Here is a 142559-nt window from a genome sequence, read left to right on the forward strand (position 1 = left end):
TCTTTGAGCTCTGCGAAACATCTTGTGCTCGAGCCAGATAACTCATAGCAAAACCCGAATTTTCAACTCAAAGGATAAATCTATACACACCTGCGAAACATGTTTTATTGTGGTGGAGACAAAAACTGCTAATATTCATTAATCGCTGCCTCCGATATATCATTCGTGCCTGGGCGCCTGACAACTGAGTATCCAACGAGGAACTCCATTGTCGTTGTCATTAACGGCCGGTAACAACAGAAGTTTAGGAACGTAGGTGGAAGTGGATCGGATACACTTTGGGGAGAGGAACGAACGAGATCTGCAGAGAAACACTTGACTGGAATCCGCGAGGAAAACGAAGAAGAGGCAGGCCCAGAGACGAGAACCTGTCCTAATAGGTGAAAGCCATGGCGGGTAATCGTTGCCACTTTGTCAGCAGAGATTTCTGATTACATCCCTTTGTTGTGGCGGACCGGCCCACAGTAGTCCAAATGGGTGATAAGTGGAACTTTTTTCCTACCATCTTTTGCTTTCATTTTATCATTTATGGTCTTCAACACTTTTGTTCGCATGAATATCCATCTTAATCTAAACGAGTCAAAAGTTAGTCATCGCTTACTATGATAAAAATAAAAAAACAACTTTTTTGTGTTAGGAAATATAGATATAGTTTCTTCGGCAAAGTTGTAAATAATATAAAAACAAGTAATTTTGCTGAAGAAAGAAAATTTCTATCTTTATCGAGTGGTGAACTATAGAGCATATTCTTTGCAACTTCTTTAAAAATTAGTTTTTCGTACTTAGCTGTTGTTAGTTGCATTTTACAAGAATACATTGTTATAGGCAATTATCGGAGCACTCAAAACACACGTTTTGGCAGAAGACCTCAAATCTCTTGGGCCTTTACTTGCTAAGTTATCGCATATTCAAGCTTTAAATTTTCATAGCTTCACGAGCCTATGGGGTAAAATGGGGCAAGTGGAGAGTGAAGAGTGCTTCACTTCAAAGCTTACATCGAATACTACAAACTGGTATAGCCCAATCACCCTAATAAGAGTATGGAAAGCATACGCTTCATGCGTTTTGCGTTCGCTATAGGCTCGATACACGTCCACTTTTTTGTGTTAGTAGATAGACATAGACACATGGTTTCTTCGGCAAAGTTAAAGAACATATAAAGGAAAACAACTTCGCTAAAGAAATGGTATTTATATCTTTATCGAGTGCAAAGCTATGGAGCATTTTCATTGGAAATTCATTAAAAATAAAGTTTTTCATACTTAGCTTATGTTAGTTGCACTTTACAACAATATATGGTTCAGGGTGATTATTGACGGATTTAAAACACATGTTTTTGCAGAAGGTTGCAAATCTCTAGCACCTTTCCTTATAAAGTCATCGCTTTTGGCTCGTGAAGTTAAGAAAAAATAAACCTTAAAATAAGCGATAACTTTGTAAGGAAAGGTGCTAGAGATTTGAAACCTTCTAAAAAACATGTGTTTTAAGTTCTACAATAATCACCTAGATTCAATGTATAAATGCAACCAACATAAGTGAAGTATGAAAAACTTATTTTTAATGAATTTTCAACGAAAATGCTCCATAGCTTTGCACAAGATAAAGATTGAAATGCCATTTCTTTAGCAAAGTTGTTTGCCTTTATATTTTCTATAACTTTACCGAAGAAACCATGTGTTTATATACTTACTAATTTTTAAAGAAGTTTCAAAGAATATGCAGTACAGTTCGCCACTCAAGAAAAATAGAAATTTTATTTCTTCAGCAAAGTTACTTACTTTTACATTATTTACAACTTTGCCGAAGAAACTATGTCTATATTTCCTAACACAAAAAAGTTATTTTTTATTTTTATTAAAGTAAGCGATAACTAACTTTTGACACTTTTATATAAAGTGGGATATTCATACGAACAAAGGTGCTGAAGACCATAAATGATTAAATGAAAGCAAAAAACACTAGGAAAAAAGTTCCACTTTTCGCGCTTATGGACTATTGTGCGGCCGGCGGACATGGACGGTTGCCACAGTTACCTTTTGCATCACGTAAACCAACTAGTGCCGAAGAATAATGATTCATATCGATATGTAGTTGCAATCTTACTTGTTACATATTGCATGGGCAAAACTATCAATTTATCAAGATATTTTTAAAGTTGTTGTTTATGAAGCTAATAATTGAACATTGTAATTTGCAACATGTTTCTACATAACCTTTAATTTAAACATCCAATCGAAAAACAAATCAATAGTGTTAGTGCATGGGACTACTTTGGCCTATGCGCAAATTCTTGGCCTATTAAACATAAATTTTGGTATTTTGCCATATACATGCACTTTACATGTTGGAATGATGTCACTTTTCAAATCACTTTTCGAAGGAAAATTTTTGAAGCTGCCGAATGAGCATTTTCCGGTTACTTTGAACCTTCATTAAGATAAAATATTTATAAAAGTAACTGCTCTGATATGCAACGCGATTTTCGCAAATGTTTTTAATAATTTACACTTTACATTTCAACTGTTGGTAAACGGCTAGATAATGCGGAATATAGACCCCATAGTGGTCGTTAGCCTCTTATCCAGCAACTCCGATCCCGACCTCCTCGTGGTACCAGCCGGAATACGAGCAACCTTAGCGGAGATCGGGTAACCAACCCCGGTGGAAACTAAGGTCGTATACTAACCGGGAAGGAGGTAGTGAGTCTCGGCACTATAAGATGGCAGCCCCATCACGAGACTCGGTTGTGTTGCCCCAGTACGGCTACACACCTAAACAACACAAACTAACAACATTCAAGCATATTCGGAGCGGAATATTCGGCATCGACCTAGGCGACGAAATAAGGACGACGAATGGAGACTCGGGACTTGGAACTGCAGATCGCTAAATTTCGCAGGTTGCGAGCGGGTGCTGATTGAACAGCTGGAACCCCGCAAACTCGGCATCGTAGCTCTGCAGGAAATCTGTCGCAAAGGAGAGAAGGTATGGAAGATACGTGGCGGAAAGGCCCAGTTTTACCAGAGCGGTGGCGCTACCAACGAACTGGGAACGGGCTTTGTAGTGCTGGGCGGAATGCAGGATCGCGTGATAGATTGGAAGGCGATCAACGAGAGAATGTGTGTATTGAGGATAAAGGGCCGTTTCTTCAATTATAGCATCATTAACGTGCACTGCCCGCACGAAGGTAGACCCGACGATGAGAAAGAAGCGTTCTACGCGAGGCTGGAGGCTACGTACGACAGCTGCTCGTCACGGGACATCAAGATCGTCATCGGGGATATGAACGCCCAGGTCGGTAGGGAAGAAATGTATAGACCGGTGGTAGGACCCCATAGCCTGCACACCGACACAAACGATAACGGCCAACGATGTATAAACTTCGCAGCTTCCCGAGGCCTGGTGATCCGAAGTACCTTTTTCCCGCGCAAGGATATCCACAAAGCCACCTGGAGATCACCTGACCAACGTACAATGAACCAAATTGACCACGTTCTCATAGAGGGCCGGTTCTTCTCTAACATCACGAACGTACGCTCCCGTCGGGGTGCGGATATTGATTCTGACCATTACCTAGTAGCAGTACATGTGCGCTTAAAGCTGTCCACCGTATACCGGACACGTCAAAGCCGCCCTCCTCGGCTGAACATCAGGCAGCTAGATAACCCACAAGCTGCCGAGAACTACGCGCGAGTACTGAATGAGGCACTGCCTTCTTCCGAAGAGTTAGGTGCTTCAAACCTCGAAGACGGTTGGGGCAGAATACGCTCGGCCATCGGAGAGGCCGCTACCGCGGCACTAGGTATTGAGCCTCGGAGTACACAAAATGATTGGTTTGATGGGGAATGCCAACAAGCGGTGGAGGAGAAAAAAAACGCTTGAAAAAATTATCTAAGTATTGCCACTAGAGAGAACCTGGCCAAGTACCGACGAGCTAGGAACCAGTTGACCACGATCCTGAGGAGAAAAAAGCGCCAAAAGGAGGACAGAGATCGTGAAGAATTAGAACAACTATTCCGAGCTAATGACACGCGCAAGTTTTATGAGAAGGTGAACCAAACTCGGAAGGGCTACACACCGAAACCTGACATGTGTAGGGACGAGGGAGGGAATCTAATTACAAACGAGCGCGAGGTGGTCGACAGGTGGAAGCAGTTCTTCGATGAACACCTCAATGGCGAAGTCGCAGAAGGAGGCGGAACAGAAATTAACCTAGGAGCGCCCATGGAAGATAGGGATGTCCTAGCACCTGATCTCCAAGAAGTCAAACGAGAAATCAGGTTGCTGAAGACCAATAAAGCCGCTGGGAAGGACCGCCTACCGGCAGAGCTTTATAAACATGGCGGGGAAACGCTAGCAAAGGCTCTACACTGGGTTATTTCGAGGATTTGGGAGGAGGAAAAGCTACCGGAGGAATGGATGGAAGGAGTGGTTTGTCCCATCTACAAAAAGGGTGATCGGCTAGACTGCTGCAACTATCGTGGTATTACGTTGGTAAACGCCGCCTACAAGGTACTCTCCCAGATCCTGTTACGCCGGCTGTCACCGATAGCACAAGGTTTCGTAGGGAATTATCAGGCGGGTTTCATGGGGGCTCGCGCAACTACGGACCAAATATTTACTATCCGACAGATCTTGCAGAAATGTCGGGAGTACAACGTGCCCACGCATCACATCTTTATCGATTTCAAAGCAGCATACGATACAGTCGATCGAGACAAGCTATGGCAGATAATGCACGAATACGGTTTTCCGGACAAACTGACGCGACTGATCAGAGCTACATTGGATCGAGTGATGTGTTTCGTACGCATCCCTGGGACACTCTCGAGTCCCTTCGAGACGCGACGAGGGTTGAGACAAGGTGACGGTCTATCCTGCATGCTGTTCAACATCGCTCTTGAGGGGGTGATCCGACGAGCGGGCATTGAAACGAGAGGCACGATTTTTACCAAGAGTAGCCAACTTCTAGGCTTTGCAGATGACTTCGATATCATAGCCAGGAACTTTGCGACGGCGGAGGCAATCTACGCCAGACTGAAAGCGGAGTCTAGGAGAATTGGGCTAAAAATAAATGCGTCGAAGACCAAATACATGAAAGGAAGAGGCTCAAAGGAAACAAATGCGCGCCTCCCACGGACGGTAACCGTTGACGGCGACGAACTAGAAGTGGTAGAAGAGTTCGTGTATTTGGGATCGCTGGTGACCGCGGACAACAACACTAGTAAGGAGATCCAGCGGCGCATCCAAGCGGGAAATCGGGCCTACTTTGCCCTTCGTAAAACGCTACGATCAGGAAGCATACGCCGCCGCACGAAGCTAACAATGTACAAAACCATTATTAGACCGGTAGTTCTTTATGGACTTGAAGCCGTGACGCTGCTTACGGAGGACATACGCGCCCTTGCCGTGTTTGAGCGGAAAGTGCTGCGGACGATATTTGGCGGAGTACAAACTGAAAGCGGAGAGTGGCGGAGGCGTATGAATCACGAGCTACAGGCACTGCTTGGGGAGACTCCCATCGTACATCTAGCGAAAGTTAGCAGGCTACGGTGGGCCGGACACGTCGTAAGGATGCCGGACGACAGTGCGACGAAAACGGTCCTCTTCAACAACCCCACCGGCACCAGGAACAGGGGGGCCCAACGTGCACGATGGCTCGACCAGGTCGAAAGCGATTTGCGACTTCTGAGACGACTAGGAAATTGGCGACGAGTGGCCCAAGACCGAGTTGAATGGAGACGAGTGCTTGAAACAGCACGAGCCACCCCGGCTCTATGCTGCTGAAGAAGAAGAAGACATTTCAACTAGTAAATATTAAACTAAAGTTACTCCTTACAATATTGAAAACAAAAAATTCTTTGGCCAACACTGATGAATTGATAAGACACCGGCATTTCAGTTTTGACGCAAAATATCTTGCAAGCAAGCTATCACCGACTTAAACAAGCGAGCGATCGATTGTGTCAAATGCAGGTTAATGCAAAATCCAGTTTGTTTCAATGGAAATATGTAAGAATATTGAAAATAGCCCGATATTTCTTGGTGTATTCCGCAAACAGATAAAAAAGTAATTTTAACAAATTTGTGTGCTTTATTTATTTTCATGTTGGTCACGTATAATTAGTGTATAACATTCTGCCAAACCTCTTCTCTACTTTTGCAAAATAAATAGCGATTCATTGTGCAGACAGTGTTACTGTCCAACCTACTTGGATTCAATTTTTTTGGGCACATGTTTTCTAAGGAAAACGTATGAAATGTCATGAGTCGGTTCGTCGATGTTTCAACTTTCAAACGTTCATGTCATGCTTAACCCACAGTGCCGTACGTTTTCTTGTAGCTGTAACACAAACCCTACCGTACTATGCTTCATTCGACCGAGCTAACCCATATGTAGCATGCAAGTAGCGGAAAAAGCGTAGTATATACATGACGAAAAAGGAACACCCTATAGCATAGCAGCAACATGTTTATGCGACCGGCCCGACCAACCACGATCACGAATCGCTTTGCTTTGGTTGCCATTCGCGCTTAGTTCATTTCATCTTTCAGTTTATGAGTGCTAGCCGTGGTGGAATGACGTGTAACGTTGTTTCGTTCGTCGTTTTAATTTTATAGCTTGAGTTTGTGAGCGTGTAGAAACTATATTTCTCTGTGTGCCCGCGTACCGCTGTGTGTGTCTTCATTACTGTTGCCTTTGCCTTATTTGCTTCCAAACGGGAAATAGATCCACAAATAGGCGCATCAATTATTGAAAATTTTTATGTTCATAAGTCATATTCGGTTGGAAAGTGCGTGAATTAGCTTGGTGCCGAATTGTTCGATTCTAAGTCAGATAGTGCTGAGGAGGTGTTTCGTGAGTTAGTGCTTTTATGGTGCGGTGACCTTAAAACAGCGTATGATGTAAGCGAAACTCGCATACATACTTCTGAGAATTATTATTGAAAGCTGAAAAAACGAATTCGAGGAAGCTTTGCAGTGTAGTGTCTCATTCGGATAAAGAGGTTCTTTATTGGCATACTCCTGTTGCAGGAATAAAGTGGAAGTGCCGCGCAGTTTAAAACATCAAAGGATATACATACTGCTGACTGCTTTAAACTTGGGAAGCGATGATACACGTAGGGGATAATACATGGAACCTGCGGGTGTACATTACGGACCTGCAGGTCGAGAAAACTCTACGTGTGCGAGGTGACCTGCACATTGGTGGCGTAATGCTGAGGCTAGTCGATCCAGGTAGGCTTTGCTTTTAACAGTGACAGATAAAAATACCTTTGCATTGCAATACGAGCAACAAACAGCTGCCGTGATTGATTACCAACACATTCTAGTAGGCAAACCATCGGCAATTGATAAACGTTGTCGTCGTTAATGGCTAAGCACTGTTTGCGCAAAACGTTTCTGCTGGAATCTGGAATATTACCGCGACATATACCTTATCTTATCGTAAACTGAGACAGCTTAGTTTTACCGTTGAAGCTCCTCGGTAGGGCTTCTCGAACAACGCAACAGTTGTGGTATGTAGCAAGCTGAATGTGGGACGATTTGGAATAAATGTATTTATCTTGTTGAAAAACATGCCCGGATTACGCATTATCATTGTGCTGAAGAGGCCCAAACACAATGCGTACGGATTTCAATACGTTTTCTAGCCCGCCCCGTGACGGCAGGTTAACACCACATGCGTAGATTATTTAATGTCCTGAAATTAAACAATTCTGTTAAATGGTAAGACCAATTGTTTTGTTTTGAACATTGCATCTATACTAAATAGATGTCTTGAACGTAAAACGTTTTCGTAACGAAACAATCATCCTTTTATTTCAATCGATTTTATCGATATGCTGTAAGAATTTATTTGAAAGTTGTATGAAATTTAAAGTTGATAGTAAAAACAGCGCTCTTTTAAGGTAGCAGTCTCTAAGCCCCATGGTGCTATAAAAACAAAAGATAAAACTACACTTTCTTCAACAATATTGTAGGTAATATATAACTCTACAATTCCCCTATACAAATAATTAGGATAAGCCTAAGTTATGCAAGTCGTGTCGAATATGGTACCGTGTAATTTTATAATTCTCCTAGTCCGAATTTATTACGTTTTCAGAAATGGGTTTACACCACTTTTATGAGTTCAGTTAGCTCACATTTCTGGCACAGTTTTGTCGTTTTTCGAAAAATTAAACCGTTATTTATTTTGGTCACTGTTGAAAATGATGACAGTAAGTAGTTGTTGAAACAGCAATTCAATGTAAGTATTTCATCGCAACTCAAAGTGGGATTAGTGTAAAATTTTGTAGATATTTTTATATCTTTTGTGGTGCTCGTAGGGGATGGTACAAAGCCCTAAAGTGCTTTAATTCATCTCCCACAAAATCCGAGCTCGAGGTTCGTTCGCTCCGAAGCGGCGATATTGTCCTGATACTCGAACTTGCCTCGTATTGGTCGTATAATACATCGCATATCGGCACATGAGATGAGAACGAGAAAATCAAACACAACCACAAACTTGTGCCCTGAACGCTGAATCCGATACACACGCACAGCAGGGGCGTTCTAAAAATATAATTTTCGTAATACATGCGATTAAAATTCTCGCTTGATCGAATCCATGCAGAGACGGCATCAGAAAGTAATTATCGATGAAGCAACCCAAAAACGAAACAACTGCGTATAGAATACAGAAAAATACAACACAGGGCTGTCATGATGGCGAAACCTCCGTCGGTCATCCCGTCCCGACTGCTAAAGAGACTAGACACTAGAGGTAGAGCTAGAGCATGTACCTACATAGGTATAGGGCACATCGTACGTGGGACAGCAGCAGCAACAGCACCGACGCGTGAGTGTGGTGTCCGTGAAATTTGTCCCACACGTAAATGGTTTTGAAAATAACAACTGTTGCCACTAGGTGTAGACCGACGGATGGCACCGAAGAAGGGAAGTGACGGCAGTGGGTAAATCGCAGGGCGGCGTCTGCTTGGCGAGAGGAAGGTCAGTTAACGTCAGGAAAAAGTGAGATATTGCGATATCTATCTAGAGGTAGCTCGATTCGCTTTCCTGTCGGAATCGAGCTCAGGTTAATAAAAGAAATCTATTTAAGCAAACGCAATACACTCGGATTCTAGCAAGAGAGTAAATTGTATGATTACGTAACTTTCACCGGAATTCTATACTAAACTTTCCACATTCAGTATACTATTCTATTGTGTGAACACGTGGCATAGCCTGCTACAGTCATGTAACAAGCATTTTTAATCTACACTTGATTGAAGGAGAGCTGCATAGTCATACGCCTAAAGTGCAATAAAAAAACGATATCCAAGCGAGTTCAAATGTGTTGATACACTAATTGATTCTTGACCACGTCGCATTTATCGCGAATGACGCGACGCATGGTTCACATTCCGACGGAGGGCTCTGGACGCGCTCGCTACTGCATTGCATTGCATTGCAGCTGAAGCATTAGTTGAATGAAGCACACATGTGTGACAGTTTCCATTCAATTGTGACCGGCTGTAGTGTATCTAGGCTATTTTCCTGACCCCACCACCGATCGATTGAGCGATTCAGAGCGACTCCAATTATTGCTTCGCTGCCCATGGAAGCCTATCGGAACAATCTTGATCTTAGTTTTTCGATTAAATTATTCCTGTGCTGCAGTTTGTTGCAAGCAAAGAGAGAATGTATTATTCAAGTGTAAATTGAACGTGACGAATGGCTACAAATATCCATTTCATTTTATTCGTATTGGCCAAATACATCAGGAACATGATAATAAGGGCCCTAGAATGTGTATTAATTATTAAGTTACTAGTTGAGCCAGCACCGAGTGACGAAATTCTGACTTCGAGAAAAACGCATTCAAAGTTTGCTGCATTCGAAATCATCTTATAATTCTGGCTGTTTGCAACATTTATGTAGTCTGATTAGAGTAAAATATTGCTTAGAAAATTCTTGATCGTTTGCTGTCTTTAACTCATTTTTTTTAAATTTTGCGACTTGGTCCGGTCTGATTTAACACCGACCATATGGATATGATATCGCGACAAGCAATCGAGTTGAGCAGGCGAGTCGAGCAGTCACATTAAGCAATCGAGTCAAGCAGTTGAGTCGAGCAGTCGAGTCGAGCAGTTGAATCGAGCAGTCCAGCAGGGCAGTTGAGTCGAGTAGTCCAGTCGAGCAGTTAGGCCGAACAGTTGAGTCGAACACTCGAATCGAACAATTTAGTCAAGCAGAGTCGGGTCAAGCGGTTCAATCGAGCAGTTGAGTCGAGTAGTCCAGTCGAGCAGTTGAGTCGAGTAGTCCAGTCGAGCAGTTGAGTGGTGTAGTCCAGTCGTGCAGTTGAGTCGAGCAGTTCAGTCGAGCGTTGAGTTGAGTAGTCCTGTCAAGCAGTTGAATCTAGCAATTAAGTCGAGCTGTTGATGCAAATAGAAATCAAGCAGTTGAATCAACCTGTTCAGTCAAGCAGTCCAGTCGAGCAGTTGAATGGAGTAGTCTAGTCGAGCAGTTGAGTCGAGTAGTCCAGTCGAGCAGTGGAATCAAGCAGTTGAATCGAGCAGTTCAGTCGAGCGTCGAATCGAACAGTTAAGTCGAGCAGTTCAATCGTACAATTAAGTCGAGCAGTTGGGTCGAGTAGTAAGTCGAGCAGTCGGGTCGAGTAGTTAAGTCGAGCAGTCCAGTGGACCAGTCAAATCGAGCAGTCTGATCGACCAGTCCAGTCGAGTCAACCAGTTGAGCAATCGAGCAGTCCAGTAGTCAACCAGTGACTGAGGTGACTGAGAATACAACCCATTGCTACGAAAGCACGACGTCCTGTCAGGGGCCTGTTTTTAGTTACCGATAAGCTCCTGTCAGAGTCCTGGTTTTCGTTACAGACAAAGGCCTCTTATATAAATAGATTATATACGATAATATCCGACTAAGCCCAACCCGCTCCGAACTGCTATACAATTCTGTGCTGAATATCATGTTTGTCAGCTATTATCATTATATGCGACTGAAAATCAACTTGGGCCGACTTTATTAAGTTTATTAGTTGCAATTCCGAGTTTGTTATGAGTTATTTACGATAATTTGCAGTTATTGATGTACGATTTGGTGCTAGCTGGGGCGTTTTCTTGCCCCAAGAAGACATCTCTTGCCAAATCATGGCATTTTTTGCGAACTCGTCCGCGAAAATAATCTTGAAACCGCAACGAAGCTTGCTGCTAACAGGAACCAATCGGATTTGACCGCTGGAATTTGGTTGAAATCGGCTTACTCTGAAACCTATTCATTGTCGCGTTTAACCTGGTCGTACAGCTTACGAGACCGGATTCTAGTCATTGTTTGATGTTTAAAGTTTCGGTTGGGTTCTCTACGTGCTCGGTAACATTTGTAGCTTTTCCGAAGATGGATTCCCCGCATAGTACAGTGGTCAGTATTCAGTTTTTTCGCCAAAGCATAATCCATAATCCTGTTGGCGTTAGCCCGAATGATCTTCAACCGCAGTTGACGATCAAGACCATTCGAGAGTTCCATTCGTATAATTGGTTTGCGGTTTGTGGGCTGCCTTGTGTTTCCTTGTACTTTTTAATCACTTGCACCATCGTACTTTTAGGATAATCTGTCAATTTTGCCAGTTCACGAGTTGACGATGAGGGATTTATAAGCCATTCAATATGACCTGCCTTCGGCCAAAAACAATCTGGTCACTTTTAGGACTTAATATTTTTTGAAAAGTTCTTTTACAATACACGAACGGAACGGTGGAAGAAAGTAAAGAAATTTTAGAGTGAAGTGGGGGAGAGGGGGAGCTACGCTTAACAAGTAGTCATTGTGACTCCTACCTTTTGCCCAATACTGGAAGGTGCATGGGTCGAACCGTCCGAGATTATAACCGGATTCGAACCCACAACACCCGCCAGGGCATGTGTCTTGCTGGTACTAATGTACCTTTGAACCATAGAGGTGCTTGACAAAAGGAGACTGCACAACCCTCTTATTAAGCGTGTGACGTATCTTTAAACTACACCATCTGGTGGATTGGGTTATTTATAGACACAAATTAAGCCTCTTCCTCGATCTATTGTAATCGAATCACCAAATTGAGGAGTTTTAATCTGACTCGTTTTACTCACGGGACGCCGATTTCCGACGACAATTTCATTACTTTCTTCTACCTTCGTCTATTGTAAAAGAACTACCGTTTCAATAAATATTACTTTATATGCCTGACCTCATTTCAAGGTCAAGACTAAAACACGTGGTTGGTCACTTTTAGGACGTTTCTGAAAACGATTGCAGCATCAAAATGTATTCTCCGGAAGAACTTGCGGCTTGCAGGGACATTCACCTTTGCTATGGTGTCGCTAATTGTTAAGCAACGACAGCCTAACCGGAGTATGGTTATAGCTTTTCCGATCATCGACTAACTAAGACTAATTCAACACTCAGCACGATTCGTGTTTAAAATTAAATTGCAACGAAATTAAAAGAGATCGCCGTTTCACGCCAAATAACGAATTGGAGAATGATACCTATACAAGAGCTTCAAATTGGTAGACAAAATCAAACAACTTTATCACACTTTTTTAGGAAAAAAAGATATAAACGTCTCGAGACACATTTATTTCAAAGCGTTTTGCTTGTGGGAAGCTGCTAACTTTCATGAAGTAGAAGGTTTAAGTTACAGTACAAAATTTCCTCAGCTTTCGAATAAAAGTAACAAGCAATCCACCCCGTTGTCTCGATACCACTGTAGTACTTCTTGGCTGTAGGGTTGGCTAGCCAAATCAGACCAATACTTTACAGATCCACTGTGAGCTTTATAGTACGGAAGAATACGTTTTTTCAGGCACTCCTGCTTGAACATTTTGGAATCCATAGTCTTGTTTGTCACAAAATCTGTTTTTTGCCCGCAACCTCAAATACATTGCCAGATTATAAGCTCTCTTGCTAATTTATCGGTAAAACGAATTTGAACTTGCTAGGAACATCACATCGCGCAGTGACTTCATAGATCTTTTGTCCGTCTTCTTTGTAGGTCTTCTATTTTCCCAGCAAACCAAACGAAATTTTCCGATATTCAAGGACACCGCTTTTTACTGACATTTATAACTCTTGAATCAAGTTATAAGCAGAATAAAAATTTTTGGAAAAAGTTCTTCAAAAAATGCCTAAAAAGCCGAAAAACTATATTCTAAATCATGGAAAAGTATAAAAAAAAAATTCTTATTTGCCGACTTCTAATTTAATTTTTATAATTTTAAGTTCATTTGCGATGCGACTGCTAGAAGATCAGTTGCATGAACGGACAGATCAAACGATCGGATTCAATGCCGAAACCGTGTGATGATTTTGCCGGGTTTCAAATGGACCAGATGGGTCCACCTAATGGCCGCCAAACGGACGTGTAATCGAGCGCCAAATGCGCTAGCTCAACTTGAGTTGAAGGGTACCTTTTGAGTTATTCTTGCTGTTGTGAAATCTAATAAAAATCGTTCATTTTCGAGTGTTTGACTAGTGAGCGAGTCTCGCTCGATTATAAACAGGAGCGTGAACGATATGCGCTCATGCTTGACTATCTGGGAAGCGGTGGCAAGATGAATAGTGTAAGCTGATGGTTGAAAAATTTATAGACTTGTCTTTGTAGATGCTAGATTAGAACCAGACTTGTCGACTAATAATCCAGCGCTCATTTGCAAGTAAAAAAGGGGGGAGATTTTCGTAATCAATACTAGGGCACTTCCATTAGGCTGGTATAGAGCCCATTATTTTATTCGAAAACTATTCCAACCGATAGACAGCACATTCCGACCGAGCGTAGAACCATTCAAAACAATTATCAAACGTGATTAAGCGCTTACTTCTGTTGATAAATCCCAGACGGCGCTGACATCTATATCTAAATAGGACAAAATTGTCATTCTTCGACAAACAACCTTTGCGCTCGATTGCGCATTGCCCCCGGAGGCATGTATATTTACAACAGAAAAGCGCACTCGAAACGCGGCTCTCGAACGTTGTCGCCCTGTTTCCGCACGGGCCGATCGGGCCAGGAATTTATGGCTTTGCAAACTTTCCGTCCGGCACAGGCCCGCGGAGAAGTGTGTGCATTGAAATGGAATTCCTATTTAAATTAATAACTTCACGCCACTTAAGCCCGCACATGGCATGTTGTAAGTGTTCCGTGGGGAGGGCAAATAAATGTGGCGTCGCGGATCGCGGACGAAATGCTAGTATAAGTCGCATACGCGACATAGCGGTGAAAGGGTCAGCTCCTAGGAAAGACTGCATTCGCAATTTTTTTAGTAAGGCAGGTTCATACATACCACTTGCGCGGCAGATGTGAATGTAACTATGCAAAAAAGTGCAATTTTTCGCTAATAATCTAGTTCAGGATGAGGTTCTCCAACATCTGCTTAAAATTAACAACTTGGAGACAGATCTGTCACGCCAATAGAATTGCCCCCGAAACCTCCGCAAGAAACATTCACTTCTTCTGTCACGTACAACACGGTCAATATTTTGAGTTGCCGTTGTTCGTGAGTTTAACTAATTGATCACTCCCTGTTCTGTCGAGAAAATAGTTTTGAATTCTTATTGTGAAGCTGCGGACTGACGCTAGCTGGACGCAGTTCGTGACGTTGATTTAGCGTAAAATCAGCGTTCATCGTTCAAACATAACCTACTCGCATCTGTTCGGTAAGCTAAGCACCCTCCGCCCTACCCAGCCGAGATGATGTCGCCGGCCCTGAGAAAAAGGCGTGCGAGTTCCTCATAATCTATCATCGGATCGGTATTCCAGCGCGCTCACAGCACATATGGAATCTATTAATAAGAACAATCGTCTAGGTTTCTTGAGTAAACAAGTGCAAATATGTATTTCGAGCTACCGAACGCGTTATTGTCGGCTGTGTGCGTGTCGAATCCTCCGGTGATTTATGATTGTTTGAATAAAACTGGAATGCGCCGAACACTGTTTGGTATGAGGCGAGGCGAGAGAGCAAATACGATCGAAATCAAACGGTTCGGTCGGCGATTGTATTCTAGGGAACGACTCTCCGCCTAGCGTTGTGTGTCGTTTCGTTTGTGATACGTGTCACTGGATCTGGAGTGCCTCATCGTTTATTGGGCGAAGAAATAAACATACAACGTAAACAATGAATGTTTATCATACTTTTGTTTTTGCAATTTCTAGTGATAGTAAAGCAAAACACACAGATGAAAAACATGCTTTTATTGTCGTAAACTAAAAGCAACAGCTCAACTAAAATCATCTGGGGTAATAGTATTATGCACTCGAAATAATTTTTACGTCGAAATTATAGGAAAAGTTATGTTAATATTTTCCATCCAGCTTTTCCTGTACTATTTACCTGAATTTAAGGTAATTCGCACGCATCCTAATGCGTTAACGTGAAAATCAGATATATGTAGAAAAATGTACGTGATTTTTCACGTGGAAAGAACGTGTGGATTATTTTGAGTGTAACAAACAAAGTCTTTACTTTTCTAATCAGGTGCACGACGTTAGGCATACGGACATTAGGCACAATGGATGATAGGCATAATGGATAATAGGCATAATGGCCCGCAGAAATCACCTCTATTTAGGTGCATGCATTTTGCTAGGTTTACTGACTAGTAGAGGATATCGCTTAGTTGGGTGCGAGTAAGGATAGTATATACCTACAATTTGGGCAGGTCAAAGACCGTGAATATTTTCTACGACCTTCGGCCATTCGTGATTCGGACATGTATTTTTCAGCCAATCGCGTTTCGGTAATTTGTGTTTTGGCCATTTGTAGGTAATTCCGATTCCGATTTAACAAGCTAACGGCAGATCATCTAGCTTCCACATTGCGTACCATACATTATGCCTTCCGCACATTATACCTATCGTCCATTATGCCTACCATCTATTATGCTTACCGTCCATTATGCCAATCGTTCATTATGCCTAATGTATTTATGTGTAACATCCATTATGCCTAACGTCCGTATACCTAATGGGGTACACTCTGCTAAAACGTACCTTTGCCTGCGCTTTGGAATTTTTCATTTCGGATAAACCCCCAGGCGCATTTTATGTTTTTTGACGTTAAAAATATTTTAAAACATTTTATTTTAATGAACTGGGCATATACTTTCTTCAGTAGTTTACTTGAAATCGTATCGATGCGACGCTATGCTTAGCGCTATGCCCCCCTAGAAATATTGACTCAGTTTTTGAATTTTTGAAAAATCAATAGTTAGATAACTACAGGTAAGAAAAAGTAATGAGTAATGGTTATTTGCATCACTGTTATAAGATCCCAGGCAATAATGTGCATTTAATTACAATATGCCGACGAAATAAAATGGTCGAAAAAATTCCGGGGGCTATGCTATGCCTAAAAATGATCGCAAGTTCCGCCAATGTCTGCGACTGCGGAGCTCTTACAATATCATGACACAACTTCTTCGGAAGTTTCCTTTTTACTCCATATCAGGTATGAAGCCTAAATCCTAAAACGGTCATTGGCTTTATTCGCTATGTAAGCACAAATCGATCTCTTGTACTCTCATGGAACTGCCATATGGAAAGTTTGAGAAGATTTAGTGCAAAGTTTTGTCTATCCTTTTCACTCTTTAACAAACCTGTGCACCGACTCCACAAATAGAACAAACTTGGGAAGGTGGAAGCACCGTTTCGCGCACAAAGCGAATTAATCATGTAGTACCGAATTGGGGCACAGGATTACAACTATTTGGCTCAACTCCATCAATGGGTAGGAAACTCCATCAATCGGTATGAGTAGTCCGTAAAGTGTCGCAGTGGCCTTTTAACCCAATGCCCTTCTAGCATACAAAAACCGAGATTTTTTACAAACTTTTTTCAGGTAACCGACACCTGACCAGCGCAATAGCGTCATTAGATCCTTTTCAGTTTTGGAGTGTAATTTGGTTTATTAACCTTTTAATGGACTAGAAAAACCCACTTGTTGCTAATCGGGAGGCCAAATTCGTATTGCATATATTGCATGTATTTTTCCTGCTTAGTATACCTTTTTAACACAGTAAAGCCTGGTTAAAAGTAAATATAAACGCACAGAACAATCTATAACTCGGGACTGGTGTCCCGTGTCACAGAAAACCCCATAAATGACTGAGTTGTATTATTTTTTATTTAGTTTTAAGTTTCGCAGTATCACATTATTGCATTTCTCTGGTTCTGATAAAATCTCGAACTGTTTTTCTTGATAGAACTCATTATACCGTACCCAGTTGAAGATACAACTGAATCAGCATGTTTCTTCCACATTGAACGCATTTCGTTAGCACTGTTGACTGTCCCCCCGCTTCACCGAAGTCGTTGTTTGACAATTACCTAAAAAAATTTAATGGGTGGAAACTCCGAACAATTTAGTCAGTATAGCTGTATATCACTCTAGCACCGCTTTAAGGTAGTGACAGCTAACTAAATCAGGCCAGAATATAACGTTACTCATATTTTTACGAATGAATGGCAAAATCCGTTTCTTCAAACATTCTTCCATGTATATACCGGATGGAGATGCAAGGATTGAACTTGACGAACCTCAATATCTTCCCCCTCAGTTTTCGGTCCCTAATTCTGGTTTTCTTAAAAGTTCTTTGCCGCCTTTCCACACCGAGGTTCTCCTTATCACCTTTTAGAACATTACACACTGTTGATTTTGGCACTTTCGCCAACTTTGATTTGATGGATTTTCCAGGTGTTTGGGCAAAATTTTTTTTACGTCGTTCGAGTTCCATTCTGTACTGCTCCGCAACGCGATGGAATCTTTTGACGAAACTTGCACCAGTTGTTCTTCGTAAACATGTTATAGTCATAAACAAAGTTATGCCAAATGTTCCTACCACAAAAGTCCAAGTTTACTTTTGGCCAGGTTTTATTTTTTTTCTTCTAGAACTAATTGTGAATTGCTGTTTTGCATCTTTATACTCTCCTTGCTGCTTCAAAGACATGATAATTCCTCGTTTTTGCGTGTATCATTCACGGTGCACCAGTGTTGAATCTCAAATCCATTCAAACGGCATCCACCAGAGCATGGAGATCACGACGGGTGTCTTCCTGTAATCACCACCGACTGACCGGAACTTTCCCGGTTTGTTGCTGCTGACTAGCAAGCCGTCAGAGTCTGCAACAGCGTCATCATCGGAGCGGTTGGCAAACAAACTACATAGACTCTTTTGCGTACATCTGGCACGAGCTGTGCGACTCGAGCGAGCGAGTGGCCAGCGAAGAAGATATTCACGACAACCGGGGCCGGGGGTACGAACGATTCGTCATCCGGTGTAAAATTAGAGCACGATGATTCAATCGTTTCAAAATAAGTACGACTTTCTGGCGCTTCATATACAGTGATGGGTCGTGGCCTGCGTCCCGTGCAATCGTGATTTTTTTTACAAAGTAATCAAACGCAGTTTGCACGAAGGATTAAACCAATCTTGTGGCAACTGCGTATCATCTTTTATAGCTCTTCTCCTAGTGGCCTCGGAAACTGAATCGATGCATATTGAATAGCGAATTTTTTGACAACGCCCATACGTGAATGTGTGCGAGTGGCGGAGGAGGCGTTTTATCGATCCTATTCTTGTTGCTGTCTATGGTGGCACCTCGCTCGCCTGCTCCAAATACATGCTAATATTTACCGTAATATTGTCTTCTGGAGCCGCCCCGCATCGGCGGCGCTGATCACTAGAGTACGACGACGTTCGTTCGACGATCGCTGAACCAACCGAGAAAAGGCACTGATTACGTAATCGCCACTGTCAGAGTGACGATCACTGGTGTAAAATACGACTTATTAAATCGAATTAGCAATTCAATGGAATGCCAATCGGGGGCGTTTGCACGCTACACTGCTCATTGTGGACGGATGTTCGATTTTTCGTTACCTGAATTGGAAGAGGTGTATTTCCTGTGTGTTACGAACCCGCGCGGAAAGGTCATCATGTAGCTAGTGTAGGGGTATAGATTTTTTCTCTACTGTTTAACTAGAGCTAGCGTCATTTTTCATTAAGAGTTAGTTCTTTATCGAACTTTTTATGTGCTGAAATTTATTGTCTTTTGCACTTCTCTTGTATGAAATCAAGACTGACGCAAGAAACAGCTATCTAAACGGGGATTATTGCCATTCCTTACTGGATTATGATCACTTATGAGGTGGGCTTAGGTGAAATACACACGCGATTCGGTCTGGTCGGTAGTGTCATTACAGTGAGAATTGTCGAGCTGTAAGAATTGATTGTAATACATACAATACATTTTGGAGATTGTATTTCATAGCTTAATTATTACACTATTTAAGCCTGTAAACTATTCAAGACAGTTATTCACCTCAGTACCAGATTGTTTTGTATGTATCGAAAGTATACAAAGACGCAAAAATAAATGACAAATAATAACAAAACAACGCAAATTTGCGTGCAGTCCCGTAAACACAGGATATTCGTCATACCGATCGAGTTTTGCCGCTCGCGAAACTTAAGCGGCATAAACATACAAACGTAGGGTGCTGGATCGGTTCGTCTATGCTGGGTCTTCGTCTACTTTCTTGACAAACAGACGAAAAAACAGCATTAGGTTTCATGAAAAATTGATGAACTTTGGAGTTTACCCTTGCCATGAGGGTCAGTGCAGACTTGTTGGCAACCAATTTAGCTGCGTTTGTTCAAGTGTTTCGAAATTTATCTATAGTTGTCACCAAAGCCCAATCAGTGGCGACTCGTGGGGGTTTAGCTTACCTGTTCAACCAGCGAAAAATACAAATTAATACGCAGCTTTTTTTATTATCGCATTTCTATATTTTAATCATAAAACAAACATTAGGGGTTTTCACCGTAGCGTTTGCTATGTTGCGTAAACGGTGTATTTCGTGTATATACTGCCGCAATTCGCATTGCCGTTCCATATGGTTTCTATGGAGATGGAACTGTTATGCGAGTAGCGGCAGTATAAATACGCAATACTCCGTATTCGCAACATAGCAAGTGTTACGTGAATATCCCTATTTACTTTACCAGCAAACTAGTCTCTGAATTTTAATTACGAACCGAAAACTTTTCGTTCAATTTACCTATTGAACCAAATTCAAGAATTACCACCTTACTACGATGCGCGCACAAGCCCACATCACACACACCACAAGCAACAAGCAATATGCGTAAGTTGTTCAATGCTAAAGATGGACGGGTTAATGAGAAAATTTTGCGAATAACGCATGCCAAATTGCCAACCACGCTCTATTTTCAAATCCCCTTCGTACCAACACACTTCCTGGTGCTAATCTCTAAAGCAACGTTCAAACGTCGTGTTGAACGTTTTGCTCATTAGCTTCCTAACTAAATAAAATATGGAATCAAAGCGCAGGCCATAGGGATATGTGGTAGTAAGTTGTTCAATGCTGAAGATGAACGAGACAATAAAGCGCCCGCGCTTTCGAGTAAAAGCTGTGTCACATTCTCTTTTTATCTCCTTTGTACCAACACATTGTCTCTGGTACTAATTCAGTATCAAGAATTAATACCAGGAATAATGTGTTGGTATGGTATGCTTGTGCATTGAGATCTCCAAAGCAACGTTCAAATGTCGTGTTGAACGGTTTGCTCATCAGCTTCATAACTAAACTAAATCCGTATTGCATTGCATATGCGTCGGTGCAAACGAAATTTTGTCGGGCTGAATTTTGTTTGCCTGTCCTATGAACAGGTTGAACATGCGGACGAGTCGCCACTGAGCCCAATACCGCTCGATGGGGCGTAACTCAGGACAGATAGGTGGATTCGCCTCCTGCGGTACAATATGGACTCCATTAGCATCATATCATTCCAAAACATATTTGGCTTAGTTACAGGATGCTAAATCAGGCCAAAACATCGTGGATGTCTAGGAACGGTAACAATCGTTTCTGCAGGCATTCTTCACGATGTAGCGATGTAACTTTTGCTTGCTCGACCACAGCTGCATATGGTCTGCCATACTAAATATTTTCTGGGGAACTTGGCTTTCTTCTTTGTCCTAAAATGCTCTGCAACGCCATTTCGTTTCATGGCAGAGTAAAAAGACATACCAGGAAGCTGTTTAAAGTCTTCTAGGACATACGTTTCATCGTCCATTTCCATGCGTTATGGAAACTTCGTTAAATATTCGCGATAAAGCTTACGAGCGCGTCTTTTGGTCGTCGTATTTTGCTTATCATTACGGTTTGACACAGTCCTCACCTTGAAAGAATTCATGCCTTGTCGTTGCTTACAAGTGTGCACGAGTGTTGGCGACATTTTTATTTTACGAGCAATGGTACGTACAGAAAGATGTGGTCTCCTCCGTAATATTTGTTTTGCCTGGTGGTTCCTCAGATCCGTTTTTGTTCCACTTCCCACTTCCACTTCTTTAACGAGAGATCCGGATTTTCATTGCGACCGCACACAATTGCTTTTCGCACCTGCTCTTCTTTCGACGCCATTTTACACTGAGCGCTTGTAATATAAACAAGTGTTATATTTTCAGAAAGAACAGACATACGTCTACCACTCTGCAAAATATTTCACTCATTGTTAATGTATTTCCGAGGCTTTGTGTGTTTAGGGGTGTCTAAATTTTGTCGCGAACAAGCCTTAGTGGACGACCAGGTGGTTTTGACGTTCTTAGAATAAAAAATAGTAGATTACTTATAGTCTTGAGAAAATAGTTATAACCTATTAAAATTGTATTTCGGCAAAGTATTTTTATTGGCAAAGGAAAAGGCAAATAGGCTGAATTTAGAAACCTGCTTAAAATACCCTCCCGTACCCTAATTCTTGAAAAAAATATTGATCCTATTTACGTATGACGAAGCGGGTCCGTCACCCTACTTATTCACTTGCACACCGCACCACTACTAGGCTGGCTAATTGTACAGCCAAATGCTCATCCCATCACACCGGTTGGTTCGCTCACATACTGCACTGCACTTGACTGCTTTAGCTGCTACGCCAGGCTGACAACCACCAGGTTTCTCTCTTTGCACAGCCTTTTTTGGGCATCGACCTTAAAGCACGTTATTATTTGAGATATTACCAGTTCACTTACACTGTTCGGCAGCATTGGTTATAACTTTTTCATAGCGTTTCATTAGGTTTTTATCCAAACTGCGAAGAAAAAAAAGAGTGTCCATACAATATCAGTTCAGCGAATTCGGTTCGCCATTAACCAACCCTGACTGTGTGTCGTTGAATCAATAAACGCGTCGTATACTGACACCAATGCCAAACGTTATTTAAGATTTATGATCCTGGGTTTGAAAATCCACACCCAGTATAGGCGGCGCATAGCTGCGGGCTACCATACCAGTAGCATTCGTTGATCTCAAAAACGTCGAATATTTTGCTGGTAGAGTAGTAAAATACTTTGCACACCCTGCGACTAGCGCAAATGCACTACTTTTGAGCTCAACTACCCAACAAAAATCACAGTCACAGTACACTGCTGTTAAAAAAATAATTTTACGACTAAATTGTTATGCCTACTCGTCTGCCTCGATCCGTTAGAACCATTGCCCTACCTTCTACATATAGGTGGAAGCAACCAACGTATGCAGTCTATCAGCAAATTTTCACCATGCCAGATTTAGTGGAGTGGCAAACATCTGATCTTTATCAGTACCTGCTTATCGCGTGTTGATGGAGCGCGGAAAACGCACGCTAGGTTTTCGTGTTGTGTAAAGGTCGTAATCGGGAGGAACCGACACAAAAATAACACAACAGAGTTGAATAATCCTTGCGAGGCTTCTACTTTTTTGCGACTCATGTAAGGTCGGTTTATATTTTGTGACTAGAATCTTTGGTTTCCTTCCATTTGGTCACGTAATTCGACACCTAATCGACCAAAGCGGAAAGTTCCAAGGATCAACATACTATACTCGTGACGTGATGCATCGTCATCGCATCGGATTAGTCAATGCCCGTAGCCTGATGTCGAATCAGTCTAATCAGCACATCATGGCACGGTGCTGGAATTTGCCCTCTGAATACGTAGCGATGCGACCTAACGGTGCAATGTTTTTCAACAAAAAGCTGACATTGAAACGTTCACTGGGTTGTGCTAACAACAATTAACAGTGAGAATTGACAGTGGCTCACTGTAAAGGCATAAAAAGGTTTAGTTTAGAAATAATAATTATTTACATCATTTTGATGAGCTTAAATCCGCGTGATCGCTCAACCCGTAGCACTGCTGTTACAATGCAAATCGTAATACATAATTGCATAACGATTCAAGTGTACTACTAAATTTGCTTACAGCGTCTCCTTGAAACCTCTAGCTTCGTCACAAAGATAAAAATCAAAACATCAAGATCAACTTTCATCAACAATGTGAGAGCACGTCGGGCATACAATGACTGAACATAATGCACACCAGCGACAACGTGCGTGCAGACTCAGCAGAAAGTATTTACCCGCAAGCCGTGGTCCTCGGTTGAGTATCACCCTTTCGGATGATGGCACCAAGCCACCACCATATACCATCATCCTCACTATCGCCAACACCGCCGTCATCATCATCGTCGTCGTCGACGAAATCCGGCTTTCATTCCATATTTGCGTTTTTCCGCTAACTGCCTGCTTATGGCGGTTACTGCACGCTGGATGCTGTGGCGTAAAATGTACAAGATGATGTAAAAAGATTTTGTGAAAAAAGACAAAACGGTTATTTTGAAAAGCAATCCTCTAATCTGGTCGAAGTTAACCGTATGAAAAGCTCCAGGAGTTACCGAGATATCAACCGCGGTTTGAAGTTAAATCCAAGGTCATCGAGAAGGATACTTGAGCATCTAACGGTTTCGACGTAGAACTACGTGTTTGTTTACTATACTGCGTAGCACGTTGTGAAAACGAAAATAGATGTGTAACGTTTGAATGAAAGATTTCAAATGCTTATAACTACTATACTACTGAACGAAACATAACTGTTGATATGTCGTTGGATAGATAAAATGTCCAGCAATTTTATAGTAACATACTTATAATAATCTTTTATACGCTTAACCCTAGAGCTTAGTTACTTACTTATGTGTTCATGTCCGCCGGTCCAGCAGAACAAAAAAAGCAAAGCCATGGGTATAAACGTCCTTCAGAACTCGACCCATCTTTATCGAGACTTCGCAGCCGGTTATTCGAGTACAGGAAAATTACGGGGCTAGTGCAAAGATCCTATTAACTCTGTAGGATGAAGGGATGAAATCAGAGATCTCCACTGCTGACGGTTACCCACCATGGTTTTTACGTGTCGCCAGGATAGGTTCTCGTCTACAGCCCGGATGTCGTTGGCTAAGCTGCGTCACCATGAGCCTCTGGGTCTGCCTTTTCAACGTTGTCTCTGTGGATTCCAGTCGAGTGCTTCTCTGCAAACCTCGTTCGCCCCTTTCCTCAAGGTGAGTCCAACCCACTTCCACCTACGTTCACGAATTTCTGTGACTATCGGCCGTTGATGACACCGACGATGGAGTTCGTCATTGGATATCCAGTTATCAGGCCACCAGGTACGAATGATATATCGCAGGCACCGGTTAACTGCAGTTTTTGCGTTGTCTCCGCTGAGATGCACCACGTTTCGCAGGCATACAGCAGCAGGAATTTAACGTTTGAATTAAAGATTCGGGTTTTCGTACGTAGAGTGATCTGATTTGCGCGCCAAATGTTTCGCAGACCTGCAAAGGCACCCCGGCCTTCCTGACCCGTGTGGCTATATCAGTCTTGGTACCACCATCGGGCGTTTTTTTTTTTGTATGCCAGAAGGGCATTGGATTAAAAGGCCACTGCGACAGTCTTAAACCATCGGGCGTTGTTTGGCTACCAAGATATTAAAAGGCGTCTAGCTGCTCAACTTGTTGTCCCGCTACTGTGAAGTTGGTGAAATTGTCAGTGTTCACTACCATAGACTTCGGTTTTGCTACTTTGACTGTGAGACCTGCTGCCTGGGAGCTCTCGGAGAGGTCATCTAACTTGCTCTGCATATCGTTTCGGCATTGTGCGAGCAAGACAATGACGTCAGCTAGGTCGAGGTCATTCAGCTGCTCCATCGTCAGAGGATTCCAAGGCAAACCTCGATTTGGTCTACTGTCAATTTCCCCAACTAATATCTCATCCATAACGATGAGAAACAGAAGCGGAGATAAAATGCAGCCCTGTCTCACGCCAGCAGTAACCCTTATGGGGTCGGACAAGACGCCATGCAAAACCTTGCACGAAAACGCCTCGTACTGAGCCTCGACGAGATGGACTTGCTTATCTGGAACTCCGCTACGCCTAAGTGCGCCCCAGATGTTTTCGTGGTTGAGTCGGTCGAACGCCTTTTCGAAGTCAACGAACACCAGCGGAAGAGAGTCTTGGAATTCGTTGATCTGCTTCAATATAATGCGGAGCGTTGTGATATGATTTACACATGATCGGCCAGCACGGAATTCAGCTTGCTGCCGCCGAAGAGTAGCGTCGATCTTCTCCTGGAACCGGTTGAGAATTACCTTACAGAGTACTTCGAGAGTAATACAGAGCAACGTGATGCCACGCCAGTTACCGCATTCAGTTAGGTCTCCTTTCTTAGGGACTTTGACCAATATGCCCTGAATCCAGTCCACCGGAAAAGTTGCCGTTTCCCATATATTGCTGAAAAGCTGATGCATCATCTGGGCTGACAAAGGTGGGTCAGCTTTTAGCATTTCGGCTGAAATACAGTCTATCCCAGGCGCTCTATTGGATTTCATACTCTTGATGGCTGCTACAATTTCATCCAGCGATGGCGCCTCCGAGTTCACGCGATTTATTCGACGAACTGTAGGCGTCGTACGCTGCTGGTTTTGTTGGTCTCTGACATTTGAAACTCGGAAGAGTTAGATAGCGACTTGTTTCGCTGGATTATGTTGGTAACTCGGTGAAGTTCATGGATAGTGGACCTTCCTTTGCGGAATCCAAACTGTTCCTCCAGCAAGAAACCATTCTCATCAGCGAACGAAAGAATCCGGTTTTAGATTGACTTTTCAAACAGCTCGGATAGAGAAGAGAGCCAGCTGATGGCCCGGTAGCTCTTGGAAACAGCAGAATATTTACCCGGTTTCAGCGCTGGGATAACTTTAGCTAATTTCCACATTGAAGGGAAGTAGCCAACCTCCCAGCACCGATTGAACAGGTTTGCAACAAAAGTAAATAAGCCGTAGCTCAAGTGCTTGAGCTCGATGTTAAACGTGCTGTCAAAACCGGCGGCCTTCATGTTTTTAGATCCCTTGGCATGGCCCATCAGCTCGCCAGCGGTGATTTTTTTTCCTCAGGTACCAAGCTGAGCCACCTGACGAGACAAGAGGAGGGATAGTCTTTGCCTTCTTTTTGAGGACCTTAATCCGTTGTACTCAGAGGCCGATCGAAATCGTTGAAGTCGTCGACGATACGTTGAAAGTCGATCCAGTGGCCACGATGGTAGTTTCGTTGGGGTCGACTGTCCACCGTATCGGTAGTTGCAGTATGCTTCAGCAACACAGGGTAATGGTCTGAGCATAGTTCTTCGAAGACCTCCGGTACTGTGGAAATGGCCACCTTCGTTATAAAGATGACCAAAATGAAGTGGACCTCCGATATGGAGATTCTAGTTGCGCTGTGCGGCGCCAGGATGCTGCAGTAGCCGTCCTCAAACTCTTCCGCCAATATGGTCCCATTCTGATTTGTCCTTTGGTTGCTCCACACTTCATGGCGAGCGTTGAGGCCACCGACAATGAAGTACTTCTCCCGCCGCCAAATTAGTCCAAATCGGATCGTAATTAAGCGGCAGTACCGTCCCGATGGAGTACGGCAAGATGGATCGATCAAGTGGAAGGCGACCTGCGGACCCTACGTAGACTACGTGGCTGGCGAATTGCGGCCATGGACCGAGTAGAATGGAGACGACTTCTTCGTACAGCAGAGGAAACTACGGCCTGGAGCTGATTAAGTAAGTAAGTAAGTACCGTCCCGGGTCCTGGTTTGTTTAGGACAGTAGGCCGCAATTACGTTGATTGGGCTCATCGACGAACTGACCTCGACTCCTATGGCTTCGATAACTTTCAGGTTGAAGCTTGGCAGTAGGTGGAATTTCACGTTGCACCTCACAGCAACAGCTGCACTTGTTCGATCGAGCCTCAAAAATCGAAAATCGGGTAGGTTGAGGCTAACCTCTGTTTAGCAAGCATTCCAATCAACTACGGAGAGGGCTTCACGGTGGAGATTACAGCTTAGAGCTGCTCAGCAAAAATTTTACAGGAACGCTTGATGGCGATTGCTTCCGAGATGAGTTGGACGAACTCTTCCATCGTGAGAGGGACTCCAGAAATGACACCGGCATACGACAGACCAGGCGCGGTAGAACCTAGAGCTGGAAAGGTAACTGCAGCAACAAGGCAAGGCTGGGCTGAACGGGAGTTGGAGGCCGTTTGATGATGCTTTGAATTCGTGACGGCGATTCGTTGTTTTTTGAGAAAAAACGGAAGCTGGTTTGGGAGATGCCAACGGGGCTGGAGAGCAGGATACTTGGTATTGAGGACTGGAAGTCGGTGGTATGTTCGCTTGCGACCAGGCTGGTTCGTTGCTTACGCTTGTTGTCGAATCCGTTTGAACTCCGGTTGCTTAGGGCAAGTACGGCGCGATGCTTTTCTTCGCAGTTGTCACACTCGTTCTTGCTCCTAAACACAGACCTTTACGCTTTTTATAATTAGGGAAAACTATTTCGTTTCTGTTTGCGATAATTTTACAATAATGATTTTCGAGGATACCTATTAATATGTAAATTTGTCGAAACAATAGAATGTAAAACATGATTTATCGTTACGTTGGTTGCATGTAATTGAAATATGTTTGCTTAAGTTACCAATTCTTGTCACAGAATGAATCCTTCGTCAGGCTAATGGAGATGAGTCACCGGTTTTATCGAGGAAAAATCATTCAAGTGACTCATGCTAATGTTATGATTCTCATCATTTCACAGCCAAGCTGAAATTGTCGATTGCTAACTAGCATACCGTCGTCGGGTATTTTCCGGAAATAAAAGTAACAAATTTTCATCCAGTATAGTGTAAGCAAACCAACGTTGGAACACACATGGAATCAGGGCACGGGTGCGGTGCTTGTGCTATGTGCTTCCAGAGTGCATCGTAAATTTTTCTCCTAGCCTGATTTCGTCCGGATTCTAAGTGCTAGAACACAAACAATACGCTAGGTAAACCGTAGCAGCAATAGTAATAACATTCGTAGGTTAAAAATAGACACCCTTCTTTCGGGTGAGAAAAGCAAAACATTCTGCCAGTTGTTTCTGTTCGATTTGGTTTAGTGGCACGTTCTCTGGTGCACCGTTGAAGGCGGAAGAATGAAGAAAAATCAAATGCACCTTATTGCAGACAGACGCCTTCGGCGGCCGTTCGTTAGCGTTCCGGATCGTAGTAAAGTAGGTGGACTGCGTGCCGCATCTAATCCTTGCTTTAACAAGTTAATGAAGTTACAGTCTTTTCACTGCTGAGTTGATATCAGATGAAATGTATTCAACTGAATTTGTTGGTGCACTTCAAATAAAACCACTTGAATTGGGACACTTTTAAATTCGGTAAAGTTGTAGTCGTAAGTAACTATCGTGGAAGGTACCTACTGAGTTGTCAAGTCCGCCTGGGTCACGTAGTAACATGCATTCGGCTCTGATTGGAAGAAGATTTCCAATTGCATTTCAAGCACTCGTTGAAAATGTTTGCTTATCTAGAACTTGAAAAGCTGCCACGTGCCGGCGGAATTGCACTTGGTCCTGCTGAATGGAACTAGGACACAAAACAAATGTCAACCATTATCATCGCAGTTGACATTTTCCTTATGATTGAGGCACGCTCTCGAAAACTGTATCACTTTCCAACCTACGGGGGTAAGCAGTCCAGATGGCTCGGCATTCATTAGTCATACCACAGCAGTGTGTGTACTCGGGGAGAGCTTTGCTTTCTACAGTTTACCGCTCTAACCAGTTAGTTTGCGCGCACATCTGCGTGATGAATAAATTTATTGCTTTTCCAAAAGTTTTCATTCTTCTTTTCCTACATGCTGCCTTCGATCAATTGTTCCTGTTTCAATGAATGCCCTCCTGGCTCCTGCTTCAGAGGGCAAAGCGAGCAGTTTGAAAAGTGCCATCCGAGACTGCATACCGAAAGTGCACACCGAAGCAGAATTCGACGAAATGGCAATGGCAATGGCAGATGTTCATTATGTGGTTAATGAACAAAGCACCATGCAGTTTGCCCCGTAGACTCCCTCACGATGACTGCCACCGGGATTATAATATCCGGAGGCTTTTTTGCAGAACCGTTGCACAGAGGGCGGATGAGATCGGGAACAAGAATCCGTAAACGCTGAATGGGATACGTTATGAATTTATTTCTGCAGAGTGCTACCCCCGATCGGTTCTGACGATATTGTTATTCTGTCGGGAAGTCTTTGAAATGGTTGCATCAGGGAAATTACGTTTAGTGATAGAGATCAGTTGTTCGGATTCGACACTTTAAAACAGATTTTAATTACAGTTCCAGAAGCTCCCATGTTGATACCCGACCTTCAGTAAAGTCGAGTTATGCTGAGATATTACTGTGTTATTACAGAGGAATTTCGATTGGCTTATTTTCACTTCGAAGAATTGCGCGAGTGTTTGCGCACAACGTGATTCATGCACATTTATCTGCTTTGGTCATGAATGTTTCGCGCTTTCCGCAAGTAGGCAAACATTTCGCTTATCCCATCGCGAACCCGCCGAGTGCTGCCCGGCTTAGCGCAGCGCTTGACAACTCTCTCCTTGGTGTGTACTTTTTTTTCTGCAGCGACAAAGAGCACACAGCAAAAAAAGAGCACACTTGGTCGTGAATCGATCGATGCCGGTTGTCGTTCGGCGGATACCGCGATCCGGTTCGTCGGGCCATCGCGGTTATGTGACGCACGGCAACGCGACTTTGGTCATCGTCATCGTCGATCGAGCGTAGCCACTCTGCTGATGCTCTGCGACTGCTGCCTTCGGCGCACTGCCACCGACTACTTTCGCGGGTAATATCGGGCACAACGACTCTCACCCCGATAAGGTCGTTTCTGTTCGAGGCGGTATCTGAACACCCGAAAAAATAAACTATTTTGCTGATTCATTACTATCCGAGAGAGGTAATCATATCCACAAAAATCCCCGGTCAAACGTTTTGTGTTTTGTTATCTTTATTTATCCTACCATAAATGGTTATTTGGAGAAAAATATTGGTGACTTATAGCCGGCTTGTGTTTGTTGACTCAGATCTTTCCGAGTTGAGCGAAATTCCGCATTAGAGGAGTCGTGTCGGTTCGCTTCACGGGGGTAAGCGAATTCACGAAAATATTGTCAAAAATAGTGCACGACCAAAGCAAATCAACCGAAGCCAACGAAATCGCAGGTGTATAAAATCGTCGCCCTTGGGCAAGGGAAGCAACAGTGTGCTTGCATGTGATTGATAGAAAAATTAACAAAACAAAAACTTCACTTTTCAATCAATTTTGACTTTTCATCTATTTTGATCTTTCATTCAAACGTTATAGTTTCGTTTTCGTTTTCACAAAGTGCTACCCAGTATAGCAAACAAAGACGTAGTCCTACGTCAAAAACGGAAAAGAGCACGAAGGAAAACTGCACAAACGGGAAAGTGCGAATGAGAAAAAGAATAAAAACTGGCGTGAAAAAAAAAATTAATGAAAAAATTTGACAGAATGGAACACGAGAAAAAAAGAAAAAGAAGAAAATGGGAGAGAAAAAGTGGGAAAATGACGCAAAAAGCGAGAAGCTGTACTAAAAAAGATAAAGAACGAAAGAATAAAGAAGAAAAATGAGAGAAAAGAAGTAATAAAGAAAACGCAGAAAATGAAGAGCTGATAACGAAAGGCCGAAACACAAATAGCCGAAATCCAAATGGCAGAGTTTCAACAATTGTCACAGAAGGCCGAATCTCTATTTGGCCGAATCACGAAAGACCGAACCCTTATTTGGCCTCGGAAAGCTCAACATGAACAGACGAATTTTCTTGGAATGCTTAAATAACTATTTAATAACGAATTCGAATGTATTTTGTTTTTTTTTTGAATAGTTTTTTCATCTATTTCCCTCCGCGAATCTGGAACGTTCCCCTGAAGAATCCTTAGAAGATGCGGGAGCTATTTACCGTGTCAGTAGCAAATGTTTCCTAGATAATTCTGGGCGAGATGGCCTCAGGCCGCGAGTGTTTGCCGGTGAGCAGCTGTCGGAACCACTCACATGACTGATTTAGATGCTGGGTTTATTGACTAGCAGGGGTTATCCCTTACTGCCATTAATCGCATAACTGTCCCATTTTCTATGGAGTTTCCTATATAAATGGGAATGTTATGCGATTCACGGCAGCTTAGTTAGGTTCGAACGAGCGGCAGCGACATTCAACCATTTGTGCTTCCGCGATTAGATCTCTTTTGCCATTTGTTATTTCGGACAGAAAAGGAAGAAAATAAAAGGAGAAAATATGGGAGCAGAAAAAAGTCGAAACTCAAACAGAAAAATGGGCAAAACGGGTTATAAAAGGAGTTAAAAAGCGAAAAGAGACGAAACCGATTTTCGTTCGACTGAAAATAAGGTCAAAACGGGCCTGAAAACGATGTAAGACGAAAAACGGAACAAAGCAAAATAAAGCCCCAGGAAAAGGCTGAAAAACAGGACAGGAAAAAAAAGAAAAGGAGCAGAGAAAGAGAGGAGATAGAAAAAGAGGCAAGAGAAGCGACAAAAGAAAGGAAATGCGGAACCGAAAACATGAGAGACAGAAAAAGAAACAGAAGAAGAACGAGAGAAAAAACAATGGAGGAAACGAGGAGAACAGGAAAAATTTCAAACGGGATATAACGAGAGTAAGATGGGACAAACAGCGGAAAAATGGGAACGAAAAAGAAGAAACGAAAAACAGATTAAAGCAAAAGATAAAACCTTTCCTTTTTTCCGGGTTATATAGCTGGTCGCTTAATAGCGTATAAAACTCGATGCAGGGCCCTTTTGTGTTGTCATCATCAGAGTATCAGGGTTCAGGGAAACCTCAAACACCAGTTCTACCTGATGAGACAGGCAATATCGTCCACTAAAACACAGCTAGAGCCCCAAGCGTAGCCAACACGCCTATGCTCGCAGGCGGAAGCAATCCGGCCCTGTGCGGAATCCACGAGCTGAGATCTCTCTGCCGAAGGCCGGAATGTCATATTTTAAATATAAATATGATGATGACGATGATGATGAGAGAAAAAATGGTAGATGTAAATGTGTTTTGTAGACATCTTGTACTTTTTGAGTTATAAAATGTAGTATAGTGAAGAAGCCTAGCCTAACACCGGTTGTCCTTCCACCATCAATTTTCAACCACAAATGACCTAATAGGAAGACAAATCTCGGACCATTAGTAATTATCAACTTATCAGGGCTCAACCTGTGGAACAAATTTCATCTTTCATGCCTCTGGCATTTATACACTGTCCCAAGATTGGTCTATAAAGTAAATTGAGCGCAGCACGACCTGAGCGTTCGCGGTAGTCGACAGAAGGTTTAAACCATAGGGTTGCACCCGCCTCCCAATCCTCGGTACCAAACAGCTAGTGCGCAGCATTTATAACGGGAATCCGTCGTCAAATCCTAAAACCCGACTGCTAGAAATACTATTATTGTGAATTAAATGTAATATAGTACACTAAAGTCATTTTTTACGCGGTTTGTTTTTATGCGACTATTTTTACGCGAATTTCGGAATTTAGGCGATTTTCGAAATGTATGCGGTTGTGCTCAATTAGTCTATTTTTTAACGAAGTGTTGAAATCCACGAAGTTTTTTTTACGCGAAATTTTGTTTTTTTACGCGAATTTTGGAATTTACGCGGTTTGTTTTTACGCGTGTTTTGGAATTTACGCGGTTTGTTTTTACGCGAATTTCGGAATTTACGCGATTTTGAATTACGCGGAACGTATCCTTCGCGTAAAAAGCGACTTGAGTGTATAAGAAATGACTTAATCTGCTACCTTAGCACCAAATCATTACCCAAAAAAGACAAATTTTTCAAAAATATCCAAATCTTTTTTTTTTCAAGTAAAACTTGAACAAAATTAATTTCTACGTATAATTCTGAACAAATTTTCACGTACAAACTTATTTCATAAACCCAGCCGTTCTCAAGTTATTGCAAATTTAAAATTGACCCACAAGATGCAAAAGGTAAAACTGAAAAAAGAGGAAAAACGGGAAATAAAAAGGAAAACCGGAGAGGAAAACTTAAAAAAGGAACCAAAACAGAATAAACGTGACAGAAAAAAAGAAAAGATTTGTTGTCAAAAAGAGAAAAAAACAAAACTGACGAAGACGAAAAACAAGAAGGAAAGGAGAAAATGAATAAAAATTGGCAGCAAAAAAAAGAAAAATGTGACAGAAGGAACGGGAAACGGCACATTAAAAAGGCGAGAAAAATAGGTGGTCAAAGAAGAAAACGGGAGAGAAAAAGAGGAAAAAAAGGCAAAAAATGAGAATACTAGACAGAAAACCATGAAGAACGAAGAAGTAAAGAAAAAAAATAAAAGCCATATAGAAAACGAAGAAAACGGGATAGAAAATCAGGCTGGATAGAAAAGGATAGAAAAGAAAAAAATCGGAAGCAGGAAAATGCAGAAATGAAACGAAAAAAAAACGGTTTTGGTTCAATCGAAAAAAGGTCGAAACGGGACTGAAAACGAGACAGGAAAAGAAGAAAAACGGGTCTGAAAACGATGAATGCAGAGAAACGGAACAGAGGAAAATCAGAACTCAGGAAAAGGCTTAAAATCGGGATAGGAAAAGAAGAAAAAAAAAAACAGTTAAAAAGGAGGGAGAAAAAACAGCGAAAGCCAGAAAAGCAAGGAAATATGGCCCTGAAAACAAGATGAAGAGCTAGAGCAAAAAAAGAAAATCGATGGGGGAAACGAGTAAAGCGAGAAAAACTTCAAAAGAGATATAAAAAGAGACAAAAACCGAGAAAATTAGAACGGAAAAGAAGAAAAGAAAAACAGACATAAGTAACAGGTAAAATTGAAAAGGAAAACCGAAGAAAAAATGAAAAACGGAGCTAAAACAGAATAAACGCGACAGAAAAGATGGAAAAACTGGGCATCAAAAAGACGAAACAGACGAAGACGAAACACGAGAAGGAAAAGATACAAGAGTTAGAATAAGAAGAAACATAGAAACAAAAAAAAATAGAAGAGAAAAGACGGAAAAAGAAGAAAAAACGATTAAAAACGTGAAGAAAAACAGGACTAAAAATATGAAAAAATGAGACAGGAAAAAGGAGAAAAACGAAACAATGAAACAGAACCTAGTGATGAAAGAGAAAACCAAGAGAAAAAAGGAAAAAGGAGGATAACGAGCGCAAAACCCAGAAACCGCTGCTGAATAGGAAAAAACGGAACAAAGAGGAAACGGAGCCAAGGAGAAACAGAACGTGTGAGAATATAAGACGAAAAATGTCAATTCAAGTAAAGCTTTGTGCTTAATTTCGTGGCCATGTCCGGTTTGAAGTAAAATTTTAAGTCCAAATAGTTAAAAACTCACTATCTTCACTACACACTGCATTGAGTTTATGGAGAATTTGCTTGCGATCGGTTGTGATCGGATAATCAGTCATTTGGCATGAAATTGCTTAATCTAATCTCCCAATTCAATGTTTATTTGCTTCGTGGTGGGTGCTTCAACAGGGTGTGCAGGAATTAGGTACACGTCTGCTGTCCGCAGTGAAACAATATGCCTTGCCCAGCGGTGGTATTTCTTCGAATAAACTTGCTCAATTCATCCATCGCATCGTTTAGCAGCACAATGTCCACACGGCACGCGTCTTTCGTACCAAATTCTAGCGCATCGGTACACAGAAAACCGACCGATATGAAAGTAGAAAGTGTACACATAAACGCCGGAGTGAATGTTTACAGTCACGAACGTGCTGCTGTCTGCGAAATGGAAGAGTTTCAACACGGTTTGCGCGGCAGTAACTCCATTCATGCTTGGTTCTCCGCTGAGTTCTCACATACCGATGACATCGGCCTTGCCAGCAAAAGAATTTTCACTCACAGACTGACAGCTTTTTACGATACATTGTTTATAATGTTGCTCACTTTCAGACCCTATCTTACACAGGCGTAGGTGATGGAATGAGTATACGCCCAAACCCCTTTCAGAAGACGCCTCTGTTCATCTCTTATTCATTCCTGGCGAGTATTCACTTTCTCACAGCGTTTCGCTATGTGAATCGCATCGTTTTGTTTGCAACTTGATGGGTTTAGATCATCGTTTTCACAGACATACCGTAATATCCGCACTGCTTCCCCGATCCCGATCCATCGTCGGAGCCTGCCTGTACTTGAGGGTCCATATAACGTCATCATCAATTCATGCCTGTCCTGCACCATTGCATTGCTGAACGTTACGCCGTTCCTCTTCTATTCCGTGAGCGTCGATCGACTACGACGACTATACGGATGGATGAAAACGAGTTTCGCCGTCGAAGTCGAAACAGACGATTCGTGACCTTGATACAGTTACTAATAAAACTGCACCCACCATCATCGAACCAAACTGTGATGCGTTCTGTTAGTCAGTTGATTAACGGCGCCGGATCACGCTCTTCGGCGCTATCAACCCGCTCATTCTAATAAAAACCAACGAGTTCTGGGCATTCTATCTAATGTAGTAAGCACAAATTAAAATCACGAATAGCTTAATCTGACGACTCGTCAGTGACAAGAGTCTAATGATCCAATGCTAAACCTTTCCGATGGTGGTGGTGGTCAAGAGATTTATCGCTGGCTTCAATTAAACTAGCCGATATAAATGGCTTTATGACACCATCGCATCGGTACACAAAGCCGCACTTAAAAGGTCACACGTTAGGCGCCAGAATGACGCCGCCCGCTAGCGCACGTCTGGCTGTGCCAGCGACGATGGCACTTCTGATTGGAGGAGGTACGTATGTACCCTCTCTCAAGACTGTTATGCTGAGCCGCATTGAACAGCGCAGCGCAGACCTTTTTTCTTGTACATACTATCTTAGTGCAACATTGAAAAATCGTGATGTTTCTATTTCAAAACAACCACAAATGACGGTGTGAATGTGGCACGCAAAGCAGCGACGTACAAAAGTTGCTGCCTAGCGGGTTCGTTCAACCGGAAGTCGTTTGCACATTCAAAATAATCGATAATCTGCGAATGGAATCTTTTGTTAAACCTGATACCGAGTGTTTTCGCAAAAAACCGAGCAGGTGGTAACAAATAATGGCTCAAATGACGTCATCGAGTTAGTTCAAATAAAGTTGGTGCTCTATGGTTCTTCGTCAATTTGAATTACCAAGGAATCACTTAGCAGGAACCGGATTTCCTTTCCTTTTTTACACAACGAACAGGTGCACCACGCTGCTGCTCATGGTAATAATCATCTTATTTTATCTTTCCCTTACAGAAAACCCGAAAGATTGGTCCGACCACGCACTCTGGTGGCCGGCGAGGAACATGTGGCTGACCAGAACGAAATCCACACTCGATCAGGTGGGACTGCACGCGGACGCCCTGCTGCATTTCACGCCCATGCACAAAACACTCCGAGTACAGGTAAGCACAATGTCACCTCTCCTAGTAAGTCTAGTTTATTATTAAGTTTCGAAATTACAAAACGGTTGTAGATACAGTGGGCAAATGGCAATACTTTGATTTTTGTTTGCCATAAGATGTCCTTAGAAAGCCTGACATATCTGAGCCGATTTTTTGGTAATACGGTAGGGTATTTATATTTCAAAAAATAAAATGAGGTTCAGCAGAAATGCTTTAGTATAACATTACGTTGTCAAATTTTGCTTCAATGGGTAAAATTTCAAGGAGAATCAATGATCGAATCTTTTATCTAAAAGCACTATACTAAATTGATATAATTTAGCTTTAGATCGATCGGACCCTATTTCATGTCGGTAGACCGGCACATTATTGCACGAAGTTTCAAGTGCCTATTTCATGACATTACTGTTGCTCTACTGCCGCAGATTAACGCAATTCCAAGCAAAATGCCAATCAACATTTACGCTTTTAATGTCTTTGAGATAACGATCAATCACGTTAAAATTTCAGCTTTTTTCGGTATTAGCACTGACGACATTCCGTCATGCGTTCTCAAAAAATATGCCATTAAATTTAGTCGTCCATTGTCTTCTGTTCGTCGCGCAAACAATGTTTATTCTCTGTGTAACTGAGAAAACGACACTCGATTCCATTTCCATAAGACCACCTTCAATATGTTCAATAACTGGCATAAATATTAGGAAAAGAGTATCATTTTTTAAACAATGTTGTGTGATTGGAACTTAAAATAGTTGTGAGTTTATTTTGTGAATTACTAAATTGTGAATTTAGAGAAAACTGATTCAAATTACACTTGTTTTGTCATGCTAACTATGTACTAACCCCCAAAGTTTTATTTGTTTCGATTGAATCAAGAAGACTGGCAACTCTACCAAAAGCCGAGAGACAGTTACAACAATGCTATCTGCCGAGTGAAGCTTGAACTAACGTAGTGTGTGTATATTAGGAATGCACGCGTACCGGTACTAACCCCGTAACTGTCCTGTACTTCGGCTCCGGCTGCGAAGTCTGTCGGTTAGAAGGGTTAAGTTCTCAACAGGACGTTTATACCCATGGCAATGCATTGGCATGCGCACGCTGTCCGTCTCTAATTTCCGCACACTTTCCAGGTCTTGCTTCACTTGGTCTAACCATCGAGAACGCTGTGCACCTCTGCGTCTGGTACCAACCGGATTCGGGGCGAACACCATTTTTGCGGGGCTGTTGCCCTGCATTCTCACAACACGACCCGCCCATTGTATCCTTGTATCAATTTTCTAGATATTGGGTTGGCCGAAGAACTGCATCAGCTCGTTGTTGATTCTTCTCCTCCATACAGCGTTCTCACATGCGCCGCCTAAGATGGTTTTAAGCACACGACGTTCAAAAACGGCAAGTAATTTCAAGTCTCCATCGAGCATTGTCCACGTTTCGTACTCGTAGAGGACTACTGGTCTTATCTGCATTTTTTACATGATACATTTGATACGGGGGTGAAGCTTACCAGACCTTAGGGTCTTGTGGAGTCCGTAGTATCGACATCCGGCAAGAACGTTTGCGTATTTCTCTACTGCAGTTGTTATCCGAGGTATACAAAATCGTCCACCACCTCGAGCTCGTACCCGTCGACTACCACACTATTGTCTATGCGAGCTCGATCGAGCTCGGTTCCTCCTGCTAACAGGCACTTGGTTTTAGATGCACTCACCACTAGTCCAACATTCATCGCATCATGATCCAATTTAGTATACTGCTCAGCAACCGCCTGGAACGTCCTTCTAACAATATCCACGTCGTCAGCGAAACTGATAAATTGGCTAAATTTGTTGAAAATCCTGCCCCGCATATTAAAACCCGCACATTTCATAACACCTTTTAGCGTAATATTGAACAAAAGCGGGAAATACTATCGGCTTGTCTTCACGGTCGATAGTATCGTAAAGGATATCCCACATCAAATTGCATCATGGAAGAAACGCTGTAGAAAATTAACTGATTGACCTATCCTTTTCAAAACTTTCAGACCATAAAATATAATCCATTAGTAAGCTTTTGTCATATTTATTTCATTCAACTTCAATACCATAACCGTATGCTCGAACCTTATGGTAAACTCCACTCAAAAAGTTTTGTACAACATCTGGTTGCAGATTCTTCTGTACGGAAACCCACTTTTTCTTCATGTCTTCCTCATATTTGACCTCCTTGGGATGTTTCCGTATTGCTCGGATCCCAGTATTTTGCGATGGGCCTTAGTGTCGGTGCGTTGGAGATTTCATGTCCATGGGTACGAAAGAGTCCCCGTTGGCGTCCTACCACTCCAATACATCCTTTGAATATTGGCACGAAGGTAGATCCGGCCAGAAGATCGTAGGGTCCTCGTGTTGCTTCGACAGAAAAAGCAGGCGCTTCTGCAGACACTGCTTAAGGTAGACCTGGCCGTTTACAGTCCCAGTAGTCACGAACGGCGCACTTCGTTTGCCACATGGTGTATTTTTTGGCCAAATCATGTATTTCTTGGCAAACTATGAAAGTTTCTGCATCCTTACTTCCTCCGGAACATCAAACTTGTGCTGGATAGTGAAGTACACTAGCCCCGGAAGCTGCCAGAAGCCCACCTTGATGTAAGTCTCATCATCCATGATGAGAGAGTTGAGGATTTTCCAGATGCTTGCGCAAAATAAATTTCTTCCGTGATGCAATTTGATGTGAGCCGCCCTTTAAGCGTAGAAACTTTTGGAAGATCTGTCGCAACACAAAGAATTGGACTGCACACAAAACCGGTTTGATAACTTACTGATTTGAGAAAGCCTACTGATTTGAGACCTTATAGGCGGCGTTGAGAATGGAAATCGTTTGATAGTTCTCGGTGGCTGTTCTGTTTCCCAAATCCTGACTATCCAGTGCAGACAGGTAGTCAACCTATCCTGGTCCATCTTGATAAGCTCCGCTGCGAGACCATCTTTGTCATCTGCCTTGTTGTTCTTCAGTTACTTGATGGCTTCGAACGCTTCACCTGTTGTGGGAGTTGGCACATCACCATCATCCGTCGTGCTGATGTAGTCATTACCCCTATTCGGTCTTGGTCTTGGCATTCCGTATCCGCGCTATTAAGGTGCTCATTGTAGTTCTGCTTCCACTTTTCGATCACCTCACATTCATCCGACAAGATCCCTCCGGCTTTATCCCGACATGTTTCGGCTCGTGGCACAAAGCCTATACGGGATACGTTCCGTTGTGTATAGAAAACTGTCCCGGAAAAACTGTGTTTGCAGTCTTTTGACGGGTCGCCTGCTGCAACATCGACGCCCCCGACGTACTCTTCTCGCCTAACATCCTCTGGCATTCCTCGTCGAACCAGTTGTTACTTCGGCTCCTTTCAGTGAATCCAATGGCACCTTCCGTTGCGCGCTGTTGATGGCTGCTTTAATGTTATCCCAGCAGTCGTCTCAAGCACATGTTGTCCATTGTGAGTGAGCTCACGTGATCCGTTCAGTTCAGAGTTCTATAGGTACCAAACGCCAGTTTCGAGCAAGCAGAAGAGCCCCCTCATATATCTATCTTAGTATACCAGTTGCTCTGCCCTATCCTATTCCTATTGGACGTTTGGAGATGCGAACGATCCCATTTGGGAGCACAACGGGTCTTGCTGCTGTGCTTATATTTTGATTCATTATTTTTTTAAATTAGGCGTGGTAACAACTCGCGACTCCTCACACGACATGCTACCTAAAATTGCCGCCATTATGGAACTGGTTTATTCAATTTAACTTTATAAAATTCAAGTATTTTTTGCCTGAAAATTTAATTTAACTACAATTCAAGCCGAGTATTTCGGTATTTATTTTCCAAACCTGCAACCGAATATTTGAAAAACAGATTGTAACATCCAAAGATTACAAGTCGAGAAGGGCTTCTTTTAGCTCTCCCTTACCGGGCAGCGCAGACTCAAGGCATTGCGCGTACTCAGTAGCTACTTCAGGTAACATGTACCGAATGGAAAGACTCTGGCGCCACCAAAAGGTAACGGTCAGAATCGATGGTTGCGCCTCTATAGGGTCTAACGTTAATGATATTCGCGAAGTGCCTTTCATCAATCAAAACGTAGCCGATTTGCAAGTCCGCATGTTGTGGTGATCTCCAGTTGTACCGATAATGAGAGGCTGCTGTGTCGAACAGGCAGGCACTTCGTTTGACCATATTTCTGGAGGCGGCGAACTCAATGAGTCGATAGTCGTTTTCGTTCGTAAACAGGTGAACGCTGAACTTGCCAATAACCGGTCTGAATTCCTCCTCCTAACCAGCCGGAGCGTTAAAGTTCCGATGGCGATTCTGACGTCATGTCTTGGGCAGTTGTCGTCTGCACGCTCAAGCTGTACATAAAAAACGCCCTCTTCTAACATATCTCCTGTGGTGCTACAATGCCAAACCTGTGGACCCTCAGTAAGTCGGAAAGAATGCGATTACTTCCTGAAAAAAATTGACTTTCAGTAGTAATCGTTAGTCCTTTTTCGTTGCCTTGGTCTATGCCGATTGTTTCGGTTCGTATTCACATTATATGCTTCCTGAACTGGTACTTTTTACGGATTGCTTGTAAGGTCCGCACCAATCACCTGGGTCGCCGGAGGACCAGCGTGACAGTACTGTTTAGCGTCCCACACTGACACGAGGACAATGATACCTCCTTCTCTGTCACATGGCACATTCCATTGCTTCAAACCATTTAACGTTAGGAACGAGTCAATATTCTCACCAGTCATTATGAATAACCGATTCAGACACTGCCTTGAAGTCTATGATGCATCTGCAAGCTTAATTCTAAAAATTAATCGAGGATCGTAAGGGAACGTATCGTAACGCACAGTCACTTCACAACTCTTTTTTTTTGTTAGATTATAGTCACTTTAACCAGCTTGGGTCATTCGTGACTTCTGCGGGGTTGGGATTTGAATCGTGAATGCTAACCACTACGCCGCGACTGACCCATTTCACAACTCTTATCACAGGCGTTACTTTTCGGACAAACCCTATAGTTTATTTCCTATATAAGCCACAAGACTTATGACTAATGTGCATTAATACGTAAAGGTTTTCCCCATTTTTGATACCTCCTCACTCCATATAAGATTTTGCAAGATTTTGGCCAAATCCATTATTAGCCTCAAAGTTCCATGAGATGAAGCACAATTTGAAGTGGATGCTAGTTTCTAAGTTTATATTTTAAGTATAATCTGGACTTTAGGGTACTTAGGCATGCACACTGGGTCACCTTCTTCCAATGGGAATGAGATGCTGCAGTTACTGCTGGTCGATTGTTCTTTTCCGCAGTGTTTTTTTTTTTTGATGACACGGAGTGCAAATTTTCCGGAAAATACGCACAAATAAGAAGTGTTTGTCCGACTTTAACGAATCGATCTTAAATATCAACAATCAAAACTAGCAGACCGAGAGAATCATTTTGTTTATTCTACCCTAACTCATAATTTTGTTTTTATTTCCTAAAAGACACGCGCAAAATAAATTACATAACTTATTTTTTTATTGCCATATTCTGACACTCGGATCACGTTACCCGTTAGGCAAATTTCGGCCACGGGTATGTTTCGACAGCACCAGTGACACGGACGAGTGTGGGTCGACAGAACCGGGCACCCATAGGTTAAAAATTAACGTTTTAGATTTGCGTTGGCGCAAGCGCGTAAATACCATTGCTTCGCGATACTTTTATGAATGAAACATAGTCACCGTATGGTACTGCCCATGGATGCATAGTCGACGTAACGACCAGCACCATGATTGTTGAGAAAACGCATTTTTATCGTGAAAAACGTTTAAAGCCATATAATCTTTGCTAAAAACTTTTTCAATCGAACAATCTGTCAATTTAGTAGAGTTTATTATTCAAAACAGGACTGATGGGGTTTTATGATTCATTTATCATTTATTGTGTTTAAAAAAATGCGAACGCCAGTTTATGCGAATAAACAGACTGTTTTTTTGAACGATTATTCACATAACTTGGCGTAAAGCTACAAAAACAAATAGGTTGCTATGCTGATTGATTATGCAGGGAATTACGTCAACCATTAGCATTACGTGAAACCAATAGCAGAGTAGCTCAATTTTCCTAAATTTCTCGAATATTTTCGAACAAACATATGTTGTTTGAGTATTGGGCATATGAACAACATAGTTAAGAGTGCGTAGGACCGAAAAAGTACATTTTGGTCATTTTGGTTTTTACGTCAACTATGCATCCATGGGCAGGGTAGCAACTTGTTATTGTGCTCCTCTAGTGGGTACTAGATACTGCCGATGGTTTTTTTCTGAATGAATTCAACCGACCGAACGGATATCGACGATGCGTGGGCGGTGAGCCGTTTTGCAACAGGTCGATATTAGGGGGGAAACGACAATCAACCTTTCGGTTCTGAATTAATTAAACGGCCGCGTGTAGGCCGCGTACTGCTGCAACTCGAAGTAACGTGTGTTTTATTTACCCACAGATGCCAGATTTGCGATACCTAGACTGTCGAGTTGATTTCTCCATCAAGACGTTCGGTGCAGTGGTGGCATTATGCAAAGATCTCGGCATTCGGCATCCGGAGGAGCTGTCGCTGTGTAAACCGTTGGAACCGGCTCATTTGAAGAAAAATTACGCCGAATGGCCAAAGAAGAAAATTCCGATCGAGCAGAATGGCAACGGACGTGAGTTTGTTCACCCGGCCCCTGATACGAACACGTTTATACCGGCCACTGCGGCCAACTTTCACGGCAGCAATGGAAGCCTAGATGGCCCAACAAACGGTGGTCCGTTTTCCTGCGCACCGGTGCAGCATCCACACTACACATCGAACAGACCCACGCTGCAAAGCACTCCGATCAGTTCTCCCACGGGGGTAAGTTTCTATTGCGTGTTTTTGCAGTAGCATCATTTCAAATTTTCTCTTTCTGCAGACTCTGAGGCACAATTACACTAACGGACACACTTCATTCAATGAATCATCCTCCAGTTTGGGTGACGCGATCGATAATCTAGCCTACAGTCCATGTGCGCCTAGCCCGGAAGCACGATCGCGATTGGTGAAGCCAAAAACACTAATCGAGCGGGCCCGCATGAACGTTGGTTGGCTAGACTCGTCGCTCTCAATCATGGAGCAGGGAATTCGCGAGTTTGACACACTTTGCCTGCGCTTCAAGTATTACATCTTCTTCGATCTGAACCCCAAGTATGACCAGGTGCGCATTAACCAGCTGTACGAGCAAGCCAAGTGGCAGTTGCTGAACGAGGAAATTGAGTGTACCGAAGAGGAGATGCTGATGTTCGGGGCGCTGCAATTTCAGGTGAATCTGCAGAATGAGGTGCCCCAGCCGGACTCGGGTATCGACACATCCAGCCTGGACAACGGAGCGGACGACGACGTGGATGCCGCCTTGCGCGAGCTGCAGATAACGCTGGAAGGACCAAACAACGGACATAATGCGGGCGATATCACACACATACCGGAGCTGACGGATTATTTGCGGTTTTTCAAGTGAGTATTTAAACTTTAAAATTAATAGTGCGCATGTTAACCGATTCGTGCTATACCGTTTCAGGCCAAAAAAATTCACACTGAAAGGATACAAACGTTACTGGTTTACCTACAAGGATTTGCATTTACATCTCTATAAGAGCCGGGACGATGCCCGTTCTAACAATTCACCGCAGGTCACAATCAATCTTCGCGGATGTGAGGTGACACCGGAAGTAAACTTATCGCAAAACAAATTTAATATCAAACTGGAAGTGCCACTCGAGCAGAATACGAATAGTGAAATGTGGATCCGCTGCGATAGCGAAGACCAGTACGCAAAATGGATGGCCGCCTGCCGGTTGGCGTCGAAGGGACGCTCTCTGGCGGATAGTTCGTACGACAGCGAGGTATCGAGCATCAAGTCGTTCCTGAGTATGCAGAAACCAGCCCAGGTGACGGCGGTTGCGATCAATCCAAACAACATCGAACCGAACGAATACCTTTCGCCACGGTATGTCAAGAAGTTGAAAAACAAATCCGTCATACGAATGCTTGAGGCACACGCCAACGTTAAAGATCTCGGGCTGGTCGATGCCAAGCTGAATTATATTAGGGCCTGGCAAAGCTTACCGGACTTTGGGGTTACGCTGTTCGTAATCAAATTTGACGGACACAAGAAAGAGGAGCTGCTCGGTGTGGCTAGCAATCGCATCATGAAGATGGACATCAATACCGGCGATCATCTGAAGACCTGGCGCTACAATACAATGAAGGTTGTTATTTCTTTTGTGGCTTATACAAAACCGGTAGCTAAACTTTGATTTAACATTTTTCTAGGCATGGAACGTGAACTGGGAAATCAAATGCATGATGATTCAACTCCAGGGCGAGAGTGTCATATTTTCTTCGCTGTCCGCCGACTGCAAGGTTATACACGAGTTCATCGGCGGCTACATCTTCATGTCAATGCGATCGAAAGAAACGAATCAAACGCTTAACGAAGAACTGTTCCACAAGCTGACGGGGGGTTGGAATTGAAACCGTCGACGTGGGAGGGGTTGAATGAAAATGTTATATTTGTTTTTTTATTGCCACAGTGACTTAATTCCTATTCGGGCTGGAAATGGTACACTGTGTTGTGTGTAAATAGTAAATTTATAAAATTTCACAGCTAAATTTTGCTGCGTAACGTAAACAGTAAACAAAGTAGCAATACAATCTTTATGAAAAACAAACGGAATAGTTTATAACAATAGATCAAAATAGGTGTGCTGCTAATAGTTTATTGCTGTCACCTATTTATTTTTCGTCAAGACAATCGACAATTCTGGATGGAAACAAAACGCACATGTTAACACATGCAATAACATTTGTTCTAACGCTTCGAAACGCCAATCAAAATGCCAAAAGTGTCTTCTGTAGCTTTCTTGCGATGAAGAAAGGTAGCAGTTTAGGTGTCTTGCAGTTAAATGTTTTTATTCTCTTTACTATGATATCAAGAGTAATTGATAGTTGGTTACATATTAGAAAACTGCCGCACAGCAGTTTTTAAGCACAACGCGGAAAAGTCTCCTACTTATTCGTGGCTAGAGACATTGGTAAATTGAGTTTAAATTAAGTTTTGAAGAGGAGAGATGATGTTTTAACAAACGAACTGTTCACATCCGATTATACCCCGATGAGAAGATTTTTTGGGCTACCCAAAGCAAATATATCCTAACACAACTCCTAGAGAACTTAACAGCTACATGTAACAAACTGTGTATAATATACGTTGATTTAAATTATACTAAACTGTCCTTTCAATAAAATTTCTTTCAAAACAAAAGCTGTTCCTCGTTCGGTCTTTCATTTATTTGAAGTGCTTACGTTCCTAGTTTTAAGCTTAAACCCATTTTTGTCGGTGCTATGTTTTCTTCCGATTGCCTGAGAAGATATTTAAATACTTTCCACGTGTCATCTCCTTTGCCTCCTGAACACCTAGCTGGTAGGCCTGATCGTACAGTTTCTTTACCTCCGCTATGATACCGTTCGATGATAAGGCACCCAGTTCTTTGAAGTGCAGTTATTGCTCAGTTAGTAATGGAACGGGCTTGAACGATAATAAAAAAAGAAAAAAATACTTACGATACATCGAGTTGATATCATCCTGTGTTAAGCCTTTGGTCCACGCCGGCGGTGAGAAGTTAAGGTTTGGTGTGCTGAATCGATCCACTGCTGAAACAGAGGAAAAAACAAAACATTTAAAATGTAATTATCTACAACTGTAGTTGCTAATATGGCTTATGGCAGCCGAATGGTTAATAAAGTTTCAATGTGTCCACAAAATACTTGATGGCTAAATAAAACGAAGTGAGTAGATATTTCTGCATAATGTAGTTTCCAGGAATTTCGTTTTCTAGCAGCCTATCGTAACTCACCGGAACCAACCGTTTCTGGTTTGATCATCTCGTTCGCTTTCCGCTTCGACATTTTGTTTCAATTTTATTCAATTTGTTTGTTTCAATTCAATGCCAGTTACCAACGGTAACGTTACATGGTTGTTTTTCGGCATAACCGCATGGCATGCTATGCTAGATTGTTGAAGGTGAGGTATAATATCGTATGACATTTTAGCATTAAACATGTCAGAAGACCTTAGGCTTTTTTTTTGATTACCTACCTAAAAGGTTTTGCCTCACCAAATTATAAAAGCATCGACCACATATATTTCAGTTGGAATCTGCTAACATGGCCGAAATTGTTGAACTCCTATTTATAAAATGTATTTTTGCAAAACCGGAGAATGCATTCTTTTGATTTGTGCTCGTACTGGTGCTAGAGCTCAGGTAGCGGCTTTTATGGCTCGAGCAGCACGTTCCTCAAAATGGTGCTGAGGCTAGAGTTAGACATTTCAATTGGCTTACGCTCAGAAACCAACACTTTTCAATTGAAGGTAAGCTTGTACCATTGAAGCCAACAGTTAACACTGCAGGTAAGTTTTTTTTCTATGGGGTTTCAACATTTCAACCCCTTTAGCAAGCGAATTCTGTTGGCCGCTTCGAAAGCAGTTCCAGTTTTAAGTAAGCCTTGTTCAACGGTACCCAATACCGGAATAATCGTTCCATTTGTTTGTGAAGACATCAGTCTACGCAAACTAACAGTTAAAATACTCCCGGAGAGTTATAAAGTTAATTATTTCTAGTTGATTGAACTCGTTGAAACATCAACAAACAAAACTATAGAATTGCAGCGGAAAAACAATGAACTTCCGTATCAACTATGTACCTTTCTGTGGCCACATATGAGGCGAATCACGGTCCAACTTCTCCAAACTCATAAGATTCGATTCATCTTCCAATTCTAAAAACAAAAATACAGATATTTGCACTGATCTGGTCTGGTTTTATGTTGTATTATTTACCTTCTTTTATTTTCACTGGTGTACTTCTTCCATTCGAATCCGTCATAATTGTAGTAAAATATTAAATTCGGTTTTCCAATGGGGTAAATCAGTAAATCACATGAAAACTTTTGACACAATTGAAAACCAACTTTTTAATGCAAATCCGTTTAAAAATAAGTCAAACAAACAGTGATACAAGTAATCTACCTTGTAATGTAAGCAATTAAACTTGAGTGTTGAGAATGTGAACCTATATGTAAACAATAATATAAATCACGTATTCAGCAGCGCACATCATCAAGCGAGCAAGAAAAGAAAGAAAACTCGCAGTCAGCGACATTCTTTATGTAGATAGCGCAACCGGTGAGCGATAGTGAAACTAATTTGCTTCGATGATGCGGACAAAAGACGACTAACATTTCAATTGGACCCATCAAGTAGAGGTAGGCAAAACGGCTCTTTTGTGTAAGCGGCTCTGAACCGCGGCTCACGGTTCACGGTTCGTTTGTCCGCCTAGTTGACGGTTCAGTAAATTATACGATTCATGAGAAAAGCTTCGTGCCGCGCCTTCGGGTACGTTTGGAGAACCGTGGTTGTTTTGCAAGAACCGTTTCTTCTGAACGCTCTGTTCTGTGAATCGGTTCAATTGAACGGTTCGTGAGCTATTCGTCCATCCCTACATTCAACCTATTTTGGACCACCTCAGCAGCTGTACATAATTTGGACACTTGCATTTGATTTTGCTGTAAGTGTCCAAATTATGTACAGCTGCTGAGGGGGTTTAAAATACGTTGGTTTCCCTAACTAATGGTAAATTTGCATATGAGAATCCATATGATTATTCTGTGTTTAACAGATATTTGAAAGAAATCGCCTGTACAGAATCTGTATGCATAGAATACAGATGTTTGCCAATTACACAGATTTTTGGACTTTTACACGAGAGCAAAAGAAACGCAAATAGTCAGCAAAATGACTCTCCGTCTCTTTCACTCTCATTGTTTTCCAATGCAAGATTTTTGCACAGATACTTTTCCTCGCTGCACAGATGGCCAGATTTTTCCAACAAAAAACACAGAATTATATGTGGCATCCCTGCATAGAAACTATACGAACAGTTTTCTCAGTCTAGGCCGAAGTGCATGTAAACAACCCAAGTGAGGGTTCTCTGGGACCTGGGTTCTCTTGGATCTTCTAGAATTCTAATTTGTTTACAAGAGGAGAGGATCCACGAATGATCATAGTTTTTGTGCTGTAAACCATATAATGGACCCTTTCCTACTAAAAGAGTAGAAAGCATAGTTTCACTAAAAAATTGTGAGCATTAGTCAAAGCTTAGCAATCGCTTGCGAAAGATAGAAAAGCTTAAGAAATGTAATTATTGAGAAGGGCCATTTATTTTTGAAGTATAGGTATATTATCCACACGTACTGCAATATTAAATCGTGTTGATAGAACTCGATTTAATATTGGTTCGAATAAAAGGTATACTACATTGGGAGCTGTAAATTGTGGCGAAACGGTTAACTGGAAGCGAAACCAATCCATCAACTGAAAGAAATTTGCAACCCTACGCGGGTCATCCATCCGTTTAGCTCCTTCCGATTATGCTTTGTTTGCACATCTTAGCCGCGCAATTGCTGAGCAGAGCAGCGTACAGGACAATTGCGGGGCTAGTGTTACGATCCTATTTACTCTAACAGCCTATCGCATAGCTGAGATTCGGACCTACGATTACTGGATTGTTAGTTCAGTGTCGTATGTAGGCCATCTGGAAGGCCATAAGCAAGTTCATACAAATTATAAATAGTAGCCGTTTTCATCATTCTTCTGAATTTAATTTTTTCTTTAAAAAAAACTTCACCTTCAGGTTTATTGATTAGGAGACTTCCAGAAAACTGATGTTATTCTATCAATTTAAAATTTTTCGGGTCAGATTTTTTTTTAAATAAACTTATTTAGTGACTGTTATCAACCAATTTTGTCGGAAATTTCTATTAAAACATTGATTAACTGATCTAACTTCTCCATTTTTTCTCGATGCTGAAGCGCTTTTTCCTTGTCCCTCCTTACTTTGCGGTCGGTTTCTCTCCTATACGCTGCAAGTAGATGAGCAGTCACATCGTCGTCACGTCCTCTCGTTGGAGTTGCGACAGCTTCATCGGAGTTGTCTGCTGATGGTCCTGGTTCATCAAAATATTTTGGTCTCTTAGGTACGCTTCTTGTCATTCCGACTCTGCTCGTCCTTTTCAACAGCTTAGGAGTCAGAACTATATCCGGCTCAATGGAAACGTCAACCGCTGCTATTTGTAGCATCTCCTCGTTATACAGTGGATTGTCGCTGGCTCTCCTGTTCTTCAACAGATCTCGGTGTTTTCTCGCGATGTTTTTAAAACGATTCTCGATTTGCATTGCAGTAAATGACACTCCGAGTTGATTCTTTATGTCATCACTAATGCTTTCAAACATTTGCTTTTTGCTTTTGTATTTGTTCAATGTCCCAATGTGCCTAACTTTATCGCGATATAGCGTAAGCATCAAGCGCGTCTGTTCTTCATTCCAAGTGAATATTGTTTTTCGCGATTGAGACGAAGCTTCGTTTGCTAGTCTGTCATGCGCGACTTGACTTTCATTGTACTCTTCCTCCACGACGTATACACCGGCCATTTCCTCTACGTTTTGTCCATTTTCTTCAGTCATTCCGATTTCTGCGGGCGGAATAATCATTCAGATTATTAGTACTATTATTGCTGGAAATCTCAGTAAAGTAAATAAGTAAAGAAAATTCATTTTTATTCCTTCAGTTCATGTTAAAGTCAATTATTTCCTTTAGGAAACAACTCAAACATTGATATCCACATCAAAAATTTTCAAATCAAAAATCCTTCCTTCATTCAATTAATTCTGATCATTGTTCTGGGAACGTATATACCGTTACTTATTTCTGAGTTTATTAATATTTAACTTATCAAATGCGAATCATGCGAAAACCAGTCCGGTCGGAAGAAGTCGCATAATAAATAAACAATAAAGATCCGTTCGAAATACAGAATAGGGGTGATAATCTATTTACCTTTTTCCGGCAAAACGTCTAGCTCGCCCAAATTTACATTCGATCCGTCGGTTGCTTCTAAAACGAATTTTTTAAGAATCTCAACTATTCTCTTTAAAACGACTTACCTATTTTTAATGTGAAAGTCGGTTGCCGTTGGGAATCCGTCATAATAAAACTATGTTAGGTATAATCAATTACCATAGCTTGGCCAAGTTAAAAAGAATTTACCTATAGCGGAAATTGAAATGCATGGTTAATATTTAGTATGATTGAAATGAAACTGCAGCCAGCGCGCAAAAAAAAACTTACCGCCGAACTTGAACGACCGTCTGTAGTTTTAGATTTATTCAGGTACAACCTGCATTCACCGGAGTTTAGTCGAATCTGTCGTGAAAATGTTTTTTTATTCTTTCAAGTTCAACCCATCCGCACATCCAGGTCGAACTTTTTGATCAAATCGGGTTGGAATTTTCTCTTTGACAGTTTTAACCTTATTCAGCAAAGTCGCACACATACTGTAACTAGAGTGACTATATATATAGTCACTCTAGTTACAACCACGATAGCGAAAACGGTTCGCAGTAAAGCCAGGTTAAGGCGATCAGCGCCAATTTTTCGTTGCAACAGCGCACGCCGTGGAGAATAGTGAAACTAACCACCCAGGATAATGCAAAAACATTCCATCAAGAAGACTGGCAACTCTGCAAAAAGTTGAGAGACAGTAACAGCAATGCTATCTACCGAGTTAACGTTGAACTAACACATAGTAGTGTGTGTAAATCAAAATATGGATGTACACAAACATGTATGCAATGCATTGCCACGCTCGCACACATCTTTTCCCTTCCCACCACTACATGTACACACAGCTTCAACTTTTGTTGGGAAGGGCGCGCTGTTGCTTCTGTTACTTGTCATTTGTATGGGCGCGAGGAAGAGATGCCAGTCTTCTTGATAGAAAGTTTTTGATAATGTTGAAGCAAACACTGAAACAATTGCAAGCTGAGTGATCGGAATTGGGAGCTGATCAGAATTTATCTGCGTTCATGGTGCACTATTTAAAATTAGAGCATTATTTGCTTAAACACCGACTTTCTAAATTCTAACGCTGCTAAAGGTGCAGCTGGAAGACGCTCATTTCTATAGCTGCGCTCAGGGCTGTCCTGCACTCAGTGCACCTATTTCGCATATTTAACTGTAACACCTCAACCAAGCAAAATTCGAAAATGTTATGTACGGGGAATTTATAGAGTCAATCATTATCTATAAGATTGCTGAACTAAGATTTGCTCTATCTTAAGTATTTATGGCGCTTTCCCAGTTCACGCTGGGTGGTGCGCAGAGAGCGCTCTTGGTGCACTACCCAGTGTGAATTGGGATAACAGATGTCCAATGTGTCAAAAACGTGTATATAATGCCAGATAGCGGATCGACTATTCTGTCTAGTAATTATTTAAATGAAACCTGGTGCCTCTATCACCGCCACCTGTTGTTGTATATATCCAGAACGCATTATCTGCAGCTGCGATGGAGTCCCTGAGCCACCCGACCAAGCCGCAAATCCTAATGGTTTCTGTCAACATAATCTTCCGCTTCCTCTTGATTGTTCCTGTCAACAGAGACGTCCTGGCGTTTCAGTCACGGTTGGTGACGGGATCTCCCGTAAAGCCTTTTCAGGCAAGTACGCGAGTTCCAGTACCATCCACCTGCCTGATTCCTTCTTAAGTTATAGCTGCAACGAACCCGCAATCAGCAAAATTCAGTTCCATTGATATCAATGGAAGTCGGGTTTCCTGACACTTCCTGTCTACAGATTCATCGAGTTCCTATCAACAGAGTCGTCCTGGTTCATCGGTCGTGGTTGGTGACGGGTTCTCCTGACCACCATTCTGCCGTTTTGAACGTAACTGCTCCTGATCTTTCGAGCGCTTCCAGCTCGTTTCAACTATCTCCTGGATGATCATCACCTGAAGGTCAGATGCAGTCGTGTTGTTTTTCCCGCATGCAGCTCGAGATCTAGATGTGGAAAGAGTACTATTTCGGAACTCTCAACACACTCCAGTGATATTCCAAAGTAACATTTTTATTGTATATTAGCTTATCAAGCACTGGTTACACGGGAATCAGCTGTGCAATGCTTTAATAAGCTATTATGCAACAAAAATATTACTCGGGCGAATGGCATAAGAACGTACTATCAGAATGTGCGAGGTTTAAGCACTAGAGTAGACGACCTGTTCCTTGCATCTAATGGCTGCAGCTATGATCTAATCATGTTAACTGAAACCGGATTAGAAGGCTGCATCAATTCCCTTCAGTTGTTTTGTTCCGCCTACGACGTGTATCGATGTGATCGTATTTAGAATAGTCACAAACGCTCTTTTGGTGGCGTATTGATTGCTGTTGCTCAACAGTTCCCTAGTTCGATGGGGGATCTAAATCATGAAAGTTGTCTCGAACAAGTATTTGTTTCTGCTGTTATTTAAAAGACACAAAGTTTTTGCTTGTTGCACTTTACATCCCTCCCGATAGAAGCAACGTAGTCAGGTTCATGGATGTGAATTACGTGAGAAAAGGCTACGGACCACAGAATTCTGAATAGCTGTATTTACAACCAACCGCAAATTTCCAGGTTTAATGGGGAGGATGGAGTACAATACTACTGTCGGTCCTCACCATGCTTCACTAGATTTATTTTTGCCTATTATAGTGGTACATCTCGTTGACGATCCAGCATCAATGTTGGAATGGCACCTCTAAATTATCGTCTTAAGAACTTTGAAGCACTTGATGAATGCCTTTCTTCCCTGGAATGGGCTGCATTGTCAGGTCAGATGGACGTGGATGATGATATTGCAGTCTACCTAGAGTTAAACCTCCTTTAAACTTTGCCTGGACTAACAGTGAGCTGCGCAGATTGAAACGGCAACGGAACGCAAAACAGAGTCTACTGCGTAAGCAGCGAACACCGTAACATAAACACTTTTTCAAAGATGTCAGTGACACTTACCGTACGCTGAATAGTTCTCTCTAACTCTACAAATCTTATGTACCACGGGTACAATTTGGTTTGCGAAATAATCTTAAAAATCTTAAAAAAATCTTTTGGATATGGCTGGTAAACGGCTGGGTAATGCGTACTTTCGGTGCCTTGTGCCAGGGATGATTTTTCCTCAGAGTAAAAAAAGAGATGAGAAAAAATCACACTTTACTCAGTCGCGATTTATGTTGCTCCGTTTTGTTTGAACTTTTCTCTTTTTTACTGATCACGATCATTGGCGGAACTAGGGGGGGGGGCTAAGCCTCCCCTAGGAGAGATTTAGCCCCCCCTAGAAAAATTGACTTGGCCGACCAATAAAACGGTCGAAAAAAATTCTGGGTCTGGGGCCCCCCTAGAAATGAGCGCTAGTTCCGCCAATGATCGCGATTGCTCAGCAACGTGCTCATTGATCTTCTCATTGAGGAATAAACTGAGCAACAAAGTGGTAATACACGTTTTGGCTGGCTATGATATGGCACAAAAAAAACTGTTTAGACTTCTCGCAGTGGCAACAGTTCAAAAAATGTTGCATATGATGGTAGTGGATGATAGATTTATTTATTTATTTATTAACATTGATCCATCTGACAACAGTGTCTACATGAATAAAACATACGAAATTACTACTAACAGGCTAACTAGATTACATTCAAACTTTGCAAGCGATTTCGAAAACAATTAGCAGAACAATTAAAATCAAAGTGACTATATACACGATTAAATATACACCACATAGCTCTGATTGGCTCATTTTGTCCGTAATCAGTTCTTCTAAAATCCAGCCGAAGAAAATCTGAGCTGCGTAGGGCACGTGGAGCAGCGTTTATGTTAATTTGAGCGAGGATATTTGGAGAGTCAAATTCGCCCAGCAAAACTTTCCTGATGAAGAGTATCCTGTCAATATTTCTCCTTTTGGCGAGAGTTTCCATATCGAGTAATTTACAACGGTCTTGATACGGCGGGAGCACTGAAGGGTTTTGCCAGGGAAGGTGTCTCAATGCGTATCGTAAAAATTTCCGTTGAACTGCCTCAAGTCTGGAAGACCAAATTCCAGTGTAAGTGTACAGCAGCGTATTCCAAGATAGACCGAACGATAGAATAGTACAAAGCGCGTAAACAGTACCGATCTCTGAACTCTTTGGACACTCGAAATATAAAACCCAAATTTTGATTGGCCTTGGATATAATGTAGGAGTAGTGCTCCCGAAAGTTAAGATGCGAGTCGAGTATCACTCCTAGATCTTTAACAGCATATACCCTTTCCAAGCACTCGTTGCCGATGTGATAACTCCAAGTAATGGGTTCTTTTTTACGGTTAAAGGAAATAACCGAACACTTGCACACACTAATGGAAAGTTCATTCTTTCGACACCATTTCACAAAGATATCGATGAGCTCTTGCAATGTTTGGCAATCTTCAAATGATTTGACCAGTACGTAAATTTTCAGGTCATCAGCGTAGAGCAATCTACAGCCTCTCGGAAGCACAGTACACACGTCGTTGAAAAATAAGGAAAACAGAAGGGGCCCGAGATTGCTTCCTTGTGGTACGCCAGATCGATTGCAAAATTTGCTAGAAGATGCGTTACCTAGTTTTACTGAGAGGCGGCGATTCACTAAGTACGATTTCAACCAGTTAACAAAGCTCGACGCTGCACCCATACGCTCTATTTTAGCTACAAGCAGATTGTGATCCACACGGTCGAAGGCAGCTTTCAGGTCAGTGTACACTGTGTCAATTTGAGCACCATTTTCTATTTTTCGTACGCAATATGATGTAAATTCCGCTAGATTAGTGATAGTGGGTCGTCCAGGGTAGAATCCGTGCTGATCACAAGAGATGTGTCGTTTTGCGTCGTACATCAGCTGTTTACTTATAAGGATTTCAAGCAGTTTCGAGCCACTGCTCAGAGATGTAATTCCACGGTAGTTGGCCACATCAGCACGGTCTCCCTTCTTGTATACAGGAAATAAGATGGACTCCTTCCAGGCATCTGGGAACGTCGATTGCGATATGGACTGGCAACAATGTAATTCGCGTGAGTATAATCAATATATATAGAATGCCAGTGTCGCTGGTGTTTCATGGATATTTTGGTGGCAAACATGTTGCTGGTTCGTGTCTTGGATACGGAAACTACATTGTCAAATTGCCCAATAGAAAATTTTCCTGCCGACGAAATACCCCAAAACGACCAAATCGGGTGATTTATCCTACGTGATTTACGGAAAAGCAGAAGGATTTTTTATTGGGTTGCCTTTTTAGTTTGACAATCAGATTCCCGTTTCGAATCGATCACTCACACATATGCGCATACAGTGTAAATACGTAATTTTCAAATGTGTGATGTTTACCACGAGCACTGCAGCGACACTGGCATTCTATATATATTGATTCAACTTTCGCGTGCCGTAGCTTGCTGCAGTACGAGCGATTTCGAAAGTTTCTCATTTTTGAGAAACACATGAGACAATGAGAAATCTAATTTTTCTCTAAATTCACAATGAGAAATCTAAAGTTTGTTAATATTTCTCTTTATGTTTGGTCTATTTCTCATTGCGTGGATGTATTTCTCATTTGTGGCAGCAGCTCTGCTCATCGTGTTGAATGAAAAAAGTTGGACTTTTTGCACAATGAGTGAGGAAATGGCAAGCCGAAGCCTCAAGCCTGCCTTGTGCACTGGGCCTAAAATAGACCCCACAGTGGTCCACAGCCTCTTACCCAGCAACTCCTACCCCTACCTCCTCGTGGTACCAGCCGGGATAGGAGCAACCTCGGTGGCGATCGAGTAACCAACCCCGGTGGAAACCAAGGTCGTATGCTGACAGGGGAGGAGGGCTCCTTCGAGCTACGTTGGCCCTCCGGCGATACTGTGGGGTTGGTTGCGGGCTTTGCAAGCCCTAAAAAAATCAAAGCAATGGACTCCGTAAGTAATTATTATTATTATTATTAACTCTAATCGGAACAATCGGCAAATACCCAGGCGACCAAAACGGACTCACGATTGGAAATTAGGAACATGGAACTGTCGGTCTTTAAATTTCCTCGAAAGTACCAACGTGCTTTCTAAAGAAGTGAAGAGCCGCAAGTTCGACATCGTAGCACTGCAGGAGGTATGCTGGAAAGGAACGATGGTACGTACGTATAGAGATGGTCATACCATCTACCAGAGCTGCGGAAATACACACGAGCTGGGCACAGCTTTTATAGTGATGGGCGAGATGCAGAAGCGAGTGATCGGGTGGTGGTCGATCAACCCCCGAATGAGCAGATTAAGAATTAAGCATAGCAGCGATAAGCAGGATTGTGAGAACTATCGAGCGATCACTATCCTGAATGCCTACAAAGTGCTGTTACAAGTCATCTTCCACCGACTATCGCCAATAGCCAATAGATTGTGGAAAGTTACAAGGCCGGTTTCATAGAGGGTCGGTCTACAACGGACCAAATCTTCACCCTGCGACAGATTCTCCAGAAGTGCCGCGAATTCCGAGTCCCCACGCACCATCTGTTTATCAATTTCAAAACCTCATATGATAGCGTAAACCAACAAGAGCCATGGAAAATTTTGGACGAAAACGGGTAAGCTTACTCGACGTATGGCTACGATGGATGGGATCCAGTGCTGTGTGCGAATCTCGGGTGGATTGTCGGATCCATTGGAATCTCGCAGGGGCCTTCGACTAGAAGATGGAAATACGTCTAAAACGAACTATATGCTGGCGGGCGGGACTGAGCGCAACATGGCCCGCTTGGGCAGTACCGTGGTAATCGACGGGGATGTGTTTGAGGTAGTCGACGATTTCGTATACCTTGGCTCACTGGCAACAGAGGACAACAATACCAGCCGGGAGATTAAAAGGCGTATTATTAGCGGAAGTCGGGCCTACTACGGACTCCACAAACACTTGCGGTCGAATAATCTGAGCCCCCGTACAAAGTGCACACTGTACAAAACGCTAATTAGACCGGTTGTCCTCTGCGGGCACGAAACGTGGAAGAGGACATACTACAAGCACTCGGAGTTTTCGAACGGCGGGTGCTAAGAACCATCTTTGGCGGAGTGCAAGAGAACGGTGTATGGAGGTGAAGAATGAACCACGATCTTGCGCGTCTCTGCGGCGAATCAAGTATCCAGAAAGTGGTTAAAGCTGGACGGATACGTTGGGCAGGACATGTTGCTAGAATGCCGGACAACTATCCTGCAAAAATGTTTTCGCATCGAATCCGGTAGGAGGCGAAGGGGCAACACCAGGTGGAGCGAGATCCGGTGAGCACAGGGTGCCCGCAGAACTGGAGACCAGCTGCCATGGACCGAAATAGATGGAGAAATTATACTGCGCAGGCCTTGTCGTGAATGGCGTGCAGGAGGAAGACCATGATAGCGGAGGAAGTGACCACATTGGTGTAGCAAGCGACGAAGATGTGCCACCCCCATCGATAAGGGAAGTTAAAGAAGCCATCCAGCGGCTGAAGAACAACAAAGCAGCGGGAAAGGATGGCAGTGGAGCGGAACTTATTAAAATGGGCCCGGACAAGTTGGCCGGCTGTCTGCATCAATTGATTGTCAAGATTTGGGATACGGAACGACTACCGGAGGAGTGGAAAGACGGGGTTATCTGCCCTATCTACAAGAAAGGTGATAAGCTGGATTGTGAGAACTACCGAGCCATCACTATCCTGAATGCCGCCTACAAAGTGCTGTCCCAAGTCCTCTTTCATCGACTATCGCCAATAGCCAATAGATTTGTGGGAAGTTACCAGGCCGGCTTCATGGAGGGTCGGTCTACAACAGACCAAATCTTCACCCTGCGGCAGATCCTCCAGAAGTGCCGCGAATTCCGAGTCCCCACGCACCACCTGTTCATCGATTTCAAAGCCGCATATGATAGCGTAAACCGACAAGAGCTATGGAAAATTTTGGACGAAAACGGCTTTCCGGGTAAGCTTACTAGACTTATCATGGCTACGATGGATGGGATCCAGTGCTGTGTGAGAATCTCGGGTGGATTGTCGGACCCATTCGAATCTCGCAGGGGACTTCGACAAGGAGATGGTCTTTCCTGCCTGCTATTCAACATTGCGCTTGAAGGTGTTATAAGGCGAGCGGCGATTGAAATGCGGGGCACGATTTTCAACAAATCCAGTCAATTTATCTGCTTTGCTGACGACGTGGATGCTGTCGGCAGAACATTTGAGGCGGTGGAAGATCAGTACACCAGACTGAAACGCGAAGCAGAGAAGATTGGTTTGCAGATAAATACGTCTAAACGAAGTATATGCTGGCGGGCGGGACCGAGCGCGACAGGGCTCGCTTGGGCAGCACCGTGGTAACCGACGGGGATGAGTTCGAGGTAGTCGACGAGTTCGTATACCTTGGCTCGCTGGCAACAGAGGACAACAATACCAGCCGTGAGATTAAAAGACGTATTATTAGCGGAAGTCGGGCCTACTACGGACTCCACAAACACTTGCGGTCGAACAATCTGAGCCCCCGTACAAAGTGCACACTGTACAAAACGCTAATTAGACCGGTTGTCCTCTACGGGCACGAAACGTGGACATTGCTAGAAGAGGACCTACGAGCACTCGGAGTTTTCGAACGGCGGGTGCTAAGAACCATCTTTGGCGGAGTGCAAGAGAACGGTGTATGGAGGCGAAGAATGAACCACGAGCTCGCGCGTCTCTACGGCGAACCAAGTATTCAGAAAGTGGTTAAAGCTGGACGGATACGTTGGGCAGGACATGTTGCTAGAATGCCGGACAACTATCCTGCAAAAATGGTTTTCGCATCAAATCCGGTAGGAACAAGACGAAGAGGGGCACAGCGAGCGAGGTGGCAAGACCAGGTGGAGCGAGATCTGGCGAGCACTGGGTGCCCGCGGAACTGGAGATCAGTTGCCATGGACCGAAACAGATGGAGAAATTATACTGCGCAGGCCTTGTCATAAGACGTTAGGCCAATTAAGTAAGTAAGTAAGTAAGTAAGGCCTTGTCGTGAGACGTTAGGCCAATTAAGTAAGTAAGTAAGTAAGTTGTACACGTTTGATAGCATTTTACTGACTTGATTCGACTTAACCATTTATATATTAACCTGACAATGATTGGGGCTAAATCGAGCCTATTGAATAAATAAATAGAGTAAAAGCGCACAAAAATAATAGTGATTTCAAATATTAGGCCTACCTTGTCATCACTTAAAATGTCAACAGTTTCAACCATTCAGTTTTTATTATTTTTTATTATTACTATCACACGATTGTTGTTTGAACTTATTTTTCTGACACGTAAAACGTATTTTTGCGCTGCTATCCTAATTATTAAATAAATAAAAAAAAAATCACTATAAAACGGGAAGGACTAAAACTGAATGATTTTCTCCTTCGTTTTAAATGCAGGGACATGATTTTACAACTTGACTCCAACTTTCGTCGATATCCACGCTAGCACTCACGCTTCTAATTGTTGTTTAAAAATATGACCAATTCGGTAAAAATACAATGGAAAGGTAGAGAGATAGGAATACTTTTCCCTTTTGAAATCGATTACAGAAGCAACGTATCACAGGTTGAAAAACTACAATATTGCCTGGAAGGATTTGGAATCCTCCCCATACACGTACGTTGTTTCAGACTTGGCGTCAATTTAGTATAATTCTGCCGTATTATCTACGTTGGATTTTATTATTTTCTTGTTTTAGAATTTTCTTCTACATAGTGGCCATACCACAACGACAGTTTAACAGCAAAACTAAGGAATATTTTTTTTACTCGTTGCGACAAAAAAAAACTGAATAAACCGACATTGTCTAGTGGTAGTTTGAAACCGAAAATAAAACCAATATTTCAGCATTCGATACCTACTACTTAGCTTGTTTTAAAAGTAGAAATTGCCGTACCAAACACATTAAACATAGATCATATATGATTGAGTCATACCGAAAATATGAAGACTATATTATACGTCTATTTTATCTAACAATTTTGTTGTCACTAAATCATGATTGGTCACAAACTAGAGATGGTCGGGTTTTAGATTTTTTCAAACCTGAATCAGAATACTTATTTTTTTTATCAAACCCACCTTGAAAACGCTGGACCCGACCACCTCTGTCACAAACTAGTAATAACAGCATTTATTTTTTCGTTATGTCTTTTTTTTTGTACATTTTTGATATCTTGATTCTTTTTTTTTTTTTTTTGACTCTCTGAAGTCACAAAACATACTGCACTTATTAATAATCGAGTGTTGATTCGTCGTTTCTGACGAATCAACGACTTCTCAAGTAGAACTAAGGAACTATAATAGTATGCAATAATCCACAGCAATGTTTCGGCAATTTACCGGTAAAACCATTCAAACATGGGCCAAAAAATTGTACGCTTCGTTTGTCAATGCTACAATTTTAGTCTTCAAAAATCTACTTTAATCGTTCATAATCGATAGGCAGCCATATTTTATTTTATTTTTTTTTTTGTATCAATTGGACAAAAGCATTATAAACTACTCTAACGGAAAACATACAAGAAATATTTCCATGTAACTCAAACGCAAGACCTGCAGTATCGTAACTAGATGGACAAAACATGCCATTTTTGCAAATCTACGAACAAATATTCACAACAAATTTAATGTTTTTCCTTTGTAAATATATCGGACATTTTTCGCGGTTTAGTCACAGTTCAAATACTAGAAACCTACTTATGTCAAAGAGTTAGTTTAATTCCTTTGCCAATACAATACAGTGTGTGTGCTATGCGGAAATATTAACAATTGCATTTTTCTTCTTTTTTTTGTTGCATTGCTGCGTTCTCAATTCAGTTACAGAATTCGAGAACGAAAAAATTTAATGCTTTTGTACGCTAAACCAACTAGGTTTGCAGTGCTTGCTTAGGCGCGATCGTTTCTCTTATCCGTTCGGTGTTCCGTTTAGTCCTCGCCACAATACTCAACGTTACTTTTCATAGAAAAGTAAACGCAATTGTAACAATTGGTGGGTGCATTTTCCCCGATTTTATGGTTTGTTGTTTCGTTTTCGATTTTGTTTTGTCTTCTTTCTTCCTTCCTGGCTCCAATCTTGTTTTTAACTTGAGTATTTTTTCACGTTTGGCCTACCTCTGGAGTGTATGTGTGTGTGTGTTTGTTTGTTTGAGTATGGTTGTATGTGTGTTTGAGTTTGTGTGATTCGTGTCGGTGTGTCCTGGTCTGTATCGGTATATCTGTGTATACTTCGTGAAGGAAGATAAAACGAATAGAGAGATCTGTGGTCTCGCCTAAGGGTTCGACAGTGATACAATCGACGGCACGAATTCCGCTGCTAGAGGATTCAAAGTCGATGTTTCTACGTTTACTTTCCGGTCTTTGTTGACCTGCAGCGCGGACAGGGCGATGCACAAGTCCTTCGAGCTAAGAATTGAACACGAGAATTGCATCGTTAGTAGTGAGTTGGTTTCAAAGCTATAAGAATAGGAGTAAATATCGGAGTTTTTTAATTTTAATTTTAGTTTCACTGTAATACAGACAGCTCTAAAAATTTTAGGAGTGTCTTACATTCCCGTGGAATGTAGACGACATGGGTACTTCACGAACAGCATAGGCGTGAATGTTATAAGGTAAATAAATTCGATTCTACAGTCGATAATTTTACTTGCTTATAATGGGAAACCCTTAACATGATGGTGGCCGCCCCCATACATCACGAAAATTGAATCGAGCTGATGCATTTAATAAAAAACATATAAATCTTCGTGAGAGGACAAAGAAAACTCTCAACATATTTTGTTAAAAACTTTCACTCAAGCTTTAGATATCACCACATCATATAGAATCTAAGATCACAACCGCATTTTGGTGGATACATCAGACAACATCGAAAACAAATTTTCCAAATTTTGTATTTATTATGATTACCTTTCCTTCGAATTCGTGAGGTCGTTTAGGGCAGCATTGGCTTCCTGTTCTTCGCACTCCAGCGCTTCCTGCAGCTCGTCCTGCAGCATTGCCTCGATGCACTGCTCCATGAGGGCTTCCTCCTCCAGTCGTTGCATTTCCTGCTTGTCAAATTCTTCTTCGTTCTCCATCCACAGATACTCGGAGAAGTCCTCATCGTAGTTGGGACCCCCAAACGAGCTATCATCATTGGGAGGTGTTATGTAACCCTCCGGATCGGAGTCATAGCCGTCGCTATAGTTGCCGTTAGTGGAGAAGCCGCTGTTAGAGCTGCTGCTGCCAACGTTTTGGTCGGGCATCTTCATTCTCATGCTCTTTAAAGCGAAAAAAACAAAATAAAATTACTATTCACTTGAAAATGTTTTTAAATCTAAAATACAACAAATAAGTAGGAACGAAACGTAATCATTTGTTGCATTTTTGTGATGCTAACGAAAATAAGCGGAAATTTTTAAATTTCAATCTATTAATTACGTTGTTCAAGGACTCGACACTCGCAGCGGTCGTTCATTCGTACACGCAAATATTTTTGTTTGTCTGTCCTTCTCAACTTAAAAAGCAAATGGACGATATCTACTGAAATGCTTTTAGTATTCGCCATATCAATTATTGAGAAAGAATGATTCTATTCTTTATTGGTGGACAAAAGAACAGACAGCCATGTTTCAAACTTTACAAATTAGGTGTTTCACAAGAAAAAATTTTGCAATCTGGAACGCATTCTGCGTGTTAATAAAATTCATCCAATGGCGAAGAGATTCGGATTAAAATTGTAAATACGACCCCTTTCAGTTAAAAAAGCTTACCTGGTGTTCTTCAGAATGCGCAAGCAGATAAAACTTTTTGTGAGCAAATTTTTCGAACAATCTTTACAGAAAATTTAAAACACTGCACAATTTTGAACTAATCAATACAAAGCCAAGTGTATCACCTTTCTGCACAACCCAGCAAACCGAGTAAACCTTCGACTACTTTGGTTCGTTTTCTTCGTTTTGTTTCATTCGACTCGAGACTTGCATAAAGCATTACAAAGACGGCAATTTTTGTAAAGCTTCAGACTTACCTATTGTCAACTTGAAAGGTAATTTTATAGATGGTGGGATTATCTCTGCACGAAAAAGGGCGAAACTAGAAATACTCACAGTAAGAGATACGCGGAAACAAAAGCCAACGAGTTGGCATCAGTCAAGGGGTTTCCAACAACAATGGTTACTACGCACCTTTGAAAAAAGTTACTTTTGATTACTTTACTGATTACCTCTGATTACCAGTAATCAATCTCTTGCGATTACTATAAAATAATCATGATTACCAATGATTACTTAAGATTATCATTGATTACTCTAGTGATTACCATTCATTACCTAATTAAGCGGGGTACGCTGCTGAAAAGTAATGGGTAAAAAGATAGGACAAGAAATGCTCAAGAAATCGATTTCGTTTACGATTTCTTAAGCAGTACGCACTTCATAAGAAATATTATTTCACGTTCAGATGGCGCAGTTTTACACGCAGGTGAATTAAAACGTCACTTTTCCTTACGGAATAATATCCGGCGCAATTATTACCACAAGAAAAAATGACAGGTGGTTGCTTGCATTGGAGTTGTCAAAATTTCTTCGGTAAATAGCAAGATTTTTTCTTGAGCTGTTTTCTTTTCAGCAGCGTACCCCGCTTTAATTCGTAAATGATTACAAAAGTAATCTCTGATTACTACGCACTTATACGTCTTACTGGAAATCCCTTGGCATCAGTGTACAAAAACTGCCAGCACTTGTTGCGGAGCAAAATGCTGTAGCAGTGTGACTTAATTGTTTTCAACATGATCCGCTTCAGTTTTATTTACATCAATTTTGCACAATAAAGCGATATATCTTTCTACTTAATCAGTGTAAAATGCATTGCAAAGCTTTATGCACACTGTGTACGAGTATAATATTCAAGGTGCGTGATAATAGCTTAAGTAGATTTCATAACTATTTCAATACTTGTTAATCAAACATTTAAGCAAACAGTATGCGTGTTCGATTGGCTCCCTTTTGACAATTCTCGCTGCTCGATTGGCTCCCAAGATGGCTACTTCCGCGTATCTCTCACCTCTGAGTATTTCTACTGTATTACCTGACTCACTGCGAATATGCGTTGTGTTCGCGGGATTGTGTTGGTTCGAAAGTTTCGAAAAATATCGCCCTTGTATCGAAAATATCGTTAATTTTGATCACTAAAAATATAAGTACGTTATTTTTCATTATATTTCATGTGCCAGTAGTACGCAATAATTGTATTTTTAATTGTAATTGTAATTGTATTGTGAAACTGAATCGTTATTTATGCAACTTTTTACAAATTAAATGCAATAACAAAAGCACAACTTATAAAAAATCGTTTGTTATCGATATTAACTGCATATGCGTTATAAACGAATAAAACGTATGGTTACGTTTTTATTTCAATAATACGCATATTCGCAGTGAGTCAGGTAAACAGTAGTCAGATTATATAAATCGAAGAGGAAAAGCGAGTCCGGCCTTTTGGACTGATATCAACCTATCAGTGACTGAAATACGAGAGCGAGTCCGGTTCTATATCGATCGAAGCGCATATTTCAACGCAAGTTCAATTGGGTAAATTGAAGAGCGAGTGCGAGTCCGGTCTATTTACCGAAGCGTACATCTTTTAACGCTAAGTAGTCCGATGTTCGTTCTAACAGCGGTGCAGGATTTTGCATAAGATAAAAAGAGAGGGAAGCATTTTTCCTTTTATCATCACAAGTACGTTCGCAATGAGATCTCCTGCAAGTGTGAACAGCATTCAAACCAGCTCTTTTAATGGCGGTAACGGCAATAAAGCTTGCTTAGAGCATCTAATCAGCTTTTCATAGTGCTTTAACTAACTTTTAATTCAGCATTGAAAATGCGATTTTAGAGCTTCTATGCATTGACAATACTGAATTATATCTGGCAGCATGTAACTTGCAAATATAAAGCTGTTTTCAAGCTTAATGCATTGCTTAGCGGTTACTTGGGTGTTAATCTGTTCTCTGTGCCTAAACCATAGTTCAGCCACAGGTTGAATAAAATCAGCAATAAACGCGTTTGATCAGTCGGAAATTGTTTCTTGGGAACTCTGTCAGGGCAAACTCGACGCTCCTGCAATGAATGTCAAAAGATTGTGCCCACTTGTGCTCAATAGCTGCCATTATCGCTCGTGGAAAGCTGGATTTTTGCACGCACGCAAGGGGTCGGACACTCAGCACATAGTGCCCCGGCACTGCAGAAATATCAAACGGCACACCTCTAAAGCCTTATAAAAATAACATTTATAGGGCTTTACACACCTCCGGTTCGATTTTACATATGAAATGGGAGCACTGCCAGTTGTCAAAATCATCTCGCACGGTTGCCAGGTCTATCAGATTTTAACAAATTTAACAAATCTTGCAGTTCGGCACTTTCGGTACAGCACCGGCACAGTTCGGTTCGTTTCAAGTCGCCTAACATAAAAACGGCTGTGCCGAGTGTCCGACCCCTTGCACGCACGAGATGTTGGCGGCGAAAACATAGTTGCCTGCCGATGGGGCGGCGGAAACAATTTAATATTTAGAACGTGCATTTTAGTTTCAGTGTAGATTAAACTTTTCCAGATGGCAGCACCATACCTTTTCGTTCACGGATTCCCACCTCTTACATACAATCTATCAATCTTTTCTCAATTTTTCATATCTTCTGTCAAACACGCTTGCGTGCGGCTGTACCGTGTATCAACGTTGGACATTTTGTCTCGTTTTTCAAGAAAAATTGTTAAATTTCACCAAGTGGAAAGCTGCTGCAATTCGGCATAAAAAATTTAGCTAGCGGCATTTGTTTCTCAATGAAGGTAAATCGCATGATAAGTTTAAAATGAAGTTTGCTTGACCCATCATGGATGCCTGATTATACCATTGCCCTTTGTACAAACGCCATTAAATTCTCTTCCCCAGTGAGCCTTTGACGCTAAAAAATGGACCGAGATCTTTTGATTTATGTGGAAAATATATCACCCAGCAGCAACGAGGAGTCGCTGGTAAATTATCTGCAAAAATGGGCTTCAACAGTAGAGGTTTACTTTTTGAGGGAAAAGCAGTGCACCAAGCGGTCATTAGCCGGTTTCATCCGTGTCACCAACGAGGCCGATCTCCAAAAGGTGCTTGATAGAAATCAGCAAAACTATCGCGGAAAGCGACTGTTCATGTTGCGCACCGATCAACCGCAGTTTTTCCAAGCCGATCAAACGATTATTGTCAGAAACATTAATGCAAGTGAGTATCAAGTCAAATTTTTTTTCTATCTTTAGCTCACTAAAATTTAGCATATATAATTTTAATGTTTGGAGATACTGCTCTTTTAACCAGAATTTACGTTTGCAGAAATTTCGGAAGAAAATTTATGTGAGCACTTTGAGGAATGCGGAGCAATAACTCATGTACAAGTTCGAACCGACGATTTTGCATACATTGGATTTCAAGATAAGACAGGGGCAAAATATGCAATGGCAAAGAATAATATGCCTTTGAAAAATACCAATTTAAAAATCCAATTGCTGACTCGGAATGTTGAAATTATGATTGTTAATCTTGACACGTTGCAAAAGAATATGCATCAACTGTACCGGCAGCTGTGTATGCCTATCCAACCGAAACCTGTTGTAAGTCAACAACAGGCAGATAACGCACAACAAGAGCCTCGGCAGGTAGAACAAAAAACACAGCAGCAAGAAGAACAACCCCAACAGCAACAGCAAAATTATTCACAGCAAAATCAACAAAGACAACAACATCAAAATAGACAACCACAACAGCAAAACAAACAACATCAACAACAGCAGCAAAATCGTCCGCCTCAACAACACCAGCAACAGCAAAGTCGTCCTCAACAACAACATCAGCAACAGCAAAATCGCCCGCAGCAACAACAGCAACAGCAAAATCGCCCGCAGCAACAACAACAGCAACAGCAAAATCGCCCGCAGCAACAACAACAGCAACAGCAGAATCGCCCGCAGCAACAACATCAGCAGCAGCAGCAGCACCAAAACCGACAACCACAACAGCAAAACAAGCAACATCAACAGCAGCAAAATGGACATCAACAATCGAATCAACCAAGAGTAAATGTATGGCAGTCAAATGTGCTCAATCAAGCACCATTGCCGCAGAGAGTTCGCCAACAACAACAGGAACCGCCGAAATCCGAAGCTCAACCACATCCAGTCGCGTCATCTGCGCTGCCTGTCAACGGTTCTAACGGCAGCAAACCTAACGAAGAGCCAGACGTTATCGTATTAGATCCTTCGCTGCCAGAGACGGCTGATGCTGACGCTCCGGCCATTGCTGACGAAGCAGATTCGGATGTTCAATTTGTGACAGGCCACGATCCGGACTTGCCGCCAATTCCGTCTGAATATCAACCAAAACCGGACGATGTTATGCGCCCTGTAAAAGCGTCGGAGATTATGATGATCGACAATGAAGTGAAGGACGAAGCCGATCGACGTGCGGGTAAGTTTTGGAGGTTTTTCTTAGATTGCCTTAAGCTTTTAGATTGACAGGTTTTTACTGTCAGGACAGGACATTTACTGTTTCTAGTGAAAGAAACTCTACGGTTTTTTATAAATGTTTCGTTGGGATCAATCAGGTCTATTACATGTTGTTCCAAAATAACTTATTGTAATCTGGAGCTGTGGGGACTTTTTTATTTCAAAGCCGTAGTTTACTTCGACAGGTTACTGCGCAGGTAAGTATTGAAAACCTTCATCGGAACCATTTTAACGGAGAACTACGTTTTTGTTTTCTATGTTGGGGTGCACTTTAGAAGTACGAAAAATGAACATGTAACGAAAAGTGTTTACGTTTGGAACTCTTATAACTTATTTCAATGGATTCAAAAATTAAAGCTGGGGTGGTTCAAGTAGTCGTCTACATTTAACTCGATCTTAGGGTACCGCCAGAGTGCAAGCGACATGCGACGCGACGCGACATTTCTTGCTGTAGTTATACGCGCAGCCCTTTTTCGCCCGAAGCAGGACTGTGCATTTGGCAACATGAGAGCGAAGTCGTGTCGCGTCGCTGTCGCGTTTACCCTGTACGGGGCCTTAGGCTAGTCGTCGACCTCCAGTTTCTAGTCGTCGCAAAAGACGCAAATCACTTTCGACCTGGTCGAGCCATCTTGTACCGCCGGTGGGGTTGTTGAAGAGAATCATCCTTACGACATGTTCGGCCCACCGTAGCCTGGGAATCTCTCCAAGCGGTGCCTGTAGCTCGTGATTCATACGCTTCAGTCACTCTCCGTTTTCAGTTTGTACTCCGTCAAATATCGTCCGCAGTACCTTCCGCTGGAACACGGCAAGGGCGCGTATGTCCTCCGTGAGCAGCGTCACGGATTCAGGTCCATAAAGAACTACCGGTCCAATGAGGGTTTTGTACACTGTCATCTTCGTACGGAGATGTATGATTCTTGATCGTAGCGTTTTGCGAAGGGCAAAGTAGGTCCGATTTCCCGCTTGAATGTGCCGCTGGATCTCCTTGTCTGTTGTTATCCGCGGTTACTAGCGGTCACGTTCCGCCTCTCTGCAACTTCGCCTCAATGGCGAATGGTGTTCATCGAAGAACTGGTTTCATCTATCTACCACCCCGCATTCATTTAAGATTTCATCCCTTCCCTCGTCCCTACCGCATGTCAGATTTCGTGTGCAACGCTTACGTCACAGAACAGAAGTGGAAGTTAAAATCAAAACTCGTAACTCTAACCTTTTACAGATACTAGCGAACCTGGCGGTGGAAAGTGGCTTTTTACACGGAAAATTTACTATACTGTTTTCCCAATTTAGACTAGCTGACCCAAAGCAAAGTTGCCAGAACTATTCTATGGAATTCCTGTACGGAAATGGCAAAAAGGTGTTAATAATCTTTATGCTCACGCGACCAAACCAACAAAAACTCAATCATGCATGTATCAATTTAGTTATATAGAAGTGAAGAATTTTCTAGGAATCTCAAAAACAGTGCATTGGTAACAATAATTTACATTCGTCTAACATAAAACTTCACTTTTCGGGCGAGAAACAGATGACGCCGCTACAAAAGTTAAGTTTGCTGCTGCGGAAATATCGTATTAATCGTTTTTTACACGCACACTAGCCGCGCACTAGCATAAAAGTGATCCAGTGATCCAGATGTGTTGGCTTCATCTATTTTGTTCGAAAACGTCAAAGTTGCCACCGTGTGATTAAAACTAGCATAGGTGTTTTTTCATCTCTCAAACATGCTAATGTAGTTGCCGCTAACCGCAGGTGATCAATAATAAAAATCAAAATCTATACCTACGCGACTTTTGATTTTACTCCTATTTTATACGTTACACCGGTTACGCATGTCGTTGGAAGTTTAGCATAGAGATTGCTGACAAGAATATTACGCACACATCGCCGCGTATACGTATACGCGATTTGTTTGCATCTAGAGTTTTTTTTCATTGCAAAGTGTTTCCCGATGCATACAAACCACCAATACAGTCGCACATCAACAATTCTTATATTGCAAATTGCATTAAAAACGTGAAATGCAAAAATCTTGTAAACAGTTTGCAAGTAAAATTCCAGCGGCGAGCTGTCAAATATTTATGTCAACTTATTGCGAGTGTCAATCCCAATAAATTGACATATGTAATTGACAGCTCGTTGCGGGGCTTTTACTTGTAACATGTCTGCAAGTTTCTTGCATTTCACGTTTTTGATGCAATTCGCAATATAAAATTTGTTTAAGATCACAAGCCGCATGTTGATTTCGATTCTCGTCTCGATGATACATTTTGAAAATTCATAACACTTTTCTTTCTGGCATCCTTGCCAACTCGTCTAAATGCTCCAGTCTCGCCACTAGGGACTGGTGAGGCTGTCAAATTCTACATATTTTCCGTATAGCATTTATCAGTTTTGGTTTTGCTCCCACTTGCTGGTTGGAAGTATTAAACAGGAAGCAATTAAACAGTGTATTTTTATTACAATTTTACTATTATTAGCTGTTGTCTCTGTTATGAAATTCAACTAGTCGAACCAACTGAATCTGTCAGTTCGCTCAGTGAAACCAAAACAAAAACAAAAGTTGGGTATTTTAATCCCCCTGTGTCTAGTCTAATCTGCCTGGACAGTGGGTAAAGTGATGAAATATGTAGTTATGAATTCTTTTTTTTTTTTACGATATTCCTAATTTAAAAAGTTTTTGTATAGTTATCTCCTGTAAGTTATTTCAATTTATTGCTTCTTATAAATTCAAACGATTTGCTCCCGTTGTACAATGCATGTCGTTTGACTCCCCAATTAATTTGTATTATCGGTCCATCTAAACGAAAGCATCATCAAAAAGGACCCAAATTTTGAGCTTGCTCTTTTTCATCCATTTTCAATCCGAACTTCGTTTTCCTTGCCTCGCTTGAAAGGTATGACCCAAAACTGACACCCAAGGTAAATTTCGGAGTATTTTGTACTAATGGCCGCTTCTGCGTCGGCTCCGGAACATCAACCACCTGTCTCCGGGGACATTTTTGTATTTTGAGATAATTCATTTTGCGGCACATCAAATCACATCGGCTTAAAAAGGCTTAGCAAAATAACACTAATGGAACTTCCCGGTGCTTGGGCAGACAGACAGACTTCGCAGCCGGTTATTAGAGTACAGGATAATTACGGGGCTAGTGCAACGATCCTACTGACTCTATAGCAGCACCTCCTAGCCGAGATTCGAATATACGACGACTGGCTTGTTAGGTTAGCATATTACCCCGAAGCTAACTGGGTGGATTATGATTCAGCACATATGGGATTATTCGGGACAAAAATGTGTAATACCTTAGAAGCTATGATATCAGATATGCCTTCAACACATAAGATGGTTTTTATTCCAATGGTGATGGTTGCTTCTAAAACGCATTATTAGTTTGATATATGTATTGTAGTTTTCAGTGCCATAGGATTTTGTTTTAAACCGCCCCAATATAACCAGAACTACCCCGTTAACCGGTTCATTATAAGTTAAATCGCTTATATACCCTAAAATCATCAATTGAACCCAAACCCGGTTACTGAAGTGGCTATTTGGTTCCAAAATGTCTCCATTGTACTTCCATCAATGTCTTTTGATCAAAGCGATATGATTTGATGTGCCTCATGATGCATTATCCCAAAATCCAAAGAATTCCCCTGAACCAGGTACCGGATGTTCCAGATCCGATAGTGATGTGGTCATTTGCTTTCAAAATGTCTTTATTATACTTTCAATAGTCTCATTTTATCAAGATGATGTGATTTGATGTGCCGAAAGATGAATTATCCTAAAATTTAAACAATGTGTCGCGAATCAGGTACCAGATGTTTTTCCGGTGAAGTGGCCATGTTGGTCCAAAATATCTTCATTACTTCTATTAGTCTTATTTCATCAAGCTGATGTGATTAGAGGTTTGCGGTACATCAATTGATGCTTGCGGCAATGAATTATTTCAAAATACAAAACGAAATACGAATTAAAATGAGAATGAGAGCAATCTCAAATCTTTTTTCTAATGCATTGAAGGTTAAGCGGTTATACTTTACACAGTTGAGAGGACTAAACCTTTTAACTGATTAAAGTGGAAATTTGTATACATGTTACGGTAACAGACCAAAAAAAAAAAAAGAAAAATAATTTTACTCTTCGATTAATCTCTAGAAAATATTTCCAGAAAACTTGTATTAAATCAACAAACGAAAATATAACTTGTTTAAAAGTTTCAAGTGGATCGGTGTAGGTTTTTTCGAGAAATCATGCTCATCGACTTTGGAAATACAGTTTTGAGAAATTCGCTTTCGCAACGTAGCGCTCTGACACGTAACAATCAGCCAAAAAACTATTCGGACGGCAGCGCACAAATTTTTCTCTTGAGACATGAACTGATCGCCAATCGCTGTTTTATCGAATGCTGATGTTTTTTGATATGCGACACGACATACTTTACTGATGCTGAAATGTCCCTTTATGGGAACCGGTTCCGGATTCATAGTGTCCCCCCGGATCCGGACCGTGCGCGCCATGGCTCGTAACTGCGGCAAAGTAACTTATATGTCCACAGTCGATGATACATTTACAAAAATCAACAGATTTCAAACAAATTTTAAATATTTGGCAACTATCTAAAAAAGCCATGTCGCGGTCCCCCAAAGAACTCCGTTATAACTCCGGGGCCATAAGACATATGGGCATTATCTATAGACATTATGAAAATAGAAAAGATCTTAGAGGGGTTAATATGTTATCACAGAACAGAAATGGAAGTAAAAATCCAAACACGTACATGCTACAGATTTCTACAGATACTAGCGAACCTGGCGGTAGCGAGTCACTTTTTTCCACAAAAACACACGAACGTATACGAATGCACACAAAAGCATGTGAAAGCTGCTATGCGATTGGCAGCGAGCGTTCTGCTTATATTGCTGTTATTCGCTTCTATACGAAAACCTTCCCAAAGAAAAATAAAAACAAAAAAGACTTTTACCGCTTTTGTTTTTGCTTAGGTCCAATCTAGGTTCGCTCTAGTTCCAATCGAACGGCTGTCAAAACGTTTGTTTTTTCACTCAGGTTGGTTCGCTCTGGGTTGCACTTTTTAGACGACGGGTTTACACTGAGTTTTTTCAGAGTTTGAACCTCGCAATAAGCAATGCACTGACAACCCGAAAACGTTTGTTTATGCTCGCGAAAATGTTGGTTTATTTAGTAGTCGGTTGCAATAAACCCAGGTTAAAAAAAACAAAAACGCTATTTGTTACCAGTTTTGATCGCCGAATCGTTCGGACTTCCACTTCTGTTCTGTGATGTTATTCTTGTTGACTTATTCGGCGAGAAAAAGTTTATTTCAGTTTCGCTTAAGGTTCTTCAGATAGTCGAATTTACACTTAGTTCTATCCAAAAATATATAAACTTGTTACCTTAGAGCTTTCCATAAAATTTATTGCGGTCGAAGCCATTGAATCTAAATTGGTTTGTGTAAAAAGCCAACGCCAAGGGTTTATACCGTCTTTAGGCATTACCCTTCTTTATCGACAGACTTCGCAGCCGGCTGTTAGAATACAGGAAAATTACGGGGCCAGTGCAACGATCCTACTGACTCTAACTAGCAAGCCCCACCTAAACTCAAAATGTTCTGCACATAACTAATAGTAAATTTCCATATTGCTGATTGCAAGGAAAATTGTACCCTCCAAAGTGCGAAATCGCTCATAAAAGTGCGATCCTGCATTAAATCGTTTTGGTATCTTCGGCGCACTTTTTCGTTACATTCCAAGCAATAAGTGCACCTAAGAGACCGAAACGATTTAAGCCAAAATAGCACTTTTAAGAGCGATTGCGCACTTATTGATTAGACAATCTTCCTTGCAATCAACAATATGAAATTCCATATGATTATCATGAGCCACATATAAACATAATCCTTCCAGAAATACACATAAAAATTAGACGCGTATGAATAGTATGTGCTAATTTATCGCTTGCACATAAATGATAACTGTTTGGCACATAAAAGTTTTCTCAGTGTAGCCGAGATTCGGACGGCTTGTTAGACCAGCATCGTACCTCGACGCTAACTAGGCGGTGCTAACTGGTTTGTGTATGTGACATAAAATTGGTTTGTGTGTGTGACGCCTATGCTTGTATATGCATATGTACATGCGTGCATACATATTTACGTAAACATAATGATAAATATATTTTGTTCTTGTCGAATTGAGTCGAATGACAGTCGCCATTATGGCTCGAAGAAGCTGATGGATATATAAATGCATATCCAGCTTTTTACATGCCATAATGGCGGACGGCGTTCGTAATATTTGGATAGCATTTTTGACATTTCCTAAATACATGGCACGTTTTCTTTCCGCACGTTCCGTTAATTTTAACGTGAACGTGCGCAAAGAAAACGTGCGATGTAATTACGAAATGTCAAAAATACTGTCCAAATATTACGAACACTAACACAGATTATACGGTTCACCAATACGGCTCGTAAAAAGCTAGATAAAATTATTTAAAAATATCCTTCTTTACGGAGAAAATGCTCACTTATGTTAAACAAATAATATTTCATTCAGATTTTCAGGTTTATATACCCACGAACGATAGGATGCTTCTTGAAAACTGCTATCCAAAATAACAGCATACTCTGTGAAAAAAAATCAATCAATCCTGCATAGAACAATACTAACGTGACTAGTAGGCCCTATTGTGATAATAGATACGATATTTTGATAAAATCATACATTTTCCATTTTGGACTTATGGCCAACATTTTGCATCAAATACTCCTATGTGCGAAGTAAAGCTGAAATATTTAGACGAGTTGAGGAATTTCGTTTAGACGAGATTTTGAATGACAAGTGCACTCAAAACAAAAACTCGTCAAAGTTCTTACTTATTGGTAGAGTTTTAGACCAGAGCGTAGATGCCAGGTTTTGCTCGAACGATTGTTCGAACTTCCACTTCTGTTCTGTGCTTACGTGCTTGGTTCACCTTCTTGTAAAACTTGCGCGTGTCCTTAGCTCGGAAAAGTCGTTCTAATTCTTCACAACCTCCACCTTTTGGCGCTTTTTACTCCTCAGGATCATGGTCCACTGGTCGTCGGTATTTCGCCAAGTTCTTCCTAGCAGCAATGGTCAGATAATTTTTCCAATCATTTTTTCTCGCTCGCTGAGCGTATTCGGCCGCAACCGTCTTGGCAGATTGCGGGTTATCTAGCTGCCTGATGTTCAGCCTAGAAGAATGGCTTTGACATGCCTGGTGTACGATTGACAGTTTTAAGTGCATATATATTGCTACTAGGTGATGATCAGAGTCAATATCCGCACCCCATAGAGAACGTATTTAACGTATGATGTTAGAGAAGAACCGGGCATCTATGAGAAAGTGGTCAATCTGGTTTATTGTATGCTGGACAGGTGATCTTCAAGTGGCCTTGTGGGTATCTTTGCGTGGAAAAAAAGTGTTTCTGATCAGGCCTCGAAAAGCTGCGCAGTTTATACATCCTTGGCTGTTGTCGTTTGTGTCGATGTGCAGGCCGTGGGGTCACCGGTCTATACATTTTTTCCCTACCGACCTGGGCATTCATATCCCCGATGACGATCTTGACGTCCCATGGCGTACAGCTACCGTCTATTGCCTTCAGCCTGGCTAGAATGCTTCTCATCATCAGGTCGGCTTACGTGCAGTTAGTGCACGTTTATGATGCTGTAATTGAAGACACGGCCTCAATAGACGCTTCAATCCTGAATATCCTCAATAGACACATTCTGCTTCCAATCTGCTACGCGATTCTGCATTCTGCCCAACACTGCAAAGCCCGTTCCCTGTTCGTTGGTAGTGCCACCGCTCTGGTAAAATTGAGCCTTTTCACCACGGATTTTCCAAACCCTTTTCCTTTGCGACAGATTTTCTACAGAGCTACGATGCCAAGTTTACGGGTTTCCAGCTGTTTGAGCAGCTGTCTCCTTCCTTGTTGGTATACGTCCTTAGTTTTCACTGGGGTTGGTTACCCGATTTCCGCTAAGGTTGTTCGTATTTTGGCTGCTACCATGAGGTAGGCATAGAAGTTGCTGGATAAGAGGCATCATTGAGCGTTGATAAATTTTGTTATTGCTGGAAGATGCTGGTAATCACTGCCTGTTAATATATATTGATCTGGTTTCGTTCCTAAAATGCAATATGCAAAGCCGTGTCCGGAAGTATCTTCCGTGGCAGTCAGCGAAATTTCGGCGCATGAACTCCGTACTCTCCAGGCCTGAAAGGTATCCCGGCTACGCTGCTCAAGAAGTGCATTTTTGAGACTTCCGTTTCGTTCCCTGCTACTTCCGGAGTTGCACAAGGCAGTCATCTGGGTCCGCTGGTGTTTGTGTTAATATTTTAACAATGTAATACATTGGCTAGAATCCACACGTTTAGCTTTTGCAGAAGATTTAAGACTGTTTTCTTACTTACTTACTAAATTGACTTAATGTCTTACGACAAGGCCTGCGCAGTATAATTTCTCTATTTCGGTGCATGGCAGCTGGTCTCCAGTTCCGCGAGCACCCAGTGCTCGCCAGATCTCGCTCCACCTGGTTTTGCCACCTCGCTCGCTGTGCCCCTCATCGTTTTGTTCCAACTGTATTCGATGCCAAAACCTTTTTTGCAGTTTTTTAGTTTTCCGAAATTCTAGCAATATGTCCTGCCTCACGTATTCGACCAGCTTTAACCACGTTCTGAATACTGGGCTCGCCGTAGAGACGCGCACTCCACTCCACCAAAGATGGTTCTTAGCACCCACCGTCCGAAAACTCCGTAGGTCCTCTTCTAGCAGTGTCCACATTTCGTGACCGTAGAGGACAACCGGTCTAATCAGTGTTTTGTACGGGGGCTCAGATTATCCCACCGGAAGTGTTTGTGGAGTCCGTCGTAGGTCCGACTTTCGCTGATAATACGCCTTTTAATCTCACGGCTGGTATTGTTGTCCTCTGTTGCCACTGAGCCAAGGTATACAAACTCGTCGACTACCTCAAACTCATCCCCGTAGATTACCACGGTACTGCCCGAGCAGGCCCTGTTGCGCTCGGTCCCGATCGCCAGGGTCCCGATCGTGCTCCGCATTTCGATCGCCGCTCGTCTTATAACACCTTCAAGCGCAATGTTGAATAGCAGGCAGGAAATACCATCTCCTTGTCGAAGTCCCCTGCGAGATTCGAATGGGTCCGAGATTCTCACACAGCACTGGATCCCATCCATCGTAGCCATGATAAGTCTAGTAAGCTTACCCGATAAGCCGTTTTCGTCCAAAAGTTTCCACAGTTTTTGTCGGTTTACGCTATCATATGCGGCTTTGAAACCAATGAACAGGTGATGCGTGTAGACTCAGAATTCGCGGCACTTCTGGATGATATGCCGCAGGGTGAAGATTTGGTTCGTTAACCCCGTCTTTCCACTCCTCCGGTAGTCATTCCGTATCCCAAGTCTTGACGATCAGTTGATGCAGACAACCGGCCAACTTGTTCGGGCCCATTTTAATAAGTTCCGCTCCAATGCCATCCTTTCCTGCTGCTTCGTTGTTCCCTTATCGGTGGGGGTGGCACATCTTCGTTGCTTGCTACACCAATGTGGTCACTTCCTCCGTTATCATGGTCATCCGCCTGCACGCCATTCAGGTGTTCATCGTAGTGCTGCTTCCACTTTTCGATCACCGCACGGTCGTCAATCAAGATACCTCCAACTTTATCTCTGCACATTTCGGCCCGCGGCACAAAGCCTTTGCGACATCCGTTGAGGCTCTGATAGAACTTCCGTGTGTCGTGAAAGCGGTACAGCTGTTCGAGTTCTTCGCACTCCTTCTCCTCTTGGTGGCGCATCTTCTCCTTGAAGGGCCGGGTTTGCTGCCTCCGCTTCTGTTTGTATCGCTCCACATTCTGACGGGTGGCTCTACGCAACATTTGTACCCACGTTCTTGTCAGCCAATATCTGCTGGCACTCTTCGTCAAACTATTTGTGGCGTCGATTCGGTGCCACACGGCCTAGGACGTTCTCCGCTAAGCTGTTAATGGCTGTTTTCACGACAATTCAACAGTTCTCAAGAGGGGCTTCATCCAGCTCACCCTCTTCCGGTTGCTTCAGTCGCGCTAGATTATACCGAGGCGGGCGCCGGTATCGCATGTTGTTCACAACAGATAGTTTTTGTCGTATCCTTACCATCACTAGGTAGTGATCCGAATCAATGTTAGCGCTCGGATAGGTTCGATAATGTCTGAAAAGTGCCGACAATCTATCAGAACGTGGTCGATTTGTAATTCCGTCTGGTTGGATGATCTCCAGGTGTACCGATGGTAGAGGTTATGCTGGAAGAAGGTACTACGTATGGCCATGTTCTTGGAGGCGGTGAAGTCAACAAGTCTTAGACCTTTTTCGTTCGTTTCGGGGGAGCGCTGAACCGTCCAATCACCGGTTTGAATTCCTCGTTCTGACCAACCTGAGCATTACAGTCTCCGATGCTAATTTTGACATTATGTCTTGGGCAGCGGTCGTATTCACGCTCCAACTGTGCGTAGAATTCGTCTTTGTCATCATCGGTACTTCCGAGGTGAGGGCTGTGCACGATCACCCGCTTCTGCATCTCGCCCATCACTATAAACGCTGTGCCTAGCTCGTGTGTACGTACGTACCATCGTTCCTTTCCAGCATACCTCCTGCAGCACTACGATGTCGAACTTGCGGCTCTTCACTTCTTTAGAAAGCACGTGGGTGCTTCCGAGGAAATTTAGAGACCGACAGTTCCATGTTCCTACTTTCCAATCGTGAGTCCGTTTTCGTCGCCTGGGTCTTTGCCGATTGTTCCGATTCCGATTAGAGTTAATATTATTACTGACGGAGTCCATTGCTTTGATTTTTTTAGTGGTTCAGGCTTGCAAAGACCGCAACCAACCCCACAGTATTGCCAGAAGGCCAACGTAGCTCCTCCCCTGTCAGCATACGACCTTGGTTACCCGATCTCCACCGAGGTTGCTCGTATCCTGGCTGGTACCATAAGGAGGTAGGGGTAGGAGTTGCTGGGTAAGAGGCTGTGGACCACTGTGGGGTCTATTTTATGCCCAGTGCACAAGGCACCAATGCAAGGTTGGTAATAACAATAAATGAAATGAAATGATTATGAAAGTTTTTCGGGAAATTCAAAGTGCCACTAAAGGAATACGAGCATCTGCTTTGCAATTGCAAACCTTTTGCTTAAGGGGGCATAGTACTTTTTCAACTTAAAAAAATCGAAATTTTTTTTAATGATTATTTCGAAAGATTAACATTTTGACCATATGTGTTTCAAGTCATTTCAATGAAATCCAAAAATTGACAAAGTTACAGCTATTTGTACCGCGTATGTCTGGAGCGATTACACGGCGAATAAAAAGTTCAACGTCGTTTTTCTCGAAACCAGGTTTTGAAAGTCGGTACCATAAATATCTCAAGAACGGCTCAAGCAATTCTCATGATTCTTTTTTTGTTTTAAAGCCAACAAAATTATCTAGTGTTTGACCCATCCTTTTTTTGATATTACTATTTTTGTATTTTTTAGAAATGTTTAAAGTCAATTTTTTCGACTAAAAACCTTACTTTTATGTTTGAATGTCCGCCATTTTGTTATGCGTTCAAATTTTAAAAAAAGGATGGGTCAAACACGAGATAATTTAATATACTTTCATGTCGTTTTGGAATTTTGCAATTCGGATAAGACCCCCAGCGCCAATCCATGGTACCGCAAATCATGTTTTTTTCGAACGATCATATTCAAGGAGCCGTAGGGGAGAGGGGAAGGGGTTCACATATGCAAACAAAATTGTAAATATTAGTATAAAGTGCAATGTTTGGAATGCAAAAAACCCGAATCGATTCGCTTTTCGCGTTATCGAGAATAAAATATTTGAAATTAGGCAAAAAATATGGTGTAAAAAGTACTATGCCCCCTTAACTTCTCCGGAAGTTTCTTACTCTCCATACTAGTTATGAAGTTTAAATTTCAAGAAGATTATTGATTTTATTACCTGTGAGTTCCGAATTTGGGCATTAGGCTTTGCAACTGTCTAGCGCAACTCCATCAATGGGTGTGAGCGGTCCACAAACTGTGAACAGTAATCGGAGTCTACAACAAACGACGATCATTAAGACTGCTGAGCAGCCTCGGAGCGCAGTCCTTTAATGAGCGTCGAAGAAATGAACACAGATGCTCCAAGTAGCAAAGCAATTGTGCATGTGCCTGCACTTAACGCAACTCTTCGATATTTTTTTAATCTACTGAACAGAAAGCGGATCATGAGGAAGACGGTGTGGGGTGGCACATTGTCCTGGTGAAGTTTCCAATCGCTTCCGTTGTTAGCCCGGATGCGACTTAAACGATAGCCTGAGTTTAAAAGTGCTCTCACAGGTTGATGGCTGTTCAGTGCGTCGCTGACTTCACAGCTTTGTGCCTCCTGTCTTAACGTTCTAAAATAAACAACCATCCATAAGCAGAGACATTTTTTGTTATAGCAAAAGTGTCACACCAAACTTAATTGCAGGCCTTTGCTGTAGTAAACACTGGTATTACGAAGACGAAAATGAGATCTGTCGAAAAAACCCTGTCTTTACTCTTTGGATCGAATAGAGTCCAAATAGTAATAGTTCCTTGGAATCCCTTACGGGTTGAGAAGTGTCAGCAGGTTTGTCTTTATACGCTTCTCATAACGACGTTTGGTTCTTCAATGTTTCTTGAAATAAGTGCAGTGAAAGCAATTCAATTGACCTTTGAAAGCTCTCTCGGTGTTTGCCAAAACCTTTTCAAACCTTTTTTAAATAAAACCAAACTTTTCATTTTTTCCAGTGTGGGTGAACAATATCCCGGCGGAAACGCGCCGCATCGAGTTGATCGAATACTTCGAACAATTCGGAAGCGTCCTCAATTGCAAGGTTAAACCCTCGACCTGCTGTTTCTTTACAAAGTGGGCCAAGGTAACTTTTATTAGTGAGCAAGTTGCGGAGAAGGCTGCCGAATATTTCCTACATCCATACCGGGAGCGTTATCTGTTTGTTCTACCTTGCAAAAAATGCGTAGAGGAAAATCCGGATCGGACTTTCGTTATTGATTATTTATCGAAGTGTAAGTTCGAGCGCTAATGTGTTTGAGCAGAATCTAATCTAATTTTTTTTGTATAACATTAGACACAACGTACGAAGAAGTCGCCGCTGCGTTCAAACACGTTGGCGAAGTAAATTATTTAGTGCGCTTGTATGGTAATTCCTTCAAGTCACGTATATTTTTTGCTAATGACGTCAACCCGGAAGAAGTCTTGGCAGTGAAGTCGGTTAATGGATTGCCTATCAATGTGGAACGGTTCACTAAGGGAATGGCACTTAAAAATCCAAGTAAGTATCAAGTACAACTGCCCACCCGCTACAGTAACTGAGGTTCATATGCCATACATTAAAAATTGCATTGCAGAGGGTAAATTGAAAGAGCTCATAGCATCAAGGGAGAAAAAGGACGACGAAAAGTTAGCTCGGCTAGAGAGAATTAACGAGATAAATCAGGCCGAGTTGTCGGCTCCGTGCATCCCAAGATTATATACAAACAATGATCCCGTAAAACATCCTGTCGAAGGTAAATGATGTGCAAAATGAGACCTCAAAACACCTACCTAACTTTTCGATTGTCTCATTGCAGTCATCATTGAGAATGTAGCTAAAGGAACTAGCAACAAGCAAATCTATGGACTGTTTAAAACCATTGGCCAACCGATCTCGATTCGGCGCGAACCCGAGCCGTACGACCGAAGAGTGGAGCGAATTTTCGTTGGATTCCCTACACTATCGAAGGCTTTGAAGGCTGCGGAGTTATCGCCGGAGACAACATTGAAAGGACACAATTTGTTTATTTACACAGCCTGGACCACCGCCACGAAATCGCAAAATAATACGTTGCTTTTGAAGTTAGCTGAAAGTAAGTTTTCGTCTTGTTTGGAATTTAAAACAAGATAATAATTTTGTACCTTTGTAGCGGTAACCATTCAAGCGATCTATAATGAAATGTCGCGTTTTGGTCGGGTTCGTTACGTTCAGATGGACGGTGATAAGCAAGCTACCGTTGTATTCTTTGGGTTAGACAGTAAACCGGTGGAAAGCGCTCGGTCAGCCACCACAATCGGTAACGTGAAAATTCTCAGCAAAGGTAGTACATATAGGTTATAGTAGAGTGTTTGGTGGTTAACGATTCGAAAATCTTTCTAGTTCGTTTAAATGGTCCAAGCACGGCCATAAAATCCGATGGGCCCATCGTTATTGACGATGAGGTGGAAATAGTTGCAGTTGAGCCGGCAGACACGTCCGCTGGCGCCAAACCAGTATCGAATGTACCTTCAAATGATGATTGGGATATGGAGGAGCAAACGAACAAAGAACGGCTGTCAAAGCAGCAACAGAAACAGCAGCCAAGGGGATCTCAGAATCCTCGTCAGAAATTCAGAAATCCCTTCAGTGAGCAGCAGCAGCAGAGGCAATCACGCCGAGACGGACCATACCAGCAGCAACAACAACAACAGCAGCAGCAGCAGGGAAATCCTTGGAACAATCAGAATTTCAGAATGGATGATTCACCAAGACGTCAGTTTGATCGCAACGATCAAGGTCCGTGGCAGAATCAAAGAAGGCAAGACGATCAATTTGATCGCTTCAATCAGGAGCGCAACATGAATCAATTCGAAAGAGGAGGATTGAGGCCACTGATGGACGATGGCGACTTTAATCGGGGTGCGATGCAATTCGATAACCCACCATTGGATCGTTTCGATCAACGGCAATATCCGAATCAATTCAGTCCACCACGGCACCGCTCACCGTTTGAACAAAACTTCCGTAACTGGAATGAAGGAACTCGGGGAAGAGAATCTCCCTTGAACATCCCGCCGAACATTTCCGACGACGATATAGATTCCTATATAATGCAAAAACAGTTAGCTATCGAGCGCCGGTTGGAACAGTTGGATAAGCAGTTGACGACATCGGGCGATTCAAGACGGTCGCGCAATTCGGACGACGTGCGACGACGACGTGATGAGGTCGTTTTCGGCGATAATGGTGATGTGCACTACGTTCCCAATCCGGCAGCAAGATTCCGTGACGGTCGGCGAAACGCAAATCGCAACCGTCAGAACGGAAGAGGCCGCGCCGTGCCGATGGCCAGCCGCCGGACACACGATCCGTTCGATGACATCGAGCAGATCAACGTTCCAGCGGGTTTCGATGATCGTCCGCCGTCGCCGAAAAGAAGTCGCAACTACCAGGGGGAGGACGACTTCGATGCCGAGCGGTTCAACGCAGCATGGTGTTGAAATGGGTGATGTGCTTTTGGGTAAAATTTTTAAATGTTCTGCACTCATCTTTGGGAACTACATGCTTAATACTCTACCCTAGAGTATTGACTTTTATCCAATGAATGATTTAATCTACAGATATGATGTAATGCGTATTAAATGAATAAAATTTAGACCACAATTAACGCGAAGTAAGGTTTTGTGACAAGTCTTTTTTGTTTGTTTGCTTTTCGGTGGTTTGGTTTACTTGCATAAATTGCGGTGGTAATTACAAGTTAAAATTCATTCTATGCACAGTACAGTACACCCGATTCCAGTTTTTATTTACGGTCATGCTTCGGTAATTCTCACGCTTCTGTGCTTATTACCGGAAAAAAAATCTACAACAATAGGAATGTCCAATTTAACGGTAGGCATAAAATTATTTCCTCGTAATAACTAGTATACAGGTCATGTTGTGGGGCAACGAGTAAAATGGATAGTCCAAAAAAAGTCTAAACCTATCAGAAATTTACGTCGACATAAAGCGACGCAGCTGTTTGGGCCTATATACGATGACATCCCAGCTCGTGGAACCGCCAATCGCTGCGCTATCATACAGAACAATCCACCGCCCATTTCAGCAATGTTGTAACCAAGCGGGCAAAAATAGATCGTGTTACCACGAGCAACTGATGGTGGCATCCATCAAAGTAGCCGCGCCTGCGGTGACAAGTAAGAAAATATGAAAAACGTTTTCATTCCTGTTTCACCCTCCAAACCATCAAATCAAGTTCATTATTCAATAAAGATAGTAGTCCTAGTCAGTCTAGGTATTTTAATTTTTCCGCAAGTGTTTCGGATCTGATAATTTGGCGACGGGAGTTGAAGAATCCACCTACACCGCCTTGAAACCTGGATGATCGGCAAAATAGATCCACCTGCGGAACGAATATCGTTGGCATCCAACATCCGCGAGTTTAACGACGACAACCCTTAGAATGGATATTTTTTCCTGACGGACGGGGCAGCTAAGGTCCGTCTCCTACTACGAAGTCTCAGTGTAACAGTGCACAAATATGTAAATTTCGTTTTGCCAACGTATCCCCGGAAATTTTCTTTCGAGGATACCGTGAAGAAGTTGAAGCGGCTCTTCAGAATGAGGACCACCTTCACCCCTGTTCTTTATTTCGAACGAAAGTGGATAGTATTCTTTATTCCGCCAGCATAATCAAATGGGTAAAGCAATTCGTTCGAAACAAGTCATTTATCAACGAATGTCAACGCAGTATTGGAACAATGCAGTATTTGGAACATGACACCGCCCTGGTAAAAAAGAAATCATCAACTGATGCGGTCTGTGTCATCAAGCAGAAGAAGCAGGTATAGTTAATCCATCTGTTCCACAATTGGTCTTGCCAGCGTTGCTGATATTGTTCAGGGTTTTGCGTGAGAAAAAAAGAAAGAAAAGTATTTTTGCTTTTGTCAACACTCACGCGTTGACAGTTCGGCATGAGATTTCCTGTAAGTGCGAGCAGCCATACGAAATCTCTTTCAACGCTGGCAAGGCCAATAACTAGCAGTCAAGCGTTTCAAAGATACCATGCTTGCAGTGCGGTGGCATGCACTTCATTCATGAATGTCCTTTTGCGAGCCACACCTGTAAATCCTGCAACAAAGTTGGACACAAGGAAGGTTACTGCAACTGCAACTCTGTGAAGCCCAACATTAGAGGAAACAAAAACCGGAAGAAGTCCACTGTGAACGGAGTTTTTGCAGCCAATCAGGTAAGCAGCGACCGCAGAAAATTCCTGAATGTCATCATCGGCGGAGTAAAAATTCGGCTGCAGTTCTACACAGCATCCGACATAACCGTAATTGCAAGACAGAGCAGGGACAGGGAGTAACTCGGATCACCGAAGCCGCAACCAACCACCAATCAAGCGAAAATGGCCTCCTCCAAACCCTTGCGTCTCATCGGAGAACTGATGATCTGTTCCATCACTCTGGGACGGAAGAGTCAAGGACGGCAGGTACGTTTATTTTACATTCAACCTCCGATTGAGCAGTACAAGCCGACATTTCCAAGCGTGTTCAAAGAGTCACTCGGCCTATGCAAGAATACGAAAGTCAAGCTGTTCCTCAAGCAAGACGCACGTCTCGTATTCCACCCAAAACATCTGCAACGAAGGTTCATTGGGAATTGAGTTGGGAATTGGAAATCACACTTGTCGATTTTTCTCAATAGGCCGCTCCTATCGTTACTGTTAGGAAGCCAAACGGAAAAGTAGACTGTTCTGGAGCCAAACAATTACCCGTTGCCGGTTCTGAATCTGCACCAAGCACAACGGTTGCAAGTTTTTCAGCATCATCGAAGCATCTGTTAACAATCAACACTCATCGAGAACTATCGCTTTGGCACCAGGTGTAAAGTCTGATGAACGGCATGATACCTGACCTCGACGGTGTAGAATCACTCCCCAGTTTTAGTTCCTTCCTGGGTGCTGTCACTTGGACGTTCGTACGACAAATGCATCAGCTTCGACATTCACTAGATGCACTCGTGGAAAAGGATGTCCAGTTCCACTGCCTCAACGAATGCCAGCAGTCATTTGAAAAGATCCAGCAAATTGAATACAATCAGAACCTGCTGTTCACACACCATGACCCGAATCTGGAAATCAGAATCGCGGCAGACGCATCGAAAACTTAATTGTGCACTCGCTTTACATCGGTTTCCGGGATGGTTCCAAGAAAGCAATCGTACATGCTTTCCATTCGCTGACCCAATTCAAAGTAGGATACAGTCAAGTAGAGGCTTAGCGCTAGTGTTATTTGATGCAGTTAGAGGAAGACATCGAAGTTCCACTGAAATGAAGCTATGAATGAATGAATGATATGGACTAAAAAGCTACGGTCAAGTGTCCAGTACTAAAGCTAGTGATCCAGTACAACCAGCGAGGATAACCTTCCTCGGCATGCAGCATCAAAGATGATTCAGTATGACTTTTCAGTCCTCTTGATAAGATGCCTGATGATGTCGGATCGGTTGGAGATTCCAACCAACTTTCGTCATCGTGTTTTAAAGCAGCCCCTTCGAATTCATTTGACTGCAGCACTTCAGCGAAACAAAATTCGAAAAAGTAGCGTAAAAGGCAATTGCAGAGCTAATTATTATCTACATTACTGTTGAATAAAGTATAGTTCTATCTTTTGTATTTACGGCGCTATGGGGCTGCTACCCTGTTTATAGTTCAAAGAGCGCTCATTTTGGCTACCAACGGGGTACTGAGCAGAAAACCAAGAATGAAGCCTCGAACCAGTTGACCGCGATCCTGAGGAGTAAAAAGCGCCAAAAGAAGGGTAGAGGTCGTGAAGAATTGTAACAGCTATTCCGAGCTAATGACTAGCCCAATTTTTATGAGAAGGTAAATTAAACTCGTAAGGGCTACTCCAACAAAACTGCTGGGAAGGGCCACCTACCAGGAGACCTTTATAAACATGGCCGAGAAACGCTGACGACGGGTGTACACTCGGTCACTCCGATGATTTGGGAAGAGAAGCTACCGGGGGAATGGATGAAAGGAGTGGTTTGTCCCATCTATAAAAAGAATTATCAGCTCGACTACTGCAACTATCGCGGCCTAACGCCTACAATGTATGTACTCTTCTAGATTCTATTACGCCAGCTTTCGTGGGCAATTACCAGGCAGGCTTCATACTCGCACAAATACGGATCAGATTTTTACCATCCGACAGATCTTGCAAAAATGTAAGGAGTACAACGAGCCACGCTCCACTCGAGGCGCGGCAAGGGTTGAGACCAAGGTGCCGGGATATACTGTATGCAGTTCAACATCGCTCTTAAGGGGGGGGGGGAGGATCCGGGGAGCGAGCATCGAATCGAGAGGCACGATTTCCACCAATGGTAGCCTATTCCTAGGTTTTGCAGATGACTGATTTCTTTGCGACTGCGGAGACAATCTACGCCAGACTGAAAGCGGAGTCTAGGAGGTTTGGGCTAAAAATAAATGCGACAAAATAGATGAAAGAAAGGGGCACAAAGGAGACAAACGCGTGCCTCCTACGGACGGTAACGGTTGACGGTGACGAACTTGAAGTGGTAGATGAGTTCGTGTATTTGGGATCACTGATGACCGTGGACAACAACACTAGTAAGGAGTTCTAACACGGCACATTCAAGCAGGAAATCGGGCCTATTTTGCCCTTTACAAAATGGCACGATTAAGAAGCATATGCGTCCGTACGAAGTTGACGATGTACAAAAACCTTATTAGACCAATAGTGCTTGGAGAGATTTCCATCGAACATCTGGCGAAAGTCTGTAGACTAAGGGTAGGTGCAACGAAAACAGTTTTTTTTAACAACCCCACCGTCACTCGAAACAGGGGGGCTCAACGTGTAAGTTGGCTCAACCAAGTCGAAAGTGAATTGCACTTACCATCATGGTCCTTGTTTCAGTGTGTGCAAGCCAAATGTGTAGGACGATGTTTTCTAAAGGATTTTCTTTTATGTGTAATGTCAGTTCGTCATTGATCATACTATAACTCAATTGATGCTTTAACTCGTGATGGACAAAATATTCTCAATAAAATAACTAGTACGCTTTAGTTTAGTACTTTTATTTTTTACGTATACACATATATACGTTGTTTTGAAATATTCCTCTGACATTTGTACAATTTGGCTTGGAATACTCACCTTTTTTTGCACTCACCTTCAAAAATTTGTCAATGACCGCAATTTCTGTACGATAAAGCGTACGTCACACATCAGCACTCCATGCTCTCAAATTGTCAGTTAAAATTCACATTACATTCCAATGTTTTCGTAGCCATCGGACTATGTTAACCATTTCTTATATCATCCAATTTAACCGAATTCCTTGAGCTGAAAAGAAATATCAGTTTAGTTAGGTATAATCATTTCTAGAAAATGTAATCTTGCAAACCTGCAATGTAATCGTGGAAAAACCTCCATTTGAACCGTCGATTTAATGATCAATTTATTTGTTGAATTAGTTCATTTGCCGAAATTTTAATGACTTCCAGAAACGCATCGAGAAAAAATAAGTTACTAAGAATTTTTTTTCTGTGACTTCTGGAATCGTAGTATTTAGCAGCTTGGAACTCGTCTCGATTGATACTCAGTTCTGAGCTCCTCGCCGTCAATTGGTTAAGCACCTCGACACTCGCAAGTCAGCTTCAACGGTCGAGCCATTTAGTCCTCTGTTCCTGGTGCCGATTCCTCGAAGAGAACAGATTTCCCTGCACAATCGTCCGGCATCCGTACGACTTTCGATTTTCGCGTCGGTTGTAGTGAGAATCTCTTCAAGTAGTGCCTGCTGATCATCAGGCGTGTAGACTAATCAAAGGCCCTATCTATTAGTTTGTTTTTTTTTTCTTTCTAAATACTTTATAGGATAGTTTTAGCAGCTGCCGCTACTATTTCGTGGATGTCACGATTTTCACCAACACTTACCAGAAACATCAGTCGGCTATGCTTACACCAGGCACTCACTTTAAGGCTTTTTTTCGCTGCGCCAACAGTGGGCAGGTCGATTTTATAGTTTTTGCCTGAATTTGGCAAAGATTTTCACAAATATTATTTTAAATGTAATTTTTTGACATTCATTGAACAGTATTTCGCTGTTTGTGCCAATAATGAATTTTTGTAGAGTTGATTTATAAAACCACATATCAATGAACAATCGCACTTTTCACTAGAACTTTTGCAGAAGGATGTGTTTAACGAAGTTATGATCGCACGATAATCATTAAAATTATATAAACAACAAGCATTACTATATAGGTACTAACCTATATAGTGATTTCAGTTGACGTTTCGAAGATATATATTTCTTCTTTATCCAAGCATAACGTTATAATATATATTTTCTTAGTCAAGTGAATTGTGTAAAGTTGTTGTAGTAAAGTCAGTAAAGTTGTTGAAACGTGACACCTGTAACCTTCCACGCACATCAGTATCGGATTGAGCAATTTTTCACTTAAATTGTCATGTAATAACCATGTGCCACACAATTAATAGACATCTCTTTTAACCAACTTCATGTTCCATTAGATTTTATCACTTGTAACACAGTTTGTATTACAGTGCCCTTAATGATCTGCGATCCGTTCGTGAATCTTAACAAAAATAAAATGATCACAACGTCATCTCTAGACATTTGGCCACCATGAGACAAACCAAAACGCCTGGCAATAAAGAAAAAATCCCGTATTCATAGTGAAATCATTAAAGTTCGGTAAAGGAAGAGTGAACCCTTTATGAATAATTATAAATTGTTTTCGAGTGGTTTAGTAGAATTTACGACTAAACGAGAAAAGTTACTAAAAGAATCCGATTCTATTCCTGGTGGTGGTGGGTTTCTTAAAGAGAACGGTATTCACTACACAGTCGTCACACATCATTACGACGTGGCCGGCCCACCTTAGTCTCCTAACTTTTGCCAGGTGTACGATGGGAATCTCTCCAAGTAGTGCCTGTAGTTCGTGGTTCATGCACCTACGCCACTCTCTGCTATCCGTTTGTACTCCACCAAAAATAGTCCGAAACACCTTTCGTTCAAATACGGTGGGTGCAGGTATACCCTCCGTAAGCGAAGTTACTGTCTCAAGTCCGTAGAGTACTACCGGTCTGATTAGCGTTTTTAACATCGTCAGCTTTGTGCGGCGCCGTATGCTAGTTTATCGAAGCGTCTTGCGGTGAGAAAAGTAGGTTCGACTTCCAGCTTTGAATGCGTCGTTGAATCTCCTTACTGATAATATCGTCGGCTGTGACCAGAGATCCCAAATATCGACCACTTCCAGTTTATCGCCGCGAATAGTCACTGACCGTGGAAGGCGCACTTTGTTTTCTCTGGAGCCTCTTCCTAGCATATATTTGGTTTTCAACAATTTGATTTGTAACCCAATCTTTTTACATATAGGAGTGTACATAGGAGCTATCGTCGATTCGTAATCATTCATCATCACGTCATGATGTGGGATGACTTCTATCCATGTGGTTTGATTCAGATTCCTACTCCAATATTACGTCACCCTTACGATTATGATTGATTGTGATCCTCGCGTAAAATAACTGCTGTGTCTTGTGCCTATGCTGGGAAGTTGTGCAACTCCAAGCTGTTGATTGTTAACTCCGCACAAACCTAGGACACGTTGGCTTCCTTTTTACCAAATCTTCGTGAGACTTTTTCATTGTTAGCTACCTTAGGTACCGCTACATTTTCTATAAAAGAACTTTTCTGATTAACCAATCTCATACGTTTTTCCCTTCTATACCAGTGACATTGCAAAGTAGGGCAATTTTGAGTGCCCCACATTAAATTGCACCACGGAAGAAACGCTGTAGAAAATTACCTGATTAACCGATACTTTTCAAACTTTCAGACAACAAAGTATAACCCATTAGTAAGCTTTTGACATATTTGTTTAATTAACTTAACTGCACTCAAAAAGTTTTGTACAACCTAGCTGCAGCTTCATCTGCTCGGAAATCCACTTTTTCTACATGTCTTCCTCAGACTTGATCTCCTTGGGATGCTTCCGTAGTGCCTGCTTCATTATAGCCTAGTATATTTTGTTGGGCCTTAGTTCCGGTGCGTTGGAGGCATCCATGTCCTTGGGTACAAAAGTAACTCCGTTGGCTTGGTACCACTCCAATACATCTTTTGAATATTGGCACAAAGGTAAATCCGGCCAGAAGATCGCAGGGCCCTTCGTGTTGTTTTGACAGAGGAAGCAGATGCTTCTGTGGACATTCCTCGAGGTAGTTCTGCCCGTTTACAGTCTCGATAGTCACGAATGGCGCACTCCGTTTGCCACATTTCTTGGCCCAATCATGTATTTCTAGGCAAACTATGAAAGTTACTGCATCCTTGCGTCCTCCGGAACATCAAACTTGTGCTGGGTGGTGAGTACAGTAGCCCCGGAAGCTGCCTTAAGTCCGCCGTGACGTAAGTCACATCATTCATCATTCAGGATTTTCCAGGTGCTTGCGCAAAATAAATTCGCGACGTTGCTTTTCAGGGGATGCCATTTTTTCCAATTTTCGAAAAACTGACCGCGATAAAAATACAGTGCAAACAATACACTCCAAACTACTTCTACTCAAATTTTTAAGAGAAAATACCCAATGGGTAATTTTCTACAGCGTTTCTTCCGTGGTGTAATATGATGTGGGACACCCTTTATGCCCCATTTCACTAATTCTCAGATTCATCGCATTAAATCCAACAGTTACTGTACCAGTCCACCAGTCAAGGCAGAGACGATCCTTCATGGAATTACTTAATCGCTAATTTACTCCACTCTTTCTCTTTTAACTCACTCACATCCGGCTTCTATCCTGTCCATATTTAGTAAGGAATGGATGGCGTCAACTTGTAGACTTTCGAATAGTCACAAGTTCTTAAGTTTAATCGAATTTTTATTTTGCTTAAACTGGTAAGAAAGTGTAATTAATTGGTGTGATGAATGTCGCAGAATCGATGCCAGCAGGACCAACCTCATGTTTTTGTCTTGACCTTTTAGTTGGCTCCGATTATAAATTGGAGGATCTCTCAGCTTGGATAATATGGAGTGGTACACAACTTCTTAAGCGTTGGCTCAATGACCCTTCCTTATCTAATTTTCCAATCTTTCCCCGTCACGCCTGGTCCCATTCTGTTGGATCCTATCAACATCTTTGTTTCATTACTTTCTTCTACCTGAAAAACTACCGTTGTTAAAATTTAAAAAATATTATAATTTCAATAACATCTGTAGTTTGTATTACTAAAGGATCAAGTTTTTCTTTCAGTTTTTTTTTCAAACTAGAATTCCTTCATCCTTATCACACATGCAAAAACAAAAAGATAAAAAATGGCTTGTGAGCCCTGAAATAGTCCACGTTTTTCCTATAAAATTCACTGTTTTTTTACACGGTTTTGATTCACGCGAAACATACTCTTTGCCTAAAAAGCGACTTGAATGTATTTTTGATCTTAATTTTCGTAATTACTGTTTTTGTTTGTTTTTGACACTGCGACTAAAAATTAAGTAATCGAACACATCACTGTAGTTTATTTTATGTCATCGTGCGCACACGATGTGTAATTATTTTCTGTCAAAGACACACGTCAATTATGATAAAAACATGACAATGAAGGCAGGAAAAATAATCATCAATTTGGCATCGCCACACTTTACATACCTTACCTGTTGTTGGTTGATTAACGCTGAGGGTGATGCACATTTTCTGCGAATTTTGGAATTTTAGGTAGACTTCTGGGAATTTCTGTTTTTATAGTTTGCAGATACTGCATATAATCCCGTTGTCGCTCCTTAGCTGTTTTGCTTGAAAATTTTAGAAACACTGGTTCCTCAATGTGCAATCGCAATAAGTACATAGATAAAACACTACAAGATTTGTCGGAGTCAATTGAATTATAATGATACCTTTTTGTAAAACACTTAATAAAGCGCAAAGTTGGTTTAAATCGTGCACGTTTTGATGCCCAATTTGATTATTTCCCGATTCATTGACATTTTTTCGCTGTTGTCGGGCACTATACTTATTTTTATTCCCACAAAGCTTGTAAAAACCACTGATACATACCAACAATCGCCACATTGCTACTTTGGTCGAAAACTTTGCATACGTTCTTGAAAATAAAAACAAACAACATGACTGTCACGACTTCAAAAGTATTGATTGTTACGTAAATTACATCGCAAACACATATCACTTCCGGTGTGCCTCCTACTGTTGCCTTTATTATATTAGGCCGTATGAATAAAACAGTTTACTTTGCTTTTTCCGTTTAAATCGTATGGGAGCATTTGCTCTATATCTTTTATTCATACGGCCCATTGTTTCTATACAATATTCACTAGGCATAGCGGTGAGCATTCACGCCTCTCACGACGAGGATCCGAGTTCGAATCCCAACCCCGCTAGAAATCACGTATGACCCAAGCTGTTAAAGTGACTGTAATCAAATAAAGCAATATAATGTTCACAACTAAGACACAGACACAAACAATAATTTCTGTTAACTATCGAGACATGACTATGGGCATTTTGGATCAAATTTCTCCAGTTTTTTTTTAATATATCTACCTTTTCAGTGCATATTTGGTATCTAACCATTATTAATCGTTAGGTTCGCTTTGTTGGCTAGTACCCTTACTATAGTTTACATATAGGGCGCAGATCTTAATATTGTATTCACTAAGCAAAATGCAAATATTTCGATTCTCTTTTCTTGCTCTTAGGAGGATTCATTCCTGCAACTGATGGTTCAAAAATTGATCGCATTATTATACACTCAAGGACACCAAGAGCTCATCGGTCACCCTCCCTCAGTGTCCTGGTAACGCATTTCCTAAAAGCCCTATTTACAGCTATTATCGGTCATTTCACCTTATGTCCGAGCACGAGGACTCGAATGAACGCCTTGTGTTTAAAAAGTCTTAATAAACTAATAACAACATCAACCTTTTGCCCAACATTATTGTCAAATGTCTCTCTTTCTGTAACGTGAATTAAATAAATTTGTTTTACATTTTTTCGCAAAGGTCCTAACAAGCTCACATCAAAAGTTCGTTTGCGCTTTTGTCTCCGAGTTTGTTCAGCTTGGACCACCCAAGCATCGCCTTCAGACGCTAAAACATCTTCATCAGGTACTTCCCCTTCTTGTCTAGCTTCCTCATTGGTGTCACTTAGTCTTTGTGGGATTTTTTAAAACAAGCTTATAGCTTCCTGTTCGCTTTCTAGTTCAGCTTTTGTTAAAATGTCTGCTTTCTCGGACGCTTTCGGAATCTTTTCAGTGCGTACTTTTGATTCACTTGGGTGTGTACTTTTGGGTAGTTATTTGACTTTTGATTATTTGATTCATATGGTGTTTTACCGTTCTACTAGACACGGCCAGTTTAACCATATGACTTCTTCTACCCAATTTGTACAAAACCACTGCTTTTGCCCACGTGGTACGTAGCACAAAATGTCGTTTCTTAGTTATCTCTGTCCCTGCGGTCATAACTGGTATACCTTTTTAAGAGTTCAAAATAGATACTAACGGATTGCGATCAGTTTTGATAGTGAATTTATTACCTGTAAAATACCGATAATATTTATTTAGGCCATACATAATTGCAATGCCTTCCTTACGTAGCACGCCGTACGCGTTTTCCGCTTTACTCAAAATTGTTGACGCAAAAGTCATAGGACGACCAATTTCTCCCGTTACATGTGCTAAAACTACCGATACTCCGTCTTTAGATGTGTCACAAATGAACAATATTTCTTTGTCTGGGTCTAAGTGTGTCAGTGTAACTTGTTTACACGGGCCCTATTATGTAAGTCGAGTGTCACTTTGCTCGACTAATCTTTTTTCGGTATTATGTAAGTCACTCGCGACACGATTTTGTCGAGTAACTCGATTGAGTCAACTGCTAAAGAACTGGTGACTAAAGTGTGAGCAAATGGCGAATGAATTTGTTTTGTGTTATCTGCTATGCTACCCGTTTTTCTGGCACTTGATACTCGACAGTGACTGAGTCGAGTCAAGTTGCTCGACATGACTTACGTAATAGGGCCCATATGTTGATCCTCTCAAAAGCGTCTTGGTACTGTTTAGTCCACTCGAATTTTTAATTTTCTCCTAGCAGCTGGTACAAGGGTGACGTCAGACTTGCTAAGCAGTTCACGAATTTACTGTAATATCTCACTAGTACTGCAATAGTGCGTACCTCCTTTACGCTGGTTGGTGGTTTCGCTTCCTCACGATTTCTCCAAATGTTTCTTGCGTTTTTTACCGACAACTAGAAAGTCATCTCAAAAATTAACCACTCTAGGCACTCCGGTAAATAACTTTTGCAGCTACACTATGCCCCACGCTGGTCTTACGTCAAATAGTAGTAAAAACACTCCTTTATGCGTAGAAAGTGCTCACAACTTTTTTGATTCTTCGCTCCACTGAAATTGATTGTAAGTTCTGCTCAAATCAAGCTTTTAAAAAATGCTACGCACCAATCAACTTGCTCATGATTTCTTCTATTTGGGATAACGGATGACACACTTTCTTTCAAAATCTTGTTTACTTTGTTGTCCCTTCGGACTGGCACAATGGTATTGCCCCAATTAGATCGTATCTACTAAGTATTCCGTTTGCCTCCAAAGTTTCGATTTCTTCATTCACATTGGGCCCCAAAACCTATCGGTACAGGTCTTGAGATTTGCAAAAAAAAACAAGTTTCGCAGTTTCCAGCAGTTCCCGCGCTCCTGAGAATAGAGGATCAAAATTGCTCAACACCTGTTGTAATTGATCTTTTGAACTCACACAGGAAATTAAACAGACGCATGTAGGTTCTTCCCACCGTTCTCGATTATAATAGCTAATTTCACTTTTTTTCTTCGTTGCCATACATCACTACCGGTTCGATACAACTGAGAACGTGTAAACTTTATGCTTTGTTATTAATTTGAGGTTAGCTTCTTGTATTTTATACCACTGTAAACATTTTAAATACAATTTATTTGACGAATAAGTTTCTACCAACTTCATATCAGTTAATTCGCGACCAAAACCGGAGTGCTTTTTCTTTGATCCTGTAAACTTTTATGAGAAAAGTCCTAACGGTGTTCAAACACCGTCACCGTACTGTTGAAGTACTGCACCAGCAGCTATGTCTGAGGAATCAACCATTAATGCCATTGCTTTAGAAGAGTTTGGATAGCGCAGCAAAGCGGGCATTGCTGCTTTCAAAGGCTGCTCCTGCCAATGCATTCCATTTCAAATGTCAATCAAATCTTTTGTCGTTCTTTCGATTTCCTGTTATTGACCGTTGCAGTTCTTTTTGCAAAATCGTAGTACTGCAGATGAGTCTTTTCACCCGTTCTGGTTGTGGTTTTATACTATGTCCGCTGATCCGGTATTCGGGAAAGTCCACTTCAGTTTTTGCAAATTTACAGTTTTCTAGTTTCAGCACGAGACCATAGCGTTGTAGTCGCTCACACACGCCATGAAGGCCATGCATGTGGGGGACAGAGTAGCGATGCGGAACTGTAACTCGATTCAAGCTTCTATAATCTATCATAGAACGCCCTTCAAGCATCCACAAGTTCGGATAATACTTAAAAATTAAACTTGAAAGCTGATATTTGGTTCAAGCTGAGTTCCACGGAACCATCAAGCTGATTAAGCGGAGAAATCCAAGTACAGGCAGAACTTAATTTTCTAACAAGTATCATTAAGATTTGCGTTAACGTCATTACATACTTGAAAGTTCCAGGAAACTTACTGTTTTGTACCTGTTTCTTCATTAAGAACTTGAAAGTTCAATAAATTACTTAAAAGAAACACTAAATAAGCCAAAAAAATTTCTTTCAATCCAAACTTTAGGTTGCTTGGGCATTCCTCATCATTTTTTTGAACGCAGTGAAGAGCTGCATTTTGATGGTTTGTATATCTCTAGCTCCATTATCGCCTCGAATTCCTTTCTTACTGCTTGCAGTTTATTCGGCGCCAGCTTTCGCACTTTGCATGTCACCGGGGGTCCTTTTGTTTGGATGTGGTGAGTGGTATGGTGTATCTCATGCCGCATTGTAGGTGCTGTAATTTCGCTGTACTCTGTGCTGTACTGTGAGAAGACTTCGAAATGGGTAATTAACGTCGATACCACCAATAATTGCTGTTGTCACGTCTGTTCCCAAAAATCTCCACGAAAACTGACGTCGCAGACCGAGATCTATCGCTACAAATCTTGTACCGTATGTGCGTATTTTAGATCCTTTTGTGTTTTGGCTAGCAAGTACGTTGGACAGTCTCCCAAATCAGAAGAATCGAGGAGTTGTTTGAGTTTGGTTTCAGGCGATAGCTCGAAGCGAGAAATCAGACGATCCTTAATAGAAATGTACTTGTCCTGCTGTGGTGGATTTTTACCAGCTCAGCGACTTGGCAGGTTACCCGCTAGCGCGAATTGTGCTTCAGTTTGTGCAAACCACATAGTAGGGTCCGATTTCCAGAACTCCGGTAGCTTAACAGTAACGGCAGCGGTAACTGTCGGTTGCATTTTGGTGAAAATTTTTTGTGTCGAAAAATGGTTGACTTTTCGATGAACGTCGGAGTCACCACTGATGGATCTGAGGATGATCCGCCGGGCCAACATGATACGATCTGAAGGAATATGCATGATCGTAATAAACGCGTTAAATACGATTACTTAGGCTGTGAACCATTTCGCGAAATTTTTAACTTTTTGGTTAAAATTTGACAGTTCGATGGTTATTTCTCCTTGAGTGGTTAAAATCAGTTCAGAATGTGAACCATTTCATATTTGACGGATTGATAGTTTTTTTGCTCAATGAGAGCATATAAAAAAAGCCATGGGTTTATACCGTCTTTAGACATTACCCTTCTTTATCGACAGACTTCGCAGCCGGCTGTTAGAGTACAGGAAAATTACGGGGCCAGTGCAACAATCCTACTGACTCTAACTAGCACCGCCTAGCCAATGAGAGCATATAAGGTGAGGATGAAAATATTGTTTTTTCTGCCCGAGTTAAAATCGGAGGAATTTTTGATGTTCATTTGCTTTTATTCGATAGATAAAATTCATCTCATTTCAACCCGAGTTGCTTGAACAAATTTATAATGCAATAAGCATCCATACCAATGTAAAAAAAATCTAACGAAAAATCAGTGAAACTTGTCGAAGCTCTCTTCCTCACCCGTGCATATCTCATTGGCTCTCAGAACTTTGGTTAAAACCACCCCATCGACATCTCTATATCGAGCTGCAGTGAACGTCAGCGACAGCATGTCCAGGGCTCAAAATTTGACAGCGGGCCCAAATCAGACTGCTGGCAGTTGAGTGAAACGTAGTGCTTACATGCTGTCTCATTTTCGCACACACGAGATGTTGGCGGCGAATACATGGTTGCCTGCCGATGGGGGGTTAAAACTAACCATGCTCCCGAGCAGGGTTATTTTCGGAAAACCATCGAACTGTCAAATTTTAACCAAAAAGTTAAAAATTTCGCGAAATGGTTCACAGCCTTAACCTAACACTTTACTGCGTCAGCCTTTTCTCTATCAATGGTCACAGAATGAACGAACATGATCGTTCTTGGATTTTCAGATAGTTCTCCCGCTTTCGTGGACAGTGTTGCCACAAATTATTAATACTATGGCTATGAGCCAAGAGCCCCCGGAAGCAGAATAATTTACCTCCGGTTGTTCATTTTCTGTCTTTTCCCAAGGCTGATGTTACAATTGGTCAGAGACATACAAACCGTTCATAGTCAGATGACTTTATTTTTTTCTGTTAAAGGACATACCTAAACTATTTGGCTGAGAGGCACAAAACTTATATTATTTATTCTGTTATTACATAGTTTAAATGGGAGCTTACACTTAGTTTATGTTGTTATGAAGTCAACTAAAGCTCGATGTTGTTGCTTTTGCTACATCGACTGACTTTTGAATCGAATTATTGGTCTCAGAAGGTTTGTAACGACCCTTTATGGTAGTCGTACTATAACCGTGTTATCTAAACCTGTTTGTAAACTGCTATCTGAGCTGTTAATTTTTATTGAACTCCTTGATCTGTTGCGTAACTGACTTACTTACGGAAAAAAATCTTAAAATAAAATCAGTGGTCAAAACTTTTCGTTTTACTGTCTTATACAAACAAACTTGTATCCATATTTTATCACCAAGTTACGATTGTTGTCCAAAAGTTCACGTCTTTCTGCTCTGTAATGTTAATTAATTCAGTTGACAATTACCTAGTGACAATTAGTGTATGATTGCATGATACTATTGTGATATTTTTACTTCTAACTTCTAACATTCTAGACATAATAATAAAAACTGAATAGGAAACCAGTTCAGTTTACTATTACAGAAAAATATTGAAATAAATTTTCTCTGATACTCCTAAAACATTCTAACTGCACATTCTTTTGCATTTTCTAACTCTTTAGCACAGCGCGTTGCTGTCAGAGATGGTACATGCCACCGGGTTTCTAGCGTCACACGAATATGACCTTACTGGTCGCCTGTGCTAGTATAAAATCAGGTATTATTTCATACAATACCTACTATCTATTCCACACACTCTGCTTGCTATTCACAATGTAGCATCATTCTGATATCAATAGGTTACAAAGGCTAATCGAAAACAGAAGAACACAGTACTTACCAGCATTAGTTCTCGCGAGGACAGTTTGCCAAAAAGGCAAAAAAAACGTCTAAATAACGGACCGCACCTTGCAGTTGGCGCCAGAGTTCAGTTTTGTGGTATCCAATGCGGCCCGCACCGCATCGCGGTGCTCAAAATCAATAATACAGAACGGCCTGTCACCGTAAAATCTCGTCCAAACATTCGTGATTTTACCGCACAGTTTAAACGTTTGGAACATTGAAATCTCGTCGTATGCTTTAATAAAAAAGATAAAAGAATAAGTTGGTATTATTTATAAATATATATACACATATCGTTGTTTATTATTTTAAAAATTCCATCTAACCTATTATACTAAGGTCCTAATGGATAAAAAATTGTACTAACACTTGAAGAAAACTATCTACGCAGAAATCGCTCTTTAAGGGCAATACTAGTCAAATCAAAATCGAACAGAGCCGCAACAGAGTTGAAGCTGGATGATATGAAGCAAATCGGGTCGTGTTGTCGTGGGATTGCGTTTGAATCTGTCCAACTAAGCTGTCGGTCAGCTTTCGTAACAATTTCATTGTAGTGTTGTACTCTAAATGAAAGCGCATCCTCTAGTGAAACTCCCAGGTCACGTACCTGCGTGACTCTACATGGTGGCTGATTGGACATGGTGTAACTGAACATAATTGGCGTTTTTACCCGATTTCGCGAACCAGTTATGAGCTGCCGTCAACGACCTGCTGAAGCTCACCGCAATCCAGACTGTTTCGAACGACATTGAATATTTTTACATCATCTGCATAGAGTTTTCGGCAATCATCCGGAAGTAGCAGCGATATATCGTTGATAAACTACGTAAAGAGCAGTGGTCCTAGGTTACTACATTGCGGTACTCCTGAGATACCATTCGGAAACTATGCTGAAAGTTGCAATCCGATTTACACACAAAAAGTACGGTGCTTCAGGTAAGATCGAAACCATTACACAAGAGCAGGCGATATTCCTAGTTTTTTTTTGACGTAGGACTACGTCTTACGGCAAGTTTTGAGATAGGGTCATTCCAAAAAATCGAAAAATGCGAGCGTCACGAAAAATGATAGGTTTTGAGCGCTAATAGCTCAGCGGTTTTCCGATCGATTTTCAATATTCTTACATCAACCGATCGGAAAATCTTCTAAGAATTCTAACCCAAAAGAAAAGTGTGGATTCTTGATGTTGAACTATTGAAAAATTGAAAATAATAAACCTATGTTTTACCAGAATTCTCGCTTCGTGATTGGTTGTTGGAAATGACGTCATCAAAGTAGAAACGCGTTTTCACGCTTCGACTTATAATTCCGTCAATTTTCAATAGATTTCCAAGATATTTACACCAATTTTTGAATTGATTTTGAAAAATTGAATTATTTTCATATTTTTTGCCTTCCCTCGTCAGTGCTTCCCTAGCACGGATGACAGAAATATATACGATATAAGCTATGGGTTAAGCTTCCTTATGATTGTATTTAATTTACGCCCTATAGAATCCGATCGAAAATTGTTGAGCTTCAGCTGTTGCTGCTTCCCACGGATAAGGCAACGAAGACATGCAAATTCACCAGGCGAGGTGTTGGAGTTGGAGCACTCGTTTCGCTGCCGTGAAGGAATATCTGGCTGCTGACGTTCTCCGATTGGCAGGAAATATGCTGCTCGCGACAACGAAACGATCAGACGTCACTTGCAGCTGGCCATCCGCAACAACGAAGAGTTGAACAAATTGCTGTCCCGTGTCACCACTGCTATGAGAAGTGTCTTTCCGAACATTCAAACTGTTTTGTTGCTGCCCAAGAAGACGGAAAAGAAGGCTTGAATTTTCAACATATCACGTCGACCAAATGTTCTTTTAAGGACAAAACATAATGTTTGATTGATCTAATTGTTCGCTTCTCATCAAATAATTTTAACCGATCCCCTCACGCGCTTTTGTTCGCTTGTTGCTGCTGGTTAAGAAATTGGTCGTCTCGGAAGGTACCAAAGCAGCCAACAAATATGCCAGCTCCAAGTAAATGTGTTCGGTCAAGCGTCAAAATGAATGAAACCATGGGATTAATAAAATGAAAGAGTTTTAGTAACATCTTTTGCATCTTCATATAAGAATTTGTTCGTTCTTCAAAGAACGGTTTTCAGTAATTGATGAAACCTAGGAAACTTGGAACTTAGGGCTTTTCACTCGGTTTTCTTAAGCAACACAAATTTATCCATCACCAATGCTACAGTAATAATACGTAGCGTAATATTTCTTTGGCAGCAAAAGGCGAACGGCTCACTGGTAAGTTTGCTCTTTTGTTCAGACTGAAATTGAAATGCTCTATTTTATTTAACGTAGATGATTTTTTTTTTTCCATGTTGGGTATTTTTATCACTGCGACCATTTGTTTGATCTATTGTGATATATCCCCCGTTTTATTATAGCTATGTTGTCAAGATGACGTACCACTATCAGAAGTGATCGTCATTGTTTGACTAATAGCATTTGTCCAACCCGGTGATGCACTTCGGATGAAGTGCACTACTGCGCTGGGAGTTGTTCTCCAAATATCAGAGGGTTCTAACAGCCCTCTTTCAAAGAACCTTAATCTTTTATTGAGAATTGCCGGACATCGGCATAACAGGTGTTCCGAGTCTTCTTTTTCTATGCCACAGAAGCGACATATATCATCTTGAAGTTTTCCCATTAGCTTCAGATGATATCGGCTCGGACAATGTCCTGTTATAAGACCAGTATAAATGCTAAGATCTTTCTTCGAAAGCTCCAGGATTTTGCGAGTCATTGAAACGTTTGGAGAGATAAACCGTTTCGACTGCCTAGCAATGAAAGTGTTATTCCAATTTGATTCCACTTTCGCACATTCCCATGCTTTTAGCTCCATTTTTAAAGCAGAGGCAGATAAACCACAGAAGGGCTCAGGTCCTACAAATTGATGAGATGATCCGAGTCTTGCAAGCGCATCAGCTCTTTCATTTCCATCGATTCCACAGTGACCTGGGACCCAATACAGGTTGACTTGATTACGACAAGACAATTTTTGGAGTAATTGAATACATTCCCAGACAAGTTTTGATGTGCATGTCGCCGACTTTAGAGCGTTTAGAGCTGCTTGGCTGTCTGACATGATGCATATATTTGAATGTCTATAGTTCCTGCGCAAGCACACAGTCGTACATTCTATAATTGCTTGTATTTCAGCTTGGAATACAGTTGGCCATCTGCCCATAGAAATTGACATGTCTATTCCTGGGCCAGTCACTCCTGCTCCAACTTGATTGTCCATTTTTGAACCGTCTGTATAGAAAACTGTCGAGCCTGGACGAAGATCGGGACCACCATCTTCCCAATAATCACGTCTAGGCTCAAATACCCGAAATATTCGATTAAAGTTGTATTTTTTTCTCCATCCAATCTTCATTATTATTTACAATAGGATTAATACTAATAGTTTTTAGAATACTGAGATGACCTGTTAGATCACCTTCAAAGAGGTTCATTGATCTTTTGATTTTTAGAGCACTCTTTTCAGCTTCTAATTGTATAAATTGATGCAATGGAAGTATATAGAGTAAAGCATCCAATGCCTTCGATGGTGTACTTCTCATTGCACCTGTTATTGAAAGAGTGGCTAGCCTTTGAAGTCTTTCCAGCTTTTTTTGGGTAGCTTTCTCTTTCGTTTTTGGCCACCAGACCAACGAGGCATAGGTAATCCTGGGTCTGACAATTGCCGAATAGATCCAATAAATCATCTTCGGTTTCAGTCCCCATTGCTTACCAAAAGTTCTTTTACATATCCATAGAGCATTTGTAGCTTTGTTTACTGCTTGCTCTAGATGTGTGTTCCAATTGAGTTTTCTGTCAAGAAATACTCCAAGATATTTGACAGTGTCTGAAAGTTTTAAAAGTGTTCCTTTCAATCTGATGTTGTTTAATGTAAATTGTTTTCTTCTCGTAAATGGTATGATAGTAGTTTTATTGGCATTTATGCTGAGGCCCTGCCTATCACACCATGATGAAATCAAATTTAAAGCCATTTGCATTCGGTCAGCGATAATAGAATCAAATTTTCCTCGAACAATTATGACTATATCATCTGCGAAGCCAATTATTTCAAAGCCTAGCGCTGTCAACTTTTGAAGAAGATTATCAACTATTAAAGACCACAATAAAGGTGATATTACGCCTCCTTGTGGGCACCCTTTTACTGCTCTAACGCTTACAGATGAGCTTCCAAGGTTTGCTGATATCTCCCTTTTTGATAACATTTCGCTAATCCAGTGGATAATGGATATATCGAAACCACGTTTCGTCATAGCCGTAATCATTGAATTATGAGATGAATTATCAAATGCGCCTTCTATGTCTAGGAAGGCAGCTAGTGAAATTTCCTTCGCTTCAAATGACTTTTCTATTTTTTTTACAACAGTTTGTACTGCTGTTATCGAAGATTTGCCTTCTTGATATGCGAATTGATATTTGCTCAACGGATCTTGAGCTATATATGATGACTTTATATGCTCATCAATTATTTTTTCCATTGTTTTTAAGACAACAGAGGATAAACTTATCGGCCTGAAGGATTTAGGTGAAGTTTTATCCTTCTTATTAGCCTTCGGAATGAACGTGACCCGTACTTGTCGCCATACTGCTGGTATATGGCCTAGTATCAGGCTTGATTGAAAAAGGTTTGTTAGAATAGGTGTTAAAAACGCCTTGCCCTTCTGCAGTAGTACAGGAAGAATTCCATCCCTACCCGGCGATTTGAAGGGTTCAAAAGTGTCAATCGCCCATTCAACCTTGCTTCTCGTAAAAATTTTCTTGGCCAAAGTACAAGCATCATTCCTGTTTCTATCTAACCCAGTCATTTCATTCGCTATTTCGTGAATGTCTGTCCTGGTTTCAAGATTTACAGTTCTCAATGCCGGTGCACTTTGGTCTCCGCATGTATTAATGATTGAACAGGGAAAATGTGTTCTCATCATTAATTCTAATGTTTCCTTAGTTGAGTTAGTAAAAGAGCCGTCCTCTTTTTTCAATGTACCTAACCCATTAGAATGATCTTTAGCGAGGATTTTCTGCAATCTAGCGGTTGCTGGAGTATTTTCAATGTTTTCACATGTGTGCCTCCAGTGAATCCTCTTTGATCTTCGTATTTCCCTATTATAGGCAGTGAGAGTTTGTTTATACTCCTCCCACTGTTGTGTTCGTTTAGCCCGGTTAAATAATTTCCGAGTTTTCTTCCTAAATTTCTCCAAAGTTTTGTTCCACCAAGGTACATCTCTATTCGTAGAGCGTTCCTTTGCAGGACAGCTTTCGTGATAAGCTTGTTGGATCAGGTTTGAAAGTTGTTTTGAGTTGTCCTCAAGTTCTTCACATGTCCTTGAGCAACCTTTCAAATTCTTGACTCCAACCTTCAATTTCAAATTATACTGGTCCCAGTTTGTTTTCCTGGGGTCTCTTATAATTTCCTTAAGTTGCTGATTAGCTTCGTAATCAAATATGATTTGCTTGTGATCGGACAAGGATTCTTCGTTCGATACGTGCCAGTTTTTTATATTATCAGTCATCGTTGGACTGCATAGTGTTAAGTCAAGTACTTCTTGCCTTATTGCGTTTACAAAAGTTGGCTTTTCCCCTTTATTGCATATATCTATATCATTTGATGATATAAAGTCTAAAAGGAGTTCACCTCTGTTATTGGTATCTGTGCTAGCCCAAACAGTGTGGTGGGCGTTTGCATCACATCCAATTAAAAATGTTTTGTTTTGTTTCTTGCAATAAGAAACCAAATTTACAACTTCTGATGGAGGTATTTCACCCACGTCTCCTGGAAAATATGCCGATGCTACGCAAATTTCAGTCTTGCCGTGGGTCGTTAGAACCTCCATCATTATTGCTGTGAGATCTTTTGTAATCAATTCTGTGATTGGAAAACTTTTTATGTTTTCACTTACCAAAATGGCAGCTCTTGGCGAGAGCTCACCTTCGGCATAAATCAATTTACACGACTTTGTAGGAATTCCTTGTATCCTACCTTTATAGGTCCACGGCTCCTGGATCAGTGCTACATCCAGGTTGCTTTCTGTGAATCTTCTACAAAGTACAGCAGTTGCTCCCTTTGCATGATGAAGATTCACCTGGACAAACTTAATATTTTTTCTTTGTTGTTTTATATGATTTGTGGTACGACCGGGCTGTTTTGGGTTTAGTCCTGCACCGTTGACACCACTGGATCCTGGGATTTGACTGATTATATCAGCATCGCCAGTTTCGTCTTCGGTCTTATCGATGTCAGGCTCACTCCTAAGCGCTGATCCCCCACTTGATTTGTTAATTACATTTAAATTAGAATTTTTATTAATTTTTTCCATCTTAATAGTTTTAATTTGCTGGATGAAAGAATCAACTGTTCTTTACCAGCTTAGAACAGAGGGAGCAATTTACTGCACGGGGTGCCCTGGTACCATACAGGCTCCGTTTGACCTTGGGAGACTTAATTAGACCCCCCCAAGCAACGTAGATGATAGAATTAAGGACCATGAAAATTGGGTGTGGCCGATTCTTGTCGCTTGCTCTGGTACATAACACGAGGTAAGCCGGCGAACAGCATTATTCAAACGCTAGCTGAGCTACTGCCAACATCGTTTGCCAGGGCAAACGAAAGTCACGCTCGACTCGTGCACTTTTGCAGTGTGCGTGCAGTGCAGTGTGTTGGAGCTAGAGCACTCGTTTCGCTGCCGTGATGAAATATCTGGCTGCTGAAGTTCTGGAATTGGCAGGAAATATGCTGCACGCGACAACAAAACGACCAGAAGCATCCCACCATCCCACGTTACTTGGAGTGGTATTTCATCGTGATTCAGGACCATACACGAATGGCTTCGTTGATCGCATAGCTGCTGAAGTTTTCCGGTTGGTCCGTTGCAACAAGCCGTGCCTGGTTAACGGTTATCGGTACTCCAATTTACCGAACAGAGAATTACGTTAAGTACGTTAGTGCAAGTTTATTGCAAGCTGGAGTTATGATAATCAAACAATCAGTCCTTTCAAGGGCCACACAACGATTAAAGAATTTATTATATTTTCTTCCCAGTTAATGCCTTAATAACACAGGCAACGAGGGAAAAGTTGAATTTTTCACCATTGCGGACGTCAACAAATGACGGAAATCAGTTTTTTCTGGTCACGGGCGACATTTTCTGCGATTTCCAAAACGTCTGCAGGTTGTAAATGCTTTATCAGTGTTCTTTTGTAAGCCGCAAATGTTCAACTTTTTGAAAACTCGTGCGTACCGTCTACCGATTATCAGAGGAAGAGATTTCATTTTAATAAAATAGATTCAATCAATTCATGGATATAACTCCAAAATCGGTTGAGGATTGAATGTATACAATGTTTCTACTTTGATAAACGTAACGTATGTAGCTTGTATACATGAAGAATTGTATTACTACATACATGGATACATCCTACTATCGCTACAAAGAGACCTACGTGGTCCTACGTCACCTATGCGGTCGTATCTTGTGCACAACCCCTCTGATTTTTTAGTTTTGCTAACAGAATCCCGTGGTTAACTCGGTCAAAAGTCCGGGCTCAGAGCGGTGTATACCGCAACAATTTTCGATAGAACCCGTGTTGCTCCCACGAGATGTAGTCAACCCCGCAGCCCCGCTTGCTTTACGTTGAGTAGTTACGAATGACTAAAATAACTTGGGATTGCGTCAAAGACTGTTCTGCATTCGGAAGATGTAATGCTTGTCGAGGTATCGGTTATATTTTCGATAGATGCTGCTAACACGGTAGAAGCGCTGTTTAGAAATTGGACAGTATTATTATCGCAGTAGTATTTTCGCAGAGCCGAGAAGCACTGTCTTTTTAACTGAATGTCCAAGATGGTTCTCGTGCTGGTCTCCGATAAGGAACAAAACGAGCGATTGCTGACGAACTAACCGAGTTGAAGTATTCCAGGGCTTTATCAAGAGGCTGGGAGAACCCCAGAAATTGTCAGTCAATTTGAGAAACGGCAACGCTCAGTGACTCAAAATCAGCTCTGCGGAAATCCAAACTCGGAACGCCTGGGATATCTCCGAATTGTACTGTCTCTGTTAGACTGACAGAAATGTCGAGCGCTAGGTGGCTAGAGTCCAGCGGTAGTAGTGGTTCACTCGCTTCACACACTTCACATAAAGCTGCGTCATTAACGAGTGCCCAAGCGAGCAGGCGACCGTTGCTATTAATTACAGGGTAATTTGCGTTAGATTGTGTAAACAGAACCCATCCTACAGCATGGAACATGCTGCAGATATCTTACCATTCGGTTTCACACTATATCAAGCTGATTATTGTCTCCGAGAATAACCACGAGATAACTACCATGTAAGCGTGTAACAGGGTATGAAATGGAGAGAGTTCCCTGGAAGGAGTGTCAAACATAGCTCTGGCTCTCTCAAACTCCCACCTGGCGCCTCCACGCAGATCCAAGTCAAATGATGACGATCGATGGCCCTACCCGGAAATGCTTCATGTACTTACTAAAGCAGCTAAGCTAGGAGGTGCGAACTAGAGCGCCTGTTCTCCAGGTGAGGGGCGGCTCACACAGCGTCTGTCTCGAAAGGGGCGACTGAACCTGAAATGCTGTATCCCGCAAGCTATATCTAAGATGGCAGACCCATCAGCGGAATGTAGGTATCGCGACCCCGGTGAGGTAGTATACCGAAAACTCAATTACCACGAACAACGAAGAAAGAAATTCAGGACGGAATAATCGGTATAGGACACGGCAAGGGACAAGGAAACGATTAAGGGATAGCGATTGGAAACTTGGTACCTGGAATGTCCGAACTCTCCATGAACCGGCACGGGCTGGCTTGCTTGCTCGAGAGCTGCCATAACTCGGAGTGGAGATTGCTGCTATTCAGGAACTTCGGTGGCCACATTCCGGAGAAAGGGAGTTCCGTGCAGTAGACCCTATTGCAGGCACTTCTTTCAAGTACCACATCTACAGTGGCGGCAAAAAAGCAGAACATGAAGTCGGTTTCGTAGTGTTGGGAAAACAAAAGCAACGAGTTATCCGGTGGAGGCCCGTAGATGACCGTATACGCGTGTTGAGGATTAAGGGCAAATTCTTCAACTACAGTCTAATCAACTTATACGCACCGACAAATGATAAATCCGATGATGCTAAGAACGAGTTTTATGACAGGCTTGAGAGGACCCATGGAGAGTGCCTGAAACACGACGTGAAAATCATCATCGGAGATGCAAATGCGCAGATCGGGAGGGAGGAATTCTTCCGTCCAGTCATTGGAAGACATAGCCTTCATCTGTTGACCAATGATAACGGTCTGAGGCTTATAAATTTTTCCGCGGCCACAGGAATGGCCAACTGTAGCACCTACTTTCCAAGTTTAAATATTGGGAAACACACCTGGGGGCACCCAAATGGAGACGCTAGCTCTCAGATCGATCATGTCTTGGTTTACGGTCGACACTTTTCGGATGTTATCGATGTAGGGGGACTGTGGGTAAGACGAACAGGGTGGGTAAGACGGACAGGTGGTTGATTCTACCAGTTAAGCATTAAAATTCGAAAATGTTTTGATGGGCATCCAACCATCTTGCTATCTCATGATGTCCGAACGTTTCAATCATCATTTAGAACTTTCCAATTTTTATAAAGTACAAAAAAACTACAAATTGGACATGATTCTGCGTTTGGATGTAACTTTTTTTCCATCGGAATTAAGCTTTTTGAGTGGTTTAATTCCAAAATGTTGCCCCTAGCACGAAGTATTTCGATTTAATACCTTTTCAAGTAACGTCTGCATTGAAATAATACGTAATTTCATTTGCGTATGAAAAACGTATGAACGTTTGAAAATAATTTATGTATAATGATGGGGTGAAATGGACAACTGCTAGTGTGGGTAAGATGGTCAGTGAACATATTATAATAAAATTGTTGATTTTGCTTCTTAGTGATATCTCAAGCATATAAATGAAAATTTAACCGGCAAACGTGAACTTCAAACAAATTAGCAGCGGCCAAGCATGAAACAGTTTTTGGAATGCTTGTTTATATTGCCGCTGCCAAACAACTTTCTATTGGCTGCCTCTAGTGGGAGGGGGTGGACTGCCCCCTTCATTTTTTGCACGCTACACCACCATATTTTACGTATTCAATTTGTTAAGGGTCAAAAATAATAATATGCGCTCAGTTGGGGCGATTTACAATACCTACTGTCCATCTTACCCCCACACATTGTCCGTTTCACCCGCAGCACTAAAAAAGTTCACTTTTTGGACCATTTTTAAAACACAAAATACACTTCGAAAAACATTTTTTGTTAAATATTTCACTAGCTGCTTTTGAAACCAATATGTTGAACTGAAGTAAACTGTATTTAGGTTTTATAAATCATAAGTTCTCTGTGTTATATTAGCTGTTCTTAACCTGTTCGTCTTACCCACAGTTCCCCTGCGGTCTTTTCGGGGACCAAATATCGACTCTGACCACTATCTCGCAGTGAGTAAGATTCGCGCAAGGCTGTCGAACACGGCGAAAGCTCGCACTGAGAGGACGCTGCATTTCAACATCCAGCGGGTAACGGCAGACGACGTAGCAGTGGAGTACGCCAGAAAGCTTGACCAACGAATCGCAGAACAGCAGGTAAAAGGAGAAGATATAAATGGGCTGTGGAGGAACATCCATGGTGCCATCGAAACAGCTGCGAGAGAGGTGGTAAGCACGACGCGTGAAAGACAGCGTAACAGCTGCCTTGATGCCGAATGCCAGAGAGTAGCAGATGAAAAGAACCAGGCCAGGAGTCGCATGCTCACTGCGGCAACGCGTCAAAACAGAGAGAGGTACAATACAGAGAGACTAGAGCTGAGGAAAAAAGAATCATCGTCTAAGGAAACGCGAGCACGAGGAGCACGTGCTCGTCGGCGCAGAACAGTGATACGCCAGCAACGACACACGGAGTTTCTATAAAACGGTGAGATGCAGGAATTTTGCCATGCCTGTGACGTGCAATGATAGTGCTGGCAACCTGCTTACCGACAAAACGGCGGTAGCAACCAGGTGAAAGGAGCACTTCCAGACACTGTTGAATGAAGAGGTCTATCGAGGAATTACATTGCTTAATTCTGCCCACAAGGTGCTTTCCCGTATCCTGTTCTGTAGACTGAGACCGTTAGCGGAGTCCTTCGTCGGCGAGTACCAAGCTGGTTTTCGTGAGGGTTGCTCCACGACGGATCAGATGTTTACCCTGCGTCAGTTGCTAGATAAGTTCCGGGAGTACAACTTGCAGACACACCATCCGTTTGTGGCGTACGATTCAGTTAAACAAAATGAGCTGTGGCGGATAATGCTCCAACATGGTTTTCCGACGAAACTAGTTACGCTGATTCGTGCGACTTTGGACGGATCCAAATCATGCGTTAGGATAGCGGGTGAGACCTCAGCTGCTTTCGTGACGTTGGATGGACTGAAGCAAGGGGATGCACTCTCTAACCTGCTATTCAACATTGCCTTGGAAGGTGCATTACGAAGGGCAAACGTGGAAAGAAATGGAACTAGCATCACGAAATCTCACATGCTTCTTGGTTTTGTGGATGACATCGATATCATCGAAATCAACCGTAGAGCAGTGGAAGAGGCCCTTTAAAAGGGAAGCGGCGAGATTGGGACTTACCATTAACACCGTCAAAACGAAGTACATGATTGCTGGTAGGAACGTGGGAGCCCAAGTGGTGTTGGTGCCGAGGTGGAGTTAGATGGGGAACGATCTGAAGTAGTGGAGGAATTTATATACCTTGGTACACTCGTGACAGCTGACAACGATGTAAGCCGCGAAGTGAAACGACGAGTTGCAGCCGCGAATCGGGCTTTCTACGGATTACGTAGCCAGCTGAAGTCCAGTAGTTTGCAAATTCGCACAAAACTGGCGCTCTACAGAACACTAATCCTCCCGGTGGCCCTTTATGGACACGACTCATTGACGCTAAAGAAAGCTGATCGGCAAGTGCTAGGGGTTTTTGAGCGTAAAATTCTGCGATCTGTACTTGGTGGCAAATTGGAAAATGGAGTGTGGCGCAGACGCATGAATCACGAGCTTTACCAAGTATACAAATATGCTGTTTAGTTACCACTAATCGGCCAGGCAAAAAGAGCTCTAAAAGAGCGCTGATGCGCATAATTATCTCAAGAAGATTCGATGCAGCGACGAGGCTGGTTGTATTGCGGTAATGTTGTGCGTTTCTGCGATCAGCGGATTTAGAAACTGGAAACATGTGGACTGCTTCCACACGAAAGGAAATTTTGCTTCCTGGGACGAACGATTAAAAGTACAGCAAAGAGGATCCGGTGGTGCTATCATACAACGGGATAAAACTGCAGCCGGAACTACATCTGGGCCAGGCGAATATGTACATTTTAATTCCCTTGCAGTAAGTATGCATATCGACTAAATTAATTGGGACGTCAGAAGCAGCATACTCGGCTTCCTCCTGGGATGAATATGCTTGATCGAAGACAGAAGCGTAATGACCACAGGCGGTTGTGGTTGACGTTGCAGTCACTTGCTTCGTCAAGAAAAACATGAAGCTTTCCGTTTTTAATTTACAAAAGTTCTTTGGGTTCCTCGAAAGACTTGATTGAGTACGCAACATACGCAATACGTCCGTGGAAATAACAGTTCCGATAGATGAGACAATGCTTTTTAAGCAGGTGAACTTCATCAGTTTTGCCACTCATCGCACATCCAGAATCGGTTGGCTGTTTCGTAGAGATCAGCACACCGAATGTGGCAGACTTGGTCATACCGGCCCACACATTTAAGATGGTCCTCAACTTTTTTCATTTTTTTAGCACACCGGCACCTGGGGAACAGTGATCATAGTGATCTTCGGCGACGTACAGGAGAACGGAGTATGGAGGCGGAGGATGAACCATGAACTCGCACAGCTCCATAATGAACCCAATTTCCAAAAGGTGGCTAAAGCTGGATGGATACGATGGGCAGGGCACGTTGCAAAAATGGCAGACAAGTACCCTGCAAAGATCTGGTGGAGAGTACTCGGTGTCCTAGGAATCGGAGAGCGGCAGCCCACAGCCGAGTTAATTGGAGAAACCTTGTTCAACAGAAGGCTGTCTTAGGACGGCAAGCCACCTAAGAAGGTAAGTAATGTAGTCACTCTAAGCAAAATGTGAACATACTATTTGGATGAATCTCGTAGTGAAAATTCGCCGAAAGTCACTTCGGTTGTGATCGATTGTTAATATAGTCAAATCTCGTTTTACGTCCACTATTGGAGGGACGTAAGAAAAAATCGATCGAAAAAAGAGGACGTTAATTCAAATTTTGGACGTAAAACGAGAGAACGTTACTTCAAATTTCGGACGTAAAACAAGGGACGTAAAACGAAATCACGTAAAATGAATTGACGTAAAAAGAGATTCTAGTGGTATCTCAATTGTGAGACGACGCAAGCGATCTTCACTCTGCACTCTGCACAAATCGGAAACCGATAAAACCGAACTATAAACAGGTATAAAACAACGGTAAGTCAGACACGGAACTATCAACTCAATAAACACTGAACATCACAGACTTACTATACTTACCACCTCTGACGGCAACCGCGACAGCGAAACCGGGACGTTCTTTTCTTTTCAGGCCTTGGAAAGCTACACGCAATAAATGGTACCGGTAAATTCTCAGGTGCATTTCTAAGGCTCGTTCCGCCTGACTAACTGTGTCGAAAGTGATGGTTGCTCTCTTCTTATCGCCAACAACCAGCAGCTTTAGTTTTAAAATTAAACCGAATTTGCCGAAAACATCCGTTATTTGTTTCTCGGTGGTATCCAGCGGTAAGTTTCCAACATAAACTGTAAAGAAAGGAGTTGCATCATATATCAGGTTGAAGAAACATAACGAAAGTTACATACTGCGATTGGAAGCGCCAGTTTTATCTTTAGTGGTACTTTCTTGCCGCTTGGTTTGAAGAATTTCCTCATCCCGCTTCGGAGACTTCTTATAATCGGTCTCGCGTCGTCTTGGCGGGCTCAGGCTTGGACTTAAAACTTTTCTGTGTGTTCGCCCTTTCGGACTTTGAGAGCGGAGGCTTCGTAAACGGATTGGTCTCGGGGATGGCGATCGATCGTAGCGTAACCGTTCTCGTCTGCTGGGAGGCGATGCACGATGTAAACGACCTGCCGTTCGTCTCGGCGAGCGAGATCGACTTCGGCGTTGAACTCGGACAGGTGAGCGAGATCGGCTTCGGTGCCTAACTCGGACAGGTGAGCGAGATCGGCTTCGGTGCCTAACTCGGACCGGTGAGCGAGATCGGCTTCGGTGCCTGACTCGAACAGGTGAGCGTGATCGACTTCGGCGTTTAACTCGAACAGGTGAGCGAGATCGACTTCGGTGTCTAACGCGAACAGGTGATTTATGCCGATGTCTTGTCCGGCTGGACGAGCTTGGTCGTGGAGATTTAGAGCGCGTTCGTTCGATCCTCAATAGAGGGCTAGATAACAATGCTCTCGAGAAAGGACTTAAGCTTTTTCGCTTAGAAGGGGTTTTGGATCTAGCGCGAGTAGCGTGTCGAGGTGAAAGGGATATTGATTTTTGACAATCGCTAATGGGAGACATACTGTCTGCCCGACCAAATGTCGGTGGCGATTCGATTGGACTACTCGTTCTGCTGAACTGTGGCGGTTCTGGTGCTGGAGGAATGTAGCTTGAGTCAGAACTAACAGACAGCACTTCCACGGCATCGTCCGATTGAACAGCGACGTTTGTTTGCAATTGTTCCTGCTCTTCTTCTGCCTCTTGTTCAAACTGATTTGATGCAGGAGCCGAATTGGTCTGAAAAGAAGGATCATACGATTCAGTTGAGGTAGGAAATTCTACTTCAATTGTGTTTAGTTCTGCTTGACTAGTTTGCACGACTGTCGATTGTCCATGATTGTCCATCCATTGCGATTGTTCATGATCCAGGAGTGTCGCTTCGATTACTGGCGGGCCTGTAGGATGATTAAGTGCCCCTGTTGAGGTCGCATAATGTTCCCGGATTAAATCTAGCAATTTCAATTTCTCAGGATACGTAAAATATGAGAACGAACTCGCACTTCTAAAGCCGTACATTCCACTAATAAGACAATGAATTTGTTCATCCGGTTGCATGTAAAAGAAACCAGGTACATCCTGTAATTGAGTTACAATTCCGAGGACGAGAAAAAATTGATATTTATTTGGAAGCGAAGTGAAAGCAGGAATACTTCTCATGTTTTCTCTAACTTTGTGTATTAGCCGTTGCATAAGAGGGCTTACAAAGTGACCTGATCGAAAATATAGCCTGTCTGCTGCCATTACTGGACCAGTTGGGCCACTTAATCTTACAGGCGGGTGGTTGTGTATCAACGCCGGTCCGTTTGGATCCCTAACTGGTACGTTCGGCCTTATTTGCCCATTAGAGGACATCATTGGACGGCTAGCCATCGGTGCAATCGTTACAACATTGGACATATTGCGTGTCGTTATTTCTGCTGGTGCTGTTGGAACTTCGTTTCTAACCGAATTTATAAGTGAAATTTGTTGCAGGTTCGCGTTATAGTTTTGCACTGATGTTGTACTGCTGACTGTTCCTTGATTTACAGTAACTGATGGCTTTTGGTTTGTTCTAACTGACTGTTCCGTTGCCGCTGGCTGTTTAGCTACAGACTGTATAGTTGAGATTGACTGTTGAGTTGTGCTGTCGCAGTTTACCCGCTCAACGATGACTTTAAATCTGCCAACCGACTTTATCTGAAGTGCCGGTTCTAACCATTGTTGGCGCTCCATACAAACAACCGCACATGCAGCGGACTTCCGAAGCACAAATGTTACCGTTCCAATTTCGGCAAAACGATCATAAATATCTTCGTCACTGACGGTTTGGTTGAAACCTTCGACAGTTAGGCATAATTCGGGATCAATAACTAAGTTTTCGTCAGCCATATGAATTAGCAAACGTTTGCCATTCATAAAACTCTGATTCAACGAGCACGCCAGCTTAGCTCCCACACGAGTATCGAAACTTAGGTATACAATTCGATAAAACCCCAGTGAGGTTTCACGAAAATTAGTTACAGTGCCACATGTTTTAAAGTAATCTCGAAACTGAGCCAATCCGGTCCCGGGAGGAATATTCGAAATTTGAACTATAAAAGTTAATATTCGTATCATTATCCCAAAAAGAAACGGATTCAAAGGTATACCTTCGTTCTTGTACTCCTTTGGATCTGGATTCTTGTACCGTGGATTTGGTTTCGTTGCTTTTAACTTAGCCGCAAGATCTTCCATTTCTTTCATTTTACTCAGTTCTGCTTCCTTTGTACAACGAATGCTACCTTTGTAGAGCGATTCTGGGGCGGGAAAAATATTATTATGGTAACTTACCAATTAAGGAAAATTTAAATTTTAAAAATATATCTTCATACCGCTGGGAAAAATTTTTTGGAACCTATATTTCCAAAAGGTTGTCACGGAGACATTCTCTTGGGCTATTTCTTTTATGCACACCGCTACTTGTACGGCGGTAGGAGACTCGAAGTGGACAATAGTGTTGTGGTTGACCGTATCTAGTCGATAAATAAGGTCCACTCGCCCGCAATTTTCCATAGCTTGAAAAATCTCATCGTTTGTTAGATCTGAAGATAGAACAATTATTTTAGGTTTCAACTAAGCAATATTGTTACAGCATGCTTACAGATGTTGGTTTTTGGCATCACCACAGCTTTGCCCGATCTTGACGTAGACTTATCCACGTTGTATACGACGCCAGGGTTGTAAATTTCTAATCCCACCCCTTGAAAATAGTGAGGTCCATACAAAAACGCATCTCGTGCACTCTTTGCATCCTGATAAGTTACATAACCAATATTAGTCATTACTGAAATCGTAGAATTCGTCATCTCCCAATCAGTAATTTTCCCGAACTTTTCCAAATAATCTAAGATTTCTTTCTCCGGCACCTGTCGCGGAATATTGGTGACCATCACTGAAATTATTCATTATTATCTCTATTCCACTTATTGAAAATAAATTACCAACTTACACCTCTGCTCCATTTCTGCACTCGCATCGCACTTCAGAGTTAGAGCTGTAATAATTATTTATACTCTTAAAATGATAAACGACAGAAAGGATAACAACCTACCTTCGCATTTACTAGCGATATTTTTAAACTGCAACCGTGTCGGTCGCTCGAGCATCACGCTAATGTCCCGTTTTATTTTGCCAACTTCCAAATTCTCCCCTTTCAGGTTTCGATCTTGGATTTTCAGTGCTTGCTGGACCGATACGGTGCTTTCGAATAAAATGTACGCATAGTTGCTGGCTGGCTTCTGAACGCAATCAATATTCCCGATGATCCGGAAATGCTCGTAAACATCTTCCTCGGTTATAACTGGGAGAAGCAAATGTTGTTAATAAACCAATTCACTTTATTTTTCTTTTAAATCACTTACATTCGTTCAACTGTTTCACTATGACGGTGAAGCCTGTCCTAAAGTACTTGTCGGGGAGAACTTTGGTTACAAAAACTCGTTTACCTTGAAAGAAACTCTGGTTCAGCAGGAGCGCTTTGTTGGCTTCGTGTTGCTGCGAAAATCGCAGAAAGGCTATTTTCGTTGGACAATAGGTGCAATTCTCCAGCCGAAAATCTACCGTCTGAAGTCCTTTGCATTCACTGAAAAATTCTCTCAGTTTGCCTTCGGTGGCCGTTTTTTGCAGGTTGCCGACGTAAACGGTTTCCAGGATTCCCGGTGCAATAGCTGCTAGTTGAAGAAGTGTATTTTTCTAAGTATAAAATTAAACTAACTTTTTGAAACAAACCTAGCATGATGGCTGAAAACACAGAAATTGTTTGTGAACAACTATTTTATTTTGCTAAAATCTAGATTTTCTCATCAAAATAACCATGCATTTATCACCGCCGTCCCGTCACTCATAACACAATAACACATTAAGATAAAACGGATAAAAGAGAAAACACTACAAACAGAGATGCCAGATTTTTCCAGTAAAATGTCTGCGACCACCGACCGCTCGAAAACCGGAAAACTGCTCGAAATTAGGCTGCTTGAATTTGCGAAATTAAAATACGAGGGGCAAGACAGCACTTTTATCTGAGTAAAGCGAATAAAAAGCCTATTTGCAAGGAAAATTGTAACCATCAAAAGTGTGCAATCGCTCATTAAAAAGTGCTATTTTACATTAAATCGTTTCGGTATTGCTAATTGCAAGAAAAAATTTACATTCAAAAGTGCGCAATCGCTCCTAAAACTGCTATTTTAGCTTAAATCGTGTCAGTGTCTTCGGCGCACTTTTTGGTTGGAATATAACGAAAAAGTTTGCCGAAGATACTGTAGCGATTCAATCTAAAATAGCACTTTTATAAGCGATTGCGCACTTTTGAGAGCAAAATTTTTCAAGCAATCAGCAATATTTTCGGCGCACTCTTTCGTTACATTCCAAGCACAAAGTGCGCCGAAGAGACCGAAACGATTTAAGCTAAAATATTTAGCACTTTTGTGAGCAATTGCGCACTTTTTGAATGGACAAGGTTGCTTGCAATTAGCAACAAATAAGCCTTTGAAAAAATGTTGTAATACAACCTACTACCACAGACTAACAGACGTAACACTGAAGCCTCATTCCATCGCCAATAAAAACGATAATTTCAAATTTTCATTTAAGCCAAGACTCAAACAACAGTCGCTGCGCGAGAACGCCGCTCGCCTGCACTGGCGCTGATGTCAGATATTATACAAGTAAATTTATAGCATTGCTAAATTTATAGCAACCTACTCTGCGTAGCGCGAAGAATGTACCAGGTGATGCTAGTGTTTTTTACAAGTTTTAGGGGTGTCAATGAAACGATGTTTTGTTAGAAAATTTGTTCGGAGTGTTACGTCTGTTAGTCTGTGCTACTACTGTTTTACCTGACTCACTGCGAATATGCGTATTATTGAAATAAAAACACAACGCATATTCGCAGTGAGTCAGGTAACACAGTAGTTTCGGTAGTTTGATTTAGTTGGCTGTTGCAATCAGCGAATATTTCATTCTCCGATCGAATTTATAGCAAAATCGTTGGGAAAACGGAATGTAAAACAAATTAAACACGTTCTTGATCAGTACAAACAAATCGTATTTATGTGAATAATTCAGACAATCTGAACACTTTTTAATTTGAACCTGGCTAGTTTGTACAACGTGCTTAAAAATGGTTTAAATGTCAATTTCATGCCATCATTTACTTATGATTTGCACTTTTGAAAAATGCAGAAATTTGATGGAGGTCTTATTTAATTTTGGAGTAGAGACCTCAAGTGTACGAAATGATTGGTTTAACGGGGAATGCCAACAAGGGATAGAGAGGAAAAATAGAGCTTGGAAAAAAAAAGAATTTCGCCAAGTATCGACGAGCGCGGAATGAGTTGACCACGATCCTGAGGAGCAAAAAGTGCCCGAAGGAGGACAGAGATCGTGAGGAGCTGGAACAACTATTCCGGGCTAATGACACGCGCAAGTTTTACGAGAAGGTGACTCAAACTTGTAAGGGCTACACACCTAAACCAGACATGTGTAGGGATGCGGGAGAGGATCTAATCACAGACTGAGCGCGAGGTTGTCGACAGGTGGCAGCAGTATTTCGATGAGCACCTCAACGGCGATATAGCAGGAGACGCAACGGAAGTTAACCTCGGAGTGGCTACAAACGATAACAGCGTGCCGGTTCCCGATCCGAAAAACTCGTCAGCTGAAGAATAATAGCCACCGAAAAGGACCGACTCCCGGCAGAGCTCTACAAAATGACCAACCGCTAGTAACGGCACTTCATTGGATAATTTCTAGGATTTGGAAGGAGAAACTACCGGAAGAGTGGAAAGGATGTGGTCTCCCATCTACAAAAAGGGCGACCGGCTGGATTGCTGCAACTACCGCGGCATTACGCTGATCAACCCCGCCTACGAGGCGCTCTCCCAGATTTTGTTGCGTCGTCTATCCCCAATAGCAAGAGAATTCGTAGGGCAGTATCAGGCGGGCTTTATGGGGGCCCATGCTACTACGGATCAAATTTTTACTCTCCGACTAATCCTCCAGAAATGTCGAGAGTATAACGTGCTCACGCATCATATTTTCGTGGATTTTAGTGCAGTATACGATACAGTTGAACGCGAACAGCTATGCAGATAATGCACGAGTACGGTTTTTCGGACAAACTGACGTGGCTGATCAAAGCTACTCCGGAGCGAGCGATGTGCTACGTGTGCGTTTCGGGGACACTTTCAAGTCCTTTCGAATCGCCCAGAAGGTTGAGGCAAGGGGATGAACTGTCCTGTATGCTATTCAATAACGCTATTGAGGTGTGTTCTGGCGAGCGGGCATCGAAACGAGAGGAACGATTTTCAGCAAGAATAGCCAATCCCTAGCCTCCGCAGACGACTTCGACATCATTACTAGAAATCTTGGAACGGCGGAGGCACTCTACGCCAGACTAAAAACGGAGGCTAGGAGGGTAGGGTTACAAATCAATGCGTCGAAAACCAAATATATGCATATATATGGTAGGAAGAGGCTCCAAAGAAAGCAGCGTTGGCCTCTCATGGACAGACAGTGACTATTGACATGTTTACCGATTTATTACTTGCAAACCGGATGTCTTGTCTGGGGGGATAAAACCAGTGCCTAAAATTAACTTTGCATCAGCAATTGCCCTTAAACCAGCTCGTTCAACTTTCTAAATTTGGGTAGGTCAAGATGATCTAGAATTTCGTTGAACTAAAAAAATTAAGCCTGCTCCATGTAATCGTCGAAATTGGTTTACTTACTTTACTTATGTGTCCATGTCCGCCGGTCCGGCAGAACAAAGGGATGAAATCAAAAAACTACACTGCCGGCGGTCACACGGCAGGACAGCCGAATGTCGTTGGCTAAGCTGTGTCGCCATGAGCCACTCGGTCTGCCTCTTCGACGTCGTCTCTGCGGATTCCAGTCGAGTGCTTTTCTGCAGATCTCGTTCGCTCCTTTTTTCAAGGTGTGTCCGGTCCACTTCCACTTGCGTTCACGAATTTCTTTTGCTATCGGCCGCTGGTGACTTTGACGATGGAGTTCCTCATTGGATATCTAGTTGTACGGCCACCAGGTACGAATTCCTGTAATTTTTCGTTGTCTTCGCTGGGATGCACCACGTTTCGCAGGCATACAGCAGTACGGATTTAACGTTTGAACTGAAAATTCGGGTTTTCGTAAATGTTTCGTAAACCTGCAAAGGCACCCCTGGCCTTCGGCCTTCCGTGCGGCTATATCAGTCTTGGTACCACTATCGGGCGTTGTCTGGCTACTATGATATTGAAAGGCGTCCAACTGCTCAACTTGTTGTCTCGCTACTGTGGAGTTGGTGGGATTGTCAGCGTTCACTACCATAGACTCGAAGAGGTCATCTAGCTTGCTCCGGATATCGTTTAGGTGTTGTGCGAGCAGTAACCCTTAGAGGGTCGGACAAGACGGCAACAAATGAACCATAAACATATTTTTTTTCCAATTTTCTTTATTATACATTCAAATTATAAGGTTTTATAAGTTTTGCCTCTCGTCCTACTTACCTTTCTACCTGAGCAGGCAGGTTACCGATAGCGATTTTTTCATGCCTCTTTGTGGTCTCTAGGCAAATACGGTTGCACGTTTCCTTGATGATGTCGGGCAGGCTCGTGTGGTGGACAGCAACCATATCTATGGTGCTGTAACGAAACGGTCTAAGGATTAAAGAATAGCATCGCAATAAGACTCACACACATCCCCATCCGTCGCGTTTGCCATTTCTACTCAGTACTGTTATCAAACCAATTCGCTGTACAGAAACACTCTCCTTGTCACCAAACGACCAAGTTTCCACCGGCGCTGAAACCTATTTAAATTTTTCTAGAAGCAACTGTGAAAGTCTACATAATAGATTCTTTTGCATTTTGTTAACTACTATTAAAAGAAACATTTAAATCTATTGTACGTATCTATAAAAATATTAAACGTTGGGTTAGGTAGTTAGATGCATCCCAATTTTCTCAATCCCTTCTTTCCATTTAATACGGCTGACTAAAAATAGATGAATTATTTTTAAATGTTCACTAATAAACTACGAAGCTTAGAAACCCAGAGGAAAACTAGTCGGTTTTCATCAGTCCTTGTTCGTTTCCCTATAGTAGTTGCGAGGCTAAATACTACGGTTAACTAGAAATACACGAGCTGTTTGTAGTTGGTAGTTAGACAAATTTATTTCTTTCCCCTAAAAGTTAAAGCTAGACTATACGATGCTGTGAAAGGCTTATCCTAGAGAAATCTATTGTCTAAGCTATTGAGTTTCTGAATCGTAATAACCACAAAATTGTTGTTAATTAATATGTAAACCGGTACTTAACGTACGACCGTATGAGCACGAATGCTTACGATTATGCTACATTAAATTTCACTGACTATATTTTTATATTAGCCTTTTCATTTCAATATGGGTTTAAACCCCATGTAGGTATATATTATATGATCTAAGAAAGCCTATTCGTCTTATTTAAAATGGTGCAAGAACAAGTAAAACCTTTAGTTACGTCTGCCTAATTCTTTCATTAGTAGTCTTATGCTTAAACTTCTTATCATTAGATTAACCTTTACGTCCCCGACGTCCCCCTTTACGTTTGCCATATTTCTAAAGAGAATTTCAATTGGCCACTTTTGAGTTCCGGTATAACCGATACCGGATGGATAGTGTAAAAGTCATTATTGGTGACTACAAATAAAATGGATAACTTTTGCGCAGTCAATTTCTGATAACGTAAAAAAAAAACCCCCGCCGTGGTCTAGAATATCTCTACCATAATTTATCAGCATATTTTTCATTAAAGGCCAATCTAATGTGGTTCTTTTAAGACCAGTTGTATAAAAATCGATTGAAAATCAGTGGAGATACAGCCAAAACTGTAACTGAAAGTATTTTAATTTTTGATGTCGGTGATGTAAAGGTTAAGATAGTTGTATAGGTAGTTTAATATATAGTATAGATAGGTTATTATATAGTACCTAACTCACAATAATATCATATAATATTTACGTTTTCGAAACAGACTTGGACATTTAAATTATTAAAAATTTTCTTGTCTACGACATATGAATTTAAGCTACTATTGCAATACTAAATTTATCTTAGTGCTTCTAAAACAATCTGTCGTAGTTGTATTTTGAGTGTTAAAAATACTTATTATGTACGACTGGCTTAGCTTATCAAATTGTGATTTTTAACATCGTACTGATGTGACCTTACTAACCTTTCATATTAAGATTAGGTATTATTCTCAATGGCGGAACTAGCGCTCATACCTAGAGAAGGTTATAGCACCGGAAATTTTTGTCGATCGTTTTATTTCGTCGGCGATGCAAATAACAATGGCTCTCTATAACAGTTAATTCGATTTTTCTTGGGGGAGGGCTTAGTTCCACCAATGATTATTCTAAACACTAGTGATTTTAGCGTTCTAAATCGGGAAAAATATCGTCCTGTTAAGAAAAATCATACAAAACGAATAAACAGTATAGATAGTACTTACCAGCACCGGTTGCGTTTACACGATGGCACGTGCCTTGCAACTGTTGCCGGTGATTAGTTTTTCGGCGTCCAACGCAGCCGGCACTGCGTCGCGGTGCTTAAAGTCGATAACACAGTAAGCTTTATCGTTGTGATATCGCGTCCAAATGTTTGTAATTTCACCGTACATTTTGAACGTCTCATACATGGCGATCTCGTCGTACGCTGCAACAGAGATAGGTAAAAAACCCTTTATTTCACATTCCGTGATAGCGCACAAAAGTATCCTTACGTTCTTTAGCAGCTACGCTGATGGCAAACCCGGGACGCTCCTTTGGTTTCTTGTTTTGGAAAGCCACCCGCAGCAGCTGACCGCGATAGAGTTTCAGGTGCATCTCCAAGGCTCGTATCGCCTGATCGAGCGTGTCGAACTTGATGAAGGCCCGCTTCTGGCCGTGAGCCAATGTCAGGTTTATTGTTACGATTTGACCAAACTGACTGAAAACATCTGCCACATCTTCCTCGTTGGTTTCTAGTGGCAAATTGTCGACATAAACTGTAATTTAGGAAGGAGAAAAATAGAATAGAAAAGAAAAACAGCCAATAAAGACGGTTACATACTGCGACTGGACGCATCATTTTCATCTCTGGAAGCGCACGATTCTTGCTTTTTTTCTCGAAGTATTTCGTCGTCCCAGGTTGGTGATCTTTGCTTATCCTCATCCCATAATGGTGAACGATTTTTTGAACGTCTTGGGCTTAAACTTGAAGATTTTCGGCTAGGACGCCATTCGGGACTTCGGGAACGAAAGCTTCGAGCACGAATAAATTCTGGAGATCTGGACGGTGATCTAGTGTAGACCCGATCTCTTCTACTAGAGGGCGATGTAAGACGCGAACGGTAAGACACGTTCGGTGAGCGAGATCGGCTTTGTTGTCTAGCTCGAGTGCGATGTCTCAAACGGCTTGGAGATTTAGACGAAGATCGATTGTAGTGCAGCAGTGGGCTAGACAATAAGGCGCTTGAAAAAGGACTTAAACTGTCTCGCTTAAAGGGTGAATTGGACCTGGAACGAACCATGATCGGTGAAACAGACATCGATCGAGATTTTTGATATTCCGCGCGATTTGTTCCAGCAGTGGCCTCTGATGATCTAAATTTTTCTGCTTTTTCAAAGCGATCTTGCGCGGAAAGTGAACTGGACGGAAAAGCAGGGTCATCCGAGTTGGTCCAAGTGCGCGATGACTTCAGCTGCCAGGGTGCGAGAGATCCGCTAGTTTCCAATTCTTCTTGAACAGTTTGTTGAGATACTGGCGGTTGATCCTGAGTCGGTGGACCAGTAGGGTTTGCCTGTGCTCTACTCGTGTTTACGAAGTCCGTTTGAATGATATTCAACAATCTCAGCTGCTGGGGATAAGTGAACAATGTGAACAAATTCGCGCATCTAAAGCCGTTCTGTCCACTGATGAGATAATTAATCTTTTTATCCAAGCTCATGTGGATAAAGTAGGGTACTTCTTGGAATTGATTTATAATTCCATGGACGAGATGGAATTGTTCTGCCATTGGCAGTGAAGCAAAGGCCTGAATGCTGATCATGTTCCCTTCAACAATTTGCATTAATCGCTTCATAGCAGGGGTCACAAACGGCATCGATTGAGGACCGTTTGGTCCCATCATTGGACCCTGGGGTCCCATAATTGGACCCTGCGGACCCATCATTGGACCCTGCGGACCCATCATTGGACCCTGCGGACCCATCATTGGACCTGGCGGTCCCATCATGGGACCCTGCGGTCCCATCATTGGACCTCGGGGTCCCATCATTGGTCCTTGTGGTCCCATCATTGGACCCTGTGGTCCCATCATTGGACCCTGTGGCCCCATCATTGGACCCTGCGGTCCCATCATTGGCCCCTGTGGTCCCATCATTGGGCCCTGCGGTCCCATCATTGAGCCCGGTGCCCCTCTCATAGGGCTATAATCAAAATTCTCTATTGGACCGTTTGGTCCCATCATGCTGCTAGGACCAGGAACACGAAGGGGACCGTTGAGTCCACTGGGACTCATATGTTCATTAGAACTTCTCATCGTGGTATCTGACCCACTATTGCTCATTACACGACCATTAGGATTATTGGAATTTTTTTTAGATTCACTGGGACTTGTCAATGAAACGTTGAACCCTGTTTTTGTTCTGTCAGTCGGTGTTGTTGGTGTCTTGATTGGATTCATACCAAAGCTTGTTAGCGGAACATTTCGCAAATTCAATCTACTTTCTTGCACTAACGGTGGTCCCTGATTGGCAGCTGATTTTTTGTTCAAAATTTGCTGCACCTCAAATTGCTGTACAGATGGACCTCTAAATGTAGCATTCATTAGAGTAACGACGATTTTGTGTACGCCAATTGATCGGATCTGCAGTGAAGCCTCTAGCCATCCTTTGAATTCCATGCAAACAACTGCTCTTTCAGCGGACTTCCGAAGCACGAACTTAACCATTCCAATTTCGTTAAACTGGTCGTAGATGTCTTCGTCGGCAATGGCCGGATTAATTCCGGTAACATTTACGCACAATTCGGGGTCAATAAGCAGATTTTCGTTGGCCATATGAATGAGTAAACGTTTGCCGTTTATGAAATTCTTATTCATCAAGCATGCCCGTCTGGCTCCCAATCGAGTATCGAAGCTTAGGTATCCAATTCGGACAAATCCTTGTGTAACTTCTCGGAAATTGATCACATTGCCACATTTTTTAAAATATTCTCGAAGCTGTGGCAGCCCGATCCCGTCAGGATAATTCAAAATTTGAACTGCAAATAATCAAGAATTAGATTCATCATTTCAATTAGTGATCTAACGCTACCTTCATTTTTATAAAATTCCGGATTCGGATTCAAATAGAGTGGATTCGGTTCCGTTCGCAGTTTTAGCATTTCAGCACGGTTCTCCACTTCCATCATTTTACGCAGTTCGTTTTCTTTGTAAATGCGCATGCTGCTTTTAGGGAACGTTTCTGCGAGCGGTGCAATATCCGATAAATAACTTTCTACAAACGAACAACAAAAATTTGGAACTTTGACCTCGTGCTTGAGATTTGTCATAATTACCATCGGTATACTTTGTTACGTAGACGTTCTCCTGAGCTATTCGTTTTACGGACAGTGCCTGATTGACAGCGATATAAAACTGGAAGCGCACAACCGTACAGAGTCTGACTGCATCCACCCGATGAATGTAAGCTACGCGCCCGCACTCATTCATTGCTTGGAAAATTTCGTCATTTGTTAGAACTAAAAATAAAACCAACCGTAATTTGTTTAGACAAACAAATCTGCGTTGCAATATAGGTACTCACAAATGTTAGTCCTTTTCAGCAGAACTGCCGTGGTCGACTTACGCTCTCCGTACGTAATACGAGGGTTGTATATATCTAGTGCGACCCCTTGGAAATAATGAGGTCCATACAAAAACACATCACGGGCACTGTTGGAATTCATATAGGTCACGTAACCGACATTGGTTAGCACCGAAATTGGAGACTTTTGCATTTCCCAATCGACAATCTTTCCAAACTTTTCCAAATAATCTACGATATCCTTCTCCGGCACCTGACGTGGAATATTGGTGACAAGTACTACAATAATTCATAGTTATCAATTTCCTGTAAATCGGTAAATAACGTAAACTTACATTTAACTTCCGTCTCGGCTTTTTCATCGTATCTCAAACCAAAACCTTGACATTTACTAGCGATACTAGTGAACTGAAATTTTTTCGGTTTCTCCAGCAACATGCAAATACTGCGTTTGATGGGGGTGATTTCCACCTCGACACCTTTCAAGTGACGATCCATCATTTTAAGCGCACGCTGGGCCATTTCGCTGCGCTCGAAGGAAATGTACGCATAATTGCGGGCCGGCTTCTGAACGCATTCGATTGCTCCGATGTTCCGAAAATGTTCATAAATGTCGTCTTCGGTGATGTCTGCAAAGAATAAGCTTATTCACAAAAAGAAACTACCTAGATAAATGAGAAAATAGATCATCGCCTACATTCGTTCAACTGCTTTACCATGACCGAGTAGCGCGGCGTAAAGTTCCGATCGGAGTCCACCTTGGTGACAAACACCCGTTTACTCTGGAAGAAGCTTTGGTTCAGCCGAAGCGCTTTGACGGCATCGTCCCGGTGTGCAAATTTGACGAATGCTATTTTCGTCGGACAGTAGCCGCAGTTCTCCAGTCGAAACTCAACCGTTTGAATGCCTTTGCATTCATGGAAAAAGTCTCGCAACTGGTCTTCGGTGGCCGACTTTTGAAGATTGCCAACATAAATGTATAAGCTGTTTTCAGCTGGACTTTCTTCGTTTTCATCCGGTACACCTGGTAAGAGGCAAATATTGTATTTTTTTTGTGCAAAAATGAAGCAGTCTAGTGATAACCTACCACCCATGGCTGTAAAATTCCCAAATGCAAGCTATATTTTGTAGAATTAGAGGATATTCGTAATTTCTGAAAAATCTGTCCTTTTTTTTCTCTCTCGGACTTGGTTACAAGGGAATGCTCCGTTAACGAGAGCAGCGAGTACAACATCGAACAAAGAAACTCGATGCCCAATAGAAAATTTTGACAGATGCTGTTTTACGCATCTATCGACGAAATAGGATGCCGAAGAAATCAACCTATTAATCAACCGACTTCGTCGGATCGCGTTGGGTGGTTGTCTCCGTCACCCGACGCATTGGTATATTTAATCTGTTACCGTCGGGTAACGATTAAATCAGATGATAATCGGTTTACTCTGTACAGAATGATGTTTTGACAGCTAAGTCTGATTGATTTTTGAACAAGGCCAGTTTACTTCTAATTTACTTGTTCTTTATTTGAATAGCTAGGTAAGTATCCTTTACATAAAAAGACAGCTGCATTGAATTTGTAACTTATTATCGCTATTTTAGTTGGAATTTTGCACTGAAAATTATCGTGCGACTATTTTTTCCTATCGGATTGTGGAGCCACACAACGGAGATAGAGGTTAGGTCCAGTAACAAGCTGGTCTTGACTCGGTTTATATCTTCCTTAAAGGAACTCCGTCCGGATCTGCGTCGCCGTCAATGAGGCATGGAATCGAAAAGGTCCTGCGACAAGTTCATCTCCTTTGTCACGATGGGAACGGATTGGTTCTGCGGAGGAAATTGATCGATTGGCTTCATGAAGGATGAGCAGGTTAGTGAAATTAAACTATAGGAGTCAATATAAGTGTTCGTGTATGTTCCGCAGAAGAGAGAGATTTCTTCAATGAACAGCTTTTTTCGATTCCAATTAATTACCTTCTGATCGTTACAGGTTGTCATCGCGACGTCGCTCGTGCTATTTCAAGCAGTCTTCTTCGTTCAACTCGGTCTTGGGCCGCTGGTCGCCAATTCTCAGAAGTCGAAAGTCGCTTTTAAATTGGTCGAGCGATACCGCACGGTGGGCATCTCTGTTCCTGAGGCAGGAGGAGTTGTTGAAGAGGGCCACTTTCAGGGCATTATTAGGAGCATTTTTATTAGAATTAGGTTTGGTTCTATAGACTTCAATATAATGCTCAAATTGATCCACCTATTTTGTCTGTATTGATAAATTTTATGTCCCGAATAATCGACCTATTTCGTATGGTTCCGTAGGTTACAAAATTTCCTCCATCTATTAATCCACCTATTTCGTATGATTTACGTATTTCGTCATCTGATTCCTCCACCGATTTGATCGGCTTTGGTAGGCAAGTTAACTACATACACCAATTAATCCACCTATTTCGTCGGTATATTGACAAATTTTATCTCCCGATTAATCAACCTATTTCGTTTGGTTCCATCAGACACCTTTATTTCATCACCCGACTAAACAGCCAATTTAGTCGGTTTTTGTCGATCGATTAAACATACCGACGAATCGGTAGATCGCCCTGTTAAACTCCCATAAGCGTCGTTGCAACAATCGGCTGATTCGTCGGGTCCAAAATCGGGCGATTCAGCCGACGCGAACCTACTAAATCGGGGGAAAAGTAGGGGGGATTTTTTATCGGGTGTTTTGCCTTTTTCTTTTGTTTCTCGCTATGTTATTGATCAGGGGCTTGCGATGGGTGCCATGTTTTTGTTGCCAACATCTCGACAAGGTTGGCAGCAAATCTACCTGTCAGGCGGGCGCTATTTCTTGCAATGGCGCCAATAGCGCCCTTCGTTAAGTCGACTGTCAAACACCGTTCGTTAAGATAGGGATAGCACCCCGCTGCATTTTGGTTACAAACACGGGAATGACACTTCCAATGAAGTAATTTGCGGTTTCGTCACCAACGAGAATGACATTTGCTGAGGATCGCTTATGTAGGAGTGAGAGGGGAGCAAAGAGTGGAGGAGGGGATCCGGGAGTTTGGAATTTGATGTTGTTGATATTACTCCTACTGCAAACAGCCTCAGCGTGGGCCTCAGCTAATGTCAAAAAATCTTTATATGTGTGCGTGGTGGAATACTTCATACCAACCTGTACAAAAAAACGTAGCCAACATATAGAGTGACTATATACAGAGTGGCGACAATGTCAAAATTGGAATGATAATTATCTGTCAGTGTCATTCCAATCGAGCAGACGACCTATCCAACGCGTATGCAGGAAAGAGAAAGAAAAACCTTGGAAAACCCGCATTGCATACATTTGGGATGACTTGTCGCCACTCTGTATATAGTCACTCTACCAACATAGAGCGGGCCCAAGCTGACAGCTTCATAGATGGGCTCAAGCTGACAACCGAGTCGGATGTGTAAATTGTTAAATTTTCTTAGTTTTAGTTTGATTTTAGCCAAGGTTTTAGCATCACATAGCTAATGTTAGGCAGGCAATTGATGCGAAATACATGTAACTGTGAAAATGGTTAGTTAAATTCGTTTTGTGAGATCGCTTTGCGTTTGCCGCCTTTTTCATGTGAGCAACGAAAATGTGACGTCATATCAGCCCCCTGGTTACAAAAAAGTGAAATGTCTTCACCAGGGGCTTGCGATGGGTGCCATGTTTTTGTTGCCAACATCTCAGCACATCTCGACTAGAGTGACTGATACAAAGTGGCGACAATGTCAAAATTGGAATGATAATTATCTGTCAGTGTCATTCCAATCGAGCAGACGACCTATCCAACGCGTATGCAGGAAAGAGAAAGAAAAACCTTGGAAAAACCGCATTGCATACATTTGGGATGACTTGTCGCCACTCTGTATATAGTCACTCTAATCTCGACAAGGTTGGCAGCAAATTTACCTGTCAGACGGGCGCTTTTCTTGCAATAGCGCCCTTCGTTAAGTCGACTGTCAACCACCGTTCGTTAAGATACACTCAAAATATTCTGCACATAACTAATGGTAAATTTCCATATGAAATTCTAGATGATTATCATGTGCCGCATATAAACACAATCCGCCTAGAAATACACATAGATCTTATACGGATATGAATAGTATGTGCAATTATACACATAAAAAATATGCGCATATGAATAGTATGTGCAAAAGTTTCGCGTACCCATAAATTATAACTGTGTGGCATATAAAGTTCATTGACTAGGCACATTGCAAAAATCTGTGTGTGGGACACATAGAAACCTGAGAGAGATTCGCGAAGAGGAAAAATTCTAACGTCAAATGCAGCCAGTACGATCTGTCAAATGCAGCCAGTCGTTATCGTTGGCCCAAAATGGAAAAGTATTGATGATTCTCATAAGTTTTCTGCCGGTGTTTTTTGTAAAAAACACATTTGGAATTGAATTAGTCTTGTTTGTCTCAATTGTAAACTAACATTTTTGCAAAAAACTAAAATACCCGTGGGCCAATTAACACTAAAATATGTTATTATAAAACGCACATTTCACACGTCCAATGAGATGTTCACGCACAGGTTTTATTTATTTGCCCGAAAATGAAAGCAAACGTAATAGGAAGAAGAAGAACAGCTAAAGCAGGAAAAAAAGAAGACCGTCTTCACGACTCTCTCTCAGATAGAAACTATACGAAAAGTTTTCTCAGTGTAGGGATAGCACCCCGCTGATTTTTCCTTGATTCGTGAAGACTTTTCAAAAAATCACCTGGCATCTCTGGTTACTGCATTGAAATGTGACGAGTTTTACGAAATACGACATTACTAGAGTGACTACATACAGAGTGGCGACAATGTCAAAATTGGAATGATAATTATCTGTCAGTGTCATTCCAATCGAGCAGACAACCTATCCAACGCGTATGCAGGAAAGAGAAAGAAAAACCTAGGATAAACCGCATTGCATACATTTGGGATGACTTGGCGCCACTCTGTATCAAAGTAAATTGATATATACCAGGTATATGACAATGCGAGCTGTCATATACACTTTGCACTAACACATCTACACTAGCTCTGAGATTTCGAGCATTTTGTATGGAAAATTAGTTAATTTTTTAAAAAAATCGTTGGATACGCAAGATTTGTCTTTTTTTTTCTTACAGCTTTTATGTTTATGCTTAGAACATTATTTCTAGTATGTATTTTCATGAATACAATGAAGTACAACATTCCAAATTGCAAGCGGAAATTTTTTCGTCAAAGCGGTATCAAGATATCTCAAAGAAATGTCCTTATATCGCTTTCCTACAAGTAGTAAAACAAAAAAGAAATTCTTTAAAATGCTCGGACATGATTGTTCAATAAGCAGCATGAGCAACATTGTAATCCGCCCGCGATATTTTTCGTCTGATTTCTGGTAAGCTTTTAAAGTGTTAATTATCATCTAAGACTGTTTTGTAGCAATCTAAGATTGCTTTTTATGGTTTTCTACGTAGTGTTGAGACAAGAGCATATATATCAAACAACGTGAGCGGGCAAATTTATGATAAAAAGGTATCATCTTGGAATAGTGACTTCAACTTAAGGATTTTCAAGCAGTAGCACAAGCATCTATTCGAATAAAACTATTTTTTAAAAGAAGACATCAGAGGCAGATATTCAAGAGCATCGTGCAAGCAAAATGTTGGACGGAACGTGTTTTAATTTAAGCAACCGTATACCGTATTGATCGTGAAGTATTAGAAACATTAATTCATTTTTCAATTGTACATCGAAATAGTTAGTCACCCATGTTCTCAAATTTTTTACGCATAATTAAAGAAGGCTACAAGTGCAAATGACTTAAAAATATATTCCTTACATTTCATTGTAAATGTTCAAATATTTCTCTGGAATAATATAGCTGCATTCATTAATTACAATTAATTTAGTTTTAATTTTCATGCAAGTTCCACCATATTTCAGAACTATTTCTTCTTCTTTCTACACACACTAATGCAACCCTCGATGGTCACATACCTGGTATATATCAATTTACTTTGACTCTGTATATAGTCACTCTAGACATTACGACAATTACAATTGGTAGCCTGCTGGTACAGTGCGGATTTATGAACGGCTATTGTTTTGCTGAGGTAGCAGAAAAGTAGATTTTCCAGAAACTGCTGGCTGGCCAGTATTAACCACGTTTTTCGTTTAACCTTCCATCAATAATACATAAAGGTAATTTTATCCAAACGTAAATTTTTTTTGTATTGTTTTTTTGTAATATCATTTCCAATAGGAATAAAATGGATGATGTTTGGGATGATGCTAATGGCGAAACTGCTGTAGATCCCGGATTCTCCCGTCGAAACAACGCTGGCGGATGTGGTGGCGGTGGTGGAGGAGGTGGTAGTGGCGCTGGCGGTGGCGGTGGCGGCGGCAGTCAAGTGAATCGTGAACGAAGCACTCTAGAAGTGAATACACGTAATATTCCGCGACTTATTGGTCGACAGGGAAACATTATCAAAAAAATACGAGCGGATTCACGAGCAGATATTCAGATCGGTAAGTTGGGGTTGGGAATTGCCGTAACCCATTGAAAAAATTAACTCGGCGAGATGGACCAACCACGGTCTGAGCCAACCAAAACAAAAAAAAATATTAAATTTTTTTTTGTTTGCTAGCTAAATGTTGGAAATAGGAAACTATTACAATTTTTTCTTGTCTTAGATGACCATCACCCCGGAAATGGCCGAAGCACCGTTACAATCTCCGGAAGCTCAAATAGCGTGAATCTCGCTAGAGAAGCAATTTTTGAAGTTCTCAATAATCTTAACAACGGGGCTAACCAAGATCGTAATCCTCGTGTTGGCGGTGGAGGAGGTTATCGTGAGGGCGATGGTCGCCGGAATCGAGATGACGGCACATGGGGAGGACAGTACGGTAGCAGAGAAAACAAAGGCGGTGGTGCTGGTGGCGGTGGGTATAATCGTGGCCGCTACGGAGACGACAAGAGGGATGGTAATGATAACGCCCCTTTCGCAAATCGTTCAAACGGATATGATGGCGGACGCCCACGGGAGAAAAATTCTTTCAATTTTGATTTTGGAGCGAAAAGCACCTCGCACATCAAGGATATACGAGATCCTAGTCCAGCGTTGATTGATTGGGATGCGCTGAATAAGGAGTGCGATGAGGCTAGCCGAGAACAGTGGGCCAAATGCCCCGAATTAATAAAGAATTTCTACAATGAGCTACCAGTGGTGGCCAACATGAGCCCAGATGAAGTGAATGAGTTCCGTAAGCAAAACAATAACATTGTTGTCGATCGAACCTTCAAGGATCCGGAAAAGCCATCTCTTCCAATACCAAATCCGGTTCGAACGTTCGACGAAGCTTTTTATGAATATCCTGATTTGTTGGCCGAACTGGAGAAAGCAAAATTTACGAAACCCTCACCAATTCAATCACAAGCCTGGCCAGTGCTGTTGAAGGGCGAAGACTTGATTGGGATTGCGCAAACTGGTACTGGAAAAACGTTGGCTTTTCTGCTGCCCGCTTTCGTTCATATCGAAGGACAGCCAGTACCTCGTGGCGAACGTGGTGGTCCAAATGTTTTGGTGATGGCACCAACCCGCGAGTTAGCTTTGCAAATTGAGAAAGAAGTTTTCAAGTATCAATTTCGAGGCATTCGAGCACTCTGTCTGTATGGCGGCGGAGACCGGCGAGCCCAAATCAATAAAGTAAGTAGTTTCTTGATGGTTTCGTAGTTTATAAATAATTCTGTTCTGATTTTAGGTGGAAAGCGGAGTAGAAATCATAATTGCAACTCCTGGTCGGTTGAACGATCTAGTTCATGCGAACGTAATTGACATAACCAGCATTACGTATCTGGTTTTGGATGAAGCCGATCGAATGCTGGATATGGGCTTTGAACCACAGATCCGCAAACTTTTATTGGATATTCGTCCAGATAGACAAACAATTATGACCAGCGCAACGTGGCCACCCGGTGTTCGACGGTTGGCTCAAAGTTATATGAATAACCCTGTTCAGGTGTACGTGGGAACACTTGATCTGGCCGCAACACATTCGGTTACACAGCATATCGAGATGATCGACGAAGAGGATAAATATATGAGAGTGATGAATTTTGTGAAAAACATGGATCACCATGATAAGGCAATAATATTCTGCGGAAGAAAAACTCGTGCCGACGATCTGTCCAGCGAGTTTGTGTTGTCCGGAATCAACTGCCAGAGTTTACATGGTGATCGGGACCAAGCGGATCGCGAGCAAGCTCTGGATGATATAAAATCTGGTGATGTGAGGGTACTTATTGCTACGGATGTGGCCTCCCGTGGCTTGGACATTGAGGACATTACCCACGTGGTCAACTACGATTTTCCCCGTAACATTGAGGAATATGTTCATCGTGTCGGTCGAACCGGTCGGGCTGGAAGAAGCGGCATTTCGTTGAGTTTCTTCACCCGCTCGGATTGGGCAGTCGCCTCGGATTTGATTAAAATTCTGGAAGAGGCCGAACAGGATGTACCGGATGAAATTCGGCGAATGGCTGAACGGTTTGCGGCAAGGAAGGAGCGCGAATCTCGCGAGAAAAATGCTTTCGGTGGTGGTCGTAGTGGTGGTGGTGGTGGTCGTGACGGCGGAGGACGTCGAGGTGGTGGCCGGTGGTAATTCTAGTGATGGTTAAATTACCGTCGTCGATGTTTTTTTTTTTTGCTTCTCGGAAGCTTCAGGCTAGGAATCGAATCTTTCTCTAAAATATGCTTTCTATGCTACTGAAACCAAATTTTCATTTGACAAAATAACTGAAGTATATTGATTTTATAAACTGTTTATCGCTTGTTACCCGTGGTACGGTAACCGTTCGATTATTGTTCTATCGAAAAATTCGTACACCAAAAATAAGTTGTTCTATAGGAATGTGTGAATCGATAGGCATTTTTTGCAAGCAGAATTTCAAGACTGTTCTTTAGACAGCCAGATCAGAGCTGTAGTTGACTGTATAGAGATGGTATTTATAGAGTACAACTTTCGCACTTTATCGTTCCACTATCGAAAATTACATTAAATTTAACGAAAAATTGTTCAGATAAGTTTCTGATAATAAAATACTTATTTTAATTAGTAAGATTATGGTATGCTGTCAATAAATCAAATGTATCCGAAATGGTTTGATAATAAGGCAGACAGTTTTAACGAAGAACGGTGGGGTCAAATTAATTATTATTTTTCCATGCAAATACAAATTAAAAGATACATGAGCAACTTTTATCATTTTGATATCGACTTATACAGATCAAGTTGTTTTGTGTTCATATGAGGGAGTAAATGTGTTTTTGTGAAGAACGAAAATTGAAAGAACAGGGAGAAGTGATATGCAAACTGGCTGGTGATGTAATTGGAAACGCACTCGACGCGATATTGAGAGTTTGTTGGTCAAGTCTTATCTGGACAGTCAATTATTTTTCACAGTTTGCATATTATTTTCCCAGTTCTACCATTGTTCGTTCTTCGCAAAACCAAATTTACTCGCTCATATGAAGTACAAAAGGATGCTTGAGGTTTGATTTTTATTTAAGAGTAATCCAGACGTACACTGCGGACAAAAAAAACTAGCGAACAGTTTTTAGTTTTACATCTCTCTACTAAGGTTAAACAAATTGATTAAAATGAGATTTCGACTTTGGCATGGTTCGCACTGATCGATTGTGGTAACAAAAATATTCGTTTTTGGCAACACAAAATATATCACTTCCAATGAATAAAATCTTTATTGACGTAGGACTATACGTCTTACTGCTTAGCTTGCGCATAGCTCTTGTTAGGCGTTTTAAGCATAAAACGGTTGCAATCGTTACAAATTTTTGATTAATACCTAGTAGGTAATTAGTCAAAATTTTATCACGTTTCGTTTGCAAGATGCTATCGTCCCATAAAAGCTTCATAAGATTTACCGGAATTGTTCCATAACTTAAGTACAGCAGATCCAGAACATATCATGAAAAAGACCATAGATCTAAGAACTCAGCCCACACAATATGGATTGCAATTTTACTTTAATTTTCGAAGACATTATTCTTCGGTAAACTTACCAGCAGGGGGACGTGTTTTCTTCTTAGTTCCAATATTGAAATCTGCTAAACCCAGTTTCGATGAATGCCTCTTCTGCTGCCATAATTTCACGTTGAATAGTTAGCTGAACTACTAATACCCTCTTGTAGTTTCCTTGTAGTTTCTTCAAAATGTGGCCGATAACTTTAGCTTTCATCGATTATAAGCAGTTCGTCTAGCTAGTAGCAAAGCCTTCTCTATGTTGTCCAATTTTGGATTAACTATCTGACTATCGATGATGCTTACGTTTACCTACCTCTACTTTGACTTAAGTCGAAAAAAGATTTTGAGGGCCGTTCAAGTTTATTTGAAATCATCGATGATCGTTACTTTAACTACGTGTGTTGGAGACTAGAAATTCAACGGCATGCTTGGATTGGAAAAAAATTGTAAAAAGAGAGCAAGGCTTTCAAACAAAATAAACAGTTTTGTTTGGGTATTTAATGATTTATTATAAATGCAACTAAAACCTATAATGGAACACTTCCAATGCATCGACTGAACAGTATAACTGGGACCATAAGTCAAGAAGGCATTTCAGCCTTAAAGGACAACATAAAAATACAATTTCAATGCTTCGGTTTTTTCTCTCTAAGATGTGCATTTTTGGCGAGGATGGCTTGCTTTTTAAAATCATACATCGCCTGCTTTGCATCGATCTGCTCGATCTGCCGTGGCGGAAGTTTCTTGCGACTATCTGAGTCAGCTTGTCGAACGGGTTGCAAAGGTTGTACCATGAATTCAGTGGCCACCTTGCTTGATCCTGTTTTGAGCGGAATGCAGGGCTTTCTGGCCGTGGACTTCTTTTTGATGTTGCCAACATCTTCAACCTCAAATGATCCCGATCGGGTCCATACGGGTAGTGGAAGCGTTTTGACGGGTTCCGTCACATTATCCGGGCGAATCCGATGTGATTGCGAATGTTTCTTCAGCTTTTTAGCCGCCACTGCTTGGCTGCGCATTTCCTCTTGACCAGCGGGAAGAATGCTTGACACTCGGAACCCGATTGGTTTGGGTGTTACCGGTTCTTCCTTGAAACCAAGATTTCGCTTGAGCAATTGCTGCTCCGGTGTCATCGGTTCCTCGACGAAGCCACCAGACTCTAACCGACTAAGCATTTTTAGCTTTTGGCCATTGGTAGTTTTTCGCGGTGGAGTCTTTTCTACACTGATCTGTTGCACCGGAACCGACTCCTTTTGAGATAGTTTCTGCTTTTTCACTACCTTTCCGATTGGTTCCGAGAGGGATACCCTCAGTTGGGCCAGATCATCATCCAGATCGACTGGGACCTTCATCACGTCGGAAATTGTGCGTTTGTGCTGGGTTTCCTTGGAATGATGTGCTTGTTCGATTGATTTATTCATTGAATCTGCACGCCTTTTAATGTTTGTTGGTTCTTCAGCGATATTTTTCTGTGGTGAATTTTCAGCATGTTTAGATTTCTTTTTGTCTTTGGGCTTCTTATCGCTTCTATTGCTGCTAGCTTTTTCATTTGATGCTTGAGCGGTGATTTGGGTTTCTGGGTCCTTTGATTCTGTACACTTGGGGCCTTTCTTTATTTTGGCATCCAGAGCTTTCTGAGCTTCTTCGGCAGCTGATTGCTGGTTGTTCTTCTCCTTTAGCTGCTTGTTCTTCTTTTTGCCAAATTTCTGTTCGTTTTTAAGTTCCTCGATTTGTTCACTATAGAAGGCGTGAGCAGATATCAATATTTTAACTTTTGGTTCTGCTGGTATAGAATTGGACGCGAGACTTATTGCCTTGTCGGTAAGGTCGTTGTTCTTTTTTGCTTTTTTCTCAAATTTAGCCCCAATACCTGAAGGCTTGGGTTTTTCGTTTTGTTGGTTTTCCTTGTTCAGTTGCTGTTTAAGTTTGGCAGCTTTTTTCGCTTTCTTCCGAAGTTTTTTCGCCTCAAGTAAAGCCGCCCTGCGCTGCAACGCTTTCGCAAGTTGATCCTCCTTCGGTTCTCCAAGTTCCTCCAAAAGATAATTAATTTGCTTCTTTTTCTTTTTCTTCTTTTTCCTTGATTGCTCCAACGATTCGTCATTTGCTTCGGTCGATTCTTCCAACTGTTGTTGCTCACGTTGGCGACGTTTTTCGTCCTGTCAAGAATATCAGAATTAACGTTACCCCAGCGTCTAGTAATGAGAACTAACAATAGATGACTTACCTTTTTCTTCTGCCGCAGTGTTGCAGTTTGCTTTTTTCTTTCCTTGTCAGCACGAACGATTTCGTTGCACCGCGAAAGGATGGCATCATGATCAAACTCGCTGAGATCCTTGGGTTTCTTTTTGATCTCTTTTATCGGTTCCGCATTTTCGTCCGGCTGTTGCTCCTCAATCGGATCTTCATCTACTTCCATCGGTTCTACTAAGGATCTTTGCTCCTCTTGCAAAAACGTTAATTCCTTCTCTACCGATAAATTTCCAGGTAGCGAAACTCGCTTATCGCTTTTACTAGTTGCGTTGTTTGATGTGGCATCCAACGTATGCCGTTTGTTCTTTTTAGCTAGAGCCAATGCTGCAGGGTTTGCGACAATGTCATTAACCGATTTACGCTTGTTTGGTTTCTGCACGGGCTTATCGGCAAGTTCGCTTTCCTCGGAAGTCATCACATTGATCGTATTCCGTTTATTCTTCTTCGGCGATGAAACATAAAAGTCTGCGGAAATCAACTTTGCAACCGGCATAGATTTACGGGATTTGAAACCAGCTTCCTTTTTCGACAAACCGTCAGTATTTTCTATTTCTTTTCTCTTCTTCTGCGGGGAATTATGCTCACCAGCAGATTTGATGGGACTTTGAGTTGCAGTTTTTATGGGAGATTTTCCAGGCGATTTCGAGGCTGAAACTGATACGTTGTTTGACCGTTCTGGTGAAGCGGTAGGTAAACCATTTTCGGGTTCATCCATTTTATTCGAATCGTTGTCTTCATCGCTGCTATCCTCCTGTTGAAGGATTCGCGATCTTTTCTTTTTAATTGACTTTGCAGACTCATCAGCTAAGTCATCTCCGGAAACTTCAAGTAAGCTGTGCTCGTCTTCATCAGAAACAATAAACGAATCCTTCTCATCTTCTTCACCTTCACCATCTTCATCATCGTCACTGTCTTGGCTACCAATACTTTCTCCTTCTTCGACAATTGCATTTTCGTCAATTTCAGCTCGTGTTTCACTGTCTAGCGAATCACCCGAATGATAATCATTTACCTCTATGGCTTCATTTTCTACGAAACTGTTCTGATCTTCGTGTTCTTCCGCATCACTACAGTCATCTTCTTCATTTTGTTCAATCTCCTCTTCATCCTTCGTCCGGCCGTCAAGTGACTTACGTTTCAAAGACTCATTCAACTCTCTAATTTCCTCGTCCTTGCGTTCCTCTTCCTCTTGTTTTCGCACGCTAAATACATCAATGCCCTTATCAGTGGTGCTACCTTTGACAGCCTTGCTCCAAGATTTCGAGAGATTAGAATTATCAGGCTCTACGTTTTCTTTTGAAACTCCGACTTCAGCGACGGTTTCCTCGTTATTTTCTGTAGCAGATTCCGTCACCGTGAGCAACGGTGTACTGCAGGGCATCTCCCGGGTTAGACGAGATTTTTGCTTATCTACCGGACGTGGTGTGTCGAGCATGCTCATAGAATGATCAGCTTGATTCAAATTCTCCCGGACGTTCTCCACAATGTTCGCTAGGGAAACGTCCATGCTTCGGTCTAGTTGCTGCTGTTCCCCGGCATGCTCGGGAGCTGGTTCCGTAGAATGCACTTGCGGCGAATCCTGTACCACCAGAACCGATACTGGCTTGGTCTCTACCGTTGTGGAGTTCGGTTTTGACGGAGAATCACTATCTGTTTCAGCAATATCAAACATTTCCGGTGTCTGAATAGTAAAAAAAGGTTAATTAAATTAATAAAACTGTTAAATTATCATAAGGAGCACATGAATATGATATTCACATGATATGAAGAGCAAGGTGAGTTAGTTAGTGATGAAGGGAACATGAGTCCTCATTCACCGTTGGACTTCCGACGAGCTAAGGTATGTCGTACTCGACTATCGGTCTGGGTCGGTCGGTTGGGTGGTCTTAGCATATATCAAAATTAAAGAATACACAGATATGGTACATAGATTCTAATTCTCAAGTTCAACATTCAAATAGAAGAAAGTAAGGATAGAGTAAATTTTAGAGTAAAACTTCGTCACTTACCACTTTTGATGAGTCCTGCGGTTGCGGTGATGCTTCCACGGAGCGCCCCGTGAAGCGTGAAGTTTTACGCTCGCCGGAGGCTTTCGGTGTTTTTGGGTATGCGCTTGGATTCTGCCACTCCAGTGTGGTTTTCTCATCAAAGGTAACGTTTTTCTCCGGCTGTTTACCATTGACAGCCGTCTCGCCGTTAGCGTGGTCAAACTGAATTGATGCGCTGGATTGGTTAACTAAGCTTTCGTTGTTTTCAACAGATTTTGACGAGATATTGAGGTCGCTTGTCGGGGATTTCAAAGGCGACTGCTTTTCGCCGATGTCTGTTAAGACAACCTTCGCTTGTTTGGGTGTGGAAAGAATTTCCTCAGCAAGTGTTTGGGAAGTATTTTTCAAAGACGGCGATGTTCTGGGAACTGGTGAGTTAGAAATAGAACGATTTCGAAGCTTCCGTACATCCAGATCTGACAGCTCTGCTTCCGTATTGGAGCTGTTAATTTTATCCTCTTTTTCATCGTCCTCGGCGATTGTGGGAGGTGCAACGCTGAGTCGAGACCGGGAAGCAATTGGAGTTGTGATGAGAGCGTCTTCCGATGTGGCACTGTTTCGCCGGGTTATTCGCCTATTACTTTGTGGAGCTGTTTGTGGTGTAACGTCTTGTGAAGGTCGCCGACGCGGGGTTCGACGAGTCTCCTGCAATTCATCCCACGTAGCTAAATTTTCTTCTGTTAAGGAAGTTGTGCGAGATCTTAATCTACTAACGGATGCCTTGGAAGCTGCAGGTGTATCTCTCTGATTTTTGATTGATTCATCAATACTAGCGTTTTGATCTTTGACTGGTGTATCTGAGGATGTATCTTTTTCTTGTATGGTATTGAGCACCGTTGCTTTTTTGGTGACTGTTTTTTTCGGTGTGCCAGCGGATGTGTCTTGATCGATCGAGCGACGTCGCAGAGCACCTCGAGTAACTATAACCCGAAGGGAAGATGAATAAACATAACTATAACTCTATAACTTAAATTACTAACCTCTTGTCGAAGTTTCTTCCTCTTGATTCATGTTAATGGAATCATTCACATAAACTGAAATAATCAATAAAATTTAAGTGAACTACGCAACTTTTAGAAGTCCACGTTTTTTTTTACAGAACAGACAAAATAATGAGTGCTCACGATTCTTTTAAAATCTTTCAAACACGGTGGTGCGGTTCGGTTAACACAAAGCAGAGATGCCAGATATTTCTAAAAAACTGAAACTGCTCGAAAACGGAAGAACTGCTCGAAATTGCTGATTGAAAATTAAGCTGCACTTTTAAATGAGTTTACCTGCAAATAGGTTGAATTCACACACAGAAAAGATTACAGCCTGAATTCGTTAATTGGGCCACGACTGCACTCCAGCTGATTCGCGAATTGAGCCGACCTTGGAGCCGACTGACAGTTGTTAGAAATTTCTAAACTCGAAAATTAAACAAAATGTGAGGGTCATTCCGGTCGAGCGGCGAGTCGAACATTTTCTTCTGTCAGTTTGGTTCGTGG

At 41.9% G+C, this 142559-nt stretch overlaps 9 protein-coding genes across 11 annotated transcripts; 3 read left to right on the forward strand and 6 right to left on the reverse strand.

The window, feature by feature from the left end:
• The first annotated feature begins 6580 nt into the window (after positions 1 to 6580).
• LOC128733083 (unc-112-related protein) lies at positions 6581 to 46008 on the forward strand. Its single transcript, XM_053826686.1, has 6 exons — positions 6581 to 7239; positions 36525 to 36673; positions 43180 to 43572; positions 43631 to 44208; positions 44273 to 44963; positions 45028 to 46008. Exons 1-6 carry the CDS (start codon positions 7113 to 7115, stop codon positions 45226 to 45228), a joined length of 2139 nt encoding a protein of 712 aa, XP_053682661.1. The 5' UTR covers positions 6581 to 7112; the 3' UTR covers positions 45229 to 46008.
• Positions 46009 to 46037: 29 nt separating this feature from the next.
• On the reverse strand, positions 46038 to 47734 carry LOC128733084 (protein lin-52 homolog). 2 transcript variants are annotated; one of them, XM_053826688.1, is made up of 4 exons: positions 47594 to 47734; positions 47458 to 47532; positions 46318 to 46404; positions 46038 to 46242 (listed from the first exon to the last, which is right to left on the reverse strand). In XM_053826688.1, the coding sequence occupies exons 1-4, from the start codon at positions 47637 to 47639 to the stop codon at positions 46097 to 46099; spliced, it is 354 nt and encodes a 117-aa protein (XP_053682663.1). In that variant the 5' UTR covers positions 47640 to 47734; the 3' UTR covers positions 46038 to 46096. The 2 variants fall into 2 exon arrangements, with proteins under 2 accessions (XP_053682663.1, XP_053682662.1); XM_053826687.1 differs by having other exon boundaries at positions 46318 to 46407.
• A 1711-nt stretch (positions 47735 to 49445) lies between these two features.
• LOC128732503 (uncharacterized) lies at positions 49446 to 51076 on the reverse strand. The gene is made up of 4 exons (XM_053825767.1): positions 50940 to 51076; positions 50756 to 50858; positions 50649 to 50705; positions 49446 to 50283 (listed from the first exon to the last, which is right to left on the reverse strand). Exons 2-4 carry the CDS (start codon positions 50796 to 50798, stop codon positions 49547 to 49549), a joined length of 837 nt encoding a protein of 278 aa, XP_053681742.1. The 5' UTR covers positions 50799 to 50858; positions 50940 to 51076; the 3' UTR covers positions 49446 to 49546.
• An 8853-nt stretch (positions 51077 to 59929) lies between these two features.
• Positions 59930 to 63584, reverse strand: LOC128738797 (polyadenylate-binding protein-interacting protein 2). Its single transcript, XM_053834193.1, has 3 exons — positions 63427 to 63584; positions 62582 to 62934; positions 59930 to 62077 (listed from the first exon to the last, which is right to left on the reverse strand). The coding sequence occupies exons 2-3, from the start codon at positions 62929 to 62931 to the stop codon at positions 61945 to 61947; spliced, it is 483 nt and encodes a 160-aa protein (XP_053690168.1). The 5' UTR covers positions 62932 to 62934; positions 63427 to 63584; the 3' UTR covers positions 59930 to 61944.
• Positions 63585 to 66360: 2776 nt separating this feature from the next.
• LOC128742837 (uncharacterized) lies at positions 66361 to 84246 on the forward strand. Its single transcript, XM_053839354.1, has 9 exons — positions 66361 to 66496; positions 66600 to 66917; positions 67026 to 68156; positions 81043 to 81318; positions 81381 to 81584; positions 81661 to 81819; positions 81883 to 82158; positions 82216 to 82386; positions 82446 to 84246. The coding sequence occupies exons 2-9, from the start codon at positions 66620 to 66622 to the stop codon at positions 83543 to 83545; spliced, it is 3615 nt and encodes a 1204-aa protein (XP_053695329.1). The 5' UTR covers positions 66361 to 66496; positions 66600 to 66619; the 3' UTR covers positions 83546 to 84246.
• Positions 84247 to 98878: 14632 nt separating this feature from the next.
• LOC128744423 (uncharacterized) lies at positions 98879 to 117724 on the reverse strand. The gene is made up of 10 exons (XM_053841440.1): positions 117622 to 117724; positions 117255 to 117560; positions 116945 to 117193; positions 116843 to 116887; positions 116495 to 116785; positions 116226 to 116435; positions 116004 to 116150; positions 113694 to 115946; positions 113370 to 113633; positions 98879 to 99975 (listed from the first exon to the last, which is right to left on the reverse strand). The coding sequence occupies exons 1-10, from the start codon at positions 117626 to 117628 to the stop codon at positions 99788 to 99790; spliced, it is 3960 nt and encodes a 1319-aa protein (XP_053697415.1). The 5' UTR covers positions 117629 to 117724; the 3' UTR covers positions 98879 to 99787.
• Positions 117725 to 122034: 4310 nt separating this feature from the next.
• On the reverse strand, positions 122035 to 127891 carry LOC128734626 (uncharacterized). 2 transcript variants are annotated; one of them, XM_053828921.1, is made up of 10 exons: positions 127808 to 127891; positions 127418 to 127744; positions 127056 to 127349; positions 126721 to 126999; positions 126473 to 126655; positions 126229 to 126411; positions 123983 to 126175; positions 123654 to 123917; positions 123384 to 123586; positions 122035 to 123311 (listed from the first exon to the last, which is right to left on the reverse strand). In XM_053828921.1, exons 1-9 carry the CDS (start codon positions 127812 to 127814, stop codon positions 123399 to 123401), a joined length of 3918 nt encoding a protein of 1305 aa, XP_053684896.1. In that variant the 5' UTR covers positions 127815 to 127891; the 3' UTR covers positions 122035 to 123311; positions 123384 to 123398. The 2 variants fall into 2 exon arrangements, with proteins under 2 accessions (XP_053684896.1, XP_053684889.1); XM_053828914.1 differs by having other exon boundaries at positions 122035 to 123586.
• Positions 127892 to 132803: 4912 nt separating this feature from the next.
• On the forward strand, positions 132804 to 135800 carry LOC128738279 (probable ATP-dependent RNA helicase DDX43). The gene is made up of 4 exons (XM_053833294.1): positions 132804 to 132928; positions 132990 to 133255; positions 133421 to 134433; positions 134489 to 135800. Exons 2-4 carry the CDS (start codon positions 132997 to 132999, stop codon positions 135386 to 135388), a joined length of 2172 nt encoding a protein of 723 aa, XP_053689269.1. The 5' UTR covers positions 132804 to 132928; positions 132990 to 132996; the 3' UTR covers positions 135389 to 135800.
• A 1470-nt stretch (positions 135801 to 137270) lies between these two features.
• LOC128744189 (protein slender lobes) lies at positions 137271 to 142193 on the reverse strand. Its single transcript, XM_053841057.1, has 4 exons — positions 142050 to 142193; positions 141031 to 141989; positions 138996 to 140702; positions 137271 to 138927 (listed from the first exon to the last, which is right to left on the reverse strand). Exons 1-4 carry the CDS (start codon positions 142078 to 142080, stop codon positions 137398 to 137400), a joined length of 4227 nt encoding a protein of 1408 aa, XP_053697032.1. The 5' UTR covers positions 142081 to 142193; the 3' UTR covers positions 137271 to 137397.
• Between the last annotated feature and the right edge of the window lie 366 nt (positions 142194 to 142559).

The sequence above is a fragment of the Sabethes cyaneus genome, chromosome 1, assembly GCF_943734655.1.
Source record: "Sabethes cyaneus chromosome 1, idSabCyanKW18_F2, whole genome shotgun sequence".
In the NCBI taxonomy this organism is placed as follows: domain Eukaryota; kingdom Metazoa; phylum Arthropoda; class Insecta; order Diptera; family Culicidae; genus Sabethes; species Sabethes cyaneus.

Excerpts from the sequence above, each read along its gene's own strand:
- LOC128733084 (XM_053826687.1), bottom strand. The coding sequence starts at position 47,639 with ATGACGGATTCGAATGGAAGAAGTACACCAGTGAAAATAAAAGAAG. Across the intron at positions 47,533-47,593 it reads ACCAGTGAAAATAAAAGAAG|AATTGGAAGATGAATCGAAT; the intron begins GTAAATAATACA and ends TTTTGTTTTTAG. Across the intron at positions 46,408-47,457 it reads TCATATGTGGCCACAGAAAG|CAGTGGATCGATTCAGCACA; the intron begins GTACATAGTTGA and ends CCTCTGTTTCAG.
- LOC128733083 (XM_053826686.1), top strand. The coding sequence starts at position 7,113 with ATGATACACGTAGGGGATAATACATGGAACCTGCGGGTGTACATTACG. Across the intron at positions 36,674-43,179 it reads ACAAAACACTCCGAGTACAG|ATGCCAGATTTGCGATACCT; the intron begins GTAAGCACAATG and ends ATTTACCCACAG. Across the intron at positions 44,209-44,272 it reads GATTATTTGCGGTTTTTCAA|GCCAAAAAAATTCACACTGA; the intron begins GTGAGTATTTAA and ends ATACCGTTTCAG.
- LOC128738797 (XM_053834193.1), bottom strand. The coding sequence starts at position 62,931 with ATGAGAATGAAGATGCCCGACCAAAACGTTGGCAGCAGCAGCTCTAAC. Across the intron at positions 62,078-62,581 it reads CTCACGAATTCGAAGGAAAG|CTCGAAGGACTTGTGCATCG; the intron begins GTAATCATAATA and ends TTCAATTCTTAG.
- LOC128744423 (XM_053841440.1), bottom strand. Across the intron at positions 116,786-116,842 it reads TGCAGAAATGGAGCAGAGGT|TGATGGTCACCAATATTCCG; the intron begins GTAAGTTGGTAA and ends GAATAATTTCAG. Across the intron at positions 115,947-116,003 it reads AAAGGAGTACAAGAACGAAG|TTCAAATTTCGAATATTCCT; the intron begins GTATACCTTTGA and ends TAACTTTTATAG.
- LOC128738279 (XM_053833294.1), top strand. The coding sequence starts at position 132,997 with ATGGATGATGTTTGGGATGATGCTAATGGCGAAACTGCTGTAGATCCC. Across the intron at positions 133,256-133,420 it reads ACGAGCAGATATTCAGATCG|ATGACCATCACCCCGGAAAT; the intron begins GTAAGTTGGGGT and ends TTCTTGTCTTAG. Across the intron at positions 134,434-134,488 it reads GGCGAGCCCAAATCAATAAA|GTGGAAAGCGGAGTAGAAAT; the intron begins GTAAGTAGTTTC and ends TTCTGATTTTAG.
- LOC128744189 (XM_053841057.1), bottom strand. The coding sequence starts at position 142,080 with ATGAATCAAGAGGAAGAAACTTCGACAAGAG. Across the intron at positions 141,990-142,049 it reads GGAAGAAACTTCGACAAGAG|TTACTCGAGGTGCTCTGCGA; the intron begins GTTAGTAATTTA and ends TTCGGGTTATAG. Across the intron at positions 140,703-141,030 it reads CGCAGGACTCATCAAAAGTG|ACACCGGAAATGTTTGATAT; the intron begins GTAAGTGACGAA and ends TTTACTATTCAG.
- LOC128742837 (XM_053839354.1), top strand. The coding sequence starts at position 66,620 with ATGGACCGAGATCTTTTGATTTATGTGGAAAATATATCACCCAGCAGC. Across the intron at positions 68,157-81,042 it reads CGAAGCCGATCGACGTGCGG|TGTGGGTGAACAATATCCCG; the intron begins GTAAGTTTTGGA and ends CATTTTTTCCAG. Across the intron at positions 81,820-81,882 it reads CGTAAAACATCCTGTCGAAG|TCATCATTGAGAATGTAGCT; the intron begins GTAAATGATGTG and ends GTCTCATTGCAG.
- LOC128734626 (XM_053828921.1), bottom strand. Across the intron at positions 127,000-127,055 it reads AGCCGAGACGGAAGTTAAAT|TACTTGTCACCAATATTCCA; the intron begins GTAAGTTTACGT and ends GAATTATTGTAG. Across the intron at positions 123,587-123,653 it reads CAGCGTAGCTGCTAAAGAAC|CGTACGACGAGATCGCCATG; the intron begins GTAAGGATACTT and ends TCTCTGTTGCAG.
- LOC128732503 (XM_053825767.1), bottom strand. The coding sequence starts at position 50,798 with ATGACGGATTCCCAACGGCAACCGACTTTCACATTAAAAATAG. Across the intron at positions 50,706-50,755 it reads GACTTTCACATTAAAAATAG|AAGCAACCGACGGATCGAAT; the intron begins GTAAGTCGTTTT and ends AATTCGTTTTAG. Across the intron at positions 50,284-50,648 it reads AGACGTTTTGCCGGAAAAAG|AAATCGGAATGACTGAAGAA; the intron begins GTAAATAGATTA and ends TTCCGCCCGCAG.